Raw genomic sequence first — 144,179 nt, forward strand, 5'->3', positions numbered from 1 at the left:
GTGATTAAAATAATTTTTCAACTCAAACTGACAGCCGGGCTGGTGACTCATACATGTTGCCTGCCCATCTTGAAAGTTGCCTGCCCACCTTTAAGTAACCCTCTCTTTGATTGGTTCTTCTTGAACCATGTTTCGGGCTGGTGGAGGAATTTCCAGGCAGCCCGACTCAAAATTTACCGGCCACGGGCAGTCGGGCAGGCCGTTATTTCGATCACTGTTTGTACAGCAGATATTTCCTAAATTCGGGCATATATTTCATACAAATCTATACCGTTGAAACATGCTCACCGTATGCACAAGCAGCTCGTTCATATATACATATGGAAATTAATTAAGCAACACCAAATTCAAAGACACATAAAAACTTAACAAAGTTTAACGAAGTAATTTTGATGATTGATTATTCAATTTTGATGTATTGACATACAGCATGAGCTTTTCATGGGTTGATATGACGCGCGTGAAGCTTGCACAGCGCACGTGCATTGCTTTAACCTCAACTTTCGAAAAATGCACTTTTTCCCTGGGGTGTTTACAAGCGCAGGTTGTCGATTGCATTCGGTTTTTCATTCATTTCAATGTCATGGCACGTAGGAAATTATCAGAGGCCACTCGTTGGCAAATAATCGGCATGAGGAATGCTGGTATGTCTCTAAGACAAATCGGGACTCAAATCGGACGACATCATTCCATAATTTCAAAACTTTTGAAAAAATACCGGGCCACTAATGAAGTTAAAGACCTGCCTAGACCAGGAAGACCCAGGAAGACCACAGTCCGGGAGGACAGAGCTTTACTGAGACTTGTACGGCGCAGGTCCTTCGACTCGAGCTCTCGGTTGAGACAGGAGTGGCTTCCAGGGAGACCCATCTCGAACAGGACTGTTCGGAATCGTCTGAAAGCTGCAGGATACCGGGCAAGGAGGCCAATCAAGCGACCCAGACTGTCTCCAGCCCATAAGGCAGCCCGACTGGCCTGGTGTAATGACCGTTTGCACTGGAACATTGCCTCTTGGAGGAAGGTCCATTTCTCAGATGAGAGCCGGTTCTTGCTGCACATGGTGGACGGTCGTACTCGGGTCTGGAGGCAGAGGAACACAGCAATGGCTCCACGGAACATCCAGGAGACTGTGGCCTTTGAGGGAGGTTCCGTTATGGTATGGGGGTGCATTTCCATGAACTGCAAGTTGGATATCATTACCATCCGTGGCAACCTTAACGGTGTTCGTTACCAACAGGAGGTTCTTGACAGGGCTGTGGTACCTCATTTTGAGAACCATCCTCTGGCAACGAGACCCATATTTATGGACGACAATGCTAGACCTCACAGGGCGCATGCTGTAAATGATTTTTTGCGGCAAAATGCAATTGACAGAATTCCATGGCCTGCCATGAGCCCTGACCTCAACCCCATTGAACATTTGTGGGACTTTATTGGCCGTCGTGTGAGGCAGAGAGACCCACCAGTCCATAATCTCAACGAATTGACGGCTGCCCTGCATGAGGAGTGGAACAGGATCCCCCAGAATCAGATCCGGAGACTCATCCAAGGAATGAGGAGGCGTCTGGAATCGGTGGTGCGTGCGCAGGGAGGACACACTAGATATTGATGAAAGTCGGTGTGCAGACTCTCAGATGACTGTTCTTTCTTTCCATGTGACATTTGTGTTAATACACCTGACAACAACGTCTGTGGATGAATAGTAAATTGTGTCCATTTTTTCATGAATTTAAGACAGTTTTAAGAATTTGGATTTCGTTGCAATAAAGCAAAGTCTTGATACTTTTTCCCTTTAAGTTGTTTGTCAGAGATCGTCTGTTGAATAAAAAAGTGTCAAACTATATCAACCCGGCATATTTTGATTGTCAGAACACTTCAAAGTTGCTCCAATAGAAAAAATTGGGGTGTTGCTTGATTAATTTCCAGGTGTATATGTCATGACCGTGTTGTCAGGTATTTCCCAACATGAACTGCAAAACAGATTCCACGGTAAATACATGATCACATAGTGATACCCCGGTAAATACATGATCACATAGTGATACCCCGGTAAATACATGATCACATAGTCACATAGTGATACCCCGGTAAATACATGATCACATAGTGATATCCCGGTAAACACATGATCACATAGTGATATCCCCGGTAAATACATGATCACATAGTGATATCCCGGTAAATACATGATCACATAGTGATACCTCGGGAAATACATGATCACATAGTGATACCCTGGTAAAAACATGATCACATATAGTGATACCTCGGTAAATACATGATCACATAGTGATACCCCGGTAAACACATGATCACATAGTGATATCCCCGGTAAATACATGATCACATAATGATACCCCGGTAAATACATGATCACACAGTATTTCCGCTGCATTCCTTTGAATTTCAGTGGGTGCTGAAATTTCCGATTTCGTTCTAAGCTTACTCGGGTTGGGGACGTGCTAATTGACATAGGAGGGGAACACAAGTAAATTTTCAAATTTGCAAAGGTTTACACACCTTAGATATTTATGTAGCATACCGGATTTCAGCGATATGTATATGAACGGTTCATGCATGTTCATGTTATCTGTGCTCAAGCAAGATGATCATGTTTCTTCCATCATGTGAGTTTCTTGGTTCATTTAATTTAATGTTCACACGTTAGTACGTTTGAAATCAACGTTCACGTGACGTTTCAAGGTAGTGATCCTCACCACGACAATGAAATACATGCAACTGTTTGGAAGTTTTTTCTTCAACCTCAAGCAAATTTGTTTGCTTTGTACCAGCAATCCATATTTTGTTTGATTTTAAACCTTGTTACTGTCAAAGGACACATGACATGGAACAGGTTTCTTTGTCAGCTGCAGATGAATGGCATATCGTTTCTTTATACAGTCATCAAATACGGCTAAATGCCTGATATTACTGCATCTACACCGAAACATCGCACCGACTGCAGTTATCAATCCAAATAAAAACGTTCCTGTTTTTCACCCTCGGAAATTGCCCACTATATGGGTTATTTGCCAAAATGTTATTATTGTTTGTAATTATTGTGTTCACCAAATCTGCATTAGACTTTGGTATTAAATAGCTGTAACAAAATCAGATGTCATACTGTAAGCCTGCAAGCTGTCGTATCTGTTACTGATACCATTTAGTGCTACTTCTAAATATTCCGTCCCGTGTCGGACATGTCGAACTCTTCGCACTGCTTTGACAAGCGACCCCCACCTCAGTGTAAATGTGGGTTAAACTGTTAGGAGACATTTAAGAAGATGGCTGTAATGGTCGTATGTTGTTTAACGCTACACTCAGCAATATTCCAACTATGCGGTCCAGCGGTCTGTAAATAATTTAGTCTGGCCCGGACGATCCAGTGATCAACAGCATGAGCATCGATTATACAATTGGTAACCTCTTACGTAGCTACGTTACCCGGATCTTCACGTGTGGCACTGAATTGGGTTCGTTAATGACTGCTGGCATTTCGTTTCTAAGGTGTCGAAACAGCTTCAAATTGGAGCTTGTGAATCACTGTGTGACATAAGCTAATATCTTATATCTACAGAGATGATAAGTGAATTCTCTTGATCTAATGTCTAATTAGAACCCATGAGTAGCGGGCCTTGAGACGACTAAGGAACGCAAGTGTGCATGGAGAGTCTACTACTCCCGTACAGTACTGAAGCTGGAACATGTCTGAACCCACTACCAGTTCCAGCATAAACCCCCTCAAAGGCAAATCCTTCAAAGGCGACGTTCATCGAAAACTCAAGTTCTATGATTCAGACAATGATGTCCTAAAGATTTTCTGAAATTGAAAAAACGCCCGTATGTATACCAAACAAGTAACAGGTAGCCTATCCTCACACAACAGAGATGGTTTCATAAGAAGCATAAAGAGGAAAGCCAGGATCCGAAAATTGATGACATTTTAGCATATGAAAAAAATGCCAGTGTTTGTAAGTATATACATGCTTGAAAATATTTCTACAAAGTTTGGATTCAGAAACATCAGTAGTCACAGCTTTGTACCGGTATCGGAGACTTGAAAAAATACACACCATCAGCTGCCCGAATGCAGAACACGTTGATCCAAGAAGGAAAACAAACTTCCCTCATCAAAGACCAGTTTCAATACTGGCGTGTAGTTACGTCAAATACGTTGACTCAGTAACTGTAGAACTTAGTCTGACGCACAAAGTAAACACAAGGAAGACATTACGTTTTTTGTAAAACAATGATTTTTTTATGTTCTTTGGATGCGATTTTAAGGTGCTGATGAGAGATCTAGTGTCCAAAAGTAATTTACATCTGTGCTGAATAGTTCCAACTAAAGACTATGGAAACTGAAATATACTGGTAGATATAGGTACATGTAACTTAGTATTCAACCCACCTTAGACAGTTTAATCGAGTCGTTACTTATCAATTATAAAGCAGAGCTAATCCGTTTTCAATACTGTATTACTCCATAAAAAGGTCATGACAAAAACATAACTGCACAAATCACAAAACACGTAGTAAACTTCATAAACTTTATTGATCAAATGTTTCCTCAAATACCACAAATCCCCAAGAAATGGTTCAGCTTGAATGTACTTCAAACACTGCTGACACAAGCCTCTTGTTAAAATTTTGAAGTATATAGGGTGTGATTAAAATAAAACTAAGACAAGCGATAACTTCTTCCTGGCGTTCTCCATCTCCCTTACGGCCTATCCTTATCAGCGGAAAGGCTTTACGACTTTACTACTTGTAAACCTGATGTTTACTTTCTAAAGTTACAATAAACATTTCTCTATTACACTGCCTGCTAATTATTTGAACATTTTTGCTCCTTGTAAAATCTGTGTCAACTTATTAAATAACCTTATTGTGAAGAAATCTCTACCATATCGACAGCTATTGACTAGAACGTTTTCACTCCACAAAAGCGACGTTTACTATCATGTAACCTTCTTTAAACACGAAATGCTAATCATTAGAACGTTTTACTCCTTACAAGAATAATGTTTACATAGTGAGTGACTTATCTAATCATATTTCTGTTAGAACTACTAATGATTAGAACGTTTTGGCTCATAAATATGGTATCTCTAGGTAGAAATGGGTGTTTGCGTATTCTTTAAAATATCATTTTATGGCCTTTACAGTCACTACCACCAGCTTCTGATCAATTTACCTTTTGCAATGTCTCATGTAGCTTGTCCTCAAACTGTCACTGTTAAGTGTTAATATAATAAGTGGCAGTCGTTATTGATTTGAACTTTATTTCATGTTACGTTCAACATTATTCTTTTCTTGATGAGTGACCTCACTATACATATGTTTACTATTAAAAGAACATTCTCACCCTTTACTATGCTATACAATTCAGTATTTCATCGGAATGTCTCTTTAACACCTGGCTAGAATCTAAAGACTCACTGGTCTTATCTATTAAGTGTTGGTGATAAAGCTAGCAGTTGTACAATTGTACGTGTATGGGTATGATAAGATGAGAATGTACAATGTATATGGGTACAACAGAACTATCAGAATTATTGACAAGTGTTGAACCAACTTACCACTTTTAACTAACTTACTGGCACTGGCTCTTTGAATTAAGGCAGTCCACCATCGTCGTCGTCGTCGCCGTCCTCCTCCCCCCCTCCTCCTCCTCCTCCTCCTCCTCATCATCATCATCATCACCACCACCACCACCATCATCATCATCATCATCATCATCATCGTCATCATCATCATCATCTCGCTTCCTCTTTCTGTTTGCCACATCCATGATAACTGACACAGTAGAGTAACTGCAAGATGGGATCTCAGTAAGAGGGGTCTCAGAACAGCTCACAGATGTATTAGGCAGGATGAGGTCAGTGAAGCTGATGGAGGGGCTGGCTGGGTTGGACAAGGAGGTCCACTGATAGGAGGGCAGGTCATGGTAGAACAGGGTCTGAAGACTGACAGGCTTGTAGCCAGATGGTTGGACTGAGTCGATGAAGGCCTGCGATGATGTCTCATAATATGAAGATGAGCTGGCAACAGAAATGACAGAGCGTGAGCTGGTACTGGAGATGACACTGTCTGAATTGTTGACTGGGATGGTGTTCTCTGAGCTGTAAATGGAGATGACACTATCTGCGTCCTCTGAGATGGAACTCTCTGACTGATGGACAGAAAGTAGACTGGTGGAGCTTGTGGTTTGTAAATATTACAATTAAAGTGTTTCAAAGTTTGAAAATAGAACTAAATTACAGCAAGGATTCACTAGACCGACGCAAACAGTTGTAAAATGAAAGCGACAAATCAAACAAAATGAAGGTCTCGAAAGAAGAACCTTAGCAACGTCTCACTATTTTAGTACACCTGAATATAGTGCATGAACATCGTGTGAACCTGTGGTTGTTTAATATTGCAGATAACTGTAATAATGTTAAACCGGTTATTAAAAGGATAAAGATTATACAGCAACAATCAGCATGAACTACACATGCGAAAACTAAAACCTGGGGCAGAGACGTATACATACGCCTTTGCCTAGGGTAATTTCTCTTAGCGACGTGGGACCAAGATGGCGTCAAAGCAACAGTTGTCTGTCCGATAGCTGGAGCATTCATTGTCCTGCCAAAGAGGCTTCAGTCCTCCCAACTTTCAGTACCTTACCACCATTTAACTATGGGTTCTTTTTTGATAATTGTGCCCTAAATATATCTTTTATCTGCTTTCAGAAGAGATTTCTTATGACTGAGTGAAGGGGTTTCTTGATTTTATTCTCCCAGTCAGGACTAGGTTACACCTCCAGAACGGAAAGCCATGTACATGTACTTAAGAAAGCGACATTTTGCTTTACACTCTCACTCTGACGCGAGACATTACATGTACTTAACTACAAACCCAGCCAAACTTCATGGACCGTGTGTTGATTCAAAAGAAAGGAATGTTTCCCTGTGACCATATATATGGTTAGACGATAAGACTATTTATTCAATGAGATCTACTAGGCATACTGTATCCCATAATCTCGGCGTTATCTTGCAAACACTCATTGTAAACAACAGGTCGACATTGTCATGATTATCTGTTACACACTCGTATTGTTTCTTACAAAAAAAGATATTTGTCCTCATGGCGGAAATCGTAGTTCTGTTTCAGTAGTGCGTAGCTTTCAAACTATCAAGACGTTCACAGGTATGCAGTTGGGCCATGAAATCATATTGAGATATCCGAAATATCGAGGCATCCGTATCGAGTTAAAAGGGTTCAAATAATGGTGAATAATGAAGGATTTTGCCGGGACAGGGAAATTATATCGAGACAACTGAGATATCGACTTATCAGATTTCGACACAGCGGTGTTCGACTATATAATACTGACGATTCGTGTAATGTACGAGAAAAAAAACGAAACTCATTTGAAAGAAAAAATATTGTGCGTGCATACATTAACCATATCGCTATATCTATCATGTGATTTATAGCACAGCGGACATTATCTTTACTCAAGCCGGAAGTGGTACGATTCTCTCTTCCTGGAGAAAGAACTGTGGTAATGGCAGATCTACAATGATTAACGCAACCACCACTCTATACAAACTAAAGGTTCTCGTAGGTCTGTGACTTCTGCATGTCTCATTCTTTTCTACAGTCCAACACACTTGAGGGTCTAATACAGTTCTATGATTGTCGCAAGTCCAGCGGGGTTTTTTATCGCGAACTCAGACGAAAGGTTGTCATGCTTCTTTGTTTTCACAGTTGTTTCACAGCCAAAGGGTGATCTGAGCTCGGTATGGTTGCGGCAACCCAATTCTTACAGAAGGATTGCCGTAGGCCTCGTTACCTTTATCATATACTATTTCGGGTGGTCGTGAAATGTTTCGTAACCCATGCATGCTTGTTGTAAGGTAGGAGACGACTAACGGGACTGGGACCCCCACCTCCAACCCCACCCCCACCCCAAAAAAGCAAAACATTGTCGGTCTTTGCCAACTGAGGTCCTAATAAAGAGCGAACCAATGAAAAAAACAACAACCCAACAACCTCGAATGCTTCCTTGATTTCCTTTCGAATATCACAAAACCAATGGCGCTGATTAAAGAAATGTTAAGGTAGACGAGAACTTCAGTCACCAAACGCTTGGACGTTAATATGACAATGTGTCATGAAAGTTAGAAAGCCTGACATCCTGATCCTGACATACCAACCAAGTATGGAGTACTGGAACCAAACCATGGCTGAGTACTGTCGAACTAGTTACAGTCGTTTTGATGTCCTGGTTGAAGTTCTTTTTATCTGCTATGACTGAGACAATCAGTGTGTTGTAATTATTTACTTGCCCAGTTCTCAAAGCGTTGTTTGATCGCGCAGAGCCAGCGCTAGTTTGCCTGTTTGATTTGGATACTCAAAGTTAATTGAGGTTGGTGGCGCGTTTTGGCTGTTCGTAGAAGATCCGCGAACAAATCGAACACAAACATGAATAATTGGATTCCCAATAAAATATGTCAATAACTTCTTTTAATTTCTACTCAAGTAAATGAACGAAAACTTACAGTGTTTAAATTCATGGATAAAATCAAACAAAATGTGTCATATAACCTTTTAATATGTTTCTCATTATAAACGCAAGTAATGTCTCATTACCCAAACGCAACTTGAAATTTGATTTTGAGACGATGTCAGTGAATTTACCTTTGATAGGGTAGAGGTGGGGGTTAGTGCACGAGAAATACGTGCACAGTATCCTATGTCTAGTGATGGGTGCACGTGATCTGACTATATATGAAACAGGGTCAATTAACGACGCACGTCTTCGGGTATTAACGGATGTTACGGGGTATTTAAACCCCGGATGAATACCTTAAGGATCATACATTACGAGTCTCATCAACGGCAGAATTTTTTCGGGCTTGTCTTTCACAGGGATTACAGAGGACAATTCCAACACTTTGTTACAGTGTTCGTAAGAGGATGACTCCAAGAACTGAACTGTATTTTTGCCTGATTGTTCTGGCATTATTTTACGTTTCTTTTATCAGGAGTGTTGAAGGATGTTGGAGGACTAAGGTGTGTAGGAATGACTGTCGTTCGCGTAAATACCGCTCAACAGATTACCCATATGATTGCTCTCGATATTACCAGTGCGTCAGTGGCGTTAAGTGGCGCAACATGCGGTGCTCACAAGGGAGGGTTTTCTCCGGCATCACTCGCAGCTGTGTCCTTCCAAACGACGTGGCCAACGACTGCCCCTACACTTACACCTATAACAACAATATCTGGACAAAGCGACCTGGCTACGTCCGTCCCACGAAGGCGCCAGGTAAGTGTGTAAAGATTTGGCAAGGAGCGATCCAACGTGAGAGGTGAAACATTTTTTTGTCCCGTTAAAATTGTTATACTGTGCATGTGTTCGCTATTCCAACCTTATAATAATGGCTAGCCAACTTAAATACCATGCCGTAGTTAAATCTGTTGGGCGGTGGTGTAGCCTAGTGGTTTCAGTATAAGTTCGTCACGCTGAAAACCCGGGTTCGATTCCCCATATCGGTACAATGTGTTCCCACCGTGATATTGCTGGAATATTGGTAAAACGGCGTAAAACCATACTCACTCACTCAGTTAAACATGGATACCCTCCTCCGACAAAGTATTGTGACTCCGAGCCGACTGTCATTAAGGTCCCCAATATTCTAAGCGTTGGATAGTGTAATATCAAGTACCATATTGAACGTCTTTCGATCAGGGTATGGTACCTTCTACCCGACCAATCAATGTTTGAGCCCCAAAATGAGTATCGCCACGGAGGGCAACAAGAAGTACCATATTTTAATGTCTTTTGACGAAATGGCATAAACACCTTTGCACTATCTGGCTAGAGGCTTTACCCACTCGACCGCGGATAGCTATAAACCAAAGAAAAAAGATTTCAAGTTTGCTGAAATCAGTGCCGGGAGAACCCGTGAAGATCCGGGTCAGAAATGGTCTTCAGCACCCATTCTTGTCACAGGAGGCGACTAACGGGATCGGGTGGTCAGGCTTTCTAACTTTCATGACACTTTCATGTCATCGTATCTCCATTGCGTAGACCCCAATCGAAGCTAAAGCTCAAGATTACACGCGCTGCATTTTATAACACATATAAAACAGACAACCTGTATTATCTGTATTAACCTGTATCAGGAGTTTAACACTGTTCATACTCGTAGCCTTGACGCTTTGCTAACTGTAGTCATCCTAGGTCGCCTTATTTAAACACCTGAAATAGTGGGGAATTCGAGGGTGAATAATTCAACTTAGGGGTGATCTGTGATATGTGTAGGTTGTGTGTTTCGTCACTGTGTCTACAAACTCACATAGATCAGGCCTCTACACTGTTGTTCCTGAGTGAAGCCATTTGCCATAGGTCAACGAGACGTTATTCTTTGGCCTATAAATATTTATACAAAGCTCATGTTTGTATTCGAAATGGAAACTGACAAATGCTCCAGTTAGTTTGAACGATTCAGAGAGCATGTACGGATGCGTGTAAAGGTTCTAAATTGGTTCATTGCGAATCTGGAACTCGAGATCTTAGGCTTGCGAGAGCTTTATGAAACGGGGCCCTGGGGAAGCACCTCAGGTCATCTCCGTGAAACTGAAAATGTTTGAACATTTATATGCATTTTAGATATGATGAAATATAGCCATTCGTAGAACGTGTTTATGCCTCATGGCAATGTTTCAGTGTACTTTCTTGTAGTGCCCCATTCAGTTTATATGTTTCAGTGTACCCCATGGCAATGTTTCAGTGCACTTTGTTGTAGTGCCCCATTCAGTTTATATGTTTCAGTGTACCTCATGGCAATGTTTCAGTGCACTTTGTTGTAGTGCCCCATTCAGTTTATATGTTTCAGTGTACCCCATGGCAATGTTTCAGTGCACTTTGTTGTAGTGCCCCATTCAGTTTATATGTTTCAGTGTACCTCATGGCAATGTTTCAGTGCACTTTGTTGTAGTGCCCCATTCAGTTTATATGTTTCAGTGTACCCCATGGCAATGTTTCAGTGTACTTTATTGTAGTGCCCCATTCAGTTTATATGTTTCAGTGTACCTCATGGCAATGTTTCAGTGCACTTTGTTGTAGTGCCCCATTCAGTTTATATGTTTCAGTGTACCCTATGGCAATGTTTTATTTTACCCCGTGGCAATGTTTCTCATGTTGCACTGGTCTATGCGGCAATATTTCAGCGTACCTCATAGCAATATTTCAGCGTTCCTCATTGCAATATTTCAGCAATATTTCAGCGTTTCTTGCAACAATGTTGCGGCGTACATCATCGCAATGTTTCAGCACACCCCATCGCAGTGACCCAGCGTACCTCATAGCAATATTTCATTTTACCTCAAAGCAATGTTTCAGCCATTCTCTTTCCACAGAGGTTACTTTTCATATCTTCCACGGTGGGAAGAGAATGTGTTTCAGCGTACCTCAGTGTTTCTAAGTGTACTTCGTCGTGACAATATTTCAGCTACTGGGATTAATTAATGTACTCTACTGCAATGTTTCAGTGTACAAGTCGTGTGGTATCAAGAGTTCCCCCAACATCATAGGCGGAAACAACGCCCACGACGGTGAGTGGGCGTGGCAGGTGTCGATCCAGTATTCCAGCGGGCACGAAAAGTCGGCTCACTTCTGTGGGGGTGTCCTCATCAAGAACCGCTGGGTGCTCACAGCAGCTCACTGTGTTATCAGGTCAGCGGAAGCAGCCTTTGCGTTGAAAATCATATACCGAACAGCGACAGACAGACAGACAGACAGACAGACAGATCGATCTTATGGACAAGGGACAGGACAGGGGTTTCACAGGTGGTAGATAGATTTACAAGAGGGGTGTTTGCAATGTTCGAGGCGATATTGGTAATTTTGATTAATTTGTTTTTGTGTTTGAGAGAGAGAGAGATCCACACCAGCAGTGAATTCCAAACGACAGAACAGAATGAACAAAACAGGAGTGAAAAAGTGATAACTGTTTGACATCAACATTAAAATATCTATGTTTCCTCATAAAGTATAATCGATGTTAACACTTCCTGTAGATAGAGTCCGTATTATTATTGTTCCAGTTCACTGCCTTCAATACGAACGGGTTCAACATGTTCCGCAGTCCTTTTTTATCTTACCCTTGACGGTCCCGGGGTAGAATAGGCCTTCAGCAACCCATGCTTGCCATAACAGGCGACTATGCTTGTCGTAAGAGGCGACTTACGGGATCGGTGGTCAGACTCGATTATTTTCAGACCGCCGCCACAAAGCAGTAATATTGCTGAGTGCAGCGTAAAACTAAACTCAGTCACTCACTTTTGATCTGAAATCAATTATCGTTTCCGTTGTTTTCGTTACTTTAATCTCAAGGAAATTTTCATTACACCACGTAACTAGGTTATCAATACCCTGTCTTTTTTTTCAAGTTTGTAAATAGGCGACATATACACGAACGTTTACTTTTATGAAATGTCACTGTTTTGAAACTTGCGGTTTCTTGCTGTTCAGTATATTTCGTAAACCCTATACCTGATTGGCCTATTCGACCTCTCTGGGATTCCGGGGTCATTTTCTCTGCATTTGTATTTTCGTTAAACTCCTCTCTCCGAGATTTTCCACCTGTGTGACGATGGTTTTTAAGTAGTTCTTGGCCAGACAATGCAGTGACTGGCAGGAGCTATATGGTTGTGGTCTGTAATAATCGAGTCTTGCCTAAACTGTCCAGTGATCAACGTCATGAGCATCAAACCTACGCATCTGGGAGACTATGACATGTGTCAACCAAGTTAGCGAGTCAGACCACCCGGTCCCGTTAGTCGTAAAAGGCGATTGCTGAATATCAGTTCTAACGCGGACCTTCACGACATATGCCTATCGTAATAGTCGACTAAATCTGTGCACTTAAGACCATTGTGCACTTAAGGGCACCACATACGTCAGCGGATGACGGCGCTGATTATATGACAAATCATGCTATCAACCACTGGACTGTCTGGTCAAGTCCTAATATTCGTCACCTTCTAATAATGTGGAAATTGAGATTTTGGTCACTGAAATACGATGTCTAAATGTTCAGGAACAGGGAACGAGTGTCTTTCAGTGTTTCAGTTATGTAGTGATAATAATTATAAGTATAATGTGTCCATTTATATAGCGCCAAACTCCACACCAGGTATGCTCATAGCGCTGACAGTTAAAACACAGCACATTATTACCCCCGATAACCCAAACTAGGCGCTAGAGGTTGATAATCACATGACTTATTCCGCCGGGTACCCATTTTCTGCTGATGTGCAGAGACAATTTTGAACAAACTTACTTGCCTAAGGCGAGGTCAAATGTATCACACGTATTTAGATATTAAATATTTACCGCCTTGGTGAAACCCATAGGCACGGATGTATTGCTGACTTACACTTATACACCGGGATTCGAACATAGGTTTTCCTGCTTAAGAGACTGGGCCAGCCGTTCCAGAAGGATACCAATGATAAACTGTGAACACTTATATGGATGGCCAGCATTACTACATAAAATCATTATTTAGGTCATGTAAAATGGTAATCTTTCTGTTACGACAGACGTTTGAGCGGCCTGATGAAGGTCGTCATCGGCGCACACAACCTGCGAAAGACAAGTCGGTTTCAGGTTAAGGTCGGCGTGGAGTCTATACACATGGTAAGTTCAGCATTCCCAGTCATACAGCTTGGAGTCTGTCTTGATGACAGCACTGTCCCCCATCCTCATCCTCATACCACTGTTCAAAGCGGCACGGGGTAGTAAACAGCTTATTAAACGATTCACGATTTGAGCCCCTAAGGACTATTACCATTCGGTGACTTTGTATTCCATATTCAGGGATCCAACCTGAATTTGACCCTTCAACTCATAGCAACACTAACCCCTCACCATATGAGAGAGTGAGTGTGGTTTTACGCCGCGTTTAGCAATATCACAGACATATTACGACTGTGAACACTAGAAAGGAGCTTTACTCATTGTACCAGTCTCGAACCAGGGCCCTGGGTGTGATCATCTCGGAGGAGGTGAGAAGGGGTGCTGCTGCCTGCCTGCATGCTGTGAACGCCACCGTGTATAACATTTCCTTACAGTCCTCTAAAGGTAGTTTGTCGTTGACAGCACCCGAAGTACGAGAACATGGGGAGTTACCCTAACGACATAGCCCTGATCAAGTTGGCCGACCCCGTGGACGTGACCAGTGGCTTCATCCGTGAAGTGTGCCTGCCCAAACCTTATGAGGTCATCGACGACGACAGTACTTATTCCAGCGAGACGGGCTGCTGGGTGACTGGCTGGGGTTTGACATCAAGTGAGTTGAAACATCACAATCATTATTCAGTATTTTAATTATTGGTCTATTAATGATAAATATTTCGGCTTGTGGTATAGTGGTCCTAGAAAGGTATTACTTAGTCTGTTATTTTTAGTTTTTTTCTTAATGGGTAGTAAAGCACTTCCTCCTCAACTGTGGTGTAAGACCTTATGACATACTTACAGGGTTGCGCCCCTTTATATACCCGGATTCGTTATATAGCGGGTTTTCATTCAGTATTCTTTTCATGTTTTATCACATTTGTCCTTTTATCTCCAGAATTCGATCACCACAACATAATACATAAAACTAAATCATACTAGGATTCGTTTAATAGAGGTTTCGCTTTCAGTATTCGTTTACTGTTTGATCGTTTCTTCGTTTTATCTCAAGAGTTCGATCATCATAAAACTGAACCATACTAGGTTCTGTTTTATAGAGGGTTCGCGTTCAATATTTGTTTAATGTCTGGTCGTTTGTGTCCTGTTATCGCCAGAATTCGATCACTACAAAATAAAATATGAAACTAAATCATATTCATTTTAACACCTGTTGTTCTGTTCGCGCTCAAAGCCGTTACCTAATCTTTACGATCTGTTAAACAATTTGTTAAATGGATGAACGTTTTGTCCAGAGTGGAGATACAGCGATGTTCTACAAGAAGTTCGCATCGGCTTGGTGAACAACACCTACTGCGCCAAACGGTGGCGCGGCTACATCAGCAACAACCACATCTGCGCGGGCATGGGTGACAAGGGAGCGTGCAGGGTGAGCGTAGTCTGTAGAAAGATTATTCAACGCCAGTACTTCATGCATTCCGTATTCTGAAGGGACAGTCTATCTAGTCCATATCCGTGGGCGTCGGGTCCAAATGAATTTGAATTAGCTTGAATTTCGTTGAATGACAACTCTCGACAAAGGTAATGAATCTAACTGCTTTTAAATTAAACAAAATGAAGGCATAGGTAAAGCTACATCTAAACACAATGCACCACACTTGTGTTATATTTGATTATTATAGTCAAGTAGATCAATTCACTTGGTGCGCCCTTTATTTTGACTTTCATCGGGCAATTCAGAAATGAGAGGGCTATCCCAGTTTTTCGGGGATCCTGAATAAAATTGAATTTTTCACTTTGAGCGTCATTGCTCATCCCTGAATCCCGAATAATGTAACTCAAATCACGGCGATGTGAAAAGGGTGCGATTGTAATTCAAATCCCTGAAATTACGCCTGAAGAATGCAGTTCGGTTGTCCATTTTATACCCACACTGACTATAACTTATAGTGTTATGCACGTGCAACCACTGCTTGCGTTCAGGCGTGTGTTTGGATTAGTCTTTCCCATAACTTTTAATCTTGCACTTTTCATTGACGTAAGTAGTGAATATCCATTTTATCTGGGATTATTAACATAAGAAAACAGTATCTAGGCAGAAACAGCTAGAAATAACATGCTGACCAATTAACGCTTGTTGACATACAGGGGCAGTGGGGTAGCCTAGTGGTTAAAGCGTTCGCTCTTCACGCCGAAGACCCAGGTTCAATTCCTCACGTGGGTACAATGTGTGAATTCCATTTCTGGTATCCACCGTGGTGTAGATGGAATATTGCTGAAAGTGGTGCAAAACCATACTTGCACTTGTTGGCGTTTGACATCAAACACATGTAGGTGATACATCAGCGATGACGTATACATGTATTCTGCTATGTACACACCCATAAAGCCTTTGGATTTTCTTCACGAACCTTCACTATGTTCCTTCAGGGAGACTCTGGAGGACCGATGATGTGCTCAAAGAATGGACGCTTCTACCTCATGGGGATCACATCATGGGGCGAAGAGACCTGCTCGGAACACGGCTACCCGAACATCTTCACCCGGGTGGCCAACTACATGAAATGGATCACTGACACCATGAAGAAGAACTCTAGAGCCCGCGGTTTTGGTTCCTGAACTCGCTGGCGACGTTTGACTAGCCGCCATCTTGGGCGCATATCGGCGCCAGCAACACTGTCAAATGTTTAGAGACGATCACGTGTTGCCATTTCCGAAATAGCAGACCCATGGAGTGTTCGAAATCTATGACGGCAATGTCAAAGAAAAGCATCAAAAGACGTCCCATTGTCATGGAAGTAGAAAGCCCTACCTCAATGTGAAATTAACATTTCTGAAGTTGAAGGTCCCAATATTCAATCAATTCAATTGATTGCGTACGACACAATGCAGAACTATCATAATCAAAGTATTCACCAGCATATTTCAGTTACACTTTGTGTCATAGTTTTGTAAATATTTGATATTATTATCGCATCTGAAGTATATATAGTTTCAATTTCATCCAAGACATAGTTAAGTTTTCATCTCAGTCATTTTCAAAACTGTATTAGTTTTGAACTCGAACAATTGTACTTCTGTATATTTAAATCCTAAAGAAACGCACAATAGAAACATTTTCAAGTATAACGCCCCTTTAATCATCTGTAAGTTTGTTTTAATATTGGTTTTAGTTAATGAAACGTATTTTATTTAGAAAGAACATTTTTTTAATCTGCCACAATTATTTTACACTCATTTACATTCATTATAAGTTTTCATCTGCCACAATACTAGCTTATATACTCTCTTTTGTAAACCACAGACTGAAAAGTACAATGTAGTCAGCAAAAAGGAGTATGAAGAACTCTATGTTTAAATGTGATCATTTCGGGAAATTATATCCGATTTCCAGTGTGTTATTCTACTTGATCTAACCACCTGGACGGCCATTGCGGCTTTTAAACTAAAGTTTGGTTCACAAGTGTTGTGTAGTGGGACTAAAGATATATACTACCCAACAGAAGTTAAGTACACCCAATGTTTTCATATTATTAAAGTTGTCTGTTATGGCATGTGAAAAAAACCGGAATCAATCAATGTTACTATGTACGTTGTATGCTTCTCTCGAGGGTAATGTGTGATGTACGCATCTTTGTTGTGGTGTCATCCGAGCCGGGAGAGGTGGCACACAAACCTGTCAATGCATCACTGACCAATTAAATTGAAGTATTTTACATGAACTTGAGATAATAATCTTTGTCACGCCACGCAGCTTATCTTCAGCGTCTTTCGGTTAGTATATTAAACATTACATGTAAGAGGGGGCTGTGGGAGTAGCCACGTGGTTAGTATACTAGTATATAAAATATGACCATCATAGTCAACATTTTAACTGTTGACTACACCCCCCGGTGAGCTACAGTGCCTTGGCTAAGCGTTTGATGTGTACGCTTGTATTGTACACTGCGTTGTGATATCGTACAACCCAAAACACAAGATGTGATTATACACTAGTACAACATACGGTATATGTTCATTACGTACAAAGAGGGGCGGTGGGGGTAGCCCAGTGGTTAATGCGTTCGCCTGTCACACCGAAGAACCCGGTTTGATTCCCCACATGGGTAAAATGTGTGAAGCCTGTTTCTGGTGTCCACGCCGTTATATTGCTGGAATATTGCTAAAAGCGGCGGAAAGCCACGCTCGCTCACTCACATATAAAGATCCATACTGAAAGTAGAAATCCACTTTATAACGGAGTAATAAATAATTCAGTTATTTCATTCGGTTATGATGACCTTTCTTGAAAACCGAGGCATCTCGCTGGTCTAAAAGCGGATAGTGGACGTCCAGACTAATTCACATCGAGCCTAAAACAAACTGATCGGCGACCTTTTCTCACTGAAAAATCAATCGTAAGAGAAAGATTATATTGGGGACACGCATTACTGGTTATATCGTTGTTGTCATCCTATTGTGCAACCCTTGTGTTTTAATATATAAATGACCAAACAACTGTGCTTGGTTATGTGATTATTGATGTATACTCCATAGTGATGCGACCGGTGAAGGTCCCGGGGTAGTGAGTGAGTGAGTGAGTGAGTTTAGTTTTACGCCGCACTCAGCAATATTACAGCTATATGGAGGCGGTCTGTAAATAATCGAGTCTGGACCAGACAATCCAGTGATCAACAACATGAGCATCGATCTGCGCAATTGGGAACCGATGACATGCGTCAACCAAGTCAGCGAGCCGGACCACCCGATCCCGTTAGTCGCCTCTTACGACAAGCTGAGTCGCCTCCCGGGGTAGAATAGACCTTCAGCAATCCATGCTTGCCATAAAAGGCGATCGAAATCGGATGGTCAGGCTCGCTGACTTTGTTGACCCATGTCATCGGTTCCCAATTGCACAGATCGATGCTCATGTTGTTTATCACTGGATTGTCTGGTCCAGACTCGATTATTTACAAACCGCCGCCATATAGCTGAAATATTGCTGAGTACGGCGTAAAACTAAACTCACTCACTCCATAGTGATGCTGAATTTGATTGGTGTGGTTCGGTTGAGCCGCACTCAGCAATATTCCAGTTGTATGGCGGTGGTCTGTAAATGGATAAATGATGCCGAGACTCGAGGTTAAAAACGTTCATAAAGAGGCTCATACTGAAACGGGAGTCAGGGGACGCGTCATCAATAGCGTTTATCCTGTCGCATATAAGAATGTCCATCTCTGAGATTGGTTCACGTGACCAGATAACCATGTATGCCCGGTCTGTTCAAGTTCCTGTCGGTTCGCTGGAGGTGGCACACGCTGTCTCAGCTGACGAGCAAAATGATCTCAGAGATGTTTTCGTGTCTGGAGAACGCGCTGGCAAAAGCCATACGTTGGGTACCTGCCGCGTGTAGCGGTCGTGTGTCGTGACTCTTGTCCTCCTGATGTTGGTTGGTGTTTGGTCTCACCTGTTTTATACAGACTTGTTGTCACTGGGTATCATATAGGCAGATTTCGCGGAAAAGTATTTATTTCAAACATATAAACACGTCCTAACAGTAGTCAAAATACAAAAGTTCCGCAAATCCTTTCACCGTGTATACTTATGAAACGGTAGTTTGAACTTGCAGAACTTGCAGAAACAACATTTTCTTCGATATGTATATGGCGTCTTAAGTCTAAGAATCGATTTATTATGGATGATGTAATATAACAATACAACAGTGAAAACACAAATATACTTAAATAATATCCCATCTTCATCACAATAATAGTATCACGTACAAAGATTATTAAATGTATCGTGAGGTATTTATCTTATCTCAAAACAATCTGAAGTTTCTACCGTTGAATTATCCAGCATTTAAAGTAAGATGTGAGATTCAGCCCGTCCTCTGTAGTCATGCACAGCATCCCAACACTCCGACGGTGTAAGTTATCCTAAAAGGCAAGTCACATCGCCAGTATAATTGTAACGTGGTCTTAATGAAATGCATGCCGTGGTTCCTACCATGTTTAATAAGAGCACGGCTTCAAATGCCGTCAGGGCGACCCTAAGTGAGGCTTAACAGCCTTCTGTAGACTGTTACTTAACAAAGGTTAATTAACAGAGAGATTTAGCATGGATAACGCTGGGGCCTTTTTATCGAGCAAAATTGAGATTTTAGACTTGGAAGTTTAAACAAGTATACCATGGACAGCCAAGGAAACTAGCTTGATTCTTGATTAAACACGATATCCTTGATGTGACTGAAAGAGGAATCCTTTTAAAGTGTTGAAATCTGAGTTTACTGGAACCTGTTGGCAAGTATGTTGTCATGCTGATCTAGAGCGAGGTCCCCACTTGTCAACAGTTACGTGTAGTGTATACGTATGTATTCCCCACCAGTCAGCGTACAGTTATGTAGAGTGTATATGAATTTTCCCTCTTGTCACAGCATATTTATGTAGATCGTGTCCCATCCCTTCACTAATCAGTGTATAATTATGTGGAATAAATATGTATTCATTGCTTCTGGGCGTCTAATTATCTAAAGTGTATGATATCCCTCACTTGTCAGTGTGTAATTGCTTATTATTACTCATCCGTTGAAGATATCCCCGTTTAACATTTTACAAAGTTATTAAACATTGTGTAATATCATCGCGTGGTGCCCGTATGTGTCGCCGACACCCGTATTTCTTATTTCTTCTGCCTTTCAACAAGCAAATAATAAGGAGTTGTACGTGCTACCTGTATCTGACGCCCAGGTAATTCACGAGCTTTTGCCTGTGACGTCAGCACAATTTGAATTCACTTCTGATTGTCATCTGTCAGCCTCAGACGACGGCATACAGACAGATATCAACATTTGGTCATGTTGTTATAATTACAGGTAAGGTACTCTCCTTGTATGTTCATTCTATAAATACCTTTAGACGCTAGTGTAATAATTGTACCTAATTGTATTACTTAACTATCTATCAGGCAATGTAATCACAAAGTTAGTAAATCCGCGTAGTGATTGCGTATAATGTAAATACTAGTATCCTGCTTATCGCGATTACTAACTGGAATATTGCACTATCTTAGCACGTACGAGAATGTGTGAAAGGTCCATATTTCATATCATGAGGGATCACTGTATTTCACGGATCACTGACCTCGCGCCATATCTGTGACTGTTTCTCTCATGCTAATGTGCTACTACCATGCGTGGCACGTGTGGTTATAAATATATTTAATATTTCTATCTTACTTATGAACCATTATTTTATCAATTGCCTGTCAGCACAATTTGAATTCACTTCTGATTGTCATCTGTCAGCCTCAGACGACGGCATACAGACAGATATCAACATTTGGTCATGTTGTTATAATTACAGTTACAGGCAATAAACAGCTTTTTAAGACAACTCCGTCTCATCACATTTGTTTCGGACAAGAAGAGACTCGAACCTGCGACATATGTATGACGTCAAAGTTATGCTTTGACAGTAGATTTTGCACAATGCCCCCCCAATGCTATGACATCATGAACTTGATGACATCACAATGCTATGACATTGTTGCACTGCAAATCTAATGCCAGTGGTGTGTTTAGAGATGTACATTTTTCATTGAAAGCTAATGAAGATGATTTGGGATGATAAGGGTAAAAATATCTTTGGTAAGCCTCGGATGTTTGTTACTTTATCAACCGGTGTTGATATATTTGATATCAGTAGACACTTGGGTGATATTCTTTATGTACACAGCATAGTCTCTTTTGACTAGTCAGTGGAAATATTAGGTCCATTGTACTTGCATCTTCCCACTTGTCACAGCAAATTTATGTACATTGTATTCTGTCCCTCCACACTTGTCAGCTTATGTGGAGTATTCAACCAATTTCAACCAAAGCTGTCACTGAAGCACTAGAAAGGTAACCAAATTATCATCTGTCCAGGTAGACATTTGCTGAAGGAGGATAGAAACATACCACAAGAAATGTAACTGACAAAAGGAGACGCCATGTTTGATTAATGTGTTTCAGTATGGGGCAAGATTCAGATTAATCTAAGTGTAAACCATTTGGACAGTTGTTAGTGGTGCTCACATTATTACTATGTATCCATAGGGATGGTGCATTCAGTATGATGTCCGTCTTTGTCCCTGTGATAGTGTAGCAGTGTGAGGAGCTGTCTTTATCTTGTCAGCTTGTTCACAGGGTTAACCTGTTTGGTCCAACATCGGATCAGAAGTTCATGCCGAATCCGAATGTGGGACTTTGAAATTTTAAGGCAGCTATATTGGCACTCAACATTGGGCTTGAGCATGTCCATGTTAACTTAGAGAAACGTCCAAGTACACACTATTATGAGGCCGAGACATGCCCCCTGCTGACAGGGGAGTATGTGCAGTCATCCCACAGATGGCATCCTTATGTTGCCACCTCCCTGACGGCGTTAATATATTTGGCCAGGTGGACAAAGCGCCCAACTTCGGATCAAAAAGTCTGTGGTTTGAAACCTTGCATATGACTCAGAAACTTTATGGCTGCTACACTGGCACCCAATGTGAGTGAGTGAGTTAAGTATAATGCCACTTCTAGCAATATTCAAGCAATATCTCAGTGGGTGAGATCTGAAATTGACTTCAAATATTGTAGCCATGTAGAGAATCAAACTGGATGAGTGAACACTTTAACCACAAGGCTACTTAGCCTAGCCTACCGCCACGCATCCAATGTGGGACTGAACACATTCATATCATTTTAATGAAGAAGCACAATCAGTAAAGATGCATCAGGGAATGGTGTCACACAGTCAGCAAACAACAAGAACTGCAACGCAGTGTGAATAAAACAAGAACTGCGATACAGTGTGAATATATGTTTATGCAATCAGTATGGTTAAGAACAGTGTACAACATTCATTTCACAGCATGTCTGATGTATATAATGACCCTGCATTCACAAACACACTGTTACAATAGTCCAAGAATGAGTGAGCTTAGCTTTACCCCACGTTTAGTAATTAATATTCCTGCAATAACACTGCAGGGGACACCAGAAATGGACTTCACGCATTGTACCCACAATATTCCCAGAAACACATTGGGTTAATAAAGCTAGTTTGTTATGTCATAAATTGATCATCACCTTTTCTCTCAAATGAAGGAAATGACCTTCTAATTATGTATCTTGATAGTTTATAATGCAAATATACACCAGCAAGTGGTAATCAGTAATTTGGTGAAGTCTCCCAGTATGAAGAATTTCTCTATATGTTGTTCTTTCCGACAGACACTCAGTTTATACTGTTTTCAAGGCCTTCTTCTTGTAAAAAAAATAATTCTCTTAAAATGTTCCTGTATGCAATGCCCTATTACTATTTTGAAGTTTAGCATTTCATAGAGTTTAAACAGAAATAGGTTATATGAGTGCTTATGTTCAATGTGATGATTTCATAAAGTTCAAACATACAATCATTAGCAGAACCTTGATTCCAAACATTATAGTAAGGAATGCATTCTGGATGAGAAACATCAATAGCAGACTACAAACTTGTATATGGACTGAACTGAAATACTCAGCTCATTATTATAATCTGACTTTGGTCTTGTGACTTTGGTAACTAGTCTGTAAACAGCATAGAGTGAAATGTGACAAGTACAGGTAAATCATGTCATATCCTAAGCTATGATGTAAATGACACACATATATGTTTACTCAAGACGTCATTGCATGTAAGCTACAATTCAGTACACAAGATAATTAAAAGACTTCACAGTTGAAGATATCCACGGTGGTGAACATAATGGTTCACACCAAGGTTTCACATCCCAGACTTCACATTAAATTTTCATGTTGGAGGTTTTTCATCAAGTTTTCATGTTGAAGGTTTCACATAAAGGTTTCACATCCCAGATTTCACATTAAATTTTCATGTTGAAGGTTTCACATCCCAAACCTCACATTAAATTTTCATGTTGAGGGTTTCTCATCAAGGTTTCATATAAAGGTTTCATGTTGTGGGTTTCACATCAAGACTTCATGCGTACAGGTTTTACATCAAGTTATAATATCAAGGTTTCATGTTTATGGTTATGCATCCAAGGTTTCACATCAAGGTTTTCAAATTGTTGTTTCACATCAAGGTAATTAAGCTGAAGACATTTTGCTTTTAAGAGCAAAAAATGGTAGCTTTCAAGGTCGGTTATATACTTGCCACCATTATCTTGACACTGCATGCTAAGTTGCATCTTATTCACAGAATTCTTAATAATCTTTGATATTATGATGGTCATGTCATTCTATTTACATGTTTACAGTTAACGGTATATGCTCACTCTCTTATTTGACACAAATAACAGCTAAACTTCATATCACAGTCATTAATACATGGGGTATTCGTACAAAGGATATCACTCATATCTCAGACCCAATTGGACACTATCGTGATGCCAGACACCGTTGTCGTGTACGACACGTTTGAGATGTCTGACACTGCCATGATGTCAGACACTGTTGGGATGACTGACAGTATTGTGATAATGGTTGGGCAAATTGACAACTGAAATATAACTCATTCTAACAAAGATGTAGTTCTAGGCCAATCTTAACTTCCCTGCTTTTACTTACAGTACTTGTAACCAGAGATCAGATCTCATTATTAAATGGGACTCTGGGCTTAGTCAGTGTTCTATTGAATGTCTACATCATCAGTATTTAATACATGAAAGCATAGATATATAGATATCAATACGACTATGAAATCAACCTCCATGGAACTTTGGGCACCAGAAACACCCAGACAGACACAGACATGCATTCCAGGCCTTTAGTACAGTCCAGAGTACGAGATACACGTGATATTACTTCCAATACTGTCTATATCAAGCTGACGATCACAACAGTGGCTTGGGTGTTGTTAATTTCAGTGTATATATAGAGACACAAATGTACAAGTATTACAGTAACTGCCCAATCTGAACCTCACAGCTATACAACCCCTGGATATACCACCGTGTTAGTTTTACACTGCTTTTAGCAATTTTCCAGCAATATCGAAACAGGGACACCAGAAATGGGCTTCACACATAATACCCATGTGGGGTCTTTGGCATGACAAGCGAACACTTTAACCACAAGGCTGCCCCACCATGAAATAATGCATGTGCTGTATTAATATATGGGCAATTCAGTCCAACTCAAGTTTTGAAACAAGAAGATACATTCTCATGTGTTATGAATGTACAGATTGGGACGTTTAACCCATTTTAATAAGTAGCAGATCCTGTCACACACATTCTTACAGACACTCATAATGGACAAATGGATGATCTGCACACCACCAAGTCAAAACCATTTTTTTCAAATAGCAATGTGCACAAATAAAAGTGATGCGCCGATGTCCGAGAAACGTTTCACTTTTTTCATTTAGCCTGATGAAGAACAAGCTATTCCTGCATCTCATACATACTGGAGCTTGAGGCTGTATTGTCAACAACTGCAAGGCTTTATTATGAAACAAATGTGCTTAAGACTCTATATACAAACCAACTATATTAGGAGTATCACATAAAACTCAAGTATAGATAAAGATATGGATGTACTGAAGTGCACATTTCTTGAGGAAGGATTCCATTACAGAAAATATGGTCTTTCGGGAACTGTTTTTGTCCCTTTCTCAAATCAAAGTTAGAAATGTTAGAGACAGTGTGTCCTTTCCATGACACTAATGATGAATTTAAAAGAATGAGGAATAAATAAGTACAGAAGGAAATTCAACAGACAAATGAGGTCTGTCACACTCTACATTCATTTACTATATCAGATGTCTCACTATATGGTTGGGTTGCTGTTGATGTAGTAGAAAAGGTGGAAAATGAAAGTTAAACTCACAAACTGTTGAATTGTCGAATTAAGGTGAGTAAGCATTGCTTTTTCACAGCTTTTAGGAATAGTCCAAGGACATTGTTATCAATGCTTGTTCTATGTGATATCCTTGGTGAGGTGTGAATGGCATAAGTACTTCTATTTACAACACACAGTCAACATGACACTATACATGTCAGCAGTATGGTACCACAGATTTGGTATCAAGGGTGGGCACCCTATCTCAGGGTAGTTATATACACAATGTACACAATCCAAAAAATATACTCTTTGAGATCACAATAAATATCACTCAGCATATTATGACAGTTCAGCAGTATATACATGACTTAAATACAACACAAATTGTTGTACTTAAAGAAAATGAATTGATACGACAATAATAATGTTAACAATAGTAAAAAACAAATAGTCTAATGTATTGTGTATTGTTAAACTTTAAATGATTTTGAAATTATGAACAGTGATGTATATCAGAAATTAATTTACAAATTAACAAAAAATTCAGTGAAATATAGGTTTTATCTGATTTGGGCCAAACACTACCTGGGTGTCTGGTATTGTTTATTACAGGGACTCAGAAATATAATATCAGTTACAGCAAAACATAAACTAAATAAAAATATATGCTTCTAACATGGCCTATTTTTTGTTCAATGGTTCAGTGGAAATATAATACTTGGAATAAAAAACATTAGTCCTACATGTTTAGCTTTAAGCAGTGAGATGTAAAGAAATAAAATATTGCATTTTTCAATTCAGTTTTGACAGGTATCACATATGTGATGTGAATATGATGATCACATATCATGATGAGATAATCACAGAAATGCTCTATACATTGCACACAATCACACTCAACTTCAAGATTTATCAAACATCTTTTAAGTACACTTGTGCCAGGAAATACTTACAATATATACTGAACTGCAAAAGAAACACAACTCTGGCTTTTTGTCAAGTTTTTAAACTGAAGACAAAAACATGAACACTTACTTTTACAAATTTTAAATATCTTAAAAATTGTGTTTCTTTAGGTGTTCAGTATACTTACAACATACATATAATTATACCAGTAATTGAGCAAAAGACTACATTCAACAGTTACAGCAATGTCAAGCACTTCATTAGTACAAAACTTCATTTACAGCAGTTAAAAATAAAAACATATAAAATATATATAGCTTAGTGAGGTTAAAATCCTCAACTAGCCATGGCTTCCATTTGCTTCTTGACATTTGTATGGTTGATGAGATCAGGTGACTTGGAGGTCAAGGTCATCCCTGCAGTGTGGCTGATGACTGGCTGAGTATATGACCTCTGAAGGTCAAAGCCTGTGTTGTCTACTGGCCCCCAGAGATCTGGGTTGTCCTGCATGCGGAAGAGATGATTGTCTCTATCATCCTCTGAGAGAGGATTAATTTCTCTCTTCCAAAGATTGTTCCTGTTTGTGTGGTAGACACTGCAAAACACAAGATATCATATTTAATGTCTCTGAATTGTATCTAATTGTGTTTTGTTCATGTAACAAAAAAACCTCCCAACAGCAGATACTAGCATGTCTAAGGAAGAAAACTCTACAAAGTAAACTTTTGTAGCTTTAGCTGTATGTACCATTCATGACCTGCATAACTCAAGCTACCTGTTAGGCACTAGAAAGTTAACATATGACTTATCCACCTGGTACTGACTCACTGCTGGGTGAACAAAGTCAATTGTTGAACTCAATTGCCTAAGACTTGCCAGGGCCCACTTGCACAAAGCAATCTTAAAGGGGCACTGATGCGGAGCAATTTCCGTGGACTGGTGTAAACTTTTGTTATTGTTTTTCTCCAGTGAGTACCCGGATGATATCCCAGAATTCGTGACTGGTTCGTGACCTCTGCTGCGCTGTCCGTAAGCGCAATTGATAGTTTAATTATAGACAGATCAACTGAGGTGAAGTCATTTTTACTTCATTCCAAATGTATTATGAAAACAAATGAAACACTTTGAAGGTTAATCATCTGAACGTGGCAGAAATGGTAAAAAACTATTAGGACGGAAAACGTCTCTATATTTTGTCTCATAACCCTAGTTAGCTTATTGTCATACTTGTATGATTCTGAAAATTAATAAAAGAACACACGATATGCTTATACTCATAGTAAATTTCTAACATAACAGCAACATTTATACATTGTATAGAATGCCAATGTGGATCTTATTTCACACACATACGCGATCTAGTGTGTTTTTTCTGTCATACAGATTCTGCTGAATGCTACAACAAATAAATTAAAACAAAATGCAAAACATGAATGTAAAACAGACAGATTTTATAGCAACGATGTCCGGCTACTACCTTGTTCAGGAATGTATCCATCAATATCCACGTAAAAGAAATCGTATTCCATTCATCTGCAGATGGTAAGTAATCCTGCTCTGTGTCGCGTGTCTTACAACTGTCTCATTTGCGAAAAAGTAACACATCGTTTCACGTGTTTCATTGGTGAAAACCAGATAAACCTCTGATTGGTCTCCCAAGATAGCACACCTGGCAACTAATTGTATGATGTCCACTATTCTAAGTAATTTAGTTAACCAATAATGAGCAATCAATCAATCAAAGCAAGGGTGGTTAATTTTTTGAAGGGAGGATGTTGTTTTTGCACTTACACTTTACGACAGGGTGTAGTCATCTACACACACTGCCTTTTGACAAATCCGCTAGAAGATAAAAGTAATTAATCAATCAGTGAGTTATCGGTTAATCCTTTGATCGATGTTTGTTTTTGTAACTTAGTTGATAAACCCTCTTGCATCACTTACATCCACATATTACATAACATACAATACATTTGCCATTACAGACCTTAATTTATAATGTTGAGTATTTACTCCAGACAGGAGAAATGCCAAATGGGAACCTTTGTTGAGTAACCGAAGTTGTGTTACTACTAATTATACCTGTTATAAATTCATTAATTGACCATCCAGAGAATGATGACAAATAACACGTGTAGGTTTACACCATCAAATGCGAGTTACAGCAAGGAAGATGTAAACTCTGTGTCGCATGCAGCCTGAAAACACTATTGGGCCGAAACTGTTTTGAGGATACCAACGGAATTTCGTTACATAAGGAATACACACGGGCATTTGCTGTGTACTTGGGTAAATACGTGAAATAAGGGTTTTTTACGTAAGAAAATTTTCAGATTTCTCTACCAAAGGCAAAGTCATCGTTTTTTGTTTACGAATTCAAATAAATCAACTGTGTGTATTTATTATCATAAATAATAAACCATTGTAGCTACCATAGCTACCAAAATTTTCGTAAGATATTTGCTATCACAGCTGAACCAACACTCAGAATTACCTAAATATAAAGCTTTGCAATCTTCCGTACTGAAACAAATGGCTACGTGCCTGTAGACATCATATTTTCATGTAACATGATTAAATATCAGGTTAAAAACACTGAAATAGGATCAAATTGGATCAGTAACTATACCATCCAAGCATCCGAAAAGAACTACACTGCTGGGATATTTGGTTACGATCAGACAAGGAATACCATGGATATTTTTAAACAAATGGCATATGATGGGCATCCGGCCTCCCGAATGTTTAGGTGAAGAAACTCTGCTAATATGGACAGGAGCCCAGTTCCTTCGTCCGTCACGGTCGAAGGAGCGGGCGCTGACCAATTTGCGGTTTGATTTCGTAATTAGACCGTTGGCGTGAAACATTATTCGCTCCGCATCAGTGCCCCTTTAACACTGCGACTATCTTAAGCCTATGTTGAAGAATGAGAGTTAAAATCACTGTAGCACTAAGATCTCTTCATGCAAATCAGCCCAGGACTGAAGTCTAAGAAAAACTCAGTCAAGCTGTCAAACACTGTCACCCATCCAAGGACTGCCTGCAACCATCATTGCTTAACTTTAACTGTTTTCTGACCTGAGCTCTGTGCACAGGACCACACACCTGATGAGGGATAATGGTCTTGTTTGTTGCATTTAGTAATATTTCAGCTACCTCCTGAGCTGCTAAAAAGTAATGGTGGCCATATGGAAAGAATGCTTTCAGATCTCTTCAGATATTTCTACATGAACGTAATATTCATTAACAATACCATCCAACACTTCACTCACTTGAAATCTCGGCCCTTCAATCTGGCAAACTTCTGATGCTCATAGTCAAACACTGGAATTTTATTCTTCTCAAGCTGCCACCTTCGTCCCTCAAATGGTCCAGGTTTGAATCCCTTTGTACTCTCTATCCCCTCTCCTTTCACTGCTGGGTAGATGGGAATTCCTGCTGCCCGTGCCTCTGTGTCGACACTGGGGTTCAGGACAACATTGAGAGGTGGGATCTCATTCAGGGTGAGGCCAGGACGCTTAAGAGTGAACTTGGCAGGCGAGTCTTTCAGAAGCCCTTTGAGTCTGTCCACCTGATTGCTGGAATAGAACCCAAGACCTTTCATCTCGGTCTCTGGCAGGCATCTGTGTGTATGGTGACGTATGTCATCCACAACAATCTTGGATTTCCATGTAGACAGATCCTTGCTCTTAGCTGCGAGTTTCTCCTGACGAAGCTTCTCCCCAGCCAGGTGAATGGTGACTGGTTCGTTACCAAAATGCAGTGGTGGGCGGCGGTAGAGGTCAAGGTCAAGTCGCCTGTAGTCCCATGGATAGTTGTCCCGAGACAGTGGAGGTTGCAGGATGTTTACATGAAGCAGGTTCTCTCTCCAGGGCTGTTATATAGAGAATATTTCAGATCAATAAAAAATATTAGACATATTTTAACAATGATGAGTATATCCTTAATTCAAAAGCAAACTGACTGTACTGATCTATCCATGAAATGATGAAGTTTTATGCCACAGTCTGGTGTACATGAAGGTAAAAGGTAAATAAAATTGCATGAAATGAGTGATGGTTTTCATATGACAGTTATATCACAGATAGAAAACTGAAATTAAGGTGTCCATCCTTTTGAAAATAGGAAATGCACATGTTTTCCCCAACAAAGTTCGAACTGCAACTCTCAGATTTGTAGGCAGATACTCTACCACAAAGCCACCGGCCCAATGAAGGAAATGGGGTTGAATTATCTATTTATAGTTACTGTCATTAAACTGATTTCACATGCACTTCAGTTAGTGTTCTGTAGCTTCATTAATGATCATCTACCTTGTAATTATCCTTCATTGACGGTATATATGTTAGTGAAAACACCTCTCCAAGGTTTTGGTAGACAATGTAAAACTTCAGAGGTGTGTTTTCTCCCATACATAATGTCTTTGCAATGGGGACAATATATCTGCTTAGAGCTGCAAAGAATACATTCTTATTACCCTATGCAGTTCCTGAGTCCGAGCGTCATCAGGGCGTTTTGGGTGGATGTTGCTATCCTGCATGCTCTTCATACCCGGGTACACAAAGCCAGACTCGGTCCTCCATAAAGCCTTGGCCTTTTCTTCAGCCTCCTTCTGGAGAGCCTCTGGGTTGACGGGGACAACAGTCATGGAGTGGTGGTAATCCTGACAGTAAGTGTATCTGGTGTCTGGTTTCTGGAGGACAAGTGTTGGGATATTAGTTCCATGTAATTGGAAAATGGGTGAAATGGGTTCAGGGCCAAATAAACAACTGAACAAGAAACAGGACATTAGTTCCATATAAATACATGGAAGACATGGGGTGAAATGGGCTCAGGATCGAATAAATAATTGTACGAGAAATGGGACATTAGGTCCATATAAATACATGGAAGAGGTGGGGTGAAATGGGCTCAGGATCGAATAAATAATTGTACAAGAAACAGGACATTAGTTCCATATAAATGCATGGTAGAGGTGGGGTGAAATGTGTTCAGTGTCAAACAAAATATTTTTGCAGTTTCAAAGCAACATGCACTAAGGTTTTATAGAGTTATTTCATTTTAATGATTGCTGCAGTTTAACATGTATACCTCATTTGCACACTATAATGTGACTACAGGCTATAATGTGACCCTCCAAGCATACCCTGTATGCCTTCTGTTTGAACTATACTGCAACCTTTCAACACCCAAGTATACTGCTCTCCTGCACACTCTCACATACCAAAGACACGCAACTACTGTGTAATGCCATAATCCCCACACAAACACACACACCCATTCTGACTCCCTTCCACAACCCCAAAACAGATCCCACTGACCCTGTCCACAATTCCAACTCTACTGCCCCTTCCCACCAACCAGACACCACTTGACTGCACCCAAATCCCCATTCCAACCCTCGCACTGATACCATCCCCACTGAACCCTTCCATCTCTAAATGACTTACAGCTGCCAGGATCTGACGCAACTTCTCCCGACCGAGGTCTGTGGAGTTGAGAGTCTGAGTGCTGTAGTTGTGGGCTGTGGTGACATCAGCCTTAATGGTCACCGGCCTGTTTCGGTCACGCTCCAGCTTATTCTTGATGCTCTGCTCCTGAACGTTGTCCTGTACACAGCAATAGATGCTCATAAATGTCACACAGTGAAACAAATGATCTACATGGAAATAAGTCAAAGTGTTTGGGGAGCGAGGCTCACCGATAATCAGTGATCTAGTCTATGATTGGCTGGTTGGTTTGTTGTTTAACATCATACTCAGCGTCATTCCATGGTTGCGGTCTGTAAATAATCAAGTCTTGACCAGACAATCCAGTGATCAACAGCATGAACACTGATCTACAAAACTGGCAACAGATGACATGTTTTAACCAAGTCAGTAAGTCTGACCTCCCAATCCTGTTAGTTTCCTCTTACGACAAGAATGGGTTGCTGAAGACCAGTTCTAACTTGAATCTTCTTGGGTAATCTTGACCATATAAGACTACAACTAGACAGGACAAGCTGTGTTCAGTGTTGTTATACACTGATTTATATTATGGTACAATATTAAACATGATGTCTGTGATTTCAGATTGCAGAAAATCTGCAAACTTACACCAACTGATATTTTTCACATTTTGTTGTCTTTCATATTTCCTTCATTTATATCTATGTTAGAATAAGCATTTTTCGGTTATAACAAATGAAAGTCAACAAATATCTGTCCATATTGAACAACACATATACACTCAGCAGTCATAATGGGACAAAACTATGGTCATTGTCTTTATGAAGTGCTTCTTGAGTCTTTATTGAATAATAGGTACATAACATGACTGCCAAGAAGAGTTGTTGCTGAAGGAGATATCTACTTTAGAAACTGATGCAGTATTAGTTTATATAGAGGATACTAAACGGCCTTCCATGTAATACCATTTTTATTACATGAGTTAATGATTTCGTTTTCGCCTGTTTGATACGAAATCTTTCATCTTTGCATTGTCAACTTGACAATATCTACTAACAACAATGCTCCATGGATAATTAGCCTGATGTCAACCAATCACATTTCACCCTATTTCAGCGCTTGACACAGCTCGAATTGGATTAAAAATTACGTTCTTGCTGTGTGGAAACAATTGAAATAGGTATTCAACCACTGAAATCAAAATATTGATAACCGTTACAGAAAATCAAAATATTGATAACAGTTACAGAAAATCAAAATATTGATAACAGTTACAGAAAATCAAAATATTGATAACAGTTACATAAAATCAAAATATTGATAACGGTTACAGAAAGTCAAAATTATGATGTGATGTCAGATTGAACTTTCGATGAATCAAATCTACTCATTGCAAGCCTATTTATTACACAAGAACAGAGTACATCGTAAGTACTGACCATGTTCTCCTTGAGGAAGTCGTGCTGTTGCCTCTGGGTGTCCCTGTCAGCGATGCTCGTCACATACTCTAGGTTGAAGTTGTCGATGGGGGTCCATTCTCGGGTAGTCAATGGGCGGGGTGCAGCAGGCCTTTCCTCAGTCACAACCTCCTCCTTCTCAACCTCTGGCTGTAGTTCTGAAGAAAACAAAAGCTGGCCTTAGAGGCACCATCAACTCCAAAGACCCCTTGCTTCAAGATGAAGGGGTTCAAGCATCCCCTTGAAAGCACTGTATATACCATACATAAGCTGAATTTTGAAGACAAAAAAAAAATTCTGGAGAAGAGGATCGGGTTATCTAGAGTTTACATTTTCATTAAACCTTTTTCAGGAGGTTAGAAAATGACACCTGAACAAACAAGAGATGACGATTTTTTAGTGAACATGTCAAATTTGCAATTAAACATCATTAGACAAGGTTATTTATAGTTTTAGTTCTAATTTGGTTTTGCTAGGTATTGTCTTCTATGCAGGGATTACGATTAACAAGTTTATTTGTCTTGTACAGAGAGTTAGAAGAAGCAATCAGCTGTGCTCACGTTTCCACATCATCCACTGATGACTGAGTTAAAACATACCCAATGACATAACAAGATGAATTCTGATGCAGTGATTAGAAAAATCAGAATCATATCTGAAATTATTACTTTACCAAGAGAAATATATGCTATCATTGTGTCATATAATTGCAGGTTTTGCTCTATAAATATAAAATATTAAATATCATAACAAAGACTAAGCGACAACACTTTGGTATATTGCCAAATAGTTCTTATGCATGGGACTGTTTGACCCGTCACTAATGAGGTTTTGTGGAATCTCGCCATTTCCAACACGAAAAAAGTTTTTGACAAGACTTAGTGATCCTACTACAATGCAAAACAAAATGTGTACATGTATCTATTTTCTGTCAACTTCATTTCACTTTGATGCATGAGTAGATAGTGATTACTGTCAATAAACATTCTACATGGTACTTTGTTAATTTTCACCTTGGAGATCTTCCGAGGTGAATGGAACACCAAACTCTCGACTCATGGAAATCACCATCTCCGCTGACGGGAACAAACTGTTTCTGACAGCATCTCGGAAAGTCTTCAATCTGCTCAGCTGTAAGAGACACAAACTGTTCTTATAAAAGTATTGCAAAAGAGACCTTTCCATTTGTTTTTTCATACATGATTGGAGGTAAAGTCACAAAAGTGAACATTTGAAGTTAAAAACATTAAGTTCTCAGTCTAATATATTCTTCAGCTCAGAGGCTAAAACTGGGTGCAAAGTTTTCATAAGACTGAGCTGTTCTAGTTTGACTGGGGCAAACAGTTTTACCTCTATCATTGATTTCCTGTAGTTTGACCAAGGTCATAATGGTGAACAGCTGTTACCACTGATCTGTTCTACTTTAACCAAGGCAAATGGTTTTACCTCTATCATTGACCTCCTGTAGTTTGACCAAGGTCATAATGGTGAACAGCTTTTACCACTGATCTGTTCTACTTTAACCAAGGCAAATGGTTTTACCTCTATCATTGACCTCCTGTAGTTTGACCAAGGTCATAATGGTGAACAGCTTCTCCCACTGATCTGTTCTAGTTTACCAAAGCAAATGGTTTAACCTGTATCACTGACCCGTAGTTTGACCAAGGTCATCATGCCAAATGGCTTCTACAACTGACCTGTTCTAGTTAGACCAAGGTAATCACAGTCAATGGCCCCACCTCATCTTTGACCTCCTAAAGTTTGACAAAGATAATACCCATGAACAGCCTCTACCACTGACCTGTTCTAGTTTGACAAGGGCCTGGAAGCATGGTTTAGGGACCATGTCCCTGACATACAGCAAGGACTGCTGGGTGATGATGGAGAGTGGTTCATGAAGCTTCACACGACACAGGTCCACGTCTAGAGGGCCATAGAGGCGGCTGCTGAACAACATGTCCGAGTTGAACAGCACTGTCACATCTGCGCACAAAACCCAACTATTAATACACTGAACAAATATTAGAAAAATTATCTGCTAAATATTTAGAAAAGAATTTCCTGAATCAAAATTAAGTCCTCACCATACAATGTGAACGGAAGTGCGTAAAGTTCTATTACCTCATTTGTTTGTTTGTTCAATTGGTTGTTTGTTATTAAAAGCCACATCAGAAATTTTTTATGTACATGGCGACGGTCTGTAAATAATCGAGTCTTATCCAGACTAATCAGAGATGAATATCATGAGCATTGATCTACACAAATGGGATATGGCAACATGTATCAACCAAGTCAGCAGGCTTGACAACCCGATCCTTTAAGTTGCCTCTTTCAACAAACATTGTTTGCAGAAGGCCAATTCTAACGTGATCTTTACAAGTCTGAAGGACAGAAGGTCTGACCTGAGTTGTGAGGTTGAGGGAGGGCTTCCCACAGGACATGTACGGCCTTGTCACGGAGTCCCTCCAACACAAACAGATGCATGTTCCCGTCCAACACCTGGAAGCCTGTGATGATGTCCAACTCACGACTCTGTTGCTGCTCTCTGGCAATACACAAAACCGACACCTTCACACACACACACACACACACAACACAGGTGTATCTTGACATAGAAACATCATTTGTTGTAAGTGAAACTTCAATCTTAATAACTACATAACCTTATCAATCTTTGAAGATTTTCCATACAGGTGCAACAGAATAAGTATTGCCAGGGACCGAGTTTTAGTTTTACATCACTTTTAGCAGTGTACCAGCAATATCATGGCATGGGGACACCAGAAATGGGCTTCACACGTTAACCCCATATGGGGAATGAATGCAGGTCTTCCACATGAAGAACAAAGCTTTAACCACTAGGCTACCCCATCACCTGGATATATATATTCCACACATGGAAAAATAAATGTCCCCTTTTTATTCAGCGGGGCTTACAAAAACAAAATCGTAGTGCAATCATACTTGTAGCTCTCTTCATAGATAGACAGCATGTATCAAACATCACTTTGTGAGAATAGGCTGGCTATGAGTGATGGAGAACAGTATGTATCAAACATCACTTTGTGAGAATAGACTGGCTATGAGTGATGGAGAACAGTATGTATCAAACATCACTGTGAGAATAGACTGGCTATGAGTGATGGAGAACAGTATGTATCAAACATCACTGTGAGAATAGACTGGCTATGAGTGATGGAGAACAGTATGTATCAAACATCACTTTGTGAGAATAGACTGGCTATGAGTGATGGAGAACAGTATGTATCAAACATCACTTTGTGAGAATAGACTGGCTATGAGTGATGGAGAACAGTATGTATCAAACATCACTTTGTGAGAATAGACTGGCTATGAGTGATGGAGAACAGTATGTATCAAAAATCACTTTGTGAGAATAGACTGGCTATGAGTGATGGAGAACAGTATGTATCAAACATCACTTTGTGAGAATAGACTGGCTATGAGTGATGGAGAACAGTATGTATCAAACATCACTTTGTGAGAATAGACTGGCTATGAGTGATGGAGAACAGTATGTATCAAACATCACTGTGAGAATAGACTGGCTATGAGTGATGGAGAACAGTATGTATCAAACATCACTGTGAGAATAGACTGGCTATGAGTGATGGAGAACAGTATGTATCAAACATCACTGTGAGAATAGACTGGCTATGAGTGATGGAGAACAGTATGTATCAAACATCACTTTGTGAGAATAGACTGGCTATGAGTGATGGAGAACAGTATGTATCAAACATCACTTTGTGAGAATAGACTGGCTATGAGTGATGGAGAACAGTATGTATCAAACATCACTTTGTGAGAATAGACTGGCTATGAGTGATGGAGAACAGTATGTATCAAACATCACTGTGAGAATAGACTGGCTATGAGTGATGGAGAACAGTATGTATCAAACATCACTTTGTGAGAATAGACTGGCTATGAGTGATGGAGAACAGTATGTATCAAACATCACTGTGAGAATAGACTGGCTATGAGTGGTGGAGAACAGTATGTATCAAACATCACTGTGAGAATAGACTGGCTATGAGTGATGGAGAACAGTATGTATCAAACATCACTGTGAGAATAGACTGGCTATGAGTGATGGAGAACAGTATGTATCAAACATCACTGTGAGAATAGACTGGCTATGAGTGATGGAGAACAGTATGTATCAAACATCACTGTGAGAATAGACTGGCTATGAGTGATGGAGAACAGTATGTATCAAACATCACTTTGTGAGATTAGACTGGCTATGAGTGATGGAGAACAGTATGTATCAAACATCACTGTGAGAATAGACTGGCTATGAGTGATGGAGAACAGTATGTATCAAACATCACTGTGAGAATAGACTGGCTATGAGTGATGGAGAACAGTATGTATCAAACATCACTGTGAGAATAGACTGGCTATGAGTGATGGAGAACAGTATGTATCAAACATCACTGTGAGAATAGACTGGCTATGAGTGATGGAGAACAGTATGTATCAAAGCATGTCAGCTTCATGTGGCAGGATGCCTGAAGTGATGTGGGTTTCATATGTCAACCATCTTGGTGAAATGCATGAGTGCACATATGGGATGGACACACAAACCCCTAAAAAAACAGACATCTAAGCTTCTAATGTGCCTAATTATGCAACACAGCACAGCTAAATTGTGCCATCTGAGACTACAAGGTCATATCCCCTATGATGGTCAAAATAATTTCTTTTAATCATTAATTTGATGCTGATAGTACTGACGCTGAGAGTTTGTATGTGGACAGAGCGGCGTTGATGACGTGTTGCGGCATGTCGTCCAGCTCCAGTGCATGGGCATTGATGCTAGCGATGAGGTCCTGCAACTTGTGTAGCATTGACACGTTCTTGTAGTCAAACAGGAAGATGATACGGCCAAATGGACACTGAAGCAAATAGTAGCAGGTTTAATCTCAAAACTTTCCAGGTTTCACTCTCTGAATCAAAGCACAGGTTATGATTCACACTGTAATAAACACAACATGCACCTAAGTGACTTGGTGCTTACATAAATCAGTCATGCAAATTTATAACCTGGCATTTGAGGTGAGGTAAAATGAAGCTAAACACTGCAGTGAAGTATATTTCCCTCATATGAAGTCGTGCATGTGTGGCTACTTGTACTAACCCAGACTGAGGCTGGTTTCATGGTGCTAGCAGTTAAACATGAATACCCCACCCAGACACTTTATACAGCCGACCAGTCCTTGTTGTACCCATTAAAGCCATGCATTAGGCAGAGACAAACAAGTACCATATTTTAACATCTACTGCAATGATACGGCCGAGGATCGAACTCGCGACCTTCTCTTCTCTCTGCGGCCACTCAAGCCACTACCCCATGGAAGTGGTCCAATTACTTTGAGGGAAGGAGTCACAGAGGTGGACAACTGCAGCAGCCAATTCTTTGACTGATCCAGCATGTGTTGTTGAGGACTGATTCCAACTAGAGGAAATGGGTTACATATTAACTGATTCATCGATTATGCTGCTTGAGGTAGGGCAGACCGTCCCTTGGAAATCACAGCAGGAGGCCATGCTTTGGTATGGACTAGTCTGCCCTTCTAAGTGACAACATCCATGGATCATTGTTTTTGTCAGCCATAGTTTGGTGGTCAGCGTGTCAGCGTGTCAGCGTGTAAATAATCACATGTGGACCAAACAATCTAGCGATCAGCAGCATAAGCATCCACCAAGGCAGTTGGCATATGATCACGTGTCAGCGAGAATCCATAACATGTTATGTAACACTGTTGTAACATATTGTTATATAGTTTATGTATTTTGTGGAGGCAAAGCATGATATTCAAATTGTTAAGACACAGTGGAGACTAGCTCTTTTCTTGCTTAGAATTATTTAGCTAATTCACTTCCATTTAGCAAGGGTCCATATTGTTTTATTGATAAACTATCTACAAACACAAAGACGTTAACCAACACCCACCTCATTAGTGCTGAGTAACGGTTCTTTGGCAGAGACTCGAGATGGCGTTGTCAGGGGATGTGCCAGTTCAATCTTCACTTTCAGTGTGGCACTGGTATTCAGGTAGTGACCCGTGGACAGTGGACAGTCAACTGATATGAGAAAGAAAATGTAATGAATAGCACAGCCACAAGATAAACACAAGTATCATAGAGTTGTCTCCCTTTCGCTGGGTTTACAAGAATCTACTATGTCTGTAGCCTTTTTTATAACAAACAGAATCTATGGTAAGGATTAAATTATTATTCCTTCCAAGACATATATTGAGTTGAAGGACATCATCATCGCCACCACCACCACCACCATCATCATCATCATCATCATCAAATAGGGTCCTCCCGAACATGTAAGCTTCCATTACTCAAGCTAGCCAACTACGTTTTGTTTGATTGCTGTTTAATGAAGCATTCAGCAATATTCCATTCATTCTGTAAACAATTAATTCTGGACGGGACAATTCAGTGATTGACATCATGATAACCCACTACGTGTACATATAAAAAGAGGTACAAGATGTCTACCTGGTCCATCCACTGCTCCAGCAATGCCGATGACCCGTCCGTCTGGCCTTGTCTCATTGCCCAGCATGTCGGGGATGGCGGTGTTCTGGATAGGCAGCTTGAGGTGAAGGTAACGATGGCCCAACAAGAGTTCAGACAAGTCCACCTGGGCCAAACCGAAAGGGTCCCAAGGTTTGTTGCGTCCCTCAAAAGGGTTGTGCAAAGTTCTGCGACCTGTGAAAGTGAAAGAAAATGAATGAGTACAATTTTATGCTGCTTTTACAAATATTCAGGCAATATCACGGAGGGTGACACCAGAAATGGGCTTCACACTTTGTACCCATGAGGGGGACTCAAACAGAACATGATGACTGCAGTCAGTTAAATCACACATGATAACAACCAGATTGCAATTTCAGTCAGCTCATTATGGGCAACTTGTGACCTCATCAGATCTAGACATGTCACATAAACAATGAACATAATTAAAAGGTCACATGCAATCAAAACATCAAACACAATTAAAACACAATTATCACTTATTCATGACATATAATATACTTTGCTGCTTGTCAAAAAACAAATAAACAAAATAATAAGCTTACAATTGTGATTCAAAAGTGCAATATTTTGTACTTCGGCTTAATTCCCTGAAAACGAGGCCCTCGGGAGACCGAACCCAGTCATCGCGGGTGGGTATGCACTCAAGTGTAACGACAGCTTCCAAATTGGCTGGTTCCTTTGCTCATATGCTGAGGGCTCATTGTGTGTACAGAAAGATGATCTGTTTGATGGGCATTTTAGAAGTATGGCGAGTCATAAGAAAGAGAAAGTAAGATTGTTTATGGATAGCAACTTCTTGTACTTGATGCGTCATTTCAGTATTGATTCATATACTGTTGTCCAACAAAATCATATACACTAGATAACTAGTTGTTATCCTTAAATGAGATGTTGGGTTTTGTAAATACATGTTCTCTGAATTTGCGTTCAACCCAATTAAAAATGATGATGAACTGGAAACTGGCTGGAAACTGTCATTCGTCGAAGTACAAAGCAGGACTTGAAACTGACAAGAGTTCACCAGCTTCCGTCAGATCCAGTCAGAGGCTGCTTACCACAATCAACAAGTTTTTTTTATGTAACGAGTCGATTATTTACTTGTTTATGTACACAATCAAGATTAGACTACTGCTCACAACCTCATACTCTGGGCAAGGCATACTGTTTCAAGCTCCATGAACCTATTCACTGCGAATGCGTTATGGGCACAGCTCAGCATAGCTGTTGAAACCACTTTTTCCCCCAATGCTGGGGGAAATTTAGTGAATCGTCTGTTTGAACTCCGATTTCGCTGGCTTTTTTTTCATCGCATTTTTTTCAACTTTATAGGTTGACTTGACATTTTTGATGATTTGTTTCAATAAGTGCATACCAAAAGGTATCAGAATCAGAATTTTATGTTGCATGTGACCTTTAATAAGTTTGAATGAGGACATTAATTCTGTTGATGGTTTCCAGATTTCCCATCAAGAAAATCAAATCACAGTTCAATTTATTTTTGTTTTCACTGACTGTTAAAGGTAAAACAAAGTCAGGTGACATTATATATGACTCAAACATCTTGTCTGAAAGAAGAATTTATTGTGAATTATGGATTCTCTAGTCAAATGTGTACTACACATTGTCAGCAAAGTAGATCCAGTTACGGTTCTTTCATACAAATATTCACTTGTTCAGGGAACTGGCAACATTCTGGTGCCGCTTGAGTAAAAACAAGGGACATGATTTAAAACAAAAATTAAACTCAATTTAAAAATGGCACAGATGGTACCAGCTCTCCAGTTCTTGCAAGGATCAAGAGGGGGTTGTGGGGGTGCGCACCCCCACCCCCTTCCTAACCTTTGAACCTCATGATTTGTTATTATTATTTATCTGCGTACACTCCTTATCCAAAATCCTGGATCACCCATGCCATTGACATGTCGTGATATATGCGCACCAAACTCACTCAATATCTGAAGAAAATTGTTTCTTTTTCAAACCAATGACATTATAAAATAAAACAAAACTGATTCAAAATAGATTCATCACCTTTCTCCATGAGACAGGTGTTTGAATATAGATATATGATATCATAGCATCATAACAGTGACTTAAACGAACAGACGGTAACATGATGTCTAGACTGTACAGATTACAAGGCAATACCATGGTAACCTAATCTCTGGTAATAAACTTCAGAATAACTTACTGGTAACTGTGCCAACACTGCTGATCTTTTCATCTTCAAGGTCATCCCCAAACAACGTAGCCTTCAACTTGACTTTCTCTTCCTTCCTGTCACGATCATGTACCTCAATCTCCAGTGCTGGACCATTTAGGTACTCCCTTAGTTCCGACTGTTCCATGGTGCCTGAAGGCGTTTAAGTAAGACTTAAGTTATTTTGTCATGTAATGTTCATAACAGTACTTCAAGGCTGGACATGCAGATTAATAAAAATTATTTCTGAGGCAGTAGGATTTTCGTTACAACCTGTACTTGAAGCAATTTTACCATAATCTTCAAAAGATCTCTAACTTTCAACATCTGATGTGCTGGTCTTCGTTGATTTGCTATAAACAAGTGCTTATCAGTTTAGCCATTACAAAATCCTAAATATGAGAACGGCTGACCTGCATTTGAATTTGACTGACTTTGACTTGGGCGACACATGTCATTCCCAGTTGCACAGACTGATGCTCATGCTGTTGATCACTGGATTGTCTGGTCCAGATTTGATTATTTAAAGATCGCTGCCATAGAGCTAGAATATTGCTAAGTGCGGTGTAAAACTAAACTCACTCACTCAAAGTTAATTTGCAAGTTTCACCATTTGACACATCACTATCATAGTGGGACGAAGCCATTATCCACACGACAGTATCAAGGTCAGTTGTGCGCAACGACATCAATATTGGTCATTGCTAAAGTCCGGACAAAAAGTATGGTGAATAGTTTACACCAACAGCTGACACCGTGGGTTTTTGTCAGAAAATTTCAGAATTTGTCTACTTTTGTCACTAAAAGTGATCTTGATTGTAAATTTACATAATATTCTACATCCCTTTGGAGACTTTTACTGGTTAAACACAAGCATAAACATGTTTGTAATTCATTAATAAAAACCATCTGATTTGGTGACAAAAAATCATATTAATTGTTTTCACTTAGTAACTTTTCATGAAACATTACTGAAAAGTTTAAAGGATTGTGTCTGAAATGGGCTTCCACAGTTATTTTTTCCAGAGTACAACCCACCTTCTAGGGTCATGACCTTTTAGCATTACCATATACCAATCCAAACACTTACAGATTGGTGATGTCATGAATGAAAAGTATTTTCAGGGTTTATTAAACAAATGCTTGCTGGAAAATTTTGGATAAAAAACTCTACTTTGAAGTTTGTGATTTCTGAATTGTGACAACAGGACAATAAAGATGACTTCTTGTTTACAAACACGAAATCTTACATCACACCTTAATGTGTAGAGTCTGTGTAAATCCAGGAGTGAAAGGTGTATGCAATACATATCTGCAAATTTACATTGTGCCTGGATACTGAATAATTACATTATCATAATCATAAATGTACAGAACTTGACGAGACAAACTTGGAGACATTGTCAATGATACTATTCTGAAGACAACTTCGTCAAGTGGGACTCGCACGGGTCGGCAACCTTAACACATGACAAGACAATTTAAAAGATACTGTCAATGGTACTGTTTTAAATACACTTTTGTCTCACAGTTTCCATACATTGTATTATCTTGTATTGACAACATACCCCATGAGTTTGTGTGAGACATACCTAGCAGGGCTACGCTGATGTCATCCCAGTAGATGTTGCGAGCATGTTCCTTTCCCATAGTGACGTGTACTGGCTGTTTGAAGAACTGATATTTACAATATACTGGTTTGCATCTGTAAACAGAAAATATGCTTAAACACATATTATAATAATATAATATAATATCTCATATAATATCTTGTCATGTTTGAAAATTAAACTTGTTTTATGACTCTGAGCCAAGCAATAACTCCAGAAGCCTACATACTCTTTGGCTGTGACCATACTTCAGTTGAGTGCTATATATACAAAACAACCCCAAAATAACATCAATAAGTAATTCAAAACCAAGTGTCCTGTGTTTGCATTTATAGTAAGATAATTCCACACAGTAAAGCACTCGGTGAATCTACACGATTCTGCAACAAACAGGAAGATTAGGAGATTCTGTTTTTCACTTTTGGCATCAACAGACTCTCTGAGTTAAACCATCTTGTGGTTTATAAATAATCTCTCTATAATTTTAAATGGTGGGCTATAATTGTGTCAGTTTTGCTTGTCTTAAACACAGGTTCAGAACTGCCAGTCAAATTCCTTTCTCTGTATTAACACTAGCATGATGGAACGTGTTACATCTGGGTCCTGTTAAACAAGCTGACGAAGAAAATGTGACAGTTTCCAGCCTCTCATGTCTTTGTTCCTGGCAATCTTGTCAAATAAGCTCTGGATTAAAGGCATGCTAAAAGCAATGCTTATAAAATTTTGCTTGTTTATGTTCAAAGTTTGACATGCCAGCTTGCACAATAACACTTGACAATGTCAGATGCTTGACATGCCCTCCTATCAAACTATGGCAAAAATGGTTATTTCTGTTTCTGATTTATTAGACATTTAACACATGTCAAGTGTGTCAAGACAAACTACCTTTACTTCATAGAACATTTAATACCCCATAATTTATCACATAAATAGATTAATGATTGGTCTTTTCAAACTTGAAAGGTTGAATAATAAGCATGTATCTAAATTTACACTACATATAAGTTACTAAATTTGGTAGGTGCTTGTTATTGTATAACAGGTGCTCAGATCAATGGTCATGATGTTAATTAATGCAGTGTTCACTAATTGCGTTTGACCCTCTGACAAATTTGGGAAATTTGCCAACGGTCAGACAGAAGTCATCAACTTGCCAGTCCCAGTGTCTGACTGAGTATTTCAAAATAACTTTGTCTGAAGTTGTTCTTTGTGGCTGGTGACACTTTCCAATTATAAGAAATGTTAAATCTGAAATGTGTGTTTAATTTTATTCTGCGGGTCCTGTGAATTTTCAGTGAGTCAGACAGACATCTGAAACTTCCAGGACCCAGTGTCCTGTTACTTTGAAAGACTATTCATGAACACTGTTCATGGAGTGAGTGGTGTACAGTTTAATGTTTTACAGACTGCCATCATATAGCTGGAATACTAACAAATGTGGTAACCAATGAACCAACCAGTCAATCACATAGCCAGCTGACCAGACTGATAACAACAAGCCAACATGATTTTAACCAGTCAACCAACCAAAAAGCCAGCCAACCAGCCAGCCAGTTGACCAGCCAGCCAACTTGCTAACCAACCAACAAACCAATCAGTCAGCCAGCCAACCATCCACCAAATCAACCAACCAATCTGTCAACCAACCCATCAGTCAACCTGCTGATCAGCCAACAAACAAGCTAAACAGCCAGTCAACCTGTGAATCAATCTATCAACGAACCAATCAACCAATCAACCAACCAACAAATCAACAATCTAACCAACCAACCAACAGGCCAGTTTAGCTAGTTACCATCTACCTAGTCTGTAATTTCTGGTAAGACAAGGGTATTTCTGGCAGCCAGTCAACCAACCAACCATCTAGTCTGAGCTTGTTACCACCTACCTAGTCTGTAGTTCCTGGTAAGACAAGGGTATTTCTGGCAACCAGTCAACCAACCAACCATCCAGTCTGAGCTTGTTACCACCTACCTAGTCTGTAATTCCTGGTAAGACAAGGGTATTTCTGGCAACCAGTCAACCAACCAACCATCAAGTCTGAGCTTGTTACCACCTACCTAGTCTGTAATTCCTGGTAAGACAAAGGTATTTCTGACAGCCAGTCAACCAACCAACCATCTAGTTTGAACTTGTTACCACCTACCTAGTCTGTAATTCCTGGTAAGACATAGGTATTTCTGGCAGCCAGTCAACCAACCAACCATCTAGTCTGAGCTTGTTACCACCTACCTAGTCTGTAGTTCCTGGTAAGACAAGGGTATTTCTGGCAGCCAGTCATCCAACCAACCATCAAGTCTGAACTTGTTACCACCTACCTAGTCTGTAATTCCTGGTAAGACAAGGGTATTTCTGGCAACCAGTCAACCAACCAACCATCAAGTCTGAGCTTGTTACCACCTACCTAGTCTGTAATTCCTGGTAAGACAAGGGTATTTCTGACAGCCAGTCATCCAACCAACCATCAAGTCTGAGCTTGTTACCACCTACCTAGTCTGTAATTCCTGGTAAGACAAGGGTATTTCTGGCAACCAGTCATCCAACCAACCATCAAGTCTGAACTTGTTACCACCTACCTAGTCTGTAATTCCTGGTAAGACAAAGGTATTTCTGTTAGCCAGTCAACCAACCAACCATCAAGTCTGAGCTTGTTACCACCTACCTAGTCTGTAATTCCTGGTAAGACAAGGGTATTTCTGGCAGCCAGTCAACCAACCAACCATCAAGTCTGAGCTTGTTACCACCTACCTAGTCTGTAATTCCTGGTAAGACATAGGTGTTTCTGGCAGGTTTGTAGCTGACTGGATCTTGATGATCATGGGGTTGAGGTCTGCTTTTTGTTTGTCTGTCATAAGTGGACTGTCCAGCGCCACAGAGATGAACAAGTCCTCTATGCCAGGGACAGGTTTCTGCAGGCGGCCAGTTAAGCTCTTCATGCCTGTATAGAGCATCAAGCATGTAGGTGACACATATGATATGACTTCCATGAAAATGCTTCAAGCACATATTCAAACAAATATCTCAAGTAACAACTTGATGGTGAATTTGCAGACCTGCTGCTTTACGATAATGTTAGTATTGAAGACATGGTGACAGAATGCCCATTGTTTCTCTGTTTTTATTTATACACGTTATATACCACTCAATGTCTGCTTAGTTTGCTTGATGATATAAATAAATCATTCAACCAGTGTATGTGGAAATATGCCGATAAACACTGGTTAGGTATGTATGTGGTTGACGTAGATTTTTGTAGATTTGACACTATGTTATCAGTGACTGTCTTACCACTCTTCTAATACACACACCTGCAAACAGCAGTGACATCCTGATCGGGACAACGCAGATGCCAAACTTCTTGGCTTTCTCGGCAGCCTCTGCAGCTGCTGCCTCTGCTTTCTTGTTACGCCTCTTCACGGAGCTGTCGCGACCCATTGGCTGTAAGGCGCTCCCTGGTTGAACATGTTGAGGAAAGTGTTTTTAGAGATTAATAACGCCATACTAAAAAGACAGAGAGTGGGACAAAATAGCGGTAAAAGTGTTCTCCTATGAGACTGAAGAACCATGCTCAATGGGCGATCTTTTTGTTGTGAGGGGCGATAACTCTCCTTTTGAAATGATAAAAGCGACAATCCAACTTCTCGCTGCCGCTCTGGTTCCCGTCTCAAAGTGTGCTGCAACAACTTGCTACATGTAAAGACAGAACCCAGCAAATGCGTTGCCGTGGTCACCCTCATTGAAAAATGATCGTTTACGACAAAAAGCCATTAAATGACATGTTTTGCTTTGATTTTTAGTTTAGAAAGGCATTGTTTGTTTAATTTCTAAATGCAGTACGAATTGACACGATAGAAGATAACAGGAAAAATGCCTATGGAAAGTCGGTATATTGTCACGGCATTTCCTATGACAGAACACGAGACAGAGCAAGTCTCGGGTGTCATAGCATCTATGAAAATACTTTTTTATGTTATCAGCCCTCATATTATTCCCAACGGTAATTCTTTAACTAGTGCCACATTAAAATCTTACAAATAGTTCCTATACTACCACCGATTTCAATGTAAATAAAATCAGAGATACACCTCCGGAGAACAAGTATTCCCTGGAAGTTCTTAATCGAGAATTTGGGATTATTACACATCCCTGACTGTAACAGTTAATTAGAAACATATATGGTATATATATATATCTTAATCCATTTTGGTTTAAAATTCTGACATTACTGTATATTTTTATGTATACTTATACAAGTGCTATACACCTATTATCCAAGCAATTAGTCGGTTGCATCAGAAACACCAGTCATCATAGCTTGAAACAAAATATTCACCCCTTGTAAAATATGTCCACCAGTCAGTGTTGAGAGTCCTGTGATATATGTGAATGTATTAATTCATTTCTTATAAAAGTTTAACACTACCTAAAGCTCTTAATATAAATAGTCATTTACAGATATTTCACTCAACAAACAACATATAATTCTGACCACGGATGTGCATGATAAAATTACATTTCATATGTTTCTTGTTTTGGTAACAATAAAGTTGACAAAATATTTCCCATGACAGACCATGTACTATCTAACTTTAACTATTTGACTTTCTGATTTTCATTCAGCAGTTCTTAAAGAAAACTTTAGGTTATGTCTGTTTGTTAGGAATTAACACAGAAAATGTATATGTTTTAGATGATATAAATTCGAATTTAACCCCACAATTATTATATGAAGATATGTTGATGCATGTATTTATAATATTACAAAGTTAACAGTACAATGTACAATGACTGAATAAAGTCATGCATGTGCAATGTATTATTAAAGTACACATGCACCAGCATACAATTTAAAAGCAGTCATTATAGAAATCTGCAATATTGTTATGTGTGTGTGTGTGTGTGTGTGTGCACGTAAATAGGTATGTACATATACAGTGAATTTATATTTCATGCATAACAAACCGTTACAGACATTAAAAAAAAACAGTAGATTTTAGTCGGACCATAATTATCACTTTCCTCTGTACCTGCTGAATATCTGTGTTGTCAGAAATCTCAATCCCATCATGAACGACCCAATGAAATTTACATAAGAAGACTTTCAGTGTTTCACATTTCGAGCACCGCATCAACTCCCCACTGTAGTGAATTCGGCGGTGTGGTAGCCTAATAATCAAAGTATCCGCTCATCACGTTGAACGAGTTCGATTCCCAACATGAGGTATAATGTGTGAAGCCCATTTCAGGTGTATGCCTTCTCAATCCAAAGAAATAAATTCCTGACATTAACTTTAAAATCTCAGTTATCATCCAAGACAACAATATTTTAATCTGCAGGCTTACCGTCCATATCTCCAGTCCGGAGGGCAGACTGTGACCTCATTGGTGGACTACTTTCTCCCTGGTTCTTCTTGGCCTTGGATGACTGAGACGGACTCCTGGACTTCCCGACAGGGAGCTTTTCCGCACTCTGCCGACTGATCCGGGACTCCTTGCTGGGGGACTGTGTTGGACTCTCAGCTCCTGCAAGCTTCCCCAGCCGACTGAATGTCCTGTAGGGGTAGAGATTCTCTGTACAAGCTCACAGAAAACAGGACTCAAGTGACATACAGACTGCCGCCATATAGCTGCAATATTGCTGAGTGTGGCATTAAACAATATCCAACTTACCAATGATATAATTATGAACCTGACATAGGTTTGTTGTCTAATATCAAACACAATATTCCTGCTATATGATGGCAGTCTTTAAATTGAGTCTGGACTAGACAATCAAGTGACTGACATTTTAGATACAATGACATGCATCAACCAAGTCAATAAGCCTGAGGCCACAGTCCTTTGAAATGCCTCTTCTGAAGATCAGTTCTTGCCTTGATCTTCACTGCTCACTTACTCAAGAGCAACACCAACAACTGATTGTGTGCTTTACCAATATATCATCCTGTTGCTCAACAAATTTAGTCATTTTTAGACATTTTTTCCACACCACACTCAGCAATATTTCAGGTATAAGTCAGGGGTCTAGACCAGACAGTTGAAATGGACAGCGATGGTCCAAACCACTGGCATTTGATGACATCACCTGGTCCCCAGCCACATCACACATCAAGCCATCTCTCACAACCAACATCAGCTACTGGAGACAAGAATCCCAACGGGCTCCTAATAAATTTCATCAGAGACACTTCAAATCCAAATATTTCAAACCTCCAAATCAACCAAATTCTAACTAAACATCTGTTATAAAATGATTTTGCAAATGTTAAATTCTCCTCAGGGAAGTTCTCTGCTCACTGGAAAATGACATTTCAAATCGATATAATAGGTCAATAGAACCCCAAAACAACATCTCTGAGTCATAATACAAACTGAGATCAAATGATATTTATTCAATTATCCAAATTCAAACTAGCATTCTGATATGAATTTTTCACAAATCATTCTTTCTCCGTTGAAAATGTCTTTGTTAATTAATCCAATTTGTTTTGGATGTTGCAGGGTTATTGAATGTGTCGGTACCTGACATCCTGTCCTCCAACATCTCGGTTAGCCACGGCGATGAGAGTGTTAGGACTGGGTGCAGCTTCTTCAGCGTGAGACACGTTGTTTGGGGATTCCCCTTTGTTGTCAGGGTCACGCTGACCTGGATCAGACAGCTTGTCTTCATCAAAGTCATCCTCGTCCCCTCCTCTGAAGCGGCCTATGAAGAAAGCAGAAACTTTTTCATTAGTGAAAGTTAATTAAAGTGGCTGTGTCTCTTGTGGGTTCATCTTGTAAAAGACACTGCTCTTAGATGGTGACCTCAGCTTTTTGGGGTCAAACTTGCTCTCCTGTCTCAAGTTAGGGTCACTGTGGATTGTTCAAACATATCAAGTCCTATTTGTCAACGTTCATTTTGTAATGAAACACATCTTTTCAGGAAGTTCAAACTGTCTGTGCACCCTCTTGCCACAGAGGGAATTAGCATGTGTTTTATCTTTCATAAAAATGATTTATTGATAAAACAATAATCTGACAAACTGTAAGAGTAAAATGCCAACTGAAGATTTAAAAAACAAATATTACTCTGTATGGAATATTTTTAATAAAATCGGCTCATCATAACAAAAGCAGCATTTGCATACAAAACTATATCAATACAAATATGAACTTTATGTTTGGTTGTCGCCATACTGAGCAATATTAGAGCTATATGGTGATGATCTGTAAAAGATCAAGTCTTGTTGACACTATTCAGCAATCAACATCGCTATGCAATTGGGATATGACATGTGTCAACAAAGTCAGCGTGTCTGACCACCTGATCCCATTAGTGGCCTCTTACAACAAGCATGGGTTGTTGAAGACCAATTCTCACCCTGATCTTAAGGAGTAATGAACTTTATGAAATATAGTGACAGAAGCAGTTTTCAGAATTCAATAGATTATTAGATAGTTTTAAGTTTCATTAGGTGTTTAGTTTAAGTTCAAAACACAAATGACAATATCCACAACTGTAATGAACAATCCTAGTCAAAGAGAGATCTATTCACTGAGGTGGAATGTGACCTTAGCTAATGGGCAAATGTGATGTACACATACTGCACATGTCATGGCCACATACAGAATCCTTTCGAGAAAGATTATCAACAATCAAACAAATAAAGTTAATATCCATCTCAATTGTAGTTTTTCATTAATTAGGTTTTCCTTTATATTCCTAGGGGAAGAGTCAATTCATATGCTGGTCTCTTGAAAATAGATTTTGTGGTGTTAAGATGGCAAAGTCACGGATGTCTAAGGTGTCTGTCTACGGGGTATTTAAATGATGGGAGATGCTGTCATACTCACAGGTGTCTAAGGTGTCTGACTAAGGGGTATGCAACTGGTGGGAGGTGCTGTCATACTCACAGATGTCTACGGTGTAGAACTAAGGGGTATGTAAGTGATTGGAGGTGCTGTCATACTCACAGACATCTATTGTGTCCAACTAAGGGATGTCTATTGTGTCCAACTAAGGAGTAGGTAACTGATGTGAGGTGCTGTCAAACTCACAGACATCTATTGTGTCCAACTAAGGGACGTCTATTGTGTCCAACTAAGGAGTAGGTAACTGATGTGAGGTGCTGTCAAACTCACAGATGTCTATTGTGTCCAACTAAGGAGCAGGTAACTGATCTGAGGTGCTGTCAAACTCACAGACATCTCTTGTGTCCAATTAAGTGGTAGATAACTGATGTGAGGTGCTGTCACACTCACAGACGTCTATTGTGTCCAACTAAGGGGTAGGTAACTGAAGTGAGGTGTTGTCAAACTCACAGACATCTATTGTGTCCAACTAAGTGGTAGATAACTGATGTGAGGTGCTGTCACACTCACAGACGTCTATTGTGTCCAACTAAGGGGTAGGTAACTGAAGTGAGGTGTTGTCAAACTCACAGATGTCTATTGTGTCCAACTAAGTGGTAGGTAACTGATGTGAGGTGCTGTCAAACTCACAGATGTCTATTGTGTCCAACTAAGTGGTAGATAACTGATGTGAGGTGCTGTCAAACTCACAGACATCTATTGTGTCCAACTAAGGAGCAGGTAACTGATGTGAGGTGTTGTCAAACTCACAGATGTCTATTGTGTCCAACTAAGGAGTAGGTAACTGATGTGAGGTGTTGTCAAACTCACAGATGTCTATTGTGTCCAACTAAGGAGCAGGTAACTGATGTGAGGTGTTGTCAAACTCACAGACATCTATTGTGTCCAACTAAGTGGTAGATAACTGATGTGAGGTGTTGTCAAACTCACAGATGTCTATTGTGTCCAACTAAGGAGTAGGTAACTGAAGTGAGGTGTTGTCAAACTCACAGACGTTTATTGTGTCCAACTATGGGGTAGATAACTGATGTGAGGTGTTGTCAAACTCACAGATGTCTATTGTGTCCAACTAAGGAGCAGGTAACTGATGTGAGGTGTTGTCAAACTCACAGATGTCTATTGTGTCCAACTAAGTGGTAGATAACTGATGTGAGGTGCTGTCAAACTCACAGACGTCTATTGTGTCCAAGTAAGTGGTAGGTAACTGAAGTGAGGTGCTGTCACACTCACAGACGTCTATTGTGTCCAACTAAGTGGTAGGTAACTGATGTGAGGTGCTGTCAAACTCACAGACGTCTATTGTGTCCAACTAAGGGGTAGATAACTGATGTGAGGTGCTGTCAAACTCACAGAAGTCTATTGTGTCCAATTAAGTGGTAGGTAACTGATGTGAGGTGCTGTCACACTCACAGATGTCTATTGTGTCCAACTAAGGAGTAGGTAACTGATGTGAGGTGCTGTCACACTCACAGATGTCTATTGTGTCCAACTAAGGGGTAGGTAACTGAAGTGAGGTGTTGTCAAACTCACAGACGTCTATTGTGTCCAACTATGGGGTAGATAACTGATGTGAGGTGCTGTCAAACTCACAGACATCTATTGTGTCCAACTAAGTGGTAGGTTACTGATGTAAGGTGCTGTCAAACTCACAGTCGTCTATTGTGTCCAGCTATGGAGTAGGTAACTGATGTGAGGTGCTGTCAAACTCACAGACGTCTATTGTGTCCAACTAAGTGGTAGGTAACTGAAGTGAGGTGTTGTCAAACTCACAGACGTCTATTGTGTACTGCTAAGGGGTTGGCAACTGTTGTGAGGTTACCTCTCCTTTTGGCTGCTCCATCCGACTTGGCATAGGTGATGGTGACTGGCAACGGGCGAACTGCACCTCCTTTCTTGGGCTGCATCTTGGCGAAGCTGCCACTTTGCTTCAGCACACTGGCCTTCACACCCCCGATCTCGTCAAGGTCCTCGCCTAGAAGAGGCAGCATCACATACATGATTTGTGTGGATGGTACAGAGCTGTCTGAACACAAAAATCCGTATGGAGCTGTATGTATGAACTGCACATGCTGTAATGAATTGTAAATGAAGAAGTAATTCAAGGTACATGGGCTGTATCCATGTCTGTGACTGGGATGAGATGTGTGAGCTATTATGAAGGGTTGTATTAGTTACAAGAATGGTTGCAAACATGAGCTGTTTGAACCACATGCATGGGCAGTAATTAATGAGCTGCATATTACTCACAATCTGTGTGCACGAGTTGTTTGAGCTGGAGTTAACCAGGACACAATACAACAAATGAATTACTTCTGCAAATATCACTAAAATAAAGTCAGCAAACATATTAAATACTGTTGCAAATACAATCGTAGTGATGTTAGTTAGATTTTCAACATTAGCTTATGTTAACAAACCTCAATTAATTTCCTAAGAGCATGTCTTAAAGCCCTACTAGGACATGTAGAATTAAAGCTAATATAGAATCAATTTCTTGAAAAAAGACCACATTCCAAACACATCAAAATATACATTATGCCCATCTCTACATATCTAAAACAAGGCAAAAACAAAGAAAGCAGACTACATCCCAATCCAGAACTTACCTCACACAACACCATCCCTATCTGCCCCAAACACTAATCAATCAAAACAACAAAACGTCAAACACAACAATTTCACACCCATCCCAGCATCCTCCACTGCAACAAATCAGAATCAAAACTTGTTGCACATATCGATCCTCTGCCACCATTCATCTTCCAAGCCTACCGTCAAACGATGTCCCTCCTAGCCTGGAGGGGCTGTGTAGTTGTACACTCTCACTTGGTCAATAATAAAGTGTTCTCCAAGAAGCTAGCGATTTAGATAAATATTGCAGATTGAGGGGCAAGTTACAATCGTTCTACAAACTGGAGTCATGGCTTGGTCATGAAGTCAGAATCAATAGTTGATGATATAAACTGGATGTTTCATATAAACCTGGGCAATTTTTGCACACATTTTTAGATGGTAATTCCAGCCCTGATATTTTATTGTAATTTCCTGTGGCCAGTTTATTAAAAATTGTCTGGGCAAATCTATGCTGTGTCACGAAATTGTCATATTGTGGAAACTATAATGCCCCTTCTGGGAAATCACAGTCCTTTTTTGGGTTCATCAGACATGAAATTATACAGAAGTTGGTTCAGGCTTATGCCAGGTGTGACATGCGGGACGAAAGCTGCCATGGTTTAAATGTAGTGTGCAAAGTCTCAATGCAGCATCAGGTCAGCTGCCTATGACATCAGGGTTTGATCACATGCTATATCAACCTTGGAGTTCTAACTGCTTGGGCAGCTAGGGCACTCTAATGCAAAGTCATCTTAGTACTAAGACTATCATTGCTAAGCATGATGTCATATTAACTTAGGCCCTCTAACACAAAGTTATCATAGTACTAAGACTAATACTAGAACGACTATCACTAGTATGATGTTGTATCAACCTGGGTCCATTAACACAAGGTCATCTTCAGCACTAAGTCTATCATTGGTAAATATAATATTGTGTCAAGTAGGGCCCACCAACGCAAAGTCATCTTAGTATTAAGACTATAGCAGGCAAGTATGATGTTGTATCAGCTTGGGCATACCAACACAAAGTCATCTTAGTATTAAGACTATCATTGGTAAGTATGATGTTGTGTCAGGTAGGGACCACCAATGCGAAGTGATCTTAGTATTGAGATTATCACAGGTAAGTATGGTGTTGTATCAGCTTTGGCCCAACAACACAAAATCATCTTAGTACTAAGACTATCATTGGTAAGTATGATCTTGTATCATCTTGGACCCACTATTGCAAAGACATCTAAGTACTAAGACTATCATAATGGTAAGTACGTAGTTGTATCAGGTAGGGTCCACCAACACAAATTCATCTTAGTACTGAGACTATCATTGATAAGTATGATGTTGTATCAGCTTGGACCCACTAACACAAAGTCATCGTAGAACTAAGACTATCATTGGTACGTAAGATGTTGTATCAGCTTGGGTGATCCCTGACAGATTTAAAGGTCACATGCTACCACAAAATCAAACATAAGTAAAACACCCTTATCACTTGTTCATTATATATATAATGCATTAGTGATTGTGAAAAAATAAATAAACAAAATCATAAGCATATAATCGCAAATCAAAAGTGCAATATTTTGTACTTGGGTGTACCTCTCTCGAAACGAAGCTGCCGTGACACCGAACCCAGTCAGTGCCGCTGGGTGTGCAGTCAAGTATAACGGGGCTTTCTCATTGGCCACTGGTTCATTAGCAGATACACTTAGCCGGCTCTTTGTTTATGGCTAATTGTAAGCCTGATAGGTCTTAATTTCAAATTGCAAATGGTCAGAAATTGAAGTTGTGCACTGCATACTGTCATCAGCAGACAGGCAGGTAGACATTATAATTTATAGGTGTCAATAAGCTAGGCATTGTGCTTTCTATCTGTCAGAGTCTGCTTATCAAAATCAACATGTTTTTTATGTAACAAGTAGATTGTTTACTTGTTTATGTACACAACCAAGATTAGACTACTGCTCACGACCCTATACATGACCAGGCATACTGTTTCAAGCTTTGCGAACCTACTCCTCGCGGAGTAGCTGTTGACACCAGTCTTTCCCCCAGCGCTGGGGAAAATTAGTGAATCGTTTGAACTCCGATTTTGCAGGCTTTCTTTCATCATGTTTTTTTTTCAACTTTATAGGGTGAATTGACATGATGATTTGTTTCGGTAAGTACCTACCAAAAGGTATCAGAATCTGCAAAGTTGTGTTTTACATTGCATGTGACCTTTAAGTATAAACAGAGTTATACAGAGTCTACTACTTTAACTACCTGTCCCAAGCCCAAGTTTAGTAAAACACTGTTCGGTCTCGTAAGCTAACAAGAGACCATATCAAAACACTACAATCTACTGAAAATGAAGCTACAAGCCAAGTCTGTGAGTAGCCTCCAAAGTTTTGGTACACAGTGGTACTGCAACCAGGTATACTGAAGCATTACATTTTGGACTTAAGTAGACTGGTTCCATGCTGGCACTGCACTGTGCAACCTTTACCATGACTAATGTGTTGATTGTATTTTAGCTGACAGACATAGGACATCCTTATGATAAGTTACCAATTTTTGTTTTTCTGATAATTAATAGAATCCATAGAAAAAAGAAAAGATATTTTTGGAACCACAGTTTGCAGACAGGAAAGCTGATGCAGAAACCTTTCAAGCAGCAGGTGAAATATTTGTCAACCTAGCTGAGAAAAGCTTCATGTTTTGCAAACAATCACGCCTAAGGCTATTACCAGATTGTATCTTTGACTACTCCAGTCCAAATGTTAAATGTTTAAGTTTATGAGTCTTTTCTACACAATATTTGAACTACAGAATGGAAGTCAGATACTATGGACATACCTTAGAAAAAGTTAAATTTTTGTCAAGTCTATTTCCATGATTTTCAAAATCTACTATTTAGCTTCATCACTTACCACATGGTGTCTGTTTGGCTTTAGAAAAAAAACAACAACATCAAAACAATACAAAAAGTGGAACAGACTGACAACATCATAAAAACTATATCTGAGCATGTGACAACCATTTCACCATCAGTAACATATTGCTCCCTTCACAAAGACATCCATCAGTGTCACTATATTAGCTCTTACTGCCTGCTGCCAGAGCCAAAGATCTGAGGATTTCTTTTCACTGGTTCTGTCAGAATGACCTTTCGCAAAATGTTACCAATCGTTGAACAGAGAATTCAACATCTCCAGTCGGAAAGCAGCCTTCTCAAGCTTTACAAAACTTGTTTCAAACTGGTGACTTCCATAGCATGCAAAGATTTTGAAAAAACAAGAATTAACCTGGAATGTCAAACAGCTTGCTGTGATGTTATGGCAGTTCTTCCCATGAGATATGAAAAGTCTCTTCTGTTTCCGATGTCTTGCATATCATTTCCATTTCAAGAAGTTCGAGTTGTAGAACCTGTGACTGTCATTCGGAATGACCCATGTGAACTTGTCGATGTGACTTGATTATTAGTATTATTATCATATTAACATTTGTACGTCTCTCATATCCAGTTCACCTGCTCAAAGGCACTTTGTTTTTCCCTCGATCACTAGATGTCAATCTCAATGGCAGGTTGTATTCTCAATCTCGAATCCCTGAGGATCATACAACTCTTGTAGCCACTAGGTGCACAGAGTTAATGTGACTTTCCCATCCCTATAAGGTACCCATTTACAGCAGGCTTGACTGGGACACATAGTCAATCTACTTTGTCTAGGTTTACTGCACGTTGCTGTACACGCAACTAGGTGTTTGTTCGTGTTTGTGTGGCCACCATAATTAGAACAAAATGTCAGACTTTTTCCTTTTGTGATCTTGTAAATGATGTTCTGATTAGTCTGAGGAAAGTTCGCTTGTGTCCTGTAAAGGGGTATCATTAGATCTCCATGCAGCAGTAGCCAGCACTAGGATCTGGTTTTAATGAGACTGTACGTCTTTGGCCAACCAATGAAAAACAAGATGTACTGTAATGTTTAGAACTCTCATCCCACCAACACCCTTAGTCTGTCATACAGACTGTGAAACAAATATACCCAATGCAGCCCGTGCTAGAATTATCTAGCTAGATTACCATAACAGTTTCAGAAAATGAAGAAATTCTGTGGACTCCTTCAAATTATATTTTATGAGAAAATGTCATTTAAAATTTTTCCATAAAATATGTTCAGTTCAGAGCCAACATTACTCCACCATACTCTTAAGTGTGTTTCTACAGTATGTCTTTAATTACGGTGTTCATATTTTCAAGGAATACATGCTCTGGTTCTGTCATGATTAGCACGTAGTCACACGAAATCTAGCTTTTTAACGCCATGCTCAACAATAAAACAGTTTTATGGTGATGGTCTGTAAATAATTCATAAACAGAGTCTGGACAAGACAATCCAGAGATCAACAACATGAGCACTGACTCACACACTTGGAATACAACAACATGTGTCAACAAAATCAGTGAGTCTGACTACCTGATCCTGTTCATTGTCTTTTTGTCATCAGAACAATTCAGAAGTCTCCAGACAACGGACTTGCATGAATGTTCGAGGCTGCACATGCTGAGAAAATCCTTTGTATACTGACACAGTTTCACATGAATTAATTTCCTCAACTACAAACTGATAACTGCCCAGTAAGATGTCTTGATCATTGATCAACCAGTAAACATGAAAACGTAAATTTTATTCATGCATGTGTTGAACCAGGGAAGGGAACAACCAGCATTTTTCACTCTAAACTTTAGGCAGATTCTGGAATACCTTCAAACATCAATACACAAATCATAATAGCAAATAATACATGTCTGTCTCTCTTGTGTAACTATGATCACCAACAGAAGAATTGTCTGACACTCTTACCTGGCTTTGCTTGTGGGAGTCTGAAGGCCTTCGGACGATCAAATCTGGCTCTCGTTGAGACTTTATCCTTTGTGTCCCACACTCGGAGTTCAATCTTGTGATTAAACATTTTGAGAAGAACATCCGTGGTCACGGTCACTATGTGTCTGTGAAAGTAAACATGCCAATTTTACCTCATTGTTCTTATGGCTCGTTTACAAATAACTGCCATGATCGATGGGGAAAGTCATACACTGTGATGAAATAATTGAAAATAATTGCTCCAAGAGGCACGTAAGGCCAGGAGAAATGAGTGTTTATCATAGCAATTACACCGCAAAATCAATAGCTGTCAGTATTCATTGTTGTTGTGTGAAGCTTGTCTCTCAGATATGACACAATATCATTTAGAAGGAAGGAATTGCCATTGAGACTGCAATGCATATGGAACGGCTGAACGTCACTTCCAAAGTCGCGGCTTTTAAGGAAGAACCATCCCAGGGGACGAGGAATCGGATCAGGAAAATCACACGATGTAGAACGGACATTGGTGTGGGAGGAAACAAATCCCTTATCACAGCTTGTATAATTTCACCGACAGTAATTTAATTTTTGCAATATATTTGATGGTATTTATAGATTCCATTAAGACGGACGGTGATTAAAGCCAACAACTACTGTCTCTCCTCGCCACAAGGGTTATTACCAACTTAAATCTAATATAAAACTCTGAAGACTTTCTTCATGTTGGTTTCACTACTGTGGCTAATTTTATTACTCCATGGTCTAATTACATCTAGCATGCGCTAGACAGGGCAGACTTCTGCACTGTTTAACTGTCAACGTTTCCAAAAGAAAACTATACCTTAAATTCCATTACCTAAGAATTTACACAAACTATAGAAGAAAGTACATATATAAGCCTTGCAATCATCATTCAATAAGCCAGTGGGCAATAGACGTTAGTGTAGGAAGAGATCCTACAACAGATCAAAAAAAAATACAATCAGATAAAAGTTGCACATAGTCCAATTTCACTCTTATCTGAGGCTGTATATTAGTATCGATTATTGTCAAGAACTCCCAAAGTGATTCCAACATAGTCATAAATTGGATGAAATGTTTACTGGTATCAAACATCTCTGTTACAGAACCAACATAGTCATGTTCTGTGATGACGAATGGACCCCACACGTACAGAGGAGGCTGATCCATATAGGAAATTGATATCAATGTTTTTTATAATATCATTTTTTCCAAGCTGCATGGATTTATAATCTTCAGATCACATTTATCGCAGACATTTATTTTCATGTATTGGGACTCGTTTCATTTTGTTAAGTTTGGACTAGTCCCAGAGCATGTCTCAAGACCTCCCTTGTGGTCAGAATGAAGTGGCATCCACTTCAGTATCTCAGATGATTAAAACTTTCTGCTGAGAAGGTTCATGTTTTATTTGCCCTCATGTCATCAAACATTTATAGATCATTTTTGACAAAGAACATGTTGTAAAAAGTCAATATTTCCATTAAAGATAGACTTGCTATCGCCAGTTCATTTGGAATCAAATGTGAAAAACATTTACTATGACTAGCAGGTGAATTTAAGTTGATGTTAGATTTTTGCTCCATGCCTTTCCAGGAAATACGAAGACTAATAAGCCCTTAGCCTCAAATAGAAAGACACACTTAAAGACATCAACATTTTTTTAAAACCAAATCCCCTTCCACATGAAAATGAATTAATTGTCAACAAAATACCTATCCTCTGTGATACACAGCACAGTCAGAGGGATCTTGTTTCTTAAAGTTCTTTTCCGTGCCATAGGGGCAATCAGGTAGCCAAGTGGTTAAAGTCCTTGTTCATCATGCTGAGGACCAAGGTTCGATTCCTCACATAGGTACAATATGTGAAGCCCATTTCTGTAGTCTCCTGCTGTGATATTGCTAGAATACTGCTAAAACTGCCATAAAACTAAACTCAGCCACTCTCTGTGCCACAAAATGGTTTGATTGACTTTCTGTCTCGACAGGATAGACAGGAAAACATGTGAAGTCAGATGAGGCTGAATCAAGGAAAGGTATATACTGAGGGAGTTTGAACCACACTTGTGAACTGTAGCCATAGCAACAACAGATTTGTGGACTGATGCACTCTCCTGCTGGAGCAACTCATCTTTACTGAGATCTCGGTGTCTCTTGGTCTGACTTCATTAGGTGCCAAAGTATGAAATACACAGTTTACTGCTGTTGAATATAATATATAGCAAGTTGCCAGGAAAGCTGTCCATTGTAACCATCAGTTCATGGTAGGCCAACTACTTATCAGGCAATCAAATGTAGGAATATCTTGTTTAAGGTGGGAATACATTAAAACACATCTACGTCTGGCAATGAAAGTTGGAGTGTAGGTTGGTTGGTGCTTAATGCCACACTTTCTGACTTGGCTGACACATCATCTTATCCCATTTGGGTTGACTGAAGCTCATGCTGTTGACCACAGGATTGTCTGGTCCAGACTTGATCATTTCAGACAGCTGCCACATAGCTGGAATATTGCTGAGTGCAGCAGAAAACAAAACAAAACAAACCAAAACAACAAAAAACTCCAAACTATCAAGGGCACCATGATCTAATCCCATCAGATCTGATAGATATTCATAAACCAGTATGAAGCTCATTTCAAACTGCCCAAAAGCTTATGTATCAGGAGAAAGGTCTTGATGACTAACACAACCCATTATTTGTTTTTTTGCATAGTATACATACCCCACTAACTCAGGGTAATTGTTCTAATGTTTAATATATCATTTGGGTGGGTAGATTTTATCCCGCAAACAGTTTGCTTCCATGATAAATAGTCCCTTTCTACATTATAACAGTTTAATTAGTATCATGGTTTACTGTGTCTGATTTGTTTGTCAAACAATCTGTGAAGATCCAGGTTAAAATTGGTCTACAGCATCCCAAGCTTGTCGTTACAAGAGACTCACAAGACTGGGTGGTGAGGCCTACTGACTTGGTTGATGAACGTCATAGATTGATGCTCATGATCACTGGATTGTCATTCACTGGACTGTCTGGTCCAGATTTGATTATTTACAGACCACCACCACACAGCTGGAATACTGCAAAGTGTGATATTAGACAAAAACAAAAAAACAAAATATCATGTGTCAAAGATTTGAGAAGGACAACATTTCTTTTTCAGAACCTTCCGCAAAGCAACCCTCTGTGTCATTTTTTCCAATTAATGACAAAACTAGTTATGAAACCCATCACACTCTCATACTACTCACCTACAAAGGTTGAAAGGACACTGACTAACTGGCATCCAGTACGTGTTATCAAAATCTGATCAAGTCAAAATATTCAACGGCCATTTATCATAATCAATATTACTTAATATCATGTTCATTGTTCATTATTTCACAAAAAATATAATTAGTGGCTAAATTTAGCTTCTCAATGTTGAGCGAGAAAAATTAACCATGGTGAAAATGTCAATTGGATTGAAAATCTTGAGATAAAAGGTTACAAGACATGACTGATTGTGATGAAATTTTTTTAGGGTAAATAGCATCCCTTGATTAGTAAAATGTAGTATACAACTAGATCGCATGACAGGATGTAAGTCTATCAATGGTTAAAACACCAACAAAAACACCTATGTGGAGTCTCAATCACATCATCTTGCCAACAAGAGGCATAAAATTGTACAGCATAGAACAGCATTCTAGTTACAACATCAGTGAAATCTGCGAGTCTGGGTACAGTGCCCGTAGACCTAGAAACAATCAACCTCATAAACAACAGTTTCACTCTTCATGTGAAAGACATGGGTTCGATTATTCACATAGGTACAATCAGTGTGTCCCCTTAACCATGAAAACTTACCAAGCTCAAGACGAGACACGACAGGATTATTTACATTACAGTTATCAAAAATGCTTGTCCTAAAGACCAAGAACTATTAAAAATTGTGGGTATGGTCCAGAATGTCTCGGCCCCACATGTTAATAATACTCTTAATTACTGGGTATGAAAAAGCTGTCGGCCACAAGGACCTGCAGAAAGCAAAAGCTGTGTGTCCAAGCGGCTTCAGTCAGCTTTAGGCCTAAGGACCAATGTTAATTTCAAACGCTCGGTACAAAGTGTGAAGACCATTTCTTATGTCCTGATATTAATGGAATATTGCTGAAAGTGGCGTAACTCCTGACACACATACATTTCTTCTCTCTGCAACTTGTGGTTCTGAGAAAATGATTTTAAATATGTTCCACATCAATAATTTTTTTATAAATTAGGCATGAGAACAGCTTATTTCCTTTTTGGAGGAAATTTATTATAAGTGCTGTGCCCCTAGGGGCATGGTTATCATGTCAAGACTGAGTCTACAGAGATGGTCACACTTGAACAAATGCCGATTTAAGATGTGGGTTCCTCAACTGGGTATACCTGTGAAATTCATTTCTTGTGTCTCCTGCTGTGATATGCTAAACAAATAGCATAAAACCATACTCACTTACTACTACCAAAACACAATAACCTTCCCATCTTTATTCAACTCCCATCCCATCTTTATTTAAATCCCATCTCATCTTTATTTAAACAACACAGGCAGTCAACTCATCTCTGAAATTACTAACCTTCTCCAACCTTCAACAGTGACCTTGACCTAATTCTTCAGAAGTGACATCAGCATAATGTCAAAACTGTTTGACTAAATATGCAAGAGTAATTTATTTGCAATTAATTGTAAAACCCCTTTTCTCAAGAACCCAACAACTGCCAACAGTATGCCATATTTGATTTTGCACAATCTGCAAACATGCATTTAACTATAAAGTTTCTGGCATGCAGTGGTAGCTTAGCCTTAGAAACTGACAACATCAGCAAAATAACCCTCTCTCACAAAAATGTTGACCATGATTTTTCCATGAATTTCACCTCAGGCTTTTCTAATAAGGGTCCTGTTTCAATGTAATTATAGCAATAACACTTCAAGCCAAATTAACAGCCAACAGTTCATGACCTTGACCTAAGTCCACACGACATTCTAACAGTGGCATTTAGAAGACAATGGAAGGAGACATGAGAAGTATCACAGTCTGAGGAAGACATTCAAGCAGTCCTATTTCCAAAATCACTGATTCAGAAGTTAAATAGTTCATGAGAATCTCCTTTGTCTTATTTTCAAAACCAGGTAAATAATACTATTTAGTCTTATCCGCAAAACAAATTCAACAAAGACATAAATATGTGTAGACGAAGGTTGGGTCAAGGTTAATGTTACTACCGAGGTACCTTGTCCCCGAGTATCTGTGTTACCTTAGTAACCATTCATCTTCTCGTCATGATCAGGTTTTGGAAATTGAAAGTAAGCAAATCCTTGTTGAATTAGAAAAACAGGAAGTTAAAAGGTCCAAGTGATAATGGGCGAGTGAGTTTGGTTTTGCGACGTTTTTAGCAATATTCCAACAATATCATGGTGGGGATACCAAAAATGAGCTGCACACATTGTACTCAAGTGGGGAATCGAACCGGGGCAAATGCATTAATGAGCAAATGCATTGACCACTAGGCTACCATACTGCCCCTCCAAGTTGTGAAAAGTTAGTGAAATACTACAAATGTACATGGGATATTCAAGACATTTCTGTGACTAAATACACATTCATCCCATTCATACTACAAAAGAACAGATACAAATATTATTACCTTTCAGGGTACATTACTCTGATTAGGGCATTTGTAATGTGCTGCATTCTGCACCATGGAGGGGCACCCTCAAAGCACTACAATCTCACCATTACCCTTGATGACCCACGCTAGAAGGTCAATAGTCACATGACTTATCCCACCAGGTACCCATTTTCTGCTAGAAAGAGGCAAGAAAAAACTCACTTGCCTAATAGGTAAGACCACATATATCACACATGCTTGTGGGGCAGTACTGACGTCCTAGAAATAGTCAGGAGTCAAGCTGCCAAACGTAAGGACTCTTTGTGCCTGACCCATCAAGTTTCCGGGGTAGAATAGGCCTTCAGCAACCCATGCTTTCCATAAAAGGTGACTATGCTTGTCGTAAGAGGTGACAAATGGGATCAGGTGGTCAGGACGGTGTTGACACGTCATTGGTTCCCAAATGCGCCGATCGATGCTCATGTCGCTGCTCACTGGATTGTCTGGTCCAGACTCGATTATTTACAGACCTCTGCCATACAGCTTGAATATTGCTGCATGCAGTATAAAACTAAACTCATGCAATCACTCTTTGTGTCCAATGTTGCTATGCTGTTGCTATGCTATGGGACCTGAGCTCTACACACTAGAACACACACCACAACAACTAACTGACAACTAAGTACAATGACACATTATAAGGGGGAATAAATGGTACATAAATCCTATCTGATAAACATCTGATATTTAGGGGTGACCAAGTGTTGTTCCTGCAATCTGTGAAAGTTCACCTGCAGGTGGATATCGATGGACACTGGTTATCGTTCACAATATGCAGATCCATAACTGGAGCTCAGTAATCAACAATTGGTTGTAATCATAAACTGCACCACAAACCTCATGTGGGCAATAATGGTACATAGTGATAACATTGTGCACCAACTGATACAAAGATCAAGACAAATGATATGCTTCCAGCTGAGACACACACATGAGCATGTTGTTTCATTGCAGCTATACAAGTCAGGAAACCAAATCAGTTGTTTATGTCATGATTTTAAAACCATAGCAACAAGAAACATATTTTCTACAGTTTAGTTTGCTGTTCCATTTTCTGTGAAAATTGATTAATCTCCCGAGCTAAACACTAATGCAAGATCAATTGACCAGTCAAACGCAGCAGCACCAGTTGACATACAGTCTTGAGAACTAGTTTGACAGCAGCAGAGGCAGAGCCTTCAAAGGATCTACTCAGTTGAGAAAGAAAGCAATGCTCAGATTGTTTCTATTTATATGAAACTATACATACATTGCAAAAGAAATGCAACCATTTTGTGGGGTCAAGTTTTATTATATAGAAGACATAAATGCTTAAAGGTCACATGCAACCAAATATCAAACACAATTAAAGCACAATTATGACTTATTCATGACATATAATATACGTTGCTGCTTGTAAAAAACAAATAAACAAAATTATAAGCATACAATCGTGATTCAAAAGTGCAATATTTTGTACTTGGGCTTACTCCCCTTGAAACGAAGCCCTCCAGAGAACGAACCCAGTCATACCGGGTGGGTATGCACTCAAGTGTAACAGCAGCTTCTGATTGACTGGTTCATTTGCTGATACGCTGAGGGCTCATTGTGTGTACAGAAAGATGATCTGTTTGATGGGCATTTTAGAAGTATGGCGAGTCACAAGAAAGTAAGATTCTTTATGGATAACAACTTCTTTAATTGTACTTGATGCGTCGTTTCAGTGTGGGGTCATACACAGTGGTCAGACAAAATCATATATACAAGAAGAAGTTGTTATCCATAAAGAATGTATATAGAGATGTTGGGTTTTGTAAATACATATTCTCTGAATTTGCATTCCATTCAATCAACAATGATGTCTGAAGTGATGGTGAGCTACTGCGAGGCTGGAAAATATCATTCGTCCAAGTACAAAGCAGGACAAGAGTTTGCCCCAGTTTCCGTCAGATCCAGTCATCCAAGAAAAATGGGTGTAGTTTGTTTGCAACCCACAGACATAAAAACATGTCATGTGTACAAGTATCACACTTGCCTAACTACATGATGTGGCAGAGACAGGATTCGGATGCACAAGTCATAAATCAATTTATTTTTGTTTATGGCGTTAAGCCTGATAAGTGTTAAGTTCAAATTGCATGTGGTCAGTGATTGAAACTGTGTATTGGATATTGTCTTTAGCAGCCAGACAGGCAGGCCGACATATAGGTGTCAATAAACCAGACACTGAGCTTTGTCTGTGACAGAGGTTGCTTACCCCAATCAACAAGTTTTTTATGTAACGAGTAGATTATTTACTTGTTTTTGTACACAACCATGATTAGACTACTGCTCACGACCCCATACTCCTTGCAGGCATACTGTTTCAAGCTCCGCGAACCTATTCACGGTGCATGTGTTATGGTCGCAGTGCAGCATAGCTGTTGAAACCACTTTTTCCCCAGCGCTGGGGGAAATTTCATGAATCGTTTGAACTCCGATTTCACAGGCTTTTTTTTCATCAATTTTTTTTTCAACTTTATAGGTTGAATTGACATTTTTGATGATTTGTTTCAGTATGTGCATACTGAAAGGTATCAGAATCTGCAAAGTTGTGTTTTACATTGCATGTGACCTTTAAGAATGATTAACTTTATGAGATTTCCTTTATACGAAACTTGTGTTTCCTCTGCTGCACAGTGTACATTGAAAATATGCAGTCAAATGCTTTTTAAGTTGAATATTTTTAAATTATTGTTCTATGTGAGACAGTTAACAATGTCAATGATTTCCAGATGTCCATAAAAAAGAGCATGAAGTCATCACAGCTGTTCCCAAGTGTATCCCAAGAAGCATTAGAAGGTGAGACATCATCCTAGTCGAGTGCAATTTCAAACACTCTGCTGCGAACTCTTTTCATCTCAGAAGCTCCTTTCATTAGTACCTTTAAATCTGGTTTAAATTGCTGACAGTTGTTCACCTTTTTAATTGTTCACCCGTGAAGGTCCCGGGGTAGAATAGGCCTTCAGCAACCCGTGAAGGTCCCGGGGTAGAATAGGCCTTCAGCAATCCATGCTTGCCATAAAAGGTGACTATGCTTGTCGTATGAGGCAACTAACGGGGACGGGTGGTCAGGCTCGCTGATGTGGTTGACACATGTCATTGGTTCCCAATAGCGCAGATCGATGCTCATGCTGTTGGTCACTAGATTGTCTGGTCCAGACTTGATTATTTACAGACCTCTGCCATATAGCTGGAATATTTCTGAGTATGGTGTAAAACTAAACTCACTCCCTCCCTCACTCACTCAATTGTATGCGCTTTGAGCATGCCCCAGCGGTGGGGAGTTTTAAGTGCTGTATAAGTGGCGTTATTTTACTACTGATTCTGAGATGGACTTTTCATTCAGTGAAGAAAAATATTAAGTGGTATCAACTTTCTATTGTGAATTAGGTCTTGTTTGCTTAAACAACAAATTTAAAATAAGAATTTATTGGAGTAAATAATGTTTTCATAAAGAATTAATTTCGATAAACTATATTTTAGGAATATGGAATGTTTTCAGCAAGCAATACATTTTCCATAAGGAAATATTTAAGTAGACATAACTTTTAACAAGAACATATCTGAGTGAACAATATGACTGAAACTACTGTTGTGTGTGATGGGAAAACTACTTGTCGCAACAAACATTTTAGAATACACATCATTTGAGAGGACTAGTTTGTTTTCAGAATGCATTTTCAGTGAATGTTATTTCCAGAACTATTTCAGCATGTTTTGTAAACAATATTTATTTTGGTAAATATTGAAGACGAGGGAAACATTTAGAATAAGAGACAAAACTTAAGGAATCAGTATGTTTATGATAAAGTTAAGAAGGTGTGAATGGAACCACTTGAGTAAACAATATGTTTTGAATAAGGAAACATTGATGAAACTAAATACTGATTAAACAGTTTGCAGAGTACTTACGTATTTGCCCAGGCTATCCACGTGATGTCACCATCCTGCCATGTTTTGATGACACGTGGGTCATGTCTCTCCATATAGATCTTAGCTGCCATGCCGTAAGTGACAATATCAGTCTTGGTGAGTTCCTCTTCGTCTGGAAGCAGGTAGTACTCAACATGGTAGTAGTTCTGGGCCCTTGGCGCCTCAAACACACGTTTCTTCTTCCTGAGCATCTCCTTTATATCAGGCTGACAATCATCCTCAACTGCAAGTCAGAATGTGACAGCGTATCTACAATCTATTTCTCCTTGATTATACAGCATATCATCATATTATCTCCATTTTAGTATCTTCTACACTGAACCCATTTTGCAACACAGCTAAAAATAATTGTCCAATCAAATTCTCCTTTTTGACATAAAGAAGCACTGTCATAATAAGTATTTGACTCATCACGTTTTGTGCAATTCTAAAAGGACTCAGTCTAGAGTAAAACATGTTTTCCAGCTGAAAGGTCAATACCTTTTTACAAAGTATCATTTGAGTATGCATACCAAGGGCTATCTTGTATAAGGATACAATTTTGAATGTAAATCTATGCTGAACTTGCTTTTACATCAGACATACTGATTGTTTGTTGATTTCATGGTCATTATATAGGAAAGTATGCTAGGTTTGTAATAACAGATTGTGACAACACTTTTGGAACAGAGCAAATGACAGTGAATTGGTTCAGAGTATTTGTAGAGCATAATGGAGATTTATATGACATATTAATGAGAATTGGTGCTGTATTCTTTCATATTTTAAGGATATTTCTGTACCTTGATGGAGTCTTAAACAAACTGATATTAAATAGTGTCTCTCCCACTCAATGGCACGATGACAAGATAGTCTTTAATACAAAGTCCGACATAAAAAGGAGTGGAAATTGATTACATATTCATTCACCTACAAGTTACATATTGCTGTATTTTGAAAAACTACTGGAATGAAACATCTAATAAATACTTTTCCTGCAACAACAATGTTACAGCTGTAACAAAACGGATGGAAAGAATACAGCTTGAGCTAACAAAGGAAAATCGTAAAAGCGTGATGTTCAAAGGTGACACAGATTAAAAACAGTGACAGTAGTTCATCTACAATGATAGTGTATACTTCTCAGGAAGTTGAGAATGAAAGTTGTGTCCACATGGGTATTCTTGAAAGTAAAATAGAATTCAAGTGAGTGGAATCTGGCAAACCATAAATATCTTTGTATAATGATAATTATCATGAACATGCAAAATCAAGGGACATTCTAACTCAATGTGTCAAAAGGCAGGTGGCAACATAAATAAAAAAATTATTCACGGTTACTTAAAGGCTTGTCAAGAACAATCTTTAGAAATAGGGACCTCAGTACAAATTGGCATTAACAGTTCAAAGTTCAGTAAGTCACATGTAACTGGTGTTTCACGTTTGAACTAAACAAACACCAATGAGAATACTTCAGATACCAACACACTTTCTGGAATTGTAAAAAATTGTATGTCAAATGTAAAAACATCATCATAAATGGTGAACAGTGCACATAATGTTGCTATCTAAATAGCCCTGAGAATTACTGCATTCAATGTTAAATTGTCTTAAAGCACAGGCTTATCTACTTAAACAGAAAAAATTAAAACATCTACACTTACCTTTCTTTTATCGCCAACAAAAAGCTATTTCCTAATACAGCAGAAATGATCAAATCTACCAGTATCACATCACCTGCTTTGTCAACCAACGCACAAGAACAGGCAGAGGGAGGCCTTTATAGAGGGAGAAAGGTGTGGGTGACAGAGGAAATGATAGGGAAAAAAAGCTACATATAAACTGACAGAGAATGTTTAATTATTCATAAATTCAATCTGTTGTAAAGAGTAGAGGTGACAACTGACATCCTTGCGATGACAACATGTCCTCAAGCATAATCAGCATCTTCACTTTGGTGCCACATTTACTGCAGACACAAATATGCTATCAATATTTTCAACAGAATTTTCCTTTTTAATTTCTTAGTCAATTTCAATAGTGACAATATTCTCATATAACTAAATAAAGATATGAATGGTACCATTTAAATTTTCATAAAATTCGCTTGCAAATTGATAAAACTAAAATCATGCTTGAAGTTGTATTTCTGGTCACTGAGGTCCCCAGGACAGTAAGGCCTTCAAATTAAATAGATTTTCGGTCATAATAATAATAACAAGTAACAAAAACAAGTTGGAGAATAGGCCAATTCTTAAAGGTGATTACTGTTCCTCCATTTCTTTCTATACTATCATTCTAAATTCTGTTATTCAAATATTTAGAACTGTGTGATAGAAGCCAAAAGAATGCTTGTGCCTTGACTATAACAGTTCAGCAAAGCTCTGCTTTAGGACATAAACTTAGGGGTAGAGTGAAGAAAATACAGTACTATTTCGTTCACTTAAGATCAATTGTTAAAAACATTCCTACTTTGAGATAATGCCTTATTACACTAGATTCTGTAGGTAAGAAATGATGTGACATTAAGTGTATAGCAAAAGTCATCAAGACAGATGTGTATGAAATCACTAAGCTGCAAATGAGTATCTAAAATATATCACAGAATACTGTGGAAAGTATTTCATGCTCTGCATTTGTGCATTTTCAAAAAGGCAAAAATGTAGTAAGATGGCAAAACCATGACAGGAAATAATTTGTTTGGAATCAAAATGTTCAACACAGTAAAATCTGTCATAAAAAATATAATTTAGAAATAATATTTCTTTAACCAAAGATTTCTTTAACCTAATCCTTAATTCAAATGACAATAACTTTAATATAGTATATTCCTTCAGAAGAATATAGGATAAATCTGTTACCATGACAACCCTGACAGAAAAAAACAAGCATACTCTTCAACAAAAAATATCCATTACTTTAATATGTGAAAAATATGCAAAATCATAATAATACCCTTGAAAAGCCTATTGATGATATATATTTAATGCATGAATGATTGACCTACATAAATACTATTTACACAACAACTGTTAATCAATATTCCCTTCACATAAAACCATGACTTGACTCCATTCCTTACTTTATCACATATAGATCTCGTAACACACAATACAAGCAAGTGTGATTGCCATCAATCAAAATTAAGCCCAAGATTTTATCAGTATCAAGTGTAAATGACAATTCCATGGGACTGTAATTCAAGCGTTAACATCAACCACTGAAAAATCACCCATGGACAAGCTGAATGAAAATAGCTGGCAACGGTTGGCAGTCATGCAAGGAAATTCCCCCAGCTTAACGGAAGGAAAACGGCTCTGAAATGCGAAGTCCCTTCAGGCAGAATTGACAGATATCAACATGCAAGCTTTGCGTGAGGATGTTTGCGGTGTAATTGAAAGTAGAAGTGGTATAAATGTGAGAGAATGGAGAACTGCAGAGCATGGGGTGCAGCAACTTAAATACTTAAATACTGCTTGGTTACCCTGAGGTTGGACAGGCGTCCCTTGTCGACGAGTGTGTCCAGACTTGTCTTTTACTGCATATTACAGGGAATAGTAATTAAAGAAACAGTCATTTCCTGGAAGTGAAATCCAATGTGCGATACAACATGTTGGCTAATTTCTTGATCTGTTCTAAAAAATCCAACAAATTCCAATTTTTTTTATGTCTTTTTGTTATGATAACATTTCAGCTCATTTCTTGATCTGCTGCTGTAATTTAGAAACTACAAAATCATGATATTTAAAACTTTTGATTTGTTTATTTAAACGTGACAGTTGAAATAAACACACTAACGGTCATGACTTACCTCGTATGCATTAAGTGTAGAAACATATATTATAGGGATTTTTCAAAAATTAAAAAAATAACTGACATTTGTAGTCTGCAAAAATTCAGGCTTTTCACAAAATTATATTAAAACATGTTTACATTTACAGTTAACTCAATATCAAAATTTAGCACTGCATTTGTTGAACAAATCTTAAAGCTAAGTACTAAAACCCCTTCTCCCTTATTAGTCCTGGGCCTGATTTCTCGAAACAAACGTAAGTTTTCACTCAAATTTCAAACACAAATTTGAAACAGTTGAATTTTCAACGCAGCTGTATTTTTTAAATACAAAAGCCCAAACAACTTAAGTAATCTAGCCACCAAACTCAAACTGACTCCTGTAGTTTGAGTTTTATGCTGATTTCAGTTCATTGTGTGAAAGGCGTTTTCTCAAAATTTGGTAGTCAAATATGAGTAAAAACTCAGACTTAAGTAAAAACTCAGACATAAGTTTGTTTCTAGAAATCTGGGCCTGCTTTAAGTGAAATGCACCTTAATTCTATAACAATGTGAATTTGTGAATAACTTTAATGCTTGACTGATTACAGACACTGGGCTGAATATTATCCTCTGAGAAGGTATAGATCAATTCCTGTACAATATTTCACAAAAGCTTGCAGCAATGTATTTTCATGACACCATTTAGATTAAATATTAGCATCTTTAAGAGAGCATTATACAAATATGGCATTTTTGCATCTTGATGTTTTGTTGCTAATATCAAATATCATCACTTCATGGATGTCTGATGATTGTTTTACATTTTCAGTCAGAGTAAAGAACAAACTGTTCTTGTTCCCAGTTATTGATTATACTTGTCTTTGTCATTTTAGTCACAAATATTTACAAAAAAAAAATTATCATGATTAGGAAAAAATAATCATCATAAATGGAACCTACATGATAACTATTACATGAAAAAACATTATCAAACTTAGGGTAAAAATCACAAATATCTTGCTGAACTAAAACTCTAAAAAGATGTGGTTTCAATACCCCCTTATACAGCATGAAATGACAGACATTATTGCAACATGAATACTTTACTTCAAGTTGTGGTCATATTTCATAACATGAATATATTCATCAGTAATAGTTTAAGTCTGAATGATGATAACCTAACAAGCTGAATCCACAGATTCACATGTTTATCTGTGAGTGGAGAAAAAAACATGGAAAATAAAAAACCCCAGACAAATTGTTTTTTGAAGATCACAGAAAGGTTCAGGGCGGGATACTAACTCTATGATCACAATACCAAACAAACAGCACCACAAACCCACTGTAATTCTATTAGAGAGTATGCTATTGTTCGCTGATATGCTTCTACACACCCATAATATCCAAATTCAACAACAGTCAAACCAATTAAAACAACCTATTTCTAAAATTAATCACTGTTTTCTAACTTCTACATCAAACACGAAAAAACAATATAGAAAATAACAGTATACAAAAACAATACAAAATTTGAAATAAAAATTACAAACAGTTTTTCCCTGTTTCACTATTCAAGTATTTATAGAAAAAAGTTTGCTGATGACCTGCCCTGAAGATGCATCTAAAGGCTTAACCATTTCACATATATAGACATGTGTTGAGGAATTCTTATATTTTTCTGGGTTGGAACATACATGCAACAATGAAATGGAGACCATTCTTCAAATGTAAAACATTCAAAAGTCTAAATGACATTGACAAGTTTCCATAGCTGGCACTGACCTGTTGGTATCGCCATGGCAACATTAACAGTAAATGTCACTGTATGAGCATTTGGTCCCGATGCAACTTTCCGTCGTCTTCGCTTTGCTTCAAATATTATCTCTCCGCTGCTGCTGCTTTTAGGACGACTGGAATCGGGAGTTTTGGTACGAGCGGTTCCAGGCGCTGGCTGAAACGAGGTATTGAAATCTTCCAAGGACTCTGGGTCCAAAAGACTGCTGTTAGTCATGTTGCTATCTGTGACCTTTGGTTCCACACCGACATTTTCTGTTTTGACAATTTTATCCTGGCTGTCACTGCTAGACTCTGTACTGTTCCTGGTTGGTGTGGTCAGTGGTCGTCCAGATGGCGGGCCAGACTGCTTGTCTTCAGCCTCCCTGCTACTGGCAACCGGGGTGGTCTTCTCACCTTCCTCCATGTTGATTTGGAAGAGAAACTCTATGGCCTGCTACTTCATGCCAGTTTACCTAAAAAGAGAAAATGCATGATAAATGACCATTTTATACAAAATACAATGTTATTCATGACTAATTACAAATAATGTTTTTTGTTTGATTTTTCACAAATTGTTTTTGTTTTCATCAGGTTCAAATTTGCCTTCAAAGTGTAAAACTGCATCCTGAGAAACATTTTACAGATCTGAAAAATAGTCAAACTTAATTAAAGCTGAAAGTTGACTATGAATTGTGGTAGATAGTCATAAAAGGTTTGTTACGATATGAACACCCAAAGCATTCAAAGTTTGCTTGTCACATGAAACAAACCTTTGGACTGGATGCCTACATGGAAAAAAATGTCAACAATTTACACATTCTTATTTCAGTATGGGTACTTTAAAAACGTTTTATAAATAAGCATACAACAGTCAGGGAAATACTGGCATGGCATCACAGGGGAGGTTATTAAAAGTGAGTGAGTGAGTGAGTTTTATGCCACACTCAGCAATATTCCAGCTATATGGTGGTGGTCTGTAAATAATCAAGTCTGGATCAGTGGTCAACAGCATGAGCATCAATCTGTGCAACTGGGAACTGATGATGTCAGCGAGCCTGACCACCCATCCTTTTAGTTATCTCTTATAACAAACATGGTCGCCTACATTACAAAATCAAATAAGGAACAGTGGTACAGTGACAGTATTTATTTGGTGACATCTTCTATTCCACTGTGACTATCAGCATGGCACCAACCATCTGTAACTATGGTAACTGTGCCTGAATTGACTGTCTAAAACAATGGTTGTTCTGATGATTCTAAACCAACAAATCCCCTTTGAAAAAATACTCCTCCTGTCAAAATTTTTAATCAAGTGTCACCAAAGCTTTTAGAATGTTTAAAGTAAAAGGGCTATATCATCACAAATTTTTTCTGACATGCTGCCTATCTATAAGGGTAACCGAATTGTTAAGTGGCTTGCATGTATGCTTTTATCAAGACATACAAGGAATTAAAGCTTACAATTTGAAGATATTTAACATTTGGCCAATACATGTGAAAAACGGTCTATGTCCCATTATTTGACAATCTGAGGTACTGGATTCCTTTAACTCTTGTGTCCATGACACAGTATTGCAATGGTGCAGTAACAAAACTTTCAGGTGCCTCAATGCAAGCCCTTATAAATCATTTTACCACAATACCTTTTGACAGTGCATATAGATAACAATATGAAACCACAAACAAATATGGGGCAGGTAGGGGTAGCCTAGTGGTTAAAGTATTTGCTTGTCATGCTGAAGACCTTGGTTCGAGTCCCCACATGGGTACAATTTGTGAAGCCCATTTCTGGTGTTCCCCACTTTGATATTGCTGCTATATGGCTGAAAGTAGTATAAAACTAAACTCACTCATAAATGTATAAATTATAAAAGACTCACAAAAAAAACTTCAACATTATAGATTCACAAAATATGCATGAAAGTTTAGAAATGGAAAAGGGTAAAACACACTGAAATGTAAAGTGGCAAAGATTACAAAGTTACAACTACCCATATTCTACCAGGGTGAAGGCAGACATTCAGTATTTCTGGATGGTCATTTACTCTGATGATGCATTAAGAGTATTTTTTTCTAACTGAAACTCTAAACTTACACAAACACACCAGAATATGTCTGAGTGTCACGTAACACAAATCCATACTTTGTGCATCATCTGTATGGCAATATCATAATATTATAATAATACAATTATAATAAAAAATGAAATGCCCATGCTGCTATTTTGCACTTGAATCAGTATTGTTAAGAATATGAACTGCATTTCATACATGTCTTAATTTAACAATTACGGACATTGCTGAAAAAGAGAAATACCTGAAGCTTAACTATGAAATATACCACATGCTCTGATGCATTGGAGAAAATATTTAAGCTACATTCGCTTAAAATGAATTAAATGGTAGTTCTATGGAATAGTTTGCATGGCTAATAAATAAATATTCTGCTGACATTTTATCAAAGGGATGATAAATTTGAAAACATTTGACAATCGATAGAGAGAAATTCTTTATCAAGCAGATATTATCAGGAGTACCACTTTCTAGTGCATCACTAACCCACCGAGACAATACAGGCATGTTTTGACACTAGAGAAATTAAGCTGACTGTCTAGCAGATAACAACAGAGAAATGTCTAAAATTCAACAAGTTACTGTAGGTGCATCTTGTCCTCTATTTACATATGAGGATCTAGATCTAACATACAGATCTAACAGCTTTGCCTTTTAGTTATCTTATTTCAACTAAGATCTTAAGCCATTAAAAGTTACTGTACTTGTTTCAGCATCAAATTATTACGAGGTTGCAGCGTCATCTGCCAAATTAGACCTCACATTGTTATGATATTTATGCTTATAACAAACATAAAAGACTTACAATAATAAGCTCTCTGTCGTCCTCCTTCGTTACTCTCTTGGGACCCTAAACTTCCATGACACCATGCATTCACATATCGTAAGTTGAAACCTAGGGCTACGCAATTAAGTTCCCAACTATATTTACAGACGATGTTTTTGTTTTACATTTTAACAAGACGTAAGGCATTATTTAGAGTCACATGGGATGAACGCTACATTCTTTACAGATTGTTCGGTGACAATGAAACGAAATTCAAGTACCGTTAGCAAGCGTCAAGCAGCGGAGCGATACCGCGGAAGTGACTGGTCCCGTTGCTACAACAGGCGCAAATAGTGCGACATTTAGCGTTCTAGTGATATTGTTGTTTGACAGTCTGTCGAGTTCCAAATCAATAAGATCTAAGATAAAGAGTCTCGCGACATTACTGCTGTGATGGAAGAATAACATTTGCATGCTATTGACGGAACTATTGTTGATGTATAATTGCGTGGTGTATGCTTAGATACGGATTCCTATGTTGCTGCAAATTGTTTGATAATATTAACCACATGTTCAGGGTGTACAGGATGTTTACGTTATATTCTGTGTGTTAAAAAAATGTATTTAGGCATGCCTCTGTAGACAAGAGGGCGGATACAGCTCTTTGAGAAAGGAGGTGGGGGTGCACACTATTGAGAAAAGGGGGGTGCGCACTCCATTTTCACGCGAGTTTCAATGGGCATTTAACAAAATAGGTAGGGATGGGGTGAGGCGTGTAACAACCCCCATCCCCAACACACACACACACGCACGCACGCACGCACGCACGCACGCACACACGCACACACGCACACACGCACACATAAATTATTTGACAAGAAAAACCACACGAAACAAACAAAAACTTAAATAACGAAAATAAAACCCAACAAATCAGGCATAAAAACAACCACACCAACAGCAAACAATTACCATAAACAGTAACGAAAGAAACATATATTAGCACATAAACATAGAATTATAAATCAGCTAAAAATCATTACTTCAAATAAAATAATTAATAAATGGCTATTATCTAATGCTGTATTTCATAATAATTTACATGGAAGGGTAGGTTATATCTGCAAAACAGTTTTAAAACTGTAAAATGCATAGTGCATTAACTTGAATTAACATGCAAGACACGCAGACTGTCATAAGGGTGAAATACGATGCATGCAAGGTAAAGAAACACGATCTGCCTTGCGTGATGTACATATGAATCATTTAAGGAGTTAACACTCTCCCATAAGCGACTGTCGCTGACGATACGGATGGTGTGTTTGCTAATCGCTGTATATCAATAAACAATGAAGTGGTTTGTGAATACAGGTAAAACCACACACAGTGGCTATTAATTAATCAATTTACTGGGTAGCGTTAACGCGCAATAAAATCTGTCATGCGCGTAACTAACTCCGTCAAGACCATACCTTCTGATTGGAAACTATTGACAATCATGATAATGATCAACAATATACTAACTTGTGAATGACTGTAGATTTCCGTGTGCATATTCTGCATTACGAAGTCAACTTTAGTGATGGTGTCTAAAGTTAGCAGTGGTCTGTAGATTATCGGCGGGTTATACATCTACATATTAACTTCTTGTCCCTTGAAATGTTCATAGAAAATAATAATAAAATGTGATGAGAAGGAGTCCATAGACTTTCTTCATTTGACAATTGTAGAAATCTAAACTTGCCATGTAATCAAGACGTGCATTAGCTTTCCTGGATACATTTAATTTGTTTCTGTAAGACAGATATCAGAGCTGGAGGGCCCACTGTGGCTACATCTATGTACAGGTATATTTTATGTGCGATTCAGATATCCTCCAACTATATGTATTCGATATAGTAATGTACTCAAACAACTACAGGGTAAGCACACGCACGCACGCACCCACTCACGCGCACACTTGCTCACATAAATGCGTCACACTTTAAACTGCATTCCAGTTATAAGATGCACTTGTCAGCTTAAAGTGGAGGAACTGCTGTAGGTTTCAGACATATTAAATTACCACTGAGATGAAACCGACGCGAGAATATTAGAGTAAGTTAATTTTTTCGCCTTTTTTAGCCATATTCCAGCAATATCACGGTGGGGCACACAAGAAATGGGCTTCAGACATTGTGCCCAGGTGGTTAATCGAACCTGGGTCGTGACGTGCGAACGCTTTAACCACTAGGCTACCTATCGCCCCCAACACTGAAAACTTAACCCTGGATTCGAACATTACACAGATAGCATATCTAAGGGAGAAAACTCTGCACAGCTAACCACGACAGCTTGGAAAACTGTGTCACCATGCTCCGTGTTGTTTGTTCGAACATATTTTGTTCCATGTTGAAAGGGATCAGGCACAAATTATGTAACTAATTACCTCCCGCTCCCATGTGAAATATGAAAAAAATGAATGGACGTAATGAATGGGCATAATAATACTTGGACATATCATTCATTAGCCGAAGTTTCGTACACTGTATTTATACACATGACGAAAGATGTTTTCGTTGTTGAAAATCATGTCAGGAACTTTCGTTCCTCTGGCCCATCAATTCTGTGCACACGTGCTAGCTAGGGAAGGTGGTCAGCACATTTTGTACTTCACAATAATTTTAAAATTGTGCTGAATTATGGGAAGGGGAGGTGGTCATTCATGTGTGTGTGTGTGTGTGTGTGTGTGCGTGCGTGTGTGCGTGCGTGCGTGCGTGTGTGTGTAAGACTTACTTTGTTAATAAATTTGGGAATGGGTTGATGATATTGTATAGACTTCCCCATAAAATCCACAATCATGGCCCTACTGATATGAATGTAGAACCTAATGCGCTATTGCAACGACAGACAGATGAAGCTCCTGGGCACTATCTTTACAATTAGCGCTGTGATGAACATGATTCGAGCCCTGCGGGGAAGAAAGCGTCACACAAATACATTCGCCTTTTTTCAAAGATAACGAGAAAATAACGAAGAGTTATCTTTGCCCCAAGACTGTTTCGAAATTAATAATTGTTTGGTTATCCAAGTCACTAGACGCAATTTAAACCGTGTCTTATTAATTGTCACAAGATTATACATTGAGTGTATTCGAGATTAGACCCTATATACATAGAGTGTATTCGAGTCAGGTGTAATAGTTTCAGGAGACGAAATACAATTCTTTGTGGCAGTTTTGAAGCATTATCTATGACATACATCAAGAAGTCGTATTTTACATTATATATAATATATTATATTGTATTATATAGCAATATATGTTTATTCCTTACCGGTAAAGATATCAACTCATTAACCGAGCCTCACGTGGCGTTAAGAATAAGAAAATACATATCGATAAACGAACACCAGCTGCCATAACTCTGAAATGCAATCAGTGTATGAGTGAGTGAGCGGCTCGAGAGGAAGTGTTTTAATGTGGCTTTCCAATGCGTATTGTGCATATGGAAACGCGGATTTTGAGCAGTATTGTTTTCATCAGGGGCGGTGGGGTAGCCTAGCGGTTAAAGTGTTGGCTCGCCGTGCCTAAGATCTGGATTCGATTCCCAAATGGGTGGAAGGTTATTTTGGTGTGAAGCCTCTTTTTGGTATCACCCATTGTGATATTGCCGGAATATTCATTTAAAAAATACAACTCACCCGATTAATGTTGAGTTACGGCGTGACTGTTTATTGTGGGACGAAGACCTGAGACCCGTGAAGGTCCCGGTTTAGAATAGGCCTTCAGCAACCCATGAAGGTCAACTCGGGGTAGAATAGGCCTTCAGCAACCCGTGAAGGTCTACCCGGGGTAGAATAGGCCTTCAGCAACCCATGAAGGTCCCGGGGTAGAATAGGCCATCAGCAACCCGTGAAGGTCCCGGGGTAGAATAGGCCATCAGCAACCCGTGAAGGTCCCGGGGTAGAATAGGCCATCAGCAACCCGTGAAGGTCCCGGGGTAGAATAGGCCTTCAGCAACCCATGAATGTCCCGGGGTAGAATAGGCCATCAGCAACCCGTGAATGTCCCGGGGTAGAATAGGCCATCAGCAACCCATGAAGGTCCCGGGGTAGAATAGGCCATCAGCAACCCGTGAAGGTCCCGGGGTAGAATAGGCCATCAGCAACCCATGAATGTCCCGGGGTACAATAGGCCATCAGCAACCCATGAAGGTCCCGGTGTAGAATAGGCCATCAGCAACCCATGAAGGTCCCGGGGCAGAATAGGCCTTCAGCAACCCATGAAGGTCCCGGGGTAGAATAGGCCTTCAGCAACCCATGAAGGTCCCGGGGTAGAATAGGCCATCAGCAACCCGTGAAGGTCCCGGGGTAGAATAAGCCATCAGCAACCCGTGAAGGTCCCGGGGTAGAATTGGCCATCAGCAACCCGTGAAGGTCCCGGGGTAGAATAGGCCATCAGCAACCCGTGAAGGTCCCGGGGTAGAATAGGCCTTCAGCAACCCGTGAAGGTCCCGGGGTAGAATAGGCCATCAGCAACCCGTGAAGGTCCCGGGGTAGAATAGGCCATCAGCAACCCGTGAAGGTCCCGGGGTAGAATAGGCCATCAGCAACCCGTGAAGGTCCCGGGGTAGAATAGGCCTTCAGCAACCCATGAAGGTCCCGGGGTAGAATAGGCCATCAGCAACCCATGAAGGTCCCGGGTAGAATAGGCCATCAGCAACCCATGAAGGTCCCGGGGTAGAATAGGCCATCAGCAACCCATGAAGGTCCCGGGTAGAATAGGCCATCAGCAACCCATGAAGGTCCCGGGGTAGAATAGGCCATCAGCAACCCATGAAGGTCCCGGGGTAGAATAGGCCATCAGCAACCCATGCTTGCCATAAAAGGCGACTATGCTTGTCGTAAGAGGCGACTAACGGGATCGGGTGGTCAGCCTCGCTGACTTGGTTGACACGTGTCATCGGTTCCCAATTGCGCAGATCGACGCTCATGTTGTTGATCACTGAATTGTCTGGTCCAGACTCGATTATTTACAGACCTCTGCCATACAGCTTGAATGTTGCTGAGTGCGGAGTAAAACTAAACATAAATTGTGACACACCATGACGTTGAGTTTCATTATTCAATACACACTGTTCACAACAATGATGTAAATCCCATTGCCAACGTGCTCTGTGACAACAGGACTGTGTTTATGAGGGATATTCTTGCTAAATTGCGCCATGGCATCTCAGTGAGCATGTACTATAAAGCAAGTTGAAGTCTGGGCTAAAATTTAGTACGAGTAGCCGCGCATGCATGTCATCGTATGAGTGAAATATTCACATATAAGTCAAGAACATACCAAAATACATAGGCGTTATTGTACAACTCGTCTTTCTCCCTTAAACCTATACATGAAACTAGTTCAAGCGCTATTTTAATATTTGATATTAGACACTAGAGAACTGTCACAAGAAAGTTCTGTTTTTGAAAAAAAATTCTGATTGGGCAAGAACCCGTATTCAAATTGAAAAGCTAATGTGAGACGTTTCCTGAGGGTAAACGTAACTCAATCATTTTGATATCAGCAACTTCCATCCGATCTCTTTGGAATATGATCATTTATGGTCATTAAATATCATTACTTGAACGCAACACAGGCATATGAAAGTCTTCATGGTAACTCCTAGAAACATTTTACTCTTTCTGTATTGCAGTCTTTTGCACTTGACCAAATACCTTACATTCTTGGATAAAAAATATATAAAACTGGAAACAAGCATGAAATGGAGACAAAAACACACATGTTTGTCGATAGAGATCACTTTCGTGATTGGAGAATCAGACTCGCGAGATTATAGGTGATGAAAAACAACTAAGCAAATAACGACCAAACGTATACACCCAAAACATCATGTCCTCTAAAAGCAGTATTGATGACCAGAAGCTTCAGTAAAAAAAAATATTGAAAAACCATATACATTTCCCAAATACCCAAATTGTATTCCAAATGAACGGACTTCATTTGTTTGTTGTTTGACTTCACACTCAATAGAGACGGGGTTGAACATGCTTATACATAGGTAAACACCTGGTGTCAGCACTGATTCGTGTAATTTTCGTCGATATTTTCCCTTTGTAGACAAAAGAATAGATTCCATGGGAAAATCTGGACTGGTTATCCTTACAGTGTGTTTCAGGACAAATTTGTCGATTTGTTATATTTATCTTTGTTTGAAGAAACACAACCTGTGTACTTTCTTTTGCTCGTCAGTGTACTACAGACAAAAAATGGGAACACCCTGAAATTTGATAGTCACACATAAACTTAGTTTAAGTCTCTCTTCCACATGCACTCAGCTGTTGTTTTGGCTTTTTGAATCAAACAAGTTCCCCTTTCGGTCAACCTTAACCCTGGGTGGATACTACGCCCCAGCCTTAACCCTGGATGGATACTACGTCCCAACGTTAATCCTAGATGGTTACTACGCCCAACCTTAACTCGGGATGGATACTACGCCCCCAGCCATAACTCTGGATGGATACTACGCCGCAGTCGTAACTCTGGATGGATACTACTCACCTCAACCCTGGATGGATACTACGCCCCATAATCCTCAACTCTGGATGGAAAATGAGCTAAAGTTAACCTCAAGCCAACCTTAACAAAAAGTTATCCCTGGATGAATACTACATCCAACCTTAACCCTAGATGGATACTACGCCCAACCTTAACCCTGGATGGATATTACGTCCGACCTTAACCCTGGATGGATATTACACCCAACCTTATCCATGGATGGATATTACGCCCAACCTAAACTCTGGATGGATACTACGACCCCACGTTAATCCTGCATGGATACTACGCCCCAACCTTAACTCTGGATGGATATTTCGCCCCAACGTTAACCCTGGATGGATAATACGCCCCAACCTTAACTCTGGATGAATACTACGCCAGCCTTTACTCTGGATGGATCCTACGCCCCAATGTTAATCCTGTAGGGATACTATGCCCCAACCCTAACTCTTGATGGATACTACGCCCCAACCTTAACCCTGGATGGATACTGCGCCCCAACCTTAACTCTGGATGGATCCTACGCCCAACAGTCCTGTATGCATATTACGCCCAACCTTAACTCTGAATGGATACTACGCCCCAACGCTAACTCTGGATGGATACTACGCCAGGTTTCACTCTGGATGGATCCTACGCCCCAATGTTAACCCTGTAGGGATACTATGCCCCAACCTTAACTCTTGATGGATACTACGCCCCAACCTTAACTCTGGATGAATATTACGCCCCAACGTTAACCCTATGTGGATACTACGCCCCAACGTTAACCCTGGATGGATACTACGTCCCAACGTTAATCTTGGATGGATACTGCAACCCAGCCTTAACTCTGGGTGGATACTACGCCCCAACGCTAACCCTGGATGGATACTACGCCCCAACGTTAACTAAGTTTGAAACTTTCAGTGCAAGAGATAAAACCATGAAGTCTTTTCACAAAGCAACCAGACTTAAACATTGCACTAAGGTTACCTTAGTGACGTACGATCACCTTAGTGCTTTGTGAAAGGTGACCTGGCCGTCTGTAGTTGCGATGGTGACATTCTCGACGCTCGAGCACATACTAGTAAAAAATTAATGATTTGACTACGTATAGTAATGATGACAGCATGCACGCCTGTCATCACGCATCACGACAGCATACACGCCTGTCATCACGCATCACGACAGCATGCACGCCTGTAATTTGGTATCACGTTAACGTAAATGGAAAAAGAATATTTCACAACACACCCATATATTTTTTTTATGATGAGACTTTGTTTATGATTTTTAATGGAACCATCAAAATAATGATGAAAAGGTTGCTTTAATGTTAATTGATTTCATCAAGAACATGAATGGGCAAACCGTAAAACATTTGTGACAAAGCGCATCTGGCCAATCATCGTTTTGTCCATAAAACAGCATTAACAATTTCAATAAACTAAACGATAAAAAAACTAAGAACGCCAAAGGTAAAGGCTAAACGAATCGCCCCACAGTCCCATTTACGCCATTCGTATTAACTAATTAGCTGCAAAATAGATTTAACATTCCCCATATAAGGCTGCCCCTTTTCCCTCAGGAACATGACGAGTGGGACATGTCCTACTGTGACGTCATGTGACGGTCGATCCCATATAAGTACTGCAGATCCCGGTTATATTGAGAAAACTGTTAGCGGCCCTTCAAATAACGGTCGTAACAATTGTCAATAGTGTGACATTTGGAATTTGGGGTCGTGTCTTGTGTTAGTTACATCCTTGTAAGAATTTCAGTATATTGATATATTGATATATTGAATTGTGAAGTGAAATGTTTCTCGGATATCGGCTCGTCACTTCTATTGTGCGCGTAACAATGTTTATAGCCCTTTAAAAAATTGACTTTGCAGCGTCCCTATCATCCATTTGCCCACTATAAGAATGAGTGTCTGTAAGAACGAGTGTCTGAATCTACAACTCATTAACACGTGCTAAACATTCCAAGCTGTATTTCTGAGAGAAAAAAATAAAAATATTTTAATGTATTCCTCCCCCATTTTTTTCCGTCACAAATTTAAGAAAAAGTCCTACCGCCTTCGTTACTTCTGAAAAAATCTGTTCCCGAGAAACATTAATTTTTTCTGCATCCTGGAATAGTCCAACACGAGTGTTTGGAAGCACCTCGAGTGAAAATTAATGACATCTATCAGCAACAGGATTGGTTGACATTATTTACTTGCCTTTTGTGCGTGAATATGATTTTCACTGAACATTTCTTAGTTACTATTACCTATTGCTTCATATAACAGGAATTAGATGTGATGATGCGTCTGCTGTTCGGTAACACGCGGCATGTTTTGCACCAAATAACGCTTACCAGTTTCCTTATACATCAGTAAGAATGTGGCCATGTTGAAATGACGTCAACCACTCTATGGTCGGGTCAGCCTTTTATGTACACGTCAATTACGGCTACCTTAGCGTAAGGTTCTTTGTACAGCGGGGTGTCTTCGTTAGCAACACCTTACGGTTAAAACTTACCGTTCTTGTAGTACTAAGGTTTTGTTTGAGGACATATTCATATTGTTTCCCCAAACCATCCCTTGTGAACACAAAAGCCTTTTATGTTAAATTTGGGATTGGTGTCTGTATGCTGGCTATTATATGGTTTTAATAACATATGGGATTCATCCAGAAGCACATGAATCTGTATGCTGGCTATTATGTGGTTTTAATAACATATGGGATTCACCCAAAAGCACGAATCTGTACTTTACTGATAAAGTATAATCCCAAACTTAACATACGTTAGACGATTGGTTGAACTTAAAACATAAATACACTTTGACATTACGACTTTAATCGTGTAAACATAAATAAATATATGTACAGATACATACAATTGGTGAAACGACATCAGAATTCACACAGGGTCCCTTCTATCGTAAGAGTCCAACTTCCGGTGAAAGGGGTGTTCACTCCACAATGGTTGACGATACAAGTTTCATCCCTTCTGGTGCCTTGACAAATACGTACATGAGTCTCTAGTATATAGACAACATCACTATTCACGGGATTACTGAACAGCGTCAATGAGGTAAGCACTTTAAGATGACAATCGACTCCATTCACTGCTGAACGTACATCTGGGGGTGGAGGTACGGGTACAGGTGTGGGGGGTAGCCGGCCCCGGGGTACATCATTATGGGGGACGGGGATGCGGCGTAGGGGAACATCGACTTGGGTAGGGACTGAGGGGTTGATTCAGGGGGCGATCCCAAGGCCCCTGTCATCATTCCGTACGGGAACCCAATGGGCATCACAGGGAAAGGATAGGGTGGATTGTACGCGATCTTGTCCTCTGCGCGACGCTTGCATCGCGCGCGTTTGTTCTGGAACCAGACCTGAAAGTAACACAAAATAGAACTAAAAACATGTCGAGAACATTTTACTCTCTCATACCTGACAAATCTTACGATTTTGGCTTGAAAATCACGCATTTATTACTTATGCCACCCTCTCACAACACATCTGGTCACGCCAAACTAGGGTAGTATGAAAAATTAAAATAAAATTCCATAAAAAATCACACAAATGAGTTTGAATAGATCATTATCATAGACTTTGCTGAGAAGGGAATATGCACCCAGCATATCAAGATGGGTTTTTTTCCTCTTTGGAAGCCTTGCTATCTGTGTAAGTTTCAGAAACCGACATCCTGCCAGATAGCGGAACATGGTATGCTATAGCTGATACAGGAGTGAATGAGTTGGCTTTAATAGTGATTTGATAAGTATTCCCGTCATATTGCAGGAGGATAGCCATAGTGATGCAGATCTCAGACCAAATAAAACACACAGGTTCCTGGCGTGCCTAAGGGACACAACTCTCATTTCGAATTCCAGACACGACTGGGTCAACTACGGGGCTGAACAAAACTTATATAGCGGCGATAATATCTTTTTGTAAACTTTACATAGCTATCCGAATTTTATCAAAAACATGATTGTAGGAATTGCAGGGTGAAGATGGCAGATATGTAAATATGAATAGAGAATATAGAACGTATTTGTAATTCAAATGCTATTGAAGACGACCATTTTCTTCTTGTATGCCCCATTAATAAAATATTACCCAAACACTGCTAAACATACTAAATATACTGAAAACCTGCCCATGTATATTTTCTACGCATTTGTACATCGAAAACGTATTGTTCCTTGAACTACACCCGTATAAAGCTAGTGTGTATTGTGCACTATAGGCCTGGGGCCTTTTGAATATCGGAATATAGATTAACATGGTGGAATAAAATCAAATTGTCATGGAAAATCACGACGCCTACATCTAACATACGTTCGAAATATCTGCTTGCTCCACTGCCCGTGACGGGTTATTTTCAAGACGGACTGCCAGATCCTCAAATTCACCTGCCCGGCGGTCGGGTTAATATTAAAGATTTAGTATGATGACTAATTGTGGGCAGGCAGGTTTTGATCAGGGCTGGTAAGTTTTTGTCATTCTGAAGTGTTTTTTTTTTTTTGTTTCATACTCTGATAATACTAACGGACTAGCCTGTAAAACATGGAAGCCATGAGTAAGGTTCCTTACCTTCAGTCTGGGTTCCGGAATGGACAAATCCTTGGATAGCTGTTCATACACTTCATGTTCCGGGTAGGGAGTCTCCAGGAAGATCTTCTCAAGCTGTCGGACCTGCATAGGGGTGTAGTTGGTGCGGTTGCTCTTTTTGTCCGTGGCGGTCTTGTAATGGTGGGGACTCGTGTCGCGGTCCGTGGAGCTGCTGGAGTCGGAGATGGAGCTGTCGGAGATGGGAGATTCCGGGGAGGACGTTAGGCTACGTCGTGGACGCGCTGGAGACGGCATCCTCTTCGGTGGGTCGTTTACGGGTAACGCATCTTCTTTCTTACACAAAACCGTGGTGTCTGGAAGAGAAGTTACCATGTGTTATAAATTAAAAGCACTCAGATACATCTGCACTCATCCTTTCATTAACAAATTCATCAGTTATTAGTAGATTTGTTCCAGGGAGATTTAAAAAGACGTATAAGTTACTAGCAGAGTAGCAATGTATACTCTATGGAACCTTTTTTCAAACAATCCGGGTTAGACGACCAACATGGGTAGGGAGTATGGAGCCTATTCTGTATTTCCCTATTATAACGTTAGTCGAACAGCCTTAAAACCACACAAAGTTGTTTAAATTCTTACCTTGATATTTTCTCACATCAACGGTTCTGTTTGAGAGCATATGAACACTCGGGTATGTGGGGTAGGGGGACATCTTGGGCATAAACACTGGTCCAGGGAAAACTGGGGTGGACGGGTGGACTTCCGGTTTCACTGGTCCGGACTTTCCCAAGAGATCATTAACACTGAAAGCTGTTTTCCGCCTGGGTGGTAGATCAATGCGGGTTGGTGAACGGTGCAGGTAACCGTTCGATGGATACTGCTCGGGGGACGACTCAGGGGTGATGGCGGAGTCTGAATCCTCGCTGTCGTCTGCTGTTTGGTTCAGGCGTCTCAGCATGGGCTGGACTATAGCAGAAGTCCGTTTTGGTGTGTTTTCGGGTTTCAAACTGTCTTGATACATCTCTGGCAGTGGAGCAGACTATCGATAAAATAAAACATAAGTATTTTAAGAAAATGAGTATATTTCAGAATGGGCAAAAAGGCACCATGTATACAGCAACGGAACTAATGTTTTACAGTGGACCTGAGTCCACAGAGGAAAAATAATATAAACACATGAAATAACCATTAATAGAATTTATCTGTGTTAAGGTTACTGAAAATGAAAGGACTCGAGATCAACAAGCAGGGATCCTGTCTCCATTACCGAATGAATTAAAACAAATATATATATATTTGTTGACAGTTTTTCAACAGACGGAAAGATGTCCATCGATGATAGTGGCTTACTTCGACGAATGTATGCAAATTTCAATAATTTACTGTAACATTAATTTCCCCCGACTGTCATATAATGCAATTTAATTTCATACAGAATCATATTTCTTATTTTGCGTTATTTTTTAAAGCATACATTACGGTTCTTGAACGTATCTTTCTTCATTACTAGATCAGGAAACTAAGCCACTCACTTGCATCTCTGATTCTTGAGTTCCTCGAGCGAACGTCAATAGTTGATGTAGATGGTGTAAAAAAAGTTGACTGGTGACTACTGGGTTAGACATAGGCGTATATATGGCAGACGACAACGCTCAGCCAATCAACAGTTAGCAGATGACGCCGCCCAGAGTAGACTCAGCTATTGCCACCAATCACCCTTGTAAACAAGCTCAATCAGTAGATGCCTTGACAGTTCCTTGTAATCAAGAGATCAAGACGCTTGTTAATTCCTTAACCCGTTCGAATCACCTGATGACACACGTGAAGATGTTTTGATTACAGGTGTAACTCACGAATCCAGATTTCGTTATCTCCTTGCAAAAGCTGATTGAGATTAAGCAGGGTCCATCACAGTGGACGCTAGTGATTTCTGTTCAGTCTTTGTTGTCCGGAGTGGATAAGCGGGTTCGTTAAGGGAATATTTGATAAACCTCACATGTCAGTAAAATGTATACTACTAACGGTTGTGATCACAATAGACTCGTTTTTTTCTTTACTTTAGGGTATCAGGACACAAGCCAGAAGGTTTAAGGCGATCATGAGATAATTAATGGTGAACATTTTAGCTAAACATTATAGTCTTATGACACGATTAACTTCACTGTGACATCTCTTCAGAAAGTTTATTTCAGAAACAGATATAAAACGTGCAGTTGGTCTGCAATTGCACCACTCCAAACATTATCTTTTCTCCACTTATATTTCAGTCTGAAATACACAGTTTAACATACAATGGCCTGGGCACTTTCTAACTGTGTGAAAATGGTTCTCATTATAATTTTGAAAATCATTTTATTCTGTGTCCGACCACAAAGCAAGAAACTTGATAAAATGGCGTCAAGAAAACGATCAGGATTCCAGGCTCGACAAAGAACATCATCCCCAGTAGAATCACGCACAACAAGAGGTATGAATTTGAGTGGTGAAGTGTCGTCTGTTCACTCTGAAAATTCGAATGACACAGACATCCATAGCAACGCATGGGAAACATTTGCCGAATACGACGTTCCCGGTGAAGAACGAGATTTGGACTTTGAGGAGCAGAGAACCATCCTTGAAAGACTTGCAGGTGAGAACAGGCGTCTTCAGATGGAACTGTCAAAGAACAATCAAGTCACATTCGAACGGATGACATCGGACATTGCCTTTTGTGGCAAGCGACGGTCACCAATGGGTGTGTTGGCCTGTACAACGGCTAAAAGAAGACGAATGTTCCTAAGTGTTGAAGATGTCTCAAACGTTTGTGAAACAGATATCAGCGTTGATGAAAATATCGTTTCCAAATTAGGAAAATGGCGATCAGTAGATGCTTTGCAGCAGATGATTACAACCACGACCAGAAATATGTTCGTGAGTGTGTCTGATGTGTCTGCTGCCAGAGACCGGGAGGAACGAGACGATGAGAGCGTCCAACAAATACCTCAAACCACAGGTAACCCAGCACACCAGGATTTAGACGAGGACACTCTACAGATCCAGGAAACCCAAATTAGGCGTTCCAAGGACATTAGCAGAAAGGAGCAAACTGGGAACACAGGCATAAGAGACCTGATTCGAAGCATAAAACACCTACAGTATCAAAATGCTCATCTTAAAATGTACATTAGCAAAATTATGGGCACGATTATGTCTCACGAACCTTCTTTGCTTGAGAAGTGATTACCACGAATGTGTCTTTTGCAAATAAAAGTGTATTTATTCATTAAACATTGCAACATGTTAAAAATATCTTCTTTCCTCAGTTTTCATCGCCGCTGTAGAACTGTATACCCTACTGTGATAAATATAATACCAACTTACCCTTGCACATGTCTAACGAAAACACCAACCACACAAATCGCATTGTATCCCAATTGCGTAGACCGACGCTCATGATGTTGATCACCGGATTGTCTGCTTTGTGTGACTCGATTATACAGACCGCCGCCATATACCTGGAATATTGATGAATGCGGCATGAAACCGATCCAATCCAGTTGCCAGCCAGTTGCTTTATCTACATCTAAATTTATTTATAAAATTGTTTCTACAGCAACGCAAATCGATGTGCGTAATAAATCAATTTGAAGGTTCTCACCAAAAGAATTCAATGATATACATAATGTCATAGGGCCAGCGTGGTAGCCTAGTGGTATAAGCTTTCGCTCGGCATGACGAAGACCCGAGTTCGATTCCCCGCATGGGTACAATGTATGAAATCCGTTCCTGATGTCCCGTCCGTGACATCACTGGAACATTGGTAAAAGCGGCGTAAACTAAACTCAATCTCCGACTGTAGGGTGTACTGGTATTGATAAGCAGTTTCTTTTTGAATCTCTTGACAAACTCTCTCCGCTGTATTTTTATAAAACAATTGAGTTATCCCATGAATATGAAAACTACTTAAATACTGTGAATCCTGATGCATTACGGATGATCCTTTCCCAGTGTCGCACATCCGGTAGTGATCTTATGATATCACAGGGTAGAACATTAGGTATACCTACAAGAGAAATACATCACCCATTTTGTATTATCCTAAAATACCGTATCTGTCTAGTGTGTGCATGCTATAATGACATTAGGAGAAATTCCATGCCATTTTTTTATTACAACTGCACATCACAGTGTAAATGTAACTTTTATTTACCACAAAAAATACCTAATAACTAATAATAACTAATAACTTTGCCAAGTTTATCCACTGTGCTTTTAAAATGAGGAGCAAGCAATTGCCAATTACATAATCTACACCTTATATATTCACATGTATATTGTACCAGATATAAATTATATTTACGCATTGCTACATGAAGTGATGGCGCATCATCTTCAACACCTTTGTTAATACATTGTAAAATGGGCCTGCGGCTTGATTCACCGAAATAAACACCTACTGCTGCTGCTCCTCGTCCTCGTCCTCGTCTACCACTACCACCACCACCACCACCACCACCACTACCACTACCACTACCACTACCACTACCACTACCACTACCACTACCACTACCACTACCACTACCACTACCATGAAAAAATACCGAAAATGTGTTTTGGGGTTGTGTTTTCTGACTGAGTCAATTCTTTCGTTGCCTGAAACACGGACGCCAGAGAATTACACCCCTCTGTTCTGCAGGAGCTGCTTTCGCAAAGTTTGTATAAATTGCCACTCATATTTAATTCCTATCTGTTTAGTTTTGATGTCCGATCTTTGATATTAAAAATTTAAAACAAAAATAAAAAACAACATTTTCTCTGTCTCTCTACGTGTGAGGAAGACATTAGCGATGAAAGTTTTATGACTGGATCAGTGCTAACCAGTACACAATAATTTCAAATCATCTTGAACAAGCTGGAAATATGCGTTAAAACTATAATCATATATTGATTTGTAAATAATAATCTTAAAAAGTTGTTGCATTAAAAAAAATAAAGAGGGCAGTAAGATTTATGATAGACCTTATTATGAGTGCTACAACTAACACATTCGTTGACCTTCATAAACATCTGATATAGACTTTGCAAGACGATGGTCAGCGCAATAAACATTTCTAAGGTTAGTCCTATGACCAATTGTTTGAGAAGGATGAAATATCGCCTTCAGAGAGAAAAAACTAACAAACACTGTATGGCTCATATATTTTACCAATAATTGTCTTCTGTGATTATATTAGGAATAATTTTACAAGATACAAGAGTTTTTGCTTGAAAAACTTCATTCATATGACTTAAGAACAAAATGTGGATTTCTTCCAAACTTTACCGTGAACTTGATTTTTCATCATTTATTTATTTATTTATTTATTTATTTATTTATTTATTTATTTATTTATTTATTTATTTATTTATTTATTTATTTATTTATTTATTTATTTATTTATTTATTTATTTATTTATTTATTTATTTATTTATTTATTTATTTATTTATTTATTTATTTATTTATTTATTTGGTAATATGTGTAAACATGTCATGATGAATGTGTAATGTGAATATATTGATATGTAAATGTTGCATAAACGAGAAATAACGCCAATCACCGTTAAACGCTATATGCCATATAAACAAAGTAATTTTTGTTATAAAATCTTCCCTGTTATATTTATAAACAAGTACACTGAGTTAAAAGTTCTTTGTTTACTATTGAGGAACCCTTAAAGTAAAAGTACGAAATTTGACGTATATCGTTGTAAAGAAAAGAAATAGTACATGAAAAGAAATACTGAACAGAGTCTTCATAGTTATGGCCACAAAAGCAAGATGAGGTTGGAGATATAAATCTTTCATATTTGTGCGCATTAAGGTAACTACATTCAAATCGGAGACACGTGATTTGACGAAATCTGCTTTCGATAGTCAAAATGACTATATATAATAGAATTGTTTGAAATTACATTTATTGAATCGCGATAGACCCTACGTTGATACTCTACTTTCGGCTAGTAATAGACAGAACCCAAATGTCACATGTTATGTATTTTTTTTCAAAATGTTCGATGACAAAAAAACCCAAAAAAACAACAACACGAAAATCCATTTAATGCCATAAATTTGGCCGTTTCCTTCAAAATATGCTCTCCTGTAATTGTGGCTATCAGTATGAGAATGCCAGTCACTATTTTTTCAAATGTTCAAATTTGCTGAATTTTGAGCATGTTGTTTCTTCTATGGTTTTGATCAATCAATCTGTTCTTTTTCTCATGAAATTTCTCAACATTTTTTAAAACATATTGTTATTTTACTGCTATATTATTAATTATTACGATGACTAACTGTGTTTTCCAGTGTCCCCACGTGAACTTTTGCATTACGTTTTATATTTGTATAAGGGAGGTATTCAAACAGACATAATGCCTGTTTACCGATCCATTCATTTACAGACTAAATAGTGTATAAATCAAAGGTGTTGCATACCTTATATCATACTTTCTCAGAAAGACAGACTAAACACAGTTGTTGTTGAAATATGTATTAGTTCGAAATTGACATACGTTCAGAAAAATGATTTATTTTATATTTTTTTGTAATAAAATTCATATAGTTTCATTGATAATTTTCTTAATGACACGGTAATGCAAGCTTTAAAATAGTTTAACGCTCAGGCCAATCACGAGTCAGAGCACGCACATATCGGTGTTGATGTAACCATTGCCACCAATCAGGAGCGTGGGTACTTGACGTGACAGTTAAATGTTATCACCGGACTGGCAGTAAATCTTCAGGTGTCCACACAAAGGTGCCCTTACAATATCTTGTAGTGTAATTATAATCTCATCAGATGTTTTCATAGTGGATGTCGTCTGTTAGCATGTTGAAGATTATTCATCTTCACCTACGCTGTCAGTTGTTGATAAACCTTTCCTATCAAATAAAATTAACTGCTTTTCCTCAATCGATACGCTGTGTTTATAGCAACAAACACATGCCAAAAGTCTGTCGCCTTATATCTATATTTAGGTGAAATATGGTTAATGAATATTTTAAAGTTGTATTTTAGATTTTTTGTGTGAAAAGATTGTCTTGAATTTTGGTATGACTGGTATAAACATATTTATGAATTCGCGAAAGACAAAGGGATTGGGAAATACGCTAGAAGCTTAAATCAATGTCGCACCGAAGCTAAAATTAACTAGCCAAATACAAAATACAAAATAATCGCATAGCAGACCACAATGTACAATCAAATAATAATGAATAATTCAATAGCAGTTTCATGATAACAACTGATATAGTTCCTAATATTAACAATTATTTAACCATATATTGGTATCAAAACTACAAAAGTGAGTTTAGTTTTATGCCGCGCTCAGCACTATTCCAGTATATGACGGTGGTCTGTAAATAATCAAGTCTGGCCAGACAATGCAGTGATCAGCAGCATGGACAAGTACTAATGAAGAGGTGAACATATTGAAAAATAGCTAAGTTATCCAGATCAGCTGTTTCACTATTTCCATATAGAATTATATTTTTAAGCCTCACCAATTTTTGTAATATACCGCATAATTTCATAACATGAACAGGCAAGCAGAAAATGTAAAATATCTTCACGACAAGCGCTACACGGACAGGTCGGATCGTTTGAGATATGTGTTTCAAATTTATGATAATTTAGATCACGTCAGCCCAGCTGAAGCCTACAGTGAATAATTTGACAACATCGGCTTTCACAATGCACATCAAATCCAAATGAATGTCCGAACTGGGAGGGTTACTTTTTCAGTTAATTCTTTGAGTCTGTATCATTTTGATGTCTTTTGGTAGAACATTTCAAAAATCTTCTCTACCTGGTATTTAAATATTTATTGTAAATACAGCCCCAGCAACATAACAATTTAATCAAAGATAATGACGGATGCAAATAAACGAAAATAATAGACAACTCATATGTTCATAGATAAATAAAGTGTTATAAGTAAGTACAATATAGATGAAATTAACAGTACAATATGATGATAAGTGCTGCAATTCTAGCTGTTTAGAATTTGCAAAATGATATTGGAATAAACAGTTGGTTTTACGCGAATATTTGGTAAATTTAATGAAATGTGGTAACGGTGTAAATAATGGAGTCTGGATGAGAGAATCTAGTGATCAACGATGACATGTGTCAAAAAGGTCAGCGAGCCTGACCACACGATCGCGTTAGTCGCCCCTTACGACAAGCATAGTCGCCTTTTACGACAAGCAAAGGCTGCTAAAGATAAATTCCAACCCGGCTAGCTCTTATCGGGTTAGGTATATATACACAGGCAGTGAATGTGGTTATGAATGCATATGAATCCTGTTTACCAGACAGGATAGACTTGCACAAAGCAATCTTGTTGAAGAATGGGAGTTACAATCACTGTACCGCAAAGATCGCTTCCAGTCAGTCCAGTAACTTCTTTAGACCACTAGTCGCAAGTTATGTTCCAAAGACCCCGTCACCCGTTGGAAAACATACCTACAATTTAACATCCATTTATATAGTAGTATATTCACATTACTACTCAATAATTGGAATCTAGACATTAATTATTGTGATATGCTCTGGAAAATAATGATTGTGTGGTTCTCTTTAGCTTTCTTCTTCTTCTCCTCCTTCTTCTTCTTCTTCTCCTCCTCCTCCTTCTTCTTCTCCTCCTCCTTCTTCTCCTCCGCCTCCTTCTTCTCCTTCTCCTCCTCCTCCTTCTTCTTCTTCTTCGTCGTCGTCGTAAAATTGAAAGGCGAATTCAAGTGGATGTCAGCTTTTCCTAAATGAGTTATTTTTTCCAAAAGACAAACTCATTTACGAACATGCCATGCAACCCGCCGTATTTCCTCTAATAAGCACCCTGCTTTATTTTTTCAACGGACTTCCTGACTGGGCGCTTATGACAGACTAGGCGCAAATACGGTATATTAATACCGCTCCAGTATTACATACCGTTAAAATGAATGAGTCAGTTTAAGTTTACGAAGCTTTCAGTAATTGAGACCAATCCGGTATTTGAACCCATAATCTCAGATCACCTCATCGCCAGGACACTAAGTCAGCGATCAAACCAACTTGGTGTAAAGCTTGGTAAACACACGACGAGCCTCCGGTAAAACGCTTATGTATTTTTCACTGTGACAGTTTTTATTCTACCTCATTTTTCAGAGTTTAATCTATAATCTCCTAATTCACTTACTGTTTTTCAATAAGAACGATTGCAACTTTTATCGCACAGTCTTAAGTGACATCATGTATTTGCCTTCCCAAACCTTACATGTGAGTGAGTGTCTGAGTGAGCTGAATTTTAAGCCGCGGTTAGCAATATTCCAGCCATATGGCTGCGATCTGTAAATAATCACTAGACAATCCAGTGCTCAACAGCATGAGCATCGGTCCATGCAATTAAGGATACCATGATATATGTTAATCAAGGCATGGAGCCTGACCACCGATCCTGTTATAATCGCCTCTTACGACAAGCATGGGTTTCTGAAAATCAGTTCTAACCCAGATCTTCACGGGTCGACTATAAAGACGTCTACACACGTGTGACATAGCAATACAAAAGGCAGTTCAGTGTACACGACTGTCCCCATTTAAATCAATTAGAGAAATATAAACTTTTTACTTTTTCTTTCTGCCTTAGGATATAATTACAAATGTGACGTTTGTCTTCTAAAATATCAAGTATAAAAACATGAAAAACCGAAAGGTTATCACATGTCAAAGAAACAGGTGCCCTATGGAGATATATTTTACATTTCGTCCGGGAATGTGATGAAAATTAGACACATGTGCATCAAATTACACTGATTCGAAATCATGTGAGATTAATAAAGCTCACGTCGACGTGACACGACACAGGACACGTTACATGTGAATATGACCACATCGCCTATACCGGTGGATGACATTTTTCGTCATTGATACAGGTGATTAGAATGTCATTAAATTACGAAGGGGTAGACGGTGTCTGGCTGGCACGTGTATTGTAGATGAACAATTCAGGTGATGACAACCATATAAAAAGACCGTTATATTGTTTTTCAATCTTGAAAGGATTTTGACAGATTTTTTTCAGTACAATTTTGCTTGTACAAGTCAATATTTTTACTCTCATTTTGATCATTTGTAAAATCATGTCCCTTGTTGATGTGCTATGAGAGATGCACTATGATATGTACTTAAGTCAAAAGATTCGTGCTGCATCTGTGTTATATTACACACACACACACACACACACAGAGAGAGAGAGAGAGAGAGAGAGAGAGAGAGAGCAATATTGTTAGACGTGTGTTGTGCCCTTAAACGCACAGAAATCATAATTATAGTGCATACGAAACACGAGTGACGTGGTCACATAAGCACCGCCCAATCATGTATATTTTGATTTCCGTGCACTTATGACCTTCACAACAGACGCAAAGCACTTTACAGACATCCAAAAATACTGTTATGGTGCATTCACTACGCCCAGCAACTGTGAAGTCCTACATTAATATGCCAAGTCTTCAGAAATGTTTGCAAACTGTACGTCATCCCCGAGCTGCTATTTGTTGCGTGACGCTTTTCTGTCATACCGAACTGAACATCTCGGTATTTCTAGAGCTTCGTCAGACCAAAACCTTTCCGTGGGAAATAGTTCCAAGGCTTTCTTATAAAATCGTTATTATTCACAGTACTGCGTAAGAATCAAACGATGTCCATCGTAGACTCGGTGTCCGTTCCCTTCCATAGTTTCACTCATTTTCATTCCAATTATTCAATGATGTTTTATTAGATTGTTTTTTACGCCGCATATTGCTAGATTAGTGCTGAGTGCGGCGTTAACCAACCAACCAACGAAATTTCACGTGGTATGGTTATTTGCAGCGAGTGAATATGGTTTTACGTCGCTTGTAGCAATAGTCCAGCTTAATGAAGGCGGGGGCATCAGAAACGGGCATTACACATTGTAATTATGTGGGGAATCGATCCCGGGTCATCAGCATGGCGAGCGGACACCTTAACCACTAGGCTACCCTACCGCTCGGTATGGTTATTGATGTATCAGAGAGCGCTCAAGCTAATGCGAGGTCTAATAAAGCAGTACACGAGTGGCTAGTACACCAGCTAGAGTGAGTTACTGAGTATGGTTTTGCGAATCTTTTAGCAACATTCCCGCATTATTTCTGCGGGGGACACCACGGTATGACGAGCGAACGCTTCAACAACTTGGCTACTCCAACGCCCGGGTACCAGGTACAGGGGTCAGTTTCAAGGCTTGTGTTACAGGTTTAATAATATCTTAAGGGTAGGAACAAAGTTTAAAAATAACTTATACGTCTGTTGTGGTTACTTTGTCGTGTGACCTTACCACCCGATCCCTTTAGTCGCCTCTTATAACAAGCATAGTCGCCTTTTATGGCACGCATGGGTTGCTGAAGGCAAATATTCTAACCTGGACCTTCACGGATACAATAAACGGATACAATAAACAATTGTACTGTGCATTTAATGGTTAGTGTAGTTTAAATTAGATCAAACACTGTTTTTATTCTTTAATGCAACAATTCGAAATTTATGGTTGTATGGGAGATTTTAAGAGCTCTTCAATTTGATTTCACACTCTTACTGGCAGTTTCTGTGAATTCGTCCTCTATGCGCATGATAACGTATAGTAGAAAGTATGTTTGATAATATAGGAAATGCACAGTTTACATATGCTCAACATATTCTGCTTTTAATCACGCCTTGAAGAGGAACATGCACTGACAGCGTTGGCAGAGCTGATGCGTGAGTGAGTGTTCAAGTGATTTTACGTCCAAAGAAAGACCGTGATCATAGGTTCTAGACGTCTTCAGTTTGGTCGACCAACAAACTCATGTAGTAATGATGATCAAAGCCAGATCAGGGCAAGTCTCGGTATCTGTGACAGGTCGTGCGGTATCTGTGACAGGTCATGCGGTATCTTGTGATAGGACGTGCGATATCTGTGGCAAGTCGTGCGGTATCTGTGACAAGTCGTGCGATGTCACGAAACCGCGTCACTGGTCACGAAGTATCGCTGACAGGTCGTGGCAGAGGGTTCAACGTCACGTTCAGAATTATTGCACATGTGTTGTGGTGTCTTATTGCCAAGTGCAGCGTATGTTGGTACTATGTATGTCTGGACTGAGGAAAAATTGGTCGAACGATCCGTGAAGATTTAGTTGGTCATGAATTTGGTCTTCAGCAACCCATGTATGTCATAAGATGCCGCTAACGGGATCGGGTGGTCAGACTCAGTGACTTGGTTGTCACATGTCATCGGTTCCAACCTGCGCAGATCGATGTTCATGCCGTTGTTTGGTCCAGACTTGATTATTTACAGACCGCCGCCATATAGCTGGAATACTCCTGCCTTAAAGGTCACATGCAACCAAAAAATCAAACATAATTAAAACAAATTTATCACTTATTCATGACATATAATATACATTGCTGCTTTAAAAAAACCAAATAAACACAATTATAAGCGTACAATCGCGGTTCAAAAGTGCAATATTTTGTACTTGGGCTTACTTCTCCCGAAACGAAGCCCTCGGGAGACCGAACCCAGTGATAGCGGGTGGATATGCATTCAAGTGTAACGACGGCTTCCGATTGGCTGGTTCATTTGCTGATATGCTGAGGGTTCATCGTGTGTACAGAAAGATGATCTGTTTGATGGGCATTTTAGAAGTATAGCCAGTCACAAGAAAGTAAGATTCTTTATGGATAACAACGTCTTTTTGTGCACTTGATGCGTCGTTTCAGTATGGATTCATATACTGTTGTCAAACAAAATCATATACACGAAAAGAAGTCGTTATCTATGAAGAATGTATATAGAGGTGTTGGGTTTGGAAAACACATGTTCTCTGAATTTGCGCTCGATCCAATCAAAAATCATGTCAGTAGAGATGGTAAACTACTGTGTTGCTGGAATCTGTCATTCGTCCAAGTACAAAGCAGGGCTTGAAACTGACAAAGTTTGCACCAGTTTCCGTCAGATCCAGTCATCCGAAAAAAATGAATGTAGTTTGTTTGCAACCCACAGACATAAAAACATGTCATGTGTATCACACGTACCTAATTACATAATGTGGCAGACACGGGACTCGGGTGCACGAGTCATAAATCAACTTATTTTCTTTATGTTGTATAGTCTGATAGGTGTTAAGTTTAAATTGCACGTGGTCAATGATTGAAGCTGTGTATTGCATGTTGTCTTTAGCAGACAGGCAGACAGACACATAGGTGTGAATAAACCAGACACTGAGCTTTCTCTGTGACAGAGACTGCTTACCACAATCAACAAGTTGTTTTACGTAACGAGTAGATTAATTACTTGTTTGTGTACACTACCAAGATTTGACTACTGCTCACGACCTTAGACGCTGGGCATGCATACTGTTTCATGCTCCGCGAACCTCCGCAGCACAGCAGCTGAAACCAGTTTTCCCCCCAGCGCTGGGGGGAATTTAGTGAAACGTTTGAACTCCGATTTCGCGGGCTTTTTTTTCATCGCGTTTTTTTTCATTTTTATAGGTTGAATTGGCATTTTTTATGATTTGTTTCGGTAAGTGCATACCGAAAGGTACCAGAAACTGCAAAGTTGTTTTTTACGTTGCATGTGACCTTTAAATACAACCAACTGACCAACCATCAGTCGAACTGAAACTAACATGGTGTAAATCCGTATTACTTTTTAAACGAAATTACAGCTGAAACCCATACCTTGTTGATGGGAGCAATATTCCCGACGTTTGATCAACATTATAGAGCACTGTTGTGAGAAGTGTATGACGTACCTGCTGACAGGATGTCATGAATCATCTCAAACATGTTTCCACAGGAGATGTTATAAGTTGTTCACTGGTCACAAGGGGCACATAGGTTGTTGTTTATGTTCCCTGAGCGGCAGTTATCTTACCGAACACCTCGAAGTTAATTTTGAACTGGTTTAAGCACGGGTATCGGATCGTACACTTCAGCAAACTTAAAACGATTCGAATCTTGCATCGTACTGTTTTTCCTGCAGGTATTGCCTTAGTAAAGTCGCCGTGGTGTAATTTCTCTTCTTTCCATTCACATGAACTAAATTTGAACGTTTTGACAAAATTTATACATTAAGACACAAGAAAATACAGATTACAGTTATCTCCCTTCCATCGACTTGAATTCGGCAATTTCCGTACATCTTACATGAGTCATTGTTATTCGATATAAAGAAGTACAACCACGAAGTTCCGAATGAGTTGCCACTGGCAACGGCGTGCACTGCAATGCACATCGCTTGTAAGCAAGGTGCATCGAAAATAATAGAAGAGCGCTCAGCCAATCAGAAAGCGACATATATGTTAGAAGAAATTGCATCACAATCCTTTACAGAGCTTTGTCACGCCATTCTCATCATGACGTCACAGTTTGATGACATAATTATATTCTCAGCAACTGAGACCGGTTGAACTGTAACTTTCACTGTTGGGATCTCTCAAAACAGCCACTTTGCGCTGCAACAGTCGAAATCTGCATTATACGCCGACGGCTAAAAAGTAGCAGGAAGAATGCTTTTGTACGATAAATGTATATAAAACTTTTTATTGGAATACGTTTACGAGTAGATGCTAACATTGTTATCAAGCAAGAGAAACAATGTTTATAGGTTGATCACTTGTTTGATAACGATGTTAGCAACTACAACAAAACCTCGTAACTATTCCAAAGAGCTGTCTATCGATAACAATATTTCCTCTCCGTCATAGCAGATTGTAAACAACATATAAGGTTGAGGAGATTTCCAGACTCTTCTTTGATGTTTGGGCAGTTGAGTAGCCTAGTGGTCTAAGCATTGCTTCGTCACGCCTAAGTCCCGAGTTCGCTTCCCCACGTGGATACAATGTATGAAGCCCAATTCTGGTGTATCCCGTCGTGACATTGCTGGAATATTGCTAAAAGCAGTGTAAACCCACTCAAACTTTGATGCTTATTTCAATATCTGTACCTTTTGAGCCTGTGTGATTTACACACCCGGGAGGTAAATGAATAGGGCCCGTTAGTGACGATCTGTTGTACTTCCACCTGCTAGCTTCCGGTGACAAGCTTAAGCCAGATGCACCATATATATCGGACAATATAATTTAGGGATACTGTTTCTTTATGATTGATATTTCATCAGATTTACAGTGAATACAGAGAACATTATTCATAATTTAAAAATTTACATGTGCCCCTAACTATTTTCTGCCAGTATAAGTATGTTTACATCAAGGATTAGCTTTTCGGCTATCTAGGTGAAACCAGCAGCAAGCATTATGCAGATGAACTGCACAAGGATCACGCTTCAAATCGATCAAAAGCATGCTCAAATGTTGTACATGGAAACAGTTGCGTTTGGGGTTAACGTTTTGTTAAGAATTCGCCATTTTTCACGGAGTTTCACCATAACTGAATTCATGACAATATTTTCAATGTTACGGATGTCTTTTAAAATGCAGCAGTTAATATGTAATCAGCACCTATAAGCAGTATGTAATGTTGTGCAAAATCTAGTTTAGAACAGTTGTCTGAAGTAAGTGGCTACATTTACACCGGTGAGACTATTTTGTATGTGTCGAAAACATCCTAATCACACAATTTGACCTTTGGGTAATGTTTCGTCTGTGGATGCAAGCACCGACGTGTGAATCGTGTGATTTTTACCCCGTTCTGAAGAAACAGAGATTTTTGTAAGGACGTTTTAAAGTAACCCGTTTGAAACTTTACAAATAAAGTAATAAGAGAACCATAAGTGAAGCTGCGTCCATCACCATCTGTGGAAATAGTCCATAGTGGAAATTACGAGAATAGCTTTGTCAGCCGTTTAGCTATAATGATATCTATATACGGGGACGGAGGGGTAGGCTCGTAGCGATGAAGATCCTCACATGGGTACAATGTGTGAAGTCGATGTATAGTGTCTCCCGCCGTGATATTGTCGGAATATTGCTAAAAGCGGAGTAACACCATATTCGCTCACTGACATCTATTTGCCACAAAGTGATTGCAAGAATTCTGGTAAAAATAAGAATTCTGGACGTGAAGTTTGAAGCCGTCACACCTACCTTCGCAATGTTCGATCTGTCACGCATAGAAGTCTGAATTGACGTGCGAACTGTCCAATCTATCAAATCAACCAATTGTTCCCATCAGTTGGTACAGCAGTTTCAAATTTTCTCCGAAGCTTCACTTTATCTCGGGTAAAGTTAATCCAAAACATAATCGGTAACGCCATGATCGATAACTGTTTGCCACGCATTGTCATGTGATCTACATACGCGTCCTTTTCAAATCTTTAAAAGAATTGTACAGTATGTAGAAATATAGTGTTAAGACAGCAAATCAAACAAAAAAGAAGTGCATATAGAGCTTATGTTTATTTACAAACGTTCAGTCTACAAGAGTCAATCATCTACGGAACAAAAATGTCCGTTGATATAGCACTTTACTCATGAAGGTATTGATGTACATTTTTAGGTGAGCATTTTGATTCTGTTGACATTTTATGGTTCGAGTCATGTTCCTGGAATTCTTGCTCTCTGACTGAGTCTTGCCGCTACCTCCCGTCTGATCTCTTGTCTTGTCTCTTGTTCCCTCCTCCATTCTTTGATCTGCTTGAAGACATCCAGCTGCGGCTCCAGAAATCTGTCTGGCGGTTCCACCCAATGCCTCATCTGCAACTGTGATAACAGGGACTTCAGACACGAACATGTTCCTTGCCCCTGTCGTTGTCATATGCGGCAAGGCATCCTCGGGTCGCAGTTTGTCTAATCTGGAAAGGACGTCGTCATCAACTCTGATCTCTGTGATGACATCATCAACACTGCTGACCATAGGCCCTTTGCTCTTTCTCCTTTGTGTCAAGAGCTGTGTATTCTTGGACCGGATTAACGTAGATTTTCGACTGACACCTCCAACTGATGGTCCATGTGAAACATCGCGATTAGCTGTGTCTCTAGTAGTGGAGATATCATCTACATACCTCCTTGAACTCGGCTGTTCAAGGAGAAATGCATTTGCTGATTGTAATAGCGTGGCTTCTCCAACTGTTGTTCCTTTGGAAACGTCACCATTAACTATGTCTCTAGAAGGGTCGTCATCAGCTACACTCTTCAAACATGCACATTTTTCAGATTTGCAAACGACGTCTTCGTCAACTTTGTTCACTGTGGGGGCATCACTATTACGATTGAACATACTATCTGAGCTCCTTCTTGTTTGTTTAGGGATCGATGTGTCAGTTGACTGGATGAACGTGGATTTTGCACTGACGTCTTCTACAGTTGGTCCATGTGAGACATCAGCAGTAACCGTATCTCTAACAGTGTCGTCATAAGCTACAGTCTTCACCCTTCTGGTCCCACTTTGTTCTAATCTGAAAACGACGTCTTCATCAACTGTGATCTCTGCGGAAACATCACCAACACTGCTGACCTCACTACCTCTGTTACTTCTCGTTTGTTCTGGGAGATCTGCACTCTGTGATTGTAGTAAAGTGGATCCAGCACTGCTATTTTCCTCTTGTAGTCCCAGTGAAACGTCATGACTGTCACCATCATCTGTTTCTGTAGCAGACGATACACCATCAACACTCATGGGTGTTTTCCTTTTCTTCATCATCACATCCAGGGACCTCACAACAACTCTACTTGCAGATAAATCAAAATCAATGTTGTGTTTCTTCATCACCAGCATGTGAAGGCGACGATTTTCCTTTCTCAGATTTTCCAAGATCTGCTTTCGTTCCAAATGTCTTCGTTCTCCGGTGACGTCGTTTTCCGAAAATGTTTCCCTTCCACCATCTTGGACGTGTGTACAATTCGAGATATCAGAGTGATCGGTGGTGACGTCATCACTGAGTTCTTCGGTCCTTCTGCAATGCTGTTCAGCTCGCGACGGTGTTCTTCGTTCAGCCGGAGTTTCAGCCATTTTCGCGTCTTCACAACCCTTCTTGTACTCTGAACGGAGAAAGTATAAGATGATCTTTATAATTATCTTCAGAATCTTCTTGACACAGTTTGACCTAAGTCCCGCCATGATGCGTGTTACTTCGATGTATGTGTGATTTTGGCTGTGGAATATACAGGTATTATACTGTAAATGATCAGGAAAGGTTCCCAGCCCTTGTTTTATAGCACTGAAATTAATCAAGTTTTAATGTCAAAAGTCATGATTAATGCCACTTTGGATATTGTTCTTGAGACTAGTTCATGCCGTGATCCATATAATACAACGCTTACCAGTTGGCACCTACAATCTCGAGGAACTGGTGTAACGGTTCATCTGACAAGGTATGACACAGTGTGTACACAGTTGTTACTGTTCATGTTATTTGCTACAATAACTTGTATGAGTGCGTAATCAGACAGTAGATAAGCCCGCCGGTAGTGATTATCAGTAACCATAAACATGTAACCGATTGCTGTGTTATCAAAACATTGCTTGAACAGGATCATGAAAAGGTAATCAACATTCGTCTTGATTGGTGGGGAGGTGTAAAATGCCATGGCGTTTATTGATGGACGTCAACTGGATTGGCTGAAAACCACACAGTTACATGGTTTATATACTCAATCACCTGACACGGAATTACAGGGCTAACATTTTTTTCACAATTATTGTTAAGTTGTGACATGGCTTTGAAATAACGTACCACGAGAAGAAATCAGTTATGAATATGATGACACATTTCTCTACTTCATCTCAAGTCAGTGTATTAGATTTTAATTTTTTTTAAAGATTTCCAGTCTCTCGCCAGATGACTGGCATATAATATTCGTCACACTAATTGCGAATGTGATTGTTATGTGTGCTAATTATTTCAGCATTTAGTAACTACACTGTTCTCAGTCCGTAAGTGATTTCGGAAAGGTCGTTTTCATTTATTCAACTTTTTGGCCAATCCACCTAAACATTTAATGTCAATGAAATGTTATTTAGACATCTAGTTATATCTCTTATATATAATAATTGCACTGTAAACAATCCTTTGTCAGATTTGCTGAAGTATATGGGATCTGTTTGATGTTCATCTCACTTTCAAAAAGATCCTTGAAGATACAGGTTAGAGTTAGTCGTCTACAAAATGTTGATAAGTCGTTTAACAAACCATTATTGAACTACTGACACATTACACTATTTGTTACGAGGGAACAACGCAGATAGAGGAGCAGGCAGGTGTGCTATTGATTTATTTACCTGTGCTGAGCTTCTCTTGGTCGTTCCTCTTTCTGCACTCCTCTCTCCTAACGAATATAGAGTTAGTAAACGACTTTTTTAAACATTTAATCACAATTCATGAAGTTGAAAATGGTAGAAGAATTATAATACATCATGCCAAATTAGAAAACTACTGTTTTTGTAGTTCTTTAGTAAAATGACTAAACACAGTCTTGAAACGTTTTCTTCCAGAATGAGATAGGTAACACGTGTGGTGGGTATCCATTCAGTGACTGACTCGTTGTGTTTACCGTAACCAGGTGCATGCATACGATCAGCACATATAGTGACAATTGTCGTTTGTTTGCCGTTAGTGATAGAAGTGAAAGATGGTGAAAAACAACCCTCCCACTTTATTTGAAGCGATTGAAATTTGATCATTTCCCAAATGACAAAATCATAATCCCGAGAGTGTAAAAGTATGTACATGTATCAATTCCACTTTTCTGGTTTTGTTATATACCTTCCACTGGGTGTATAAAGGACTGCGGTTAAGAGACAGCGAAGTGGTGGCACATTTGATGGACAGTGTGTGTCCTGAACTCTGAGAATATCTCTCTTTGCACAGCCTTTTGTATGAAGCCATAGGGCAATAGCACGTGTTATATTTCAAAAGTCTCTTCCTCCGTTTTCACGCAGGACGTATATGTAGCATTATTTGATACATCATTTTTTAAACGGTCTTTAAACAATCAGTGAATGTTGTGATGTTTACGGTCGTGCTAGCTGGGGCCTTGTCTGTGGCAAGAACTGTAATGGTTTTGATTACTCTGAATGACAACTGTCCCGGGCAGAATCGCTCTATCCCACTTCTATTTCCCCGGTCTCCATCACGTTTGTGGATAAATTCCTAAATTGCATGCAGTGACTTAGTCAAGACAACCAATCGATTCACCTTTCTCCGATGTATGGGCACATATTCCACTCGACCCCGCGACAAGCCAAAAGATGGAAGGCGTGAGTAGAGCAGTCAAAATGACTCTAGTTTATGACATACACGCCAGCTTAGCATTCCGTTTTCAAAGATAGCTGGGTACACAGTTATTTTGGTTGATAGTGAAACTGAAAGAGTAAATATTGCGTAGTGTGTGGTCGACATTATTGCTTGTTTTTTACACAAAGCTCAACATCTTTCCAGCTATATGACAACGGTCTGTAAACTAATCCAGTCCTAGTCGAACGATCCGGTGACTGACATCAAGAACATCGTGCATCAACGCAGCTGGGATACGATGACGTGCATCAACGGGTCCTACCTATCAATGCTCCTGTACAAGGAGCATCGTACAACCAGAATGTTTTCTGAAGACCAGTGGCAATGCAGATCTTCACAACAATATTACACACAAATTGCAACAGCCAGTCAAGTATCTTGTTGAGACACGTGGCCTTAGATGGGTTGCGAACGAGAACGTGAAGGGTCCCTAAAACGTACATTTCAGCCTGTAATTATTGGTGTTTGGTCTTGATCTTAGGCCTGGTCAGTTACTTTGTAACTCCCAATTGTGTGGATTTCAAATAGTGTAGTTAACAGTTCATAACAGATAGTGTTGCATATCGTCCAAAACAACAAACGCACTACAGGAACCCGAAGTAATGCAGGTCTAAGACATTTACAACCTCAGAGACGAAATAAATCCACGAGCATGCGCTGAGAAACCTAGACATAAGCGGGGTTTGGGCCCAGGGGGCGCAACTCTGCACGGCTAGTTGCGGCGCCTTGGATAAATGGGCCACAGACACAGCGAAGACAAGATACAAGTTTAAACATTACGAACATTTATTATGTCGTCATAAAAGTAGGGTGTGACGTAATACACCATAACACAATAACATGATTACACAGCTCCATACAGTGGTATAACAGTAAATAGTGTACCAAGGCTTGATATATACACATATGTAGATTGGTGCTCTTCGACATAAACAATGTATAACAGTACAAGTGCTTTCGAGTTTCTGGGAGCTCCAGTTTGATTTGATAAGTGACTTTGAAACGTATAACGTCACTTTATAAAACTATCGCATAAAAGAACATTGCGACGTGTTTGCTTAATGTGGGATGAAAGTCCGAAGTGATGTAAGTCAAAGACGTGTACCACTTTAGTGAAACCCACTGTCATCGTGTCCTGGTACAACTAAGGGGGTAACTATGGTAAACGTAAGGCGAGACCTTGGTATATCCATTTCATAATAGTACACTATGTTACATCCTCAGTAGATATATTTAATATATCACTTGAAAACACCAAGGCAATGTACAATACAACGTTTTTATCTCATTTCCCATTGTCAGAACAATTTATGAGCGTTCTGAAAATTAACCCGCTGTTGTGACCTTTGTACATAAAATGTGTATATTTGTAGTAAAATGGCAATTCACTGTAACAATCCTTTTTTTTGAAGTATGAAATAATAGTTAAATAAAACATTCAAGCAACACATCTAGCATGATGTTAGCACTAGGGAGGGTAACCCAACGATGGCTAAAGTCACTTCTCCAGTAGTTGAGGCTTGTTGTCGAGCACCATGTACATGACATCGTTGATGTAGTTCATCAGTCGGCTGTTCTCTTCCTGCACCTGTCGGAGTTTGTTCTTCATCTTCTGGTGCATCACGTCAAGCGCGTTGACTTTGGATGCTGTCGCGGATGGGGATTTTGTCTCTGTGTCGTTGACTTTGGATGCTGTCGCGGATGGGGATTTTGCCTCTGTGTCGTTGACTTTGGATGTTGTCGCGGATGGGGATTTTGTCTCTGTGTCGTCTTCATCTGGTAGATCACTCAGGTTGACCTTTCTAGTATGGATGACACAAGTCTCCTCCCAGTCCTCAGTCCACACCACCGTAGTTTCACGACGTCGAGGATGTTGGATACTTAGGCTGACAGTTTCAGGACTGCCGTGAGTCAGCTTCTCCCGGAGCGCCCTGTTCTCGAGACGTAGTCGTTCAATCTCAGCCTCCATCAAAGTCGTCTCGGGACATTCCAACTGAAAACACCCACCACCGTGGATGTAAGAGCTGTAGTGTTCGTCAATAGAACATATGGAAGATCCGATACCAGATGAAAGGGACAGCTTGGAAGTCGATCCCATGGCTGACTCGATGGCGGATTCATCCTCGTCGATTCCAGAAGACGCTCTTTTCCGATACCTGCACTTGCGCACACACGACTTCCCGTCGTCCTTGACCTCTCGAGCAGGATCCTCGGCTTTCTTCGACAGATATGTAAGTATTAACTTCAGCGCAACGACGGCATATCCAAGTATCTTCGCCATGATGAACTTCAAACAGAAGGATCAGCATCCGCCCATCATGTCATATATACCCTCTCGGGTGAAAGGACGCCTCCACTCACCAACATGGCATCGGTCTCCCCTTTACTCAGTGGTGATTAGGTGCACAGTAAGCTGTAATTAGCGGACGGCAGGCCGTCTCATTTGTACGACATGTACTCAGGTCGCCTGTCAATTCTTCTTGTTTTCTCAACAAATTGAGGCCAGTGTCTCCATTCTGTGGCAAGTTGTGATTACTAATGGTTCACAAAACGGCTACTTCCCTGAAACATAAACATGGCCGTCATTTAATTAGACACGGAATTACCCAGCTCCTACTCACGAAATAGTTCGTCAGAACAAACAGTATTTCTAAGGTTTTGAGCGGTCTGTGGCTATTATGAGCGACATAAGAAAAATCTGACTGAAGTTGACCTTGGTAGCACAAATATTCTAAGTGGAAAAATAACCGCCATAACTGATTGTGTCAAAAACCAACAGTTTGGATAAAGAGATTAAAACACATAATCTGATGTTTAAGCCAGATTAGGGGTTTAAACACGATATAATAGTATGTTGTTATCTCACAAGATTCATACAAACACATGAAAGGTCAAGAAAAACAATAATCCCAACGTTACACAGCAGATTAACATGTTCATTACACCTGTGGGTAATTAGTTAACAGGTACGTAAACTGTCCACGTTGACCCATATTAGCCTCCACTGATCGGCGTTTGGGCATAGGTGTTGCTTTTTCGAACGTCAAATAGACCGACACGATGTGTATAGGACCACAGACTGGCAGTGTTATTTCTGTAATCCGTATGGATTTCCATTAAGTTGGGGAACATCAATACTAAGTGGAAGCCATCTTCGGATTAGTGCGGGTTTCGAACTCCGTGTTCATCTTAAATTTCGACGATGAAGCCACGTCTAAAGCACTTGTCTGACATACGGAAAAATTTATTCAATAAATGAAATCTCGGTAAACAGACATTACGGGTATGTAAATACCCCTCGATACAAATATATACGTAACACAAAATAAATTTATCAACACTGATAAACACACTTAAAAGTCACAATAATAAGTAACAGTATAATAGTAAATAAACAATATATGATATAGGTGGAAATCAACCAGAGAGACGTGTTACCGTTGTCTCCATTAAGGAATTATTCATTAAGACAGTTACACATCGTGAGGGTTGTGGGTTAACGATATACTATGTTTCAGTATAGATTCTGCAAGCTAGACAACAGTATAAGAATCTTTGCCTAAACGTCGCATCATGTTATAATATGGAAGTTGGCATCCATACAGAACCAATCGAACAACCTTGCAAAACGTTAGATTAGCTGGCAAAATGTGACCGTTACGCACTTGGTTTAAACATATTTATATTCATAAAAATGAACTGGGATTAATGTGCAAGCTTTGGAGCTTATGTTAACGTTAACACAGCTGTCATACAACAAATAATACCAAAGGAACTAAAGGGTCTTAGAGAATGATAATGCCCAAAATGTATTTCCTCGTTGCTTAGTGTTTGATTCAAACGTATATTAAAAAAGAATAGGGCGTTGTAAACAAGCTGTGATGACTTGATCAAATTAAATTTAACAGTCATTCACTGTGGGAAAGTGTTTATGTACCACTGATGATAAGCGGGCAGATTTTTTGTGAATCATTTCTGACTATTCATTTCAGTACCCATTCCAATAGTCGGGCCGTAATTTCAAGATATTTGAATTATCGCGGAGGTTTCGCTAGCGTTAACCACAGGAAGCGAGTTTATGTCAAACCCTTACATTTATAAATAATATGATCTGAATTCATGATATTTGCATATATAATGAATATTTGAATATTCATCAACTTTATCTGTAAAAACAAAAACAAAACAAAAAAAACCAAACCAGTATGCCTCGCCACGAGTGTAGTTTTACGGCATTGTTAGCGTTTGGTTTAGCAGTACCGCGAAGTGGAACATCCAGAAATGGGCTTCACACATTGTATTCATATGGGGAATCGAACCCATGTCTTCGGCATGAGGAGCGAACGCTTTAACCACTAGGCCCCCGCGGTAAAGTGGTTTTGACTGGAGTGAAGTACTTATATAAGTAGGATTTGTGACAGAAGACGTAACAATGTCTAACATCACAATAACATGTGGATTTATTAAGTGCATCTAACTACAGAGGCGCAGCTAGCTTTGGACTCATTTTTCATGACAAATAAGTGCAGAGGAAAGACCGACAAATACCTCTTACAAGCTCCGTTGTACCAAGTAGGGGTGAGGGCGGTCAAGTCCATACATGACCTTGACCTTCAGACTGAACCTGCAAAACGGGTCAGACTGACCCGTTAGAGTTAACATTGCCTCGTCGTTGTAATATTAAATGACCACTGAATGTAATAACTTGCTCATTGGAGCTCCCATTGAGCTCTGACTTGTTCCTATCTACATACCAGGAAAATACATCGTATTCCATTATCAAAAAAGCACAAACAAACAGACCTGGTCATATTTTGGAGTTTTGATATACATCCTTCGATTGACATTTTAGAAGGTGGGAAGCACAAAACCGACAAAATGTAAAGATAAACACTTTATTTCGCAACTTTTTGATACAAATTCTGGTACTGTTGTGTTTGTTTATATTGAACACCTATTGTCCTGGGGATATTTTGTCCTTGTGCTTTGGCTTCGGGTGTTTTGACTTCAGGGTGTGTTCCCACTAACACCATGCATAAATGCATTGGCGTTCCAACCCTTTGTCCAGTGTAACGCCATTGTTGGTAATGTTTGTTGATAGTTCTACTGTTACGTAGTCACGTCACAATGACTATTACCAGAAGATTAGGGGATTCCCTTAAAACGATTCTCACAATCAGCAAGTTCACATACGTAGTTCTTTTCCATGTTCTAAATGTCGATTTAAGTCTAAAATAACATCCGAAATGGTTGAATTATCCGTTTGTACACTTAAAATATTTATGGATTCCAAAAGGAATATTTACTGAGAAAACTACGTGAGCTTGAATCATAGGGTGCTATTGTATTGGCCTTTATAATATATTACATGCTAATGAGTCATTCTGGGGGTGAGGGATCAGATTATAATTTGTTAGTAAAATGTGTTCACTTTGAGCAAGTTCAAGACGTATGTGACACATTAACTGTGAGAGAGACAGTATTCACGTTGAGATGTGTGACAGGTATTACACAAACACACTGAACTAGCTATACAGGTGTATGAGACACATGTACATAACATACACAGTATTCCCCTGGAGATATCTCAGCACTTGAGTAACACAGGTATGACAGCGTTCACCTTGAGGTAGCACTACACGTGTGTGTGACATAGATATGACACAGACAGTGTTGACCTTGGGGTAGCTATACAGACATTACACAAACTGTTCTCGAGTTAGCTATACAACTTGGTGTGACAGGTATGACACAAACTGAGTTCACCTTGAGCAAGGTATAAATGTATGTGACACATGTATGACCGAAACTGCGTTCACAGTGCTAGTTATACAGATTTGTGTGACACAGGTATGACACAAGATATATTCGCTTCGCGCGTGCGTGTGTGTGTGTGACTGACACAGGTATAACACAAACTGTGTTCACCTTAAGCTAAATATGCAGGTATGACTGACGAATTGCCTTTGCAATTAGGTTATCATTTTTACGAACTGATGACACACCGATTACTTGTCAGTATCATACCTATGCCTGAGGACAATGGTAAATGTCATCTATCAGTTTGTCTGAAGCTATTGTTCGTGTCGAACATTTACCCTTTGCCGTAGGTCTTATCCTCCTGCGTGCTAGGCATAAGTTATCACAAACTATACTCAGCACTATCAGCTGCCACAGAACTGTAGTCTCATATGGACTGTAGCTAGCTGTAGAAGTGAGTCTACATGACTCGCCATGGGGTGCGTTTAGATTATTTTGGGTATGTTAAACCGTTGGTAAATCACATAATGTGACAGCAATGCAGTTTAATAGGATACTAAACGACTCTCCGTGTAATACCATTTTCATTAAACGAGTTAATGATTTGGATTCAATCGAGGGAAAGCTTTAACGAGTTTAATAAAAATGGTACTTCACGGAAGCGAGTTAAGTATTCTGTTTATTACTCGCCAACATAAATTGACAGAAACTGCCTGCAGTGTGAGGACACTCAGCTTTCCACGAGTCAAGCAAGGTCTAGTAGAATTGCAACAGCGACATTAGCATTGTGACGTCACAAGTTTGAACCATTTTGACGTCGTGCGTATTATACTAGTGTAATACTGACGTAAAAATATTACACTGCAGTATCTCTACCTGGCGAGTAATAATGACTGCTATACCCTTGGGGTCCCCATCTCCCTGTGTGTGTAGTTATAACTCACTGAACCCAGATTTGGGTGGTGGTCACATTGTGAACACATTTATACTTACGGTATCAACCACAAGCTGTTCAGCGTTGATAATTAGTGGCGGTCGTTATAAGATATTCACTTCGTCCACACTGGTAGTGCAGATCGTTGCCAGACTATACAGAAAACCAAGTCCTTCTATCTCTGTGGACGTGTGTAGGAAACGAGGATATGAATACAGACTATTAAAAAGGAAATTTTTACCGTATTTCCTCCTACAGACGCCCCAATCTACATTGCCGTATATTTCAGAGGACACCGATGCACGACCTAGGGCATTTGGCGATAACACGTCCGCCAGTAAGAGTTCCGCCCGTAACCCCCACCCCAGTCAAAAGCCAAGACTACAAACTGTCATGCATCCCTCACGATAAATATACAATCAGTAAACTAGAACAGGTACATATGAACCCCCACCCCAAACAACAACCAAGGGAGTTATTTCAGTGATGGAATATTACACCGGGGAAGGTGGAAATATTAAATGTAAAGGAACGAGGAACGAGGAACGAGGAACGAGGAACGAGCTGCAGTCTTTCCATCATGTAGGTTATAAAAGAATTCCGATCGGTCCCGCCATGTTTGACTGATGGCCAGGATTATGGTTACCCTATACTAACCCTTACTTAATTCACTTTAGGTTGCTATTAGTTATAACACATGTCTTTAATTAATAAGAGTAATACACAAGTTTATGAATTCAAGTGGCCGAACGACTGGAAGTCTTGCCAAAATTCGCTAAATAATTTGCGACCTGTGCATGTTTTTACAATGAAACAATTTATGCCGAACAATGTAATCGCTTTCAAAAGAAATTGACACGCTTCAAATCAATCGACAAGCTTGTCATCAATACGTGGCATGGCTTTGACTTAAGAATTAATCTTATAACACTTACCATGTAGATCATCACGCCGTAACAGATATATCCACAGACAAGTAGTCGCACAGTTTCAGACGTCTAATCATCTAACAAATGGAATGTGCGTATTCTTCATGACTACAGAGGTACTACCACTGTCCTAGAACTGTCTAACTCGTGCATGACCTTGAGCCAGACATGTCCGTCTTCAACAGAAAGTTGTAGGCGCTGATTATTCAGGTCAGAGGCTGCCCCAACAAGTTGTGTCGGCAATTATCGTGTTCATCTGTCCCACCTGTGTTATGTAATCGTAGATGAATGTAAGCAATCGGCGGGGCACCCGCGCAGCACGACACTGGCAAGTTGTCATTCATTGAAATCAATTGAAATGACAAGCCTGGTTTGTTTCGAGTCCTTGAAAGCTGACAGGTTCCCTCATTTGTCACTTCGTAGTGGTGGTGATAGGGATGAGTCGTCACGCTATATTGATATACAGGCGATACTGACATATTGGACATACTAAATAATCATTATTGTTTTTTTCCTCATGCATACTGATTCAAACAGTTAGGATTGTAATAAAGTATTAGCGTTCCTCTCAAACCGCACGCTCAGTCTTCAGTAAAAAAAGATGATTCTAAAATATCTATGGTCTTAATATTTGTGTTCCATAGATACTGAATATTTAAATTGTGAAACAAACAAATTACTGACGTAACATGGGGGCATTGTTTACAAGTTAATTTGTATAGGTGTTCTTTTTGGAATTACATGAACGTTTGTTTTCCCCATTGTCGTCTTCTATATTATTTATTGGCCGAGAATTGTCAAGATCTAAATGGAGCCATGATTAACCACGACAGCATTACTTTATACATTATAATCACAACAAGTTAGTTCTCTTACTTATTTATAATAAGTCAGGCGGGAAATCACGGCTGCGGGAGACCACGTGACAGTTCGATCTGCCTCTGACAAAGAAAGTGTTCCACAAGGTTAACCAGTTGCCTGCAATTTGCTCTGCAGAATTCGACTGTCCTGCGTTCTCTTCTATGATCGGTTCTTAGCCAGCGTGCATACCAAACACGCGCCAGTGTGTTTCACTGAAGTGGCAAAAAATGTAATGTAGCGAATAATATTACTCCAAGCGACTCTGACCCTGATTCACTCTCCAACACAGGTTAGCCAAAATGCTATTGCCGACAGGCACAGACAAAGATGGGCATGGCGTCTATTTATCCTGTGGGTGACTGCTAAATATTTTGATAAGTATTACTTGTTGTTCTCATTTCTAAACACTTCGTTTATGTGGTACAGCAGAGCTCATATCTGTATATGGTCTCTGGTTACAGAATTTCAGTGATCCATTTTTGTAATGGCGATCTTTTGGATGAAAGAGGCGACAGCTCTCATTTTGCTTTGTTGTAAGGGACGGTCCAACGTCTCTTTTGGATTAACAGTTTTGACTCTCTTGGATACTGTTGAACAGCTTCGAGATTCACACTATTCGTTTAGAGCATCATAGCTTGCAATTTTGGTTCCTTGTCTGTTATCACTACTTTGTCATGTGTGCGCAATGGAATATTTCGGCCGAGACTGGTTATTCTCAACACCATTCATATGTTACATTCTTTGATCATTTCACAATACTGAAGAATTTTCTTATCCCATAGGCACTTAATAAAATACAAGTGAAGGATCTGTGTATGTATTTACTGAGACCCTCGGCCGAAGGTTTTAGAGAACACGTGTAATTAGTCACACACAGCTTTAACACAACAGTGATTGACACCTAGAAGGGTGTCAGATGTTGACTCATAGTGGATAATCAGAGCAGCTTGAGATGATCCCGTACGGCTTACGAGCGAACATGTTAACCCGACTGCTGGGACATCATATGAGTGAGTTTAGTGTTTTAGTGTGCCAGCAATATCTCTGCGGGTGACATATAAATGGGCTTAATTTGAGGAATAAAGCCCTTGTCTTAAGCGTGATGAGTGAAAGATTCAACTGCCATCCATCCTCACATCATAACGCAGTATAACATATCACAAACACATGTAAATATCAGTTAGAGATAACACATGCCGCTTACCTGTTGTACATGAACACTAAATCTATTCCACTGGAACGATCGATATGGCGGATTGTCGCTCAATCATGTACAAACACTATTTTTAAACAATGCACATTGCAAACATCTCGCTGAATAAATCTTATATTATAGTTGAATGTTATATTGCTAAACGATGACTCGTTGCATTGCATATCCTGTGTGTAGGTATTGCATATGAAAGGACACAGATATTTATAACAAAAACAATGTCCAGATATGCATAGTGCCAGAATTACGTAGTGCTTATTCAAGATTACTGATTTGCATGAAGAAATTATTAAAGGCAATCATAGGTTATAATATATTTTATATTTTACAATTGGGGCTCCGAGTCCAAACTGTCAGACTGCTGTGTTGTTTCGAAGTCCTTTTGAAGTGCACAATAGGTGTTAATAAAACTGTCAACAAAATTGATATATTTACCGGTCAGTCTGGGAGTGAGTGAATGAGTTTAGTTTTAAACCGCACTCAGCAATATTCCAGCTTATGGCGGCTGTCTGTAAATAATAGAGTCTGGACCAGGCAATCCAGTGATGAACAGCATGGTCATATACGCAATTGGGATACGATAACATGTGTCAACCAAGCATGAGAACCTAACCACCCTATGTGTCGCCTCTTACGACTTACACGTGTGCTGAAGATCAATTTTAATCCGGATCTTCACGGGTGTACCAACGTGAAACATATTTTACAACTTGACAGATTTTACCAGGTTAGCAGTAGAACATGCATGCAATGAATTGTCTGATCCAGTCCTTCAAAGGGATATTGAGTTTGTACGGTTTGTAGCTCTTATTTCAGAGCTATTACAGCTGTTACACAGTGGGTTGGTAGTCTACTGGTTAAGTGTTTGCTTTTCACGCCTAAAACCCTGGTTCGATTCCCCACATGGATACAATGTGTGAAGCCCATTTCTAATGTCTCCCGCCGTGATTGCGTTGGGATATTGTTGAAAAGCGGCGTAAAAACATTCTCACTGACCCATGCAGTTGTTAAAAAAGATGTAAGCGTTATAGTGAAGGGGTTTCTCACCCAACTAAGGTCTAAGGCCAAGAACTACTTCAATGTAACACGCGAACAGTGTACATTGTTGACATGTCAGAATACGGAAAACATCAGCGCTTAATGGACTGCACTCAGTCAACCAATCGGTTGTCATGTCTCTTACAAAGTTGGAACATAATATATTGATTATGGGCGCCCTTGGTGAATTGTACTCGGAGTCAAAATCCAGATCTGTGCCAGGTTTAAGTTAATCCAATAAAGCTGAATTTCTGAGCAACGTGGTTCTTGAGAAGCATATGTAGAAGTTGGTATTCAACTATAAGACAAAATATTATGGTTGTCAACTTCCTTTTGTTGAATACAGAATGTTTCAGGGTTTTTCTTGCCCCATAGTCGAGTAGATGAGGAGACGAGAGAGATCTTATTTCCCGCCATGTCGGGGAACCTTCTCCATGTGTAATTAAGTCATAAACATAAACAAGAGTAATGAGAGCGTGACAAAGCCGGCCAGCTCGTTCGGGATGACTAGCTGTCAATGCACAATACAAAGGCAATTACCTAAGGGGTGAGAGTCATACATAACAATAGTAATTAAATAAGGGAATCATATACAAGTCACATCTACTTGTTAATTTGCCCTTGGAATTGAATGTGTTCACTGGGGCAATGGTAGTCTTGACTGGGCTGCAGTGACACATTTCAGCTGTCTTTTTAGAACACATGAACGTAAGAAGGGATAAGAAACCATATGAATGTCTACAGCTGTATCTATTGTAAATGTGAACAACTTTCAAATAGTAGTAGTCCGGAATAGGAGGTTTCCGGTCTAATAGGGTCTAACTTTGGACAGAATTAGGCAACATACATACAACTTCCAGAGAGAATATCAAGTCGTCGTCCAATGTTGTTGGCCTACAGAACTGATCATGGCTTGGTTCAATGAACTGTTCCCCCTTGTGTGTACCCGAGGCGCCTTCCTGGCAAATTTATAGGTTTGTGTCATCTGGGTTCAGATTAATGTAGGTCTCGTGTCACGATCTGTTTTAGTGAAAGCATTTCCCCGAAGGGACTTCTTGTCAATATGGAGTCGCGAAATCTCAGCTCCAAACGATCAGACTCGAAGAAAAACAATGGTTTATGGCTCTTGTCATAACAAAATGGAACTGTGACGACAGTGTTTGGAAGTCGATGCGATGGAGCATTGCTTATGTGTGGTGTCTGATCTTTTGCAGAATACTTTATCAAACACTGCTTACGCGCCATTCTTGAACGTACGGATTTGAGTTTTCAGCTTCACAAATGCTCTCGCTACAGAAATGATCATCAAATTATCATGTAATGAATATAGACAGACACACCCACCCACCCACACCCGCCCACACCCACACATACACATGTATGTTAATGGATGCACGCAAGCATGCAAGCAGACACACACACATATATGCACTTAATTTGACATGACACAATTTTGTTTGCGTTTGTGCGTGCGTGCGTGCATCCATTAAATTGGCATCTTCCAATTTATGAAACTTATGTGGGTATTTACAGATAAGTACAATGTTTAAGTGTGATATTTATCCTCCATTGTTCTTTATGGTTTACGTGGCAGTGTTACACATGTCAATAATGCATTTGAATACACTTTTGCCCCAGAGTCTCTCACATAATTACATAATCATCTTAAACACAATATCATAACAATTAAGGTGTCCCATCTATGAATGCCTGCATAAGACATCCACGGCACAGAAAGATGGTCTATCCACCATAGAAAGAACTGGAAGAGAACCCTCGGGTATCATGCTGATTGGTTACAACAAAGCTACTGTTGTGGTGGTATGGGAAAAAGGTCGCGGTATGACATGACATCTTTGACTATTCCAGCCAGTTGGGTGTCACTTCCATCTTTCTTGGAGACGTCCTGGTGAAAACACACAGGCGTTATACCGGTTTCCTGGTGATGTCCCTTTTAAATTTCAGTGTAGTGAGTGAGTGAGTTTGCTTTAACGCCGCATTTAGCAATATTCCAGCGATATCACGGCGGGGGACACAAGAAAATGGGCTTCACACATTGTACCCATATGGAGAATCGAACCCGGGTTTCCGGCGTGACGAGCGAACGCTTTAACCATTAGGCTACCCCACCGCCCCAAATTTCAGTGTAAAAACACATGATGGTGAAAAAACAATAGTGTGGCCAAATGAAATGCAACAGGAGGAAATATGTACACTTTTATTCATACAACAGTTTACTTCCCAGTAGCAAAATGTATGGGGTTTCCATAGAAAAGTGGTGAAATATGTACAATTTTATTTACACACATGATAACAATTATTACCTCTCAAGCAGAGAGGACTGTTGGGAAAGAATTTTTTCCACGAATGCGTTGATGTACATTTTAAGATGTGAATTGTCATCTTGTTGCCGTTTAATGATGTTAATCAGATCTTCGATGTTCTTGTTCTCGGTCTGGTTCCTTTTGACACACACCGTGCGAGCTGGTGACTCAGTTTCGGGGATTCGTTGGACATCTGATACACTCAAGGACATCCACCTCCTTCTCACGATGTGCATACGCGGCACGGTGTCCATTGATGGCCATTTTTCTGAATTGAAAACTTCGTCAACATCAGTGACTGTGGAAACAACGTCAACACTCCGTAACATACTACGTCTCCTTTTCGTCAGTTTAAATGGCAACACGTTTAATGGTTGTAGTAACTGGGATTCCACATCTACCTTTCTTCCTTGTCTTCCGTCTTTGCCTGTAGCAGTGAAGACATCTTCAACGCTGAGAGACATTCTCCTTCTCGTGTTCAATGGACAGGCATCCATAGATCTTGTAACAACGCCAGACATGTGGTCAGGATCTTCTTTGTTCCTCTTCACCATCTCCATGTGTAGACGTCGATTCTCCTCTCTCAATCTTTCAAGAAGCTGTTTTTGTTCCTCTAGAACCAAAGTTTGTTCTTCTCCGGGAACATCGTATTCGGCATAGGTCCAACTTGGTTCATATAGCCGTGAAAATTCACTAAAGTCTGTCGTCAAAGCAGAGTAATGGGTGCCATTTCAGACCATATGTCCTGTGAAGGACTCTCTTATTAAAGCTTGATAAAACTTGTGTACTAATGCTGCTTGATACTCAATCTCATGAAGTAACGTTTGTTGTGATAGCAATCTCTAGTTGTGAATGATCTATCCATTGATCAGCAACCTCTCAATAAAAGCCTATTCGTCGTGATGCCGGGCGAGGGACACTGAAATGTTATCAAAACACACGCGTTATGGAGGATTAAGTTTAACGTTAAGCCGGAATTGATGAATACAAGGGACTGTCATGATCAGATGTTTCGATCCCACTCACTGGCAGGTATGTAATATCACTAAATGTCACATGTCGCACTCCCTTCACCAGACCCATATATATAGAAATTACATGCAAAGCTTACAAATGACGTTAAACTTGTACGTAGTCGAAGAATCTCCAACAGTTGGTGTCACCGTCCGTCTCTATTTACGAAAAAAAAACATTTATTAAATTACAAACTCTGTCGAGTAGATTAACCATATTGTTAGAAAAACTACAGACGACTAACATTGATTGCATACCAAATAGCAGCTTTTACTTCGAATCAGACAGAGCGAAAGACACAGGGCCTCGAGTTCTTGTTGCTCCATAACCTGGTGAATAATAGAATCATGCCAGTTGCACAATGTCTTATACAGTGGAAGCTGTCTTACACGGACCCTAAGTAACTCGGTTTTCTATATAATTCGGACCGAATTGTTGGTCCCGGCAGAAGTTAACTAAGTTATCATTACATGTAGGCTAACTAATTCGGACTTCATGTAACTCGGATTTCGGAAAATCTCCGCCCTTCAAGGTAAATGTAATGAAGGTATCAGTCAATTCTCCTAATTACATTATGTCGTCTTTGTTCAACTGAGCCATAGCGCACCAGAATCTTCCCATAATAACGGGCACAGATAATCTTGTGATGTTTCCGTCAGCGTGCCAGGCAGTGTGAATTATACCTTCATGAGATTAGTGATGTTGAGCACAATCTGTTGTACAAACACCTGGAGAAGCGAACCTGTTGTCTACCTGAGACTTGCAACATATGTTGCAATGTTTCTAAACGGCATTGTGTAATCATACCTGAGACTTCTCTAGAATTACACCTCATTATACACCTCTGATTGTCAGGTGTAAAGATGCCAGTGGCACTTAGCGTCGTTTCACATGATTCGTTCCCTCTTGAGTGTATATATTTACATAGATACAAGGAATATCCAGTTTGTACTGAAATCATCATGGCAAAGTTATCTGATCGTTATCGTTCTTCTGAATCTAATCCTGTTTCTTTTCTGAAGAAGAGTGCCAAAACTCCAAATCACAAAACCAAGGATGGTCTGCACAAACGCTCTTCACCAAAATGCGTACCTTCAGCAGATGAGTGTGATCCCACGGACAATTCCTTCACCTCTATGACCTCCACATCCATTCTCACTGTGTCATAGTGTTTGTGATATACCAGATTTTGTTTCTCGTTCTTGGGGTGGGTTCATGTCTCTCATTCATGTACAGGGTGCGTGAAACCTCGTTAATCCGGAATCCCCTCCTTCCAGACCATTACTACAGGGGACCACAACATCTATAATTATAGGAAGCATTGCTACAAACGTATGCCCAAACCCCAAACCCGAGTTATACATGCCCTCTATCTAGTAGAGGGTCAAGTTATTAGCTTGTCACATTTACAGACACCCATTTGTACATACGTATTTGGTCATGTTGGACCACGGTATCACCTTCTCTATTCACCCAATGAATAGGGCTAACAAAGAGCAGTTTGTAATGTTTGGAATGTATAGACTATTCTTAATGAAGCCTCATGAATATTCATATTTGTATCAAAACGAGGCTAAACGGGACAAGGACACATTCGCACACTGGCGACAGATCTCAATCTGTACTTCCTGGTTTCAAATTTCCTTTGAACGGCACATTACGAAACTGCCCAATAGACCAGGAAAATCGCGGAGGAATGGGAAAGGGCTACTAATACTTTTCTGAAGCATAGCCAAGGACTGAAGGCCGGGTAATTACTGTTCTTCAAAACACATGACGACGAGTCGTATGACCCACATGTCTAGGTTAATGTTTACGATTTTGCGCTGCAGTTATGAAGGGAAACTACTCTAAAGTCACGATACTGAAAATATTAACAAGGAAACTCATTCTCGTTTACTATATCAACATAGGAACAAAGCAAAAGACTCGGGGTATGCACTTCCGCATGGGAGTGGCGTTGTTATTTCTGGAGGTGGGTGATCGAGATTATATAATTAACATTATGCAGATCAAGAGAGCGCTCCTTGAATGGATTCGGCCCAAACAAAATTGTATTATTTATGCGATACAATTATTTGGTACTTATTCAGTTTAAAACGATTTGTCCTATCGAATCCTATGTAGATACAGGGTATTTATTCATGCATTTATTTTCAGTTGTACCCACCGGTGGTGGCGATGTGCACATATCATAGCTCATACGACTGCATGCATGTTACAATAACAGGGGGAAAACAAATCGCGACATCATCATTGAGAAAACATTTATTTCAGTCAACACGAGTGGGTAAACAGTTCCAGCTAATCGGTGCCAGTGTCTGAAATGATGTAATACTGTGAAATGTTCAATCAAGTTTTATCATGATACATGAATTTACAAACTCTAAGCTTTTCAAGTTTTGTGTTCAGTTCTTCGGGCTTGTCAACCGTTTCCTTGAACTGCCTCTCCTGTTTATGCAATTTGTGATGGAGTTGTTATGTAGGACTTGGGGTCAGTGACTGCTGTATCACTCTCTGCTTCACTTTAATATAAACACTGTTAAAGCATAACTATTATTTCTCTGACCACACAAACAATACATATTTCTCTGGAATTACAAATGTACATCAAGGAATATCAGTATTCTTATATGTAAACATAGCATATAAGTCAAAGTTCAGTTGCCTTATATACTTTAAAACCAGGTCAGCTGGCAAAAATAAATTAATATGATCTGTCATTCTTACTGTACCTGATATGGTGACTGGTGGACTGTGGGGGTTCCTCAGCTGGTGACATGCTCTCTGACTCTTGATCAGTAGCATCTGAAATTAATGTTTAAACAATAAATATATTTCAGTTGTTGATTGTCTAGTAATGTTTCCTGCACATGTGCCCCTAATTAAAATCTTGCATAGTGAACAGTTTGTACATTTCACGTCGACATTTAGACTAGGCCACATGCCGTAATTCTTACGTACTCACTATGAATAATCTCAGGATCTAACGGGATCTCTCAGTATTTTCGTCAACCACTGCCTTCTTGTGATCTTATCCATGGGAATACGGTAGTTCCATATCGTAAAATCATCACGGGCATCACTCCGACACAAAGGGAGACAGCAGTAATCTTTCCTTTCCTATGTGACCATTTTCAAGGTTGGGTCGACCTATTTTAGCCTCGCTTTCGATTTGACCTCGAGGTCATGCATATTGGCTAAGAATGGTCTATAGTGGCTCCCAAGAAAGATGTCACGTGCATGATATATTTGAGATTACGTTCTCAGTAAAGTGCAGATTAAAATATTTGCTTGACTAAGTCCCATATGGGATTCGAACCCAGACTACTTTGGATAGCAGTATGCAGGAAAGTACTGTTCAAATACTTAGTTGATCCATTTACTACTGAATGCTACGATAAATTACCATATTCTTTGTACAGCATATTGCAGTGGGCCATTGTACTGATTGATTCAGTGGCCGAATCGGCCCTAAAACCTAAAAGGCAAAGCAAAAGAGAACGCATCTCGCCCACACAAAATGTGCTGAAGCTAGTACTTCAAGGCAAGGCAAGGCGAGGCGAGGCGAGGCGAGGCGAGGCTGATAAATCTTTTAGAAGTCATCTCATGATTACCGGGACAAGAGATCGGTGGATGATGTGACTAGTATTTTCCTAGCTACCTGTACACCCGAACAATCTGTTCTGGCTAGTCTGATAATGGCTAGTATAAACCAAAGACGTTGCACAAATGTTTGGTATATTTCCCAGATGTTCAGTATAGTGAAATACCACACGGAAAAACACCATATATGCCTATGTGAGAAAAATGTTCTTAAATTGTGAATGCAAGCTCACGTAATTGATGGAAACAAAGACAAACCAAATTTAGTTTTTCACCTTTTATTTTGTTGTCAAAATAGTGGCTTTGTGACCATAATTCATTGACATTCACACACAACTTGATGTTATAAGATTCTATTGGAACTTATTTACCAGAGCTCTGTGTTTTGAAGGGTATGCCGGTACTTTCTCAGGCCTTACTGGATTATTGCTGACTAAGGCATTTAACAACAAATAATCAAAAGACAAATTACGGGCTACCATACATCATCCCGCTTTGTACATCAAACATAGTTTGGAATGAGAAGTTTCCAGATTACCGGTGTCCAGACTACTAGTATTAAAGAAACAATGCAAAGAACCACTGATACATACCCGAACATCTTCGACACACTCTACCCACACAGAGTCCGTAAAAAGAGCACTAGCTATGCGACAATATGACAACTGGACAAATTTCCCGTAGTACGAGTGATAATCGCGAAATCTGCCCAGAACGTAAGAATTGTTTACATTTGTCACTTGTCGCCTGCACTACGACTCAAGCGTATTTGAACGATTTATATAGACAGTATATTGTCTAATACTGAATCAGTGGAGCATTGAACTGTTCAAGTTGAATCTAGTATATTGTCAGCACTAGGTATACCAGGCATGGAGGTGCTCTTGGGTTTCACTTTTCCAGTAAGCTCGGCCTGGTTTCGAGCACCATGTACATGACGTCGTTGATATAATTCTGCAATCGGTTGTTTTCTTCCTTTTTCTTTTCCAGTTCGTGTTTGAGGTTCAGGTTCTCCTGCACTACGCCGTGTATGTTGTAGTCTTCTGACGTCGTTGGTTGCAGGGTGCTCCTCATCGCCGGGGCCTCTGACAGGCACACGTGGCTTCTTCTCGGCTTCACTGGTTTCTGGGACAATTTTTCTCGAAGCGTCTTGTTTTCAATACGGAGTCTCTCGATCTCCTCTTCCAACGGACACAATTCATGGGACTCAAACACTTCTTCTACATGTCTTGATGTACTATGGGAGTCGGTCGAACAAATGGAAGATCCCATTCCTGACGATAGAGAGAGTTTGGACGCGGAGGTCATAGAAGAGAACGAGTTGTCAGCGCTGACACTCTTGTTCGCAATAATGCCTTTGGTTCTACGAATTGGAGTTCTGCCACTCTTCTTCAGAAGCAGCAGGATGAACTTCAGAACAACGATGACGACCGCCTTTGCCATGATGGTTTCTCTGTTGACTGGTTATTCCAGTGATGTTGATTTCAAGTTTTACGCCGGCTTCTGGCTGATGCCAATGTCGTATGGTTATGCCATCTCTTTGTGAATATAACATATATACACCAGCTGTTAAAAAGATCATCTCAAACCACGCTAAATGTCACCGTCATCGTACTTACACCCTAGTAATTAAAGATATATAGGTGTAATTACGGTGGTTAGACGACAAGTGCTCTACGTTGACCCGTGACCTCCACGTGTTTATACAACAGACCATGGTCAGCATCCCCAATCACAGCAGTGGTGATCTTAATGCATCCATCAGATGCATCCCATGTCTGTTGTTATGAGAAGATTCCGGTACACAATGGCTTAAGAGCACAGTGATAAGGTAAAGTAATTAGAGGATTGGACTGACACCTCCACCTTCCTCAGCTTGCTTGAAAAGAAGACACCTTTGACTTAAATGGTGGCTAATTGCAATTGTGGGACTCATAAGGCAAGAATAATTACTTTATAAGTTCTTGATATGTTAGTAAATCGCACATTTTGTAAGCCCTTCATGTTCTACACCACTGTTATCGCCAGAGGAGGACGCGACACTGAACATGAATAATATCCTTTGTATCAGTTAACATTTCAAACTGAAAGCTTGAAGAGGCTTTCCAGAAGCTGTTCCCCATTTTCAGTGACTGAGAAAATGTTAAGACATACATTTATTAAAAACATTTTTGAAAATATTCAACTGTAATGAAATGACTGTTCATTATTCTATATTATGCCATTTTTAAATTTAGAAAGATAATAACATAATTTGTGGGGTTTTCCTTAATCGCTGTTAAACCATTGACAGGATAATATCAAAGTCTGCATGATTTGAGACCCGTGAAGGTCCCGGGGTAGAATAAGCCTTCAGCAATCCTTGCTTGCCATAAAAGGCGACTATGCATGTCGTAAGAGGCGACTAACGGGATCGGATGGTCAGGCTCACTGACTTGGTTAACACATGTCATCGGTTCCCAATTGCGCAGATCGATGCTAATGTTCTTGATCACTGTATTGCCTGGTCCAGACTCGATTATTTACAGACCGCCGCCACATAGCTGGAATATTGCTGAGTGCGGCGTAAAAATAAACTAACTCACTCACTCACTGTATGATTTGACACGTGATTAGATGTGTTGTCAAAGGTCAGTTCACAAATTCAGTATCATGTCTGTCCACCCGTGGCGTTGATGCTGACTTTACAACTGTGACTGAGAGCGACTAAAGAACACTTGTCACAACACGGGCGACACGTGGACGGGCATTTGTTGAAGCGTGTCTCAAACGCCTAGTGATCTCATTCCTGTATCGTAGACTTGTCACATTGCCATTGACAATGATACGTTGTGCGCCACCACACTGTCGACGGTGAACATGCACGCGTCAGCATTCCGTTCACCACGCCGTTCTGTACACCTTGCCCTGCCACCTGAGCTGTCCAGATGAAATCTCGACCCATTAGTGAACAAAAGAACCAATGTTTGTCTGCACCAGGCAAGGCGTGCCTGTCGGTGACGTTGGACCAACATTGGACGTTTTGCAGGCCGTCGATGCATGCCTAGTAACTGGGGATGTTTATTGGCATCATTGATTTTTAGCGTTCGTAATAAGTTGCAACTACATTGTTGCTATTAAAACAATAAAGGTTGGACACAAAGTTTGCATTTATCATCTCTCTTCCACTATTAGAGAGAGAGAGACTCATATTTATATATGTATATGTGTCTGGGTGCTTGGGTGCGTGCACCCCCGAAAATGGCATGAAAGTTGAAAGTTTGTGGGTATTTGAGGATACGGACAATGTTTTAGTGTGATATTTACCCTTCATTGTTCTTTGTGATCTACGTAGCTGTGTCATAATTTCAATAACGCATTTGAACACACTTTTGCCCAAGAGTCACTCACCCAGAACACAGCACCATAACATTTAAGAAGTCCCATCTATAAATGCATTCATAAGGCATCTCCGCCATAGACAGACGTTCCCAGGGTGATTTACCCGACATGAAGACAGGGTTTGGGGAGAAACCTTGTTTACAGCAAACCTACTGCTGTAGTGGTATTGACTGGTATGTGAATTAGATCACGGTATGAAATGATATCTTTGACTATTCAATTATCCGGGGTCCCTTGCTTTGGAGACTTCAGGGTAAACACACAGACATAATGGTAAAAACACCCCTCGAGCAACAAAGGCTCTTCAGAAATTTTACTCAGAAATGAGCCATACAGGGACCCCTTCGACATAGTTTTCGGAGACGTCAGGGTGAAACCATATAGTAATATTTGCCTGACAAACTACAACACTATAGGACTAATTATGTACAATTTTATTTACATACAGTGATTACAATTACCTCTCAAGCAAAGAGGGCTGTTGGGAAAGAATTTTCCCCATAAAAGAGTTTATGTACATTTTAAGATGTGAATTTTCATCTTGTTGCCGTTTTATGATTCGGATCAGATCTCCGATGTTCTTGTTCTCAGTCATGTCCCTTTGGACAACCCCAGTGTGAACTGTGGACACAGTTTCGGGGATCCGTTGGACATCTGATACACTCAAGGACATCCACCTCCTTCTCACGATGTGTATACGCGGCACGGTGTCCATTGATGGCCATTTTTCTGAGTTGAAAACTTCGTCAACATCTTTGTCACTAACTGTGGAAACATCGTCAACACTCCGGAACATACTACGTCTCCTTTTCGTCAGTTGAAGTGGCAACACATCTAATGGTTGTAGCACCTGGGATTCCAAATCTAACTTTCTTCCTTGTCTTCCGTCTTTGTCTGTAGCAGTGAAGATATCTTCAACGCTTACAGACATTCTCCTTCTCGTGTTCAATGGACAGGCATCCCTAGATCTTGTAACAACGCCAGACATGTGGTCAGGATCTTCTTTGTTCCTCTTCACCATCTCCATGTGTAGACGTCGATTCTCCTCTCTCAATCTTTCAAGAAGCTGTTTTTGTTCCTCCAGATTCAAAGTTTGTTCTTCTCCGGGAACATCATATTCGGCATAGGTCCCAAATTCGCTATTTTGGATGTTTGTGACGTTCGACACATCAGAATGAACAGACGAAACTTCATTACTAAAGTTGACATCTCTTCTTGAATGTTCTCCAACTGGGGACGATGTTCTTCTTTGATTCGGCAATCCTGATCGTTTTGCCTTTGCTCTTCTGTTGGATTTTTCGTTATTGGAGCGAAGAAAGTACAAGACGATTTTCAATATCATCTTAACACAGTAAGTCACAAATCCGGCCATTGTCAATCCTTAGCTGGTAATGTGAATTTTGACGAGAGCATAGCCCCTCTTGGTTCTTATAACCATGGAAGTTCACCGAAAGCAGAGTGATTGGTGTCATCTCAGGTAGTGTTCGATTTATCCATTGATATGTAATCTCTCAACAAAAGAAGCCAATTCGTCATAGTGCCGGGAGACACCCAAATCACTTTAAATCAAAGTCCATTATCAAAACACAAACGTTAGGAAGGATTAAGTATAATGTTAAGCTGGAATTAGAGAATAAAAGGAAACAGATAGATGCAGCAATTACACCTCCTGAGACTGACCACAATCTGTTGTACAAACACGTGGAGATGACGGGACGCATAGAGCACCTATTGTCTAACTGAGATGGACACCGTTCCGTTAATTAAGTCCAATTATAAGCCTCTAATTATGCTGGAGTAAAGATGGTTCAGCGTGGAGGAGATCCTTTTACTCTAGGGGGAATATATACATACATTCACAAAGTTAGAAGGAATAACCAGTCATTGTCATCGTATCTTGCTGCTTCTGAAGAGGAGTGGTAAAAAATGAACCCACAGAACCAAGGATGGTCTGCACAAACGCCCTTCGCGGAAATGCATATCTTTAACAGATGTGAGTGACAACACAGACAATTCATTCACCTCTATGGCCTCCACATAAAAACTCTCTCTGTCATCAGGAATCGGATCTTCTATTCGTTCGACCGACTCACACAACACCCCAAGCCATGTAGAAGAAGTGTTTTTGAGTCCTCCGAAGTCTGTTCACTGGAAGATGAGATCGAGTAACTCCGTACTCAAAACCAGACTCAGAAAAAAGCTGTCACAGCAACCAGTGGAGCCGAGAAGAGACCCTCTTACCAGAAAGGAAGGACGTCACTGTCCCAGGCGATGAGCAGCACCCCACGACCAGCGACGTCAGAAGACGACGACATACACGACATTGTTCAGGAAAAACTGAAGCTCAAACTGGAAGTGGAAAAGGAAGAAAAACAGACGATTGCATAACTACAGCAACGACGTCTTGTACATGGTGCTCGAAACCAGGCCGAGCTTTCTGGAAAAGCGAAACCCAGACCCAACCCCTCCCCCGTCTGGGTTCTAAGACAATTCCCACCCGGACAATTCCCACCTGGACAAATGGCACCCGGACAAGTCCCACCAAGGGCAATTCCCACCTAGGACAATTCCCACCCAGACAATTCCCACCCCAAACTAAAAGTAACATGAAGAACATGGTTTAGTTTGAACATTTATTTATTTTAACACATGTACCATATAGCAATATTCCATATAGAACAAACACGAACTATTGCCTTATTCTTGACATACTGATGTTATGTTTGCCATGTTTTGCCATGATATTGCCATGTTTGCATGTCGCGTGACCTCAAGTTCTCTACATTCTAATATTGTGGGCAACGCTTCGTAAGAAGTCTATACACCGTCTGTTGGGGTAGTCTGTGGCGATTGACTGCAGGCGCTGCTGACAGTCGCGATACTGTTTCCTGTAGCAGGGTGGGAATTGCCCTAGATGGAATTGTCCGGGTGGCATTTGTCCGGGTGGCTTTTGTCCGGGTGGGAATTGTCCGGGTGGGAATTGTCCTGCTCCCCACCGTCTGGTATAGCTAGTGCTGACAATATCCTACATTCAGTACAATGCCTGTGGATTGGTTCAGTGTTTGTGCATTACGTTAATTCGAAAGTCTCTTCACTTTGGCAATTCCATCTTTAAACCTTTACTTATGAACTATGGCAACCTACATTAGCTAGTTATTTGCTTCATTTTTTTCGGGCTCTCGTTCAGAACGTTGCTGTATTTATTAAGCAGCATACACGGTAGCCCGAAAATATCTGAGCAGCCTTTGCAAGGATACTCTCCAGAAAATCAAAGAACTTCCAGTGCATGTCATCGTGATTTGTTTCGCCAAGTATATAGATCGACTATATTTCAACAAAATTTTATACCATTAAATTATTATTCATTTCAATTGAATATGGACGAACACGCATTTTGACAATAAAGTAAATTGTAGAAGGCTGTATTTGATTTATCTTTGTTTCCCAAAATTAAAGGAGCTGGCAGTCACAACTTACTCAGGTATGTTTGGCTGATACGTATTTATTTGTTCATTGTTTTACTACATGTATATATTAATACTGTGTTGTGACTACATATTAGGATAAATCCTGAAGTGCTGGTTAGACTGTCAATCATCTTACCCTGTTGAGCTGTCTATGGCAAAACTATTCATCAAAGATAGCTCGTAGTGGTAAATTCGGGCAGAATTCATACGAGTACGCTCGTTGTAGGTAGTCAGCGTGTTAAAGGACAGACTAACCAGAAATATACTGCCTGACTACTGTTTTCGTATCAGGGCCGACTGTACCGTGGAAACACTCATTATTACAAAAGAGTCTACACTGGACGCAATGAGAACTATTTATGGAGCAGTTTGGTAGTAGCCAAGCCAAACTTTAAAACGTCATAAACTTTCAAATTTAAAAGAACGAAGACAGTTTTAAACTGATGACGTTTTACAAAATGAGAAATACTACATCATACGAATGTCCCAACACACTCATACAAACTCAAGTCTCTGAAAACAACAAACATCATTTTACTGACAGACAATCAAATGTAGAACCGAGTTTTAAGCTAAACGATTTCTCCCGGACATTATAAACTTTTGGAATAATCAACCTGACGAAGTAATTTATGCCCGTCAACTTAATTAATTTGAATTAATTGGCCTCATAAATCATGAATATCATGGACTTGAATCATGGTTCTGGAATCTGTGAAATTGTCTACTGTCACCTCAAACTCTACTGCACCTCTACGGTAATAGATTTAGGCGCCAGTTATCACACTGCCCCTACGGGTATCACTTTCAAAATACAACTTATTTTTCTTTTCCCCTTTACCTGCCACAAATACGACCATATTAGAAAAAAACAGTATAATTTTACGAACATACTTATGACCTGAAATCAGTTAGACAATAGTCCGGTCGCCAGTTCCACAACGTATTGCTTGAAGAGGTATTACATAAGCAGGTTTTACTTGTTTCTACCTTTCCAGATTTCTTTGGAAATAAATATATGTTACTTCACAGATGGATCGGGTAATAGAAAGGCGATGCTGATGATTTGGAAGTTCAACGCGCGCTTTCCAACATAATGTGTATTGGATCAAAAAAGCCGACAGGTGATATTTAGTGATAATGTATACCCGCCAAGGCGTGTTGTCGAAACATCCAATCAGTTGACGCCATGACAGTTCCATGTATTCACAAATTCCAACTGATCATTAACATTAACACCAGTCTATAACGCTTGTGTTTTGATAACGGGGTATGCCTTAACATGATTTGCATGTCTCTCGGCAGCAAATTATTGACGAATTGTATTTTGATTGGTTGTCAGTGGATAAATCTAACACTACTACCTTGTATTACCACACTGGAACCTCACTTTGTGAAGGAGTAGTTTTAGTAGACAAGCTTTATCTGTGAACAAATACGTCAGTTCAGTACGCGAAATGTGACAAGCATGTCTCAGCTCTGGCAATAGACTTCAGTTAACATAAGAACCAAAACTAACTGTGTTCTCCTCATAACCCACGTTGCCAGTGGATCATTCAGTTAAGGATTGACAATGGCCGAATTTGTGACTTACTGTGTAAAGATGATACTAAAACTCGTTCTGTGCTTTCTTCGATCAAAGTATGAAAAATCCAACAGAAGAGCAAAGACAAAACGATCAGGATTGCCGAATCAAAGAAGAACATCGTCCCCAGTTGGAGAACATTCAAGAAGAGATGTCAGTTTTAGTAATGAAGTTTCGTCAGTTTATTCTGATATCTCCAACGACACGAACGTCCGAAATGGAGGATGGGGGACATATGCTGAATACCACAGTCCAGGAGAAGAACAAACTTTGAATCTGGAGGAACAAAATCAGCTTCTTGAAAGACTGAGAGAGGAGAATCGACGTCTACACATGGAGGTGATGATGAGGAACAAAGACGACTTTGGTCACATGTCTGGCGTTGTTACAAGATCTAGGGATGTTTCTTCATCGAACACTAGGAGAATGTCTGTCAGCGTTGAAGATGTGTTCATCGCTACAGAAAAAGACGAAAGACAAGAAGGAAAGTTAGATTTGGGATCCCAGTTACTACAACCATTAGACGTGTTGCCACTTAAACTGAGACGGAGACGATCTATGTTCCTGAGTGTTGACGATGTTTCCACAGTCACTGACACAAATGTTGACGAAGTTTTCAACTCAGAAAAATGGCCATCGGAGGATGCCGTGAAAACTGGGTGGATGTCCTGGAGTGTATTAGATACCCAACGGATCCCCGAAACTGAGTCCCCAGTTCACAGTGGGGTTGTCCAAAGGGACATGACTGATAACAAGAACATCGACGATTTGTTTCGAAGCATAAAATGGCAAAAAAATATAAACTGTCATCTTAAAATGTACATCAACTCATTTATGAGTAAAATGCTCTCCCAAGAACCCACTCTGCTTGAGAGGTAATTGCTATCTTGTTTTTAAATAAAATTGTCTCCACCTACTACTTTGTCAGGCAATTTTTACTATATGCTGTGTCACTCTCACGTTCTGAGGAGCGAGTGGACGAGTGAGCGAGTGAGTTGAGTTTTACGCCGCATTCAGCAATATCTTAGCTGTATGGCAGCGGTCTGTAAATAATCGAGTCTGGACCAGACAATCCAGTGATCAACAACATGAGCCTGACCACCCGATCCCTTTAGTCGCCGACGACAAGCATTGTCGCCTTTTATGGCAAGCCTGGGTTGCTGAAGGTATATTCTACCCCGAACCTTCGGGGGTCCTCGTTCTGAGGGTGATCTGGAAGGGACCACAATCTAGGCTATCCATTTCTCAGAGATGTCATGCCAACCATGGAAGATTTCAAATATCAGTCAATATCATAACAGACGTAGGTTTGATTTCTGAGGGTTCTCTTCCAACTAAGTCTTGATAGGTAAACCGTCCCGCGAACACCTGTCTGCGGAATGGTAACGTGGGTGCCATATACTAGTACTTGTACCTCTAGACGGAAAACGATCTGTAAAGACACTGTTTCTTAGTTGTTGCATTTATTTTTATGTGTAAAATTGATTTAAAATATAAATCGACATCGGTCCGTAAGTGCCCCTTGGGCAAATGTGTATTTCAGTGTATAACGTATCAATTTGGATTCTATATCACATTTAGCAATATTCCAGCAATAGCAAGGCAGCTGACACCAGAAATTGGCTTCACATTGTACCCATTTGGGGAATATACCCCGGGCAAAGAATAAAGAACTAAAACACTGAGTTAATAACCTTGAATGCAGATACACATATACCGTTTGAAATATGCAGCATAATAACGTACAGATTGCGTAACTTTAAAATATATACTCAATGTGTGTAGCTTTGGTTTTAATCGTGCTATCCTTAGAGGATAATATCTTGTTTTCCCATAAAAAAAAAAAACAACACACACACACACAGAGGTGTTACAAATATTTACCATATGATTATTTTCTGAAATCCATCATGAACCACGTTTTAGAAGTAAAATGTCTGTACTCTATATTCATTCTTTTCTGTGTTTAAGAGAATATTCCAGATTTATACATAAGCCCAAAGAGTTCAAAACGGCTTCTTCCGACATTCATGCAAAAGCTGCAAGACCCAGCTGCACTTTCACAAATGCATCAGCATTAAAACAAGACAGGTGATCATAAGACGACAGTGGATTTAAAAGCGACATATAATTCCAGAAAGCAAGCACAATTTGTAGTTATGGCAATTCTTACATAATAACAATTTGCAACTTTTCAGTCCAACCTAATCATTATTTTCATTATCACAATCAACAAGGGTTAGGGTTAAGCCTTGCAAAGTTCAATAATGCTCCAAACTTCAAAATGAATCGAGAGACACTGAACGTGTATTTTCAGAAATGTTTCTTAATAAGTTTCAGTGTCGTTAATTCAGCCAAAACAAGGACTACGCATCAGTTTCTGAAATGCTTCTTCAACCTTCCAATATTGTCAGTATGAAACCATATGTTAAAAACCTCCACTGTATATTATTCACATTGAGCATCACTTGAGTGACCCTCTGGCAATTTCACCGTTGGTGAAGGATCTGAAAATATGAAAAGATTAAAACAAATTGTGACTTTGTAATATATTGCGATTTGTACAGCATTATGACTCTGTTAATTTGATTCCCATAGTTGCAATTAGTTAGCATTTAAATCAAAGGAGTCTTCATTTCAAGTAAGCCGAGGAACGGAGAGGTGTCACTTCAGTCTTCTAATTACATTACTTTGTCATTATGCTATTGATCCATAAAGCACCAGAATCGTCTCATAACAACAGACATAGATAATCCCGTGATAGGTTCATCAGGATCACGACCCTGGATGTTTCTCTGCCAGCATGCCACACAATGTAAATAACAACTACCAGCGATTAAAGGTGTTGAGCACAATCTGTTGTACAAACACGTGGAGGTCACGGGTCACCTGAGCACCTGATGTTGACCCGAGTCTCCTCCGTAATTACATGACATTATACAACATTAATTATGCGGCAGTAATTACGATGACGGTGGCATTTAGCGTGGTTTAAGATAACCTTTTACTCGAGGGTGTATATATATATGTCTACAAACACATTGAATACGTTGTCAGCAGTGGAATCATCATGGCAAAGACGGTCGTTATCGTTGTTCTGAAGTTCATCCTGCTGCTTCTGAAGAAGAGTGGCAAAACTCCAGTTCGTAGAACCAAGCACATTTCTGCTAACAAGGGTGACAACGATGACAACTCGTTCTCCTCTATGACCTCCACGTCCAAACTCTCTCTGTCATCAGGAATGGGATCTTCCATTTGTTCGACCAATTCACAGAGCACCTCAAGCCAAGGAGAAGAAGTCGGTTCATTGGAAGAAGAGATCGAGAGACTCCGTATCGAAAACCAGGCTCTTCGTGAAAAGTTGTCACAGAAACAAGTGGAGCCTAGAAGAAACCACGTTTACCGGAGAGGAAAGACGTCACTGTCCCAGGCGACGAGACACCCCTCACGACCAACAGTTTTAGAAGACGTACACGACATTGTTGGGGAGAACCTGAAGCTCAAACTCGAACTTGAGAAGGAAGAAAACAACCGATTGCAGAATTATATCAACGACGTCATGTACATGGTGCTCGAAACCAGACCGAGCTTACTGGAGAAGTGAAACCCAAGAGCACCTCCATGCCTGGTGTTGCTAGTGCTAACAATATACTAGATTCAACTTGAACAGTTCAATGCTTCATTGATTCAGTGTAAGGTTCAGTATAGTTACCCTTAATCCGAAAGACTGTTCACTTGGACAAATGCAACTGGGAAGCTGGGTATATGAAACGGTCAATACCCTAGGCTTCTGGTGAGGTTAACTCACCATTTTACATTCAAGACGGCGTGTGATAAACTTAAGCAGTTCTTCCACTCTGTCCAGATCACGTACTTGACTTTCGTCTTGGACAAATTTGTCCAGTGGTCATACTGTTGCACAGCCAGTGCTCCTTTTACGGACTATATGTGTGGGTAGAGAATATCGGAGACGTTCGTGTAGAATCTTGCGTTAATGGTTCTTTGTTTCCTCGTCAGACTGCACACTAGTATGCTCTCATTCTAAACTGTTTTGCATTTAAAGTGGCACGACGTATGGTATTCCTCGCATTTGTAATCTTTATTGGTTTTTAAATGCCGCATTCAGTAGTAATCCAGTGACCAACAATAAGAGCATCGACGCAGTTGGGATACAATGACATGTGTCAACCATGTCAACGAGTACGAGAGATATGGGCTGCTGAAAAGCAATTCTAATTATGATCTTCACTAGTACGCGTAACTGTCAATCTGTACTGCCTGAGCATATGCCCTTCAAACTATAGAATGTGGCGAATGTGTTGCAATGCAGTCTCATAACATCAAGGTAGTGTGAATGTCAATGAATTATGGTGAAAAAGCCGCTATTCTGACCACAAACTAAAATGTGGAAAACTATATTTGGTTTGTCTTTGTTTCCATCATCAATTACATGAGCTTGGAGTCACAACGTTTTTTCTCACCATATAGGCTGAGGCCGCGAATGATTAGATGAGTCGCTTTGAAAGTATGGTTTCGAATCCTGCATGGGTTTCACCTTTCAGACCAAACGACTCAAACCAAGCGAAGGACAGTTCATGAGGGCTGCTCAATTACACTACAAACTACAAGCAGTGATCGTTAAGAAAACCCACCCTGTCACTTTGCTTAGTTGCTGCTCATTTCTGAAGTGTCAAGAAGTACAGAACCTTCAACAATATTATATATACTGACACTGCTGGAATGTCCTTCACCTTTGGACCCTTTAAGAAAAGGTGAATGTCTCTATCATTACCTTTCCGCTTTCTGAACCAAGATTTCATTTACAACCAACCAGAAACTACTTCAAAACCAGAAACGTTTCTACTTTTGGAGAAGTCCTGATAAGGCCAAATACTGCCTTGTGTTTTAATATAACACTAAATTATTGTGCTTTGATTAATGACAACCGATATGGATGGATTACATAAATCAAATGAACTCTTGACTCTGTGTTTATTTGTTTTACTGTATAAATATACACGTGTTATATTGCATGTGTTATTATGATCACAATAAACTATTTCATAAACTATTTACAGGGACAAGGGAGGTTATTTAAAGGATAATTTTTAATTATGATTTTCCTTAACTACACACATTTTGCCCTTTATAAGTATAAGCACTTAATCTTGTTACGAAGGTTTGTTTGTCGCTTATCGCTGTACACGGTGATACTGCCGATGTATGGAGATGATCTGTAGATAAACGAGTCTGTACATGACAAACCAGTGATCAACACCCTGAGCATCAATTTACGCAACTGACATACGATTAGCAGCACCCCAATACAATACATACGTTATGTTAACGTTATGCTGTGTGTCCAGTAATATATGCGGGCGAAAGAAACTTTCTTCTCTTTTAATTTCATTTCATTAAAAATCAACAACAAGAAATCGATGTTTGTAAGTTATAATTTGTGAAGCAATGACATAGGCACGTACTAAGTACAAACGTTCGATTTTTAACATGGCAGGTAACGTAACAGGTTACGGTCGACATGAGGTCAAACTAGAGAATTTATTATCAGTTATTCGAGGAACGCCTAAGTGAACAGAAGTCTCCAATAGCGAGTATATGCACCTCTGGATAGGGTACATGCAAACACACGTCTTCTGAATGAAGTTGTGAGGCGTCTGATGACGTTAGCTGGGATACACCTCCATCTTCGACAAGGCTTGAGTCATTTGGTGTACTGCAACTGGTGGATTCTGTCTCCGTCGAATAACTAGTATCAAGGTGGTCCCATAAGTGCTCGATTGGACATATCAGGAGAGCGGACAGGCCGTTGATGTTTGCTGGCGTGAAAGAAATTCTAGACGACTCGAGCGACATGTGGGCGAGCAATGTCCATATGGAACAGTATACCTCGTGGCTGTTGCTGATGAAACGGGAGAACTGTCGATCCAAGTACCTGGTCAATATAACGCTGGGCCATCAGACTACCATTGATAACAACTAGTTCTGTCCTTTGGCCACCACATCTTCCGCCCCGTTCATCACCATACGTCTCCGATTCCAACAGCAAGCTGCCCTTTCGTCTCTCCTCCTGTAAACTCTAGCTCGGCCAGATCCGTGAAGATCCGGGGTAAAATAGACAGAACTTCAGCAACCCATGCTTGCCATAAAAGGCGACTATGCTTGTCGTCATAGGCGACTGACGGGATTGGGTGGTCAGGCTCGCTGACTTGGTTGACATAGGCCATCGGTTCCCAACTGCGCAGATCGATGCTCATGATGTTGATCACTGGATTGTCTGGTCCAGACTCAATTATTTACAGACCGCCGTCATAAAGATGGAATATTGCTGGGTGCGGCAAAAACTGAAGTTACTAAATCAGCTCGACTATCGCCCCTTGATATGCAAAATCATCGTCGGAAAGCAGAACTCGACGCCAGTCATGCAGCTGCCAACGCCTGACTCTTATCGCCAACTGGAGCTCCAGGCGAGGATGTTTGTTGGTCACGGGCGTTCCTCGATACGGTCGATAGGCCCTGGTACCATGGGTCTGTAGTCTCCTTGTCACTGTCCTTCGACTTCGATGACCGAGTGCAGTTGACGCTGATGACGTTACAGTCAGGAAGCGGTTTCTAAGGTGTGATGTAATCAAGTGGCGGTCTTCCGGCGTCTGCCTGTCCGGGGCTGTCCGAAGTCTGACTAGTCTGTTGGTAACGCTGACGAAGATCCCTGACGGTAACGACTGAGTAATTGAAGGCTCTTGCAACGTAACTCTATTAGTGCCCATCTGCTGCGTTCCGATAGCCCGAGAGAGGGCCCTGCTGAACTTAACATGGGCATTGTAAAGTGGTTTGTGGTGGAGTACGGTCCGCTCTGTATTGTGAGCTGGTTTGTGGTGGAGTACGATCCGCTCTGTATTGTAAAGTGGTTTGTGGTGGAGTACGATCCGCTCTGTATTGTGAAGTGGTTTGTGGTGGAGTAGGATCCGCTCTGTATTGTGAGGTGGTTTGTGGTGGAGTACGATCCGCTCTGTATTGTGAAGTGGTTTGTGGTGGAGTACGATCCGCTCTGTATTGTGAAGTGGTTTGTGGTGGAGTACGATCCGCTCTGTATTGTGAGCTGGTTTGTGGTGGAGTACGATCCGCTCTGTATTGTAAAGTGGTTTGTGGTGGAGTACGATCCGCTCTGTATTGTGAAGTGGTTTGTGGTGGAGTACGATCCGCTCTGTATTGTGAAGTGGTTTGTGGTGGAGTACGATCCGCTCTGTATTGTGAAGTGGTTTGTGGTGGAGTACGATCCGCTCTGTATTGTGAAGTGGTTTTGTGGTGGAGTACGATCCGCTCTGTATTGTGAGGTGGTTTGTGGTGGAGTAGGATCCGCTCTGTATTGTGAGGTGTTTTGTGGTGGAGTACGATCCGCTCTGTATTGTGAGCTGGTTTGTGGTGGAGTACGATCCGCTCTGTATTGTGAAGTGGTTTTGTACCAAGCATGTACGTGCACTTTACCCTTCATTGCAAAACACGTGCATTTTGTAGTCTTCGGTGCAGAGTTAATAAGAAGACTTTAGTGCTTGAGGGATTCTGTTCGTCATAATCGAACTCTTTTTGTTGGCAATAGCTATGGTGCAATTTGCATTTGATCATGTCTTCTTTTTTGAAAGAATTTGCAACAGAAAGTTTCCTTGTTTATCAATATATTTGTTGTGGTCCCGGGGTCAAATATTAAATGAGAACAGTCAGCTCAAAATATGTCTTAGACAGTTTTTTTGTCTCTTAAAACCTCGACCACATAATAAAAGGTCAATGCAAATGCAAGAAAGTGTTGTGATGTGGCTGTCACGTGAAGCACAGATAATATATCAAGACTCAAATGTGTTTGTCAAACATTTATTATTTTGTCAACATTACCCTTACAACACGCCGTTGACAAAAATAAAAACACAGCAGATACCATTTGTTACATACACAAATTTCACCTTGACGACGTGAGGTCAATAACATGAGCACTAACTGAGCGACACGTAATGTGGTAACACCCCTCCAGCAAAGGATGTAGTTACGGTACAGTCTCGCTGAAAGGAGAAACAAGGGAAAGGAGACACAAGGGATGAAAGGATGGGCTGGATCACAATTACTGACATTTCTCGCCGATGTTCTTGGACATGACTCTACGGATTTGATGCTGAGAGTCAGCAATGTGACCATTGAGATGAGATGCATTTGATGTTAACACTTACTATTACATACATGACGATTCGCTTGCAGCAAAATCGGCCAAATGTTTGCAGCAATGTTACTTGTATAGATGTGGAGATCTCTTGTGGTAATGGTCTGGAAGGAGAGGATTCCGAAGTAACGGGGTTTCGCGCACCTTGTACGTCACTGAGACAAATAAGCCCAAGTCTCAATAAGATCAAGCAACAAAATCTGGTATATCATAAGCACTACGTAGAAGGCTTGGGAGAGCGGGGATGGGGATGGTCCGGGATCACTGTTGTCACGTTTCCAGTAAGCTCGGCCTGGTTTCGAGCACCATGTACATGACGTCGTTGATGTAGTTCTGCAATCGTCTGTTTTCTTCCTTTTCCAGTTCCAGTTTGAGCTTCAGTTTTTCCTGAACAATGTCGTGTATGTTGTCGTCTTCTGGCGTAGTTTGTCGCGGGGTGCTGCTCATCGCCTGGGACAGTGACGTCTTTCCTTTCCGGTGAACAGGGTCTCTTCTCGCTTCCTCTCGTCCCTGGGGCAGCTTTGCACGAAGGGCTTGGTTTTCAGTACGGAGTCTCTCGATCTCATCTTCCAGTGAACAGACGTCAGGGGACTCAAACACTTCTTCTAGCTGGCCTGGGGTATTTTGTGTGTCGGTCGAACTGATGGAAGATCCCATGCCTGATGACAGAGAGAGTTTGGACGTCGATGTCATAGAGGTGAATGAATTGTCCGAGGTGTCAAGCTCTTCTGCTGATGAGACGCATTTCCGTGAAGTGTGTTTGTGCAAACGGTCCTTTGTTCTGTGAACTGGAGTTGTGCAACTCTTCTTCAGAAGCATCAAGATGAGCTTCAGAACAACGATGACGATCGCCTTCACATACTCAGGCACCTTCGCCATGATGATTTCACAGCAGACTGGTCCTGCCATGCATTTGTGAATATATATACACATCCAAAAGTAACAGGATCTTCTCAAACCACGCTAAATGCCACTTCTCGTTGTAATTACACCAGTGTAATTAAACATGTTTAATGAAGCGTAATTACAGAGGAGTCTCAGTTAGACAACAGGTGCTCTTCGTTGACCCGTCATCTCCACGTGTTTGGACAACAGATTGTGGTCAGTAACACCTTTCTTGGGTATGTGTAATTTCCATTGTCTGGCACGTCGACTGAAACACATCCACGGTCATGATCTTGCTACATCCATCACGGGATTACCAATGTTTGCCTGTTTAGAACATAATGTTGCTCTCTGTCTCAAAAGCACAATGACAATGTAATTAAGGGATTGGACTGACACCTCCTTCACCTTACTTGAAATGAGGAATCCTTCGACTTAAATACTATCTAATTGCAATTGTGGGAATCAGATTCAGAGAATGATACCACTGATTGGAATAAATTCTGTCGATGTCTTGATATATTACTAGGTCCTACATT

At 39.8% G+C, this 144,179-nt stretch overlaps 6 protein-coding genes across 6 annotated transcripts; 1 reads left to right on the top strand and 5 right to left on the bottom strand.

Annotated features, from left to right (window-relative positions):
* Positions 1-5,593: 5,593 nt before the first annotated feature.
* Positions 5,594-6,208, bottom strand: LOC137297236 (uncharacterized; the record flags this gene model as incomplete). Its single annotated transcript, XM_067829249.1, has 1 exon — positions 5,594-6,208. A coding segment is annotated over one exon (615 nt), but the record flags the coding sequence as incomplete, so codon positions are not given.
* A 2,590-nt stretch (positions 6,209-8,798) lies between these two features.
* LOC137297113 (chymotrypsinogen A-like) lies at positions 8,799-18,190 on the top strand. The gene is made up of 6 exons (XM_067829104.1): positions 8,799-9,319; positions 11,548-11,731; positions 13,603-13,699; positions 14,162-14,351; positions 14,989-15,122; positions 16,124-18,190. The coding sequence occupies exons 1-6, from the start codon at positions 8,971-8,973 to the stop codon at positions 16,310-16,312; spliced, it is 1,143 nt and encodes a 380-aa protein (XP_067685205.1). The 5' UTR covers positions 8,799-8,970; the 3' UTR covers positions 16,313-18,190.
* A 7,987-nt stretch (positions 18,191-26,177) lies between these two features.
* On the bottom strand, positions 26,178-77,150 carry LOC137295729 (uncharacterized). Its single transcript, XM_067827245.1, has 24 exons — positions 77,101-77,150; positions 74,227-74,693; positions 72,155-72,208; positions 68,671-68,914; positions 59,007-59,160; positions 57,080-57,089; positions 53,372-53,524; positions 50,224-50,404; positions 49,033-49,253; positions 47,010-47,177; positions 46,450-46,639; positions 43,684-43,796; positions 42,083-42,244; positions 39,850-40,062; positions 39,290-39,420; positions 38,071-38,231; positions 35,709-35,851; positions 35,108-35,289; positions 34,320-34,437; positions 33,289-33,464; positions 31,850-32,008; positions 30,877-31,092; positions 29,672-30,273; positions 26,178-26,994 (listed from the first exon to the last, which is right to left on the bottom strand). The coding sequence occupies exons 2-24, from the start codon at positions 74,642-74,644 to the stop codon at positions 26,736-26,738; spliced, it is 4,428 nt and encodes a 1,475-aa protein (XP_067683346.1). The 5' UTR covers positions 74,645-74,693; positions 77,101-77,150; the 3' UTR covers positions 26,178-26,735.
* Positions 77,151-86,705: 9,555 nt separating this feature from the next.
* Positions 86,706-89,188, bottom strand: LOC137297237 (homeobox protein vent1-like). The gene is made up of 3 exons (XM_067829250.1): positions 88,807-89,188; positions 88,189-88,520; positions 86,706-86,981 (listed from the first exon to the last, which is right to left on the bottom strand). The coding sequence occupies exons 1-3, from the start codon at positions 89,186-89,188 to the stop codon at positions 86,706-86,708; spliced, it is 990 nt and encodes a 329-aa protein (XP_067685351.1).
* A 7,535-nt stretch (positions 89,189-96,723) lies between these two features.
* On the bottom strand, positions 96,724-106,243 carry LOC137297238 (uncharacterized). Its single transcript, XM_067829251.1, has 2 exons — positions 104,767-106,243; positions 96,724-96,941 (listed from the first exon to the last, which is right to left on the bottom strand). Exons 1-2 carry the CDS (start codon positions 106,241-106,243, stop codon positions 96,724-96,726), a joined length of 1,695 nt encoding a protein of 564 aa, XP_067685352.1.
* A 3,674-nt stretch (positions 106,244-109,917) lies between these two features.
* On the bottom strand, positions 109,918-110,700 carry LOC137295634 (uncharacterized). Its single transcript, XM_067827088.1, has 2 exons — positions 110,192-110,700; positions 109,918-110,101 (listed from the first exon to the last, which is right to left on the bottom strand). Exons 1-2 carry the CDS (start codon positions 110,698-110,700, stop codon positions 109,918-109,920), a joined length of 693 nt encoding a protein of 230 aa, XP_067683189.1.
* Between the last annotated feature and the right edge of the window lie 33,479 nt (positions 110,701-144,179).

This window comes from Haliotis asinina, chromosome 9, assembly GCF_037392515.1.
Source record: "Haliotis asinina isolate JCU_RB_2024 chromosome 9, JCU_Hal_asi_v2, whole genome shotgun sequence".
Taxonomy (NCBI): Eukaryota; Metazoa; Mollusca; class Gastropoda; order Lepetellida; family Haliotidae; genus Haliotis; species Haliotis asinina.

What these genes read in the sequence shown, in the direction of transcription:
- LOC137297113 (XM_067829104.1), top strand. Translation starts at nt 8,971, where the DNA reads ATGACTCCAAGAACTGAACTGTATTTTTGCCTGATTGTTCTGGCATTA. An exon ending in CCGTCCCACGAAGGCGCCAG is followed by an intron (nt 9,320 to 11,547) that starts GTAAGTGTGTAA and finishes GCAATGTTTCAG; the next exon opens with TGTACAAGTCGTGTGGTATC. An exon ending in GTGACAAGGGAGCGTGCAGG is followed by an intron (nt 15,123 to 16,123) that starts GTGAGCGTAGTC and finishes ATGTTCCTTCAG; the next exon opens with GGAGACTCTGGAGGACCGAT.
- LOC137295729 (XM_067827245.1), bottom strand. Translation starts at nt 74,644, where the DNA reads ATGGAGGAAGGTGAGAAGACCACCCCGGTTGCCAGTAGCAGGGAGGCT. An exon ending in TATGGACGGTAAGCCTGCAG is followed by an intron (nt 47,178 to 49,032) that starts ATTAAAATATTG and finishes ATCTCTAAAAAC; the next exon opens with ACTTTCCTCAACATGTTCAA. An exon ending in TCCACATACAAACTCTCAGC is followed by an intron (nt 35,852 to 38,070) that starts GTCAGTACTATC and finishes GTGTATTGCCAG; the next exon opens with AGAGCAGCAACAGAGTCGTG.
- LOC137297237 (XM_067829250.1), bottom strand. Translation starts at nt 89,188, where the DNA reads ATGTATCAAGACAGTTTGAAACCCGAAAACACACCAAAACGGACTTCT. An exon ending in TGATGTGAGAAAATATCAAG is followed by an intron (nt 88,521 to 88,806) that starts GTAAGAATTTAA and finishes CTTCTCTTCCAG; the next exon opens with ACACCACGGTTTTGTGTAAG. An exon ending in TTCCGGAACCCAGACTGAAG is followed by an intron (nt 86,982 to 88,188) that starts GTAAGGAACCTT and finishes TGTTACTTTCAG; the next exon opens with GTCTGGTTCCAGAACAAACG.
- LOC137297238 (XM_067829251.1), bottom strand. Translation starts at nt 106,243, where the DNA reads ATGGCGGGACTTAGGTCAAACTGTGTCAAGAAGATTCTGAAGATAATT. An exon ending in GACAAGAGATCAGACGGGAG is followed by an intron (nt 96,942 to 104,766) that starts GTAGCGGCAAGA and finishes TAACTCATTTAG; the next exon opens with GAAAAGCTGACATCCACTTG.
- LOC137295634 (XM_067827088.1), bottom strand. Translation starts at nt 110,700, where the DNA reads ATGGCGAAGATACTTGGATATGCCGTCGTTGCGCTGAAGTTAATACTT. An exon ending in CTGAGTGATCTACCAGATGA is followed by an intron (nt 110,102 to 110,191) that starts AGACGACACAGA and finishes AGCATCCAAAGT; the next exon opens with CAACGACACAGAGACAAAAT.